Source organism: Dipodomys spectabilis, unplaced genomic scaffold, assembly GCF_019054845.1.
Source record: "Dipodomys spectabilis isolate Male_0828 unplaced genomic scaffold, ASM1905484v1 ptg000175l, whole genome shotgun sequence".
Classification (NCBI taxonomy): Eukaryota; Metazoa; Chordata; class Mammalia; order Rodentia; family Heteromyidae; genus Dipodomys; species Dipodomys spectabilis.
The window spans coordinates 20274277-20410003 of record NW_024870852.1 but is presented as its reverse complement, the minus strand read 5'-3'; the positions used below and the strand labels follow the sequence as shown (position 1 = coordinate 20410003).

At 51.1% G+C, this 135727-nt stretch overlaps 11 protein-coding genes across 19 annotated transcripts; 6 read left to right on the top strand and 5 right to left on the bottom strand.

Moving 5' to 3' along the window:
* Nucleotides 1–15728: 15728 nt before the first annotated feature.
* Znf335 (zinc finger protein 335) lies at nt 15729–35079 on the top strand. Of its 4 annotated transcripts, none has more exons than XM_042694323.1 (28): nt 15729–16080; nt 16737–16987; nt 18178–18418; nt 19444–19521; nt 19725–20030; nt 20125–20259; nt 21567–21713; nt 23247–23457; nt 23540–23717; nt 24789–24901; nt 25886–25904; nt 26020–26136; nt 26230–26306; nt 26388–26548; nt 27077–27309; nt 28161–28254; nt 28349–28443; nt 30845–31098; nt 31963–32074; nt 32149–32523; nt 33264–33406; nt 33490–33644; nt 33781–33884; nt 33975–34052; nt 34185–34268; nt 34345–34410; nt 34498–34579; nt 34669–35079. In XM_042694323.1, the coding sequence occupies exons 2-28, from the start codon at nt 16787–16789 to the stop codon at nt 34794–34796; spliced, it is 3987 nt and encodes a 1328-aa protein (XP_042550257.1). In that variant the 5' UTR covers nt 15729–16080; nt 16737–16786; the 3' UTR covers nt 34797–35079. The 4 variants fall into 4 exon arrangements, with proteins under 4 accessions (XP_042550257.1, XP_042550258.1, XP_042550255.1 ...); XM_042694324.1 differs by having other exon boundaries at nt 20122–20259; nt 34672–35079; XM_042694321.1 differs by having other exon boundaries at nt 20122–20259.
* Nucleotides 35080–35694: 615 nt separating this feature from the next.
* Pcif1 (phosphorylated CTD interacting factor 1) lies at nt 35695–49894 on the bottom strand. 3 transcript variants are annotated; one of them, XM_042694325.1, is made up of 17 exons: nt 49804–49894; nt 45764–45936; nt 44138–44280; nt 43919–44043; nt 42749–42886; nt 42442–42572; nt 42175–42329; nt 41244–41391; nt 41077–41160; nt 40764–40863; nt 38508–38670; nt 37680–37852; nt 37498–37584; nt 37229–37413; nt 36575–36668; nt 36296–36471; nt 35695–36193 (listed from the first exon to the last, which is right to left on the bottom strand). In XM_042694325.1, the coding sequence occupies exons 3-17, from the start codon at nt 44259–44261 to the stop codon at nt 35968–35970; spliced, it is 2109 nt and encodes a 702-aa protein (XP_042550259.1). In that variant the 5' UTR covers nt 44262–44280; nt 45764–45936; nt 49804–49894; the 3' UTR covers nt 35695–35967. The 3 variants fall into 3 exon arrangements, with proteins under 3 accessions (XP_042550259.1, XP_042550260.1, XP_042550261.1); XM_042694326.1 differs by having other exon boundaries at nt 45819–45936; XM_042694327.1 differs by having other exon boundaries at nt 36004–36141.
* LOC122120199 (putative uncharacterized protein FLJ40606) lies at nt 49530–50071 on the top strand. The gene has a single exon (XM_042694328.1). It carries the CDS (start codon nt 49670–49672, stop codon nt 50069–50071), a length of 402 nt encoding a protein of 133 aa, XP_042550262.1. The 5' UTR covers nt 49530–49669.
* A 16541-nt stretch (nt 50072–66612) lies between these two features.
* LOC122120212 (phospholipid transfer protein) lies at nt 66613–84294 on the top strand. 3 transcript variants are annotated; one of them, XM_042694353.1, is made up of 16 exons: nt 66613–66659; nt 67192–67302; nt 67380–67479; nt 69436–69564; nt 70682–70837; nt 72014–72077; nt 72231–72294; nt 73133–73224; nt 75560–75736; nt 75825–75884; nt 79230–79394; nt 79480–79547; nt 82776–82818; nt 82928–82991; nt 83069–83145; nt 83851–84294. In XM_042694353.1, exons 2-16 carry the CDS (start codon nt 67203–67205, stop codon nt 83980–83982), a joined length of 1491 nt encoding a protein of 496 aa, XP_042550287.1. In that variant the 5' UTR covers nt 66613–66659; nt 67192–67202; the 3' UTR covers nt 83983–84294. The 3 variants fall into 3 exon arrangements, with proteins under 3 accessions (XP_042550287.1, XP_042550288.1, XP_042550286.1); XM_042694354.1 differs by having other exon boundaries at nt 66633–66659; nt 67161–67302; XM_042694352.1 differs by lacking the exon at nt 66613–66659 and having other exon boundaries at nt 67001–67302.
* On the bottom strand, nt 84101–91090 carry Ctsa (cathepsin A). The gene is made up of 15 exons (XM_042694355.1): nt 91016–91090; nt 90707–90900; nt 90382–90493; nt 89756–89806; nt 89589–89675; nt 89212–89367; nt 88820–88911; nt 87861–87945; nt 87086–87177; nt 86928–87006; nt 86689–86831; nt 86005–86080; nt 84996–85085; nt 84730–84834; nt 84101–84525 (listed from the first exon to the last, which is right to left on the bottom strand). Exons 1-15 carry the CDS (start codon nt 91067–91069, stop codon nt 84442–84444), a joined length of 1500 nt encoding a protein of 499 aa, XP_042550289.1. The 5' UTR covers nt 91070–91090; the 3' UTR covers nt 84101–84441.
* An 86-nt stretch (nt 91091–91176) lies between these two features.
* Neurl2 (neuralized E3 ubiquitin protein ligase 2) lies at nt 91177–94176 on the top strand. 2 transcript variants are annotated; one of them, XM_042694357.1, is made up of 3 exons: nt 91177–92152; nt 93854–93983; nt 94083–94176. In XM_042694357.1, exons 1-2 carry the CDS (start codon nt 91411–91413, stop codon nt 93967–93969), a joined length of 858 nt encoding a protein of 285 aa, XP_042550291.1. In that variant the 5' UTR covers nt 91177–91410; the 3' UTR covers nt 93970–93983; nt 94083–94176. The 2 variants fall into 2 exon arrangements, with proteins under 2 accessions (XP_042550291.1, XP_042550290.1); XM_042694356.1 differs by lacking the exon at nt 94083–94176 and having other exon boundaries at nt 91181–92152; nt 93854–94077.
* A 2667-nt stretch (nt 94177–96843) lies between these two features.
* Nucleotides 96844–98264, top strand: Spata25 (spermatogenesis associated 25). Its single transcript, XM_042694826.1, has 2 exons — nt 96844–96908; nt 97633–98264. The coding sequence occupies exons 1-2, from the start codon at nt 96854–96856 to the stop codon at nt 98262–98264; spliced, it is 687 nt and encodes a 228-aa protein (XP_042550760.1). The 5' UTR covers nt 96844–96853.
* A 1444-nt stretch (nt 98265–99708) lies between these two features.
* On the bottom strand, nt 99709–101526 carry Zswim1 (zinc finger SWIM-type containing 1). The gene has a single exon (XM_042694411.1). The coding sequence runs from the start codon at nt 101521–101523 to the stop codon at nt 100159–100161; it is 1365 nt and encodes a 454-aa protein (XP_042550345.1). The 5' UTR covers nt 101524–101526; the 3' UTR covers nt 99709–100158.
* Nucleotides 101527–106002: 4476 nt separating this feature from the next.
* Zswim3 (zinc finger SWIM-type containing 3) lies at nt 106003–116745 on the bottom strand. Its single transcript, XM_042694410.1, has 2 exons — nt 116591–116745; nt 106003–108309 (listed from the first exon to the last, which is right to left on the bottom strand). Exons 1-2 carry the CDS (start codon nt 116743–116745, stop codon nt 106404–106406), a joined length of 2061 nt encoding a protein of 686 aa, XP_042550344.1. The 3' UTR covers nt 106003–106403.
* Acot8 (acyl-CoA thioesterase 8) lies at nt 116647–126910 on the top strand. Its single transcript, XM_042694412.1, has 7 exons — nt 116647–116715; nt 117059–117372; nt 118609–118745; nt 121380–121605; nt 123457–123614; nt 124284–124478; nt 126694–126910. The coding sequence occupies exons 2-7, from the start codon at nt 117248–117250 to the stop codon at nt 126810–126812; spliced, it is 960 nt and encodes a 319-aa protein (XP_042550346.1). The 5' UTR covers nt 116647–116715; nt 117059–117247; the 3' UTR covers nt 126813–126910.
* Nucleotides 126911–126968: 58 nt separating this feature from the next.
* Nucleotides 126969–134285, bottom strand: Snx21 (sorting nexin family member 21). The gene is made up of 3 exons (XM_042694413.1): nt 133935–134285; nt 133324–133481; nt 126969–127947 (listed from the first exon to the last, which is right to left on the bottom strand). Exons 1-3 carry the CDS (start codon nt 134218–134220, stop codon nt 127273–127275), a joined length of 1119 nt encoding a protein of 372 aa, XP_042550347.1. The 5' UTR covers nt 134221–134285; the 3' UTR covers nt 126969–127272.
* Nucleotides 134286–135727: the final 1442 nt, after the last annotated feature.

Genomic DNA, 135727 nt, shown 5'->3' with positions numbered 1-135727 from the left:
CTCACAAGAGTCCAAGCTCTGGGTAGGAGTATCCTGTAGCTCAACCTAGAGTCACGTGCGTGCATCCCCATGGGAAAGGGTCCAATAGGAGGCTGCTTCTCCTTGCAGGGTTAAAGATGTCTGTGAGCTCTGGAATGTTCTTTTCCATAGAGTTGGCTTTACTTACCTCCCATTGCCTCTTACTATGGTGACAATGATGCTTTGCCAGCTCCAGGCTCTGACTTAAAAAGAACAGAATGCTTTGGTCCTTAGTGTGGGAGCTCTGAGCCTCTCTGCAGGTTGGCTGTCTGGAAAGAACCCTCCCCTTAGCTCTAGAGGGCGTGAAAAAGCCAGCTCGGGAGAGATCCACCTTACAGCTGGCCCCGCCAAGCCCCCATTGTTCATTGTGGATCCAACAAATCAAGAGACAACTGCCATTGAAAGGAGAGTTGTTAGCCAGGTGCCAGTAGCTTACTCCTGTAATCCTACCCAGGAAGCTGAGGTCTGAGGATTGTGGTTCTAAAGCCAGCCTGGGCAGAAAAGTCTGTGAGACTCTTACCTCCAATGAACTACCCAGAAATGGCCAGAAGTGGCGCTGTGGCTCAAGTGAAAGAGCAATAGTCTTGAACGGAAGAATCTCAGGACAGTGCCCTGAGTTGCACACACCACTTAGGTCCAAGCCCCAGGACCGGCACAAAAAGAAAAGAAAAGAGAGCTGTTAGTCACAGTTCTCAAGAGGGAATGGCATAGTGCTTTTTGGTGATTAATTGGCGATAGAAAGGTTTTACGGATTTACCTGCCTGGGCTGGCTTTGAACCACAATCCTCAGACCTTGTGTTGCTAGGATTACAGGCATGAACCACCAGTGCCCAGCTGGAACCAGTTTTGATTGTTGCAACCAAGGGTCTCAAGGTTCACAGAACCATTCTCTTCCTTCTACTCTACCCCCAGGACGCCAGGCTTTTGATGCAGATACCATCAGCCTCCAGGAGAACATCTTCCAATCCACTACTCCCTGGGCCTGGGCCTGGACTCCCCCTCCTGCTTCCTCTCTATTTATGGTACCTTCTCTTCCTAGGTCTTCACAAACCAGCTGTGTTTAATCCCACAGTCCCTGTGACATACAAGGAATTGATAACCCGGACAATCCTCTTAAATCCATTCTTTTCAAACTGTGAGCTTGCCAGCACTGCCATGACAAAAAACCAAAGCCTGGATGACAGAAACAGCACAGTTCTAGAAGCCTGGAGTCCAAGATCAAGGTGCTGGCTGGCTGTGTCTGTGAATGCCATCCTGTTTTGTTTGTAGATGGTCATCTTCTCCCTGTGTCTTCATGTGGCCTTCCCTTCCTACCTTTGTGTCCTCATTTCCTCTTAAGGACATTGCTCAGAGTGATATGGGGCTAGCCTAATGATCTTATTTCAACTTGACTGCCTCTTTAGTTGTTTGTTTTGTGCAGATCCTGGGCTTGAACTCAGGGCCTGGGCGCTATGTCCCAGCTTCTTTTGCTCAAGGCTAGCACTCTAGCACTGGAATCACAATTCCATTTCTGCCTTTTTTGGTAGTTTATTGGAAATAAGTCTCACAGACTCTCCTGTCTGTGCTGGCTTTGAACTGTGATCCTCAGATCTCAGCCTCCAGACAGGATGACAGGCATGAACCACTGGTGCCTAGCTTTTGACTGCCTCTTCCAATGCAGTTCCATTTAGAGGGGCTGGGGGTGGTTACTGGCATAGAGGGCACACAGGTGAAACCCCCCCTTCCTCTGCCTGAGCTTCAACCCTGCCCCTCTCTCTGTCACTGCACTAGCTCGGCCTCTTGAGCACACCGCACCTGCACTCCTTGGTCAGCCAGCCCTGGCCATGCTCTGAGAGCTTCCCTATTTCCACAGGGCTTCCAGAGCGCTGTCCTGCCAGCCAAGGCCCTTCAGGACCTGGCTCCAACCCACCATCGTCATTGCCAGCAGGGCCTGGGAGAGGCAATGTTGCCCCCAGTGTCTACTCATGGACCAGTGCCCTCAGTGACTCCTGGGAATTTGTTGGAAATGCAGAATCCTAGGCCAGCCCCCCCCCCCCCCCCCGGGCCCTGCTGAATTAAAGTCTGCAATGCTAGCTCAAGATTTATGATAGACTCTAAGTCCAATGACAAATGGGCCTTATTTAAATATGAAATCAAGGGCAGGGGGAGGGAGGGAGGTTTTTTGTTTGTGTTTTTGTCCATTGTGGGGCTTGAACTCTGGGCCTGGGTGCTGTCCCTGCGCTCTTCAGCTCAAGGCACAGCGCCACTTCTGGTTTTCTAGTGGTTTATTGGAGATAAGAGTCTCATGAACTTTCCTGTCCAGGCTGGCTTTGAACTGGGATCCTCAGATCTCAGCCTCCTGAGTAGCTAGGATTACAGGCGTGAGCCACCTGCGCCCAGCTATGGGAGGGAGGTTTAAGATAGAGGTCAAACCTGGGGTTTGCTTTCTTTTCTTGGTAGTGCTGAGGCTAGAACTCAGGGCCACATGCAAGTGTGATCATTTGTAGGGGCCTGCAGTATGGCTCCAGGTTCCATCCCTAGCACCACTAAATGAATGAATAAATATATTAAAAGCAAAGCCCTACTTGCAGATGCCAATAAGATACACCTAGGAGCAGGCCTCACCTGGCAAGGCCTTACAGGAGCTAGTGATTCTCAGGAATCAGCGATGCTAGCTAGTAACAATGAACTTGACTTCCCCCAGCTCTAAGAACTCTAGATCACCAAGATCAGCTAAGGCAAAGATGGCCTGCGCTAACTCCCTCAGGGCAGGCTCCCCTCCTTCATCTCATAGGGTGGCCCCTCATGGGGCTCCTGCTGAAGGCCAGGCTGGGTGCCACTGGGTAGAAGAGGGGGGGGTGCTGGTCCTGCAGAGAGCTTACCACCAGGAAGGGATGCAGACCCCACTCCACACTCCCTCCCGTCCCCTGGGAACACACCAGGCCACTGGCTGCCCTTCCCACGCCTCTGCTCTCGGCCGCCCCCTCCCTTTGCCCAGCTAAATCTTATTTATTCATCTTTTCGATTTCAGCTGAGGCATCATTTCTTCCAGGAAAATCCTGCTGACTACCCCCAGCTGGGAAGGGGGCCTCTTCCATACTCCCATGACTCCTCTCAACCCACCACTTCCTTTATTGTGGAGATTTTTTTCATCATTCACACTGAATTTCCTGTTTGTCTATCTCACTCCCCCTAGGCTAAGAACATCACCGAGGCAGGAACCTTATCTGCTGAGTGCACTGTAATCCCAGGTATTTTCTTAAATATAGAAGCATAATAGTAGTTGCACTCAGCTGTTTTTGAGCTCATACTATGAGCCAGGCACTAAGAAGTGATCTCTAATATCTCATTGGAGCCTCATAAGTAGCCAGCGAGATGTGCAATAGAGACACAGCGAAGTTCAAGTCACTTGTCCACGGTCTCACAGCTAGAAAGTGGCACAGTAGGGATTGGAACCCAAGAAGTCTGGCTCCAGAGTACATAGCGATCAACTTCATAGAGGGAGATAGCGGAGGGCAGGGAAGGTTTCCACACCAGCAATACCTGAGTGGGGTGGCCAGGAGTTTGCTCTGTGGAAAAGAAAGAACAGAGCAGGGCTTCGTGGCCCACGCCTGTAATCCTAACTACTCAGGAGGCTGAGATGGGAGGAACAACATTGGTCAGAAAAATCCATGAGACTCATCATCACCAATTAACCAGCAAAAAGCTCAACGTAAAGCTATAGCTCAAGTGGTCGCACGCCAGCCTTGATTGAAAAAGTGAAGGGACAGCTCCTAGGCCCTGAGTTCAACCCCCAGAACCAGTACAAAGGAAAAAGAGAGCGGAAGAGGGAGAGGGAGGGAGAGGGCGAGAGAGCGCCGGGGAGCAGAGGTTTGTTAATTTAACAATCTCCAATCTGGGCTCCACCTGTCAGTGCCATAGCACCGAAGGACAAATGGAAGGCAATTGGCAACGCCCCAGACATTGGCAGACGAGGTTTAGACAGGGTGAATGCCAGGTCCTGTTCATCTTGAGTCACCCATGGTGGGGTAGGGCAGGGCAGGGCACACACACCCTGGGGCAAGAGTGCCAGGTCCTCATGCCTTGCCCCAGGGTTCAGGCTCTCTCCCTCCCACAGACTGCCACCTCCAAAGGCACACCTCCAAGAGGGCTGAGCTCACAGCAGCCTGCGGGCCTGACGGAGAGTCACAAGTACCCTCTCTGCCCTTGGCTTGACCATACGGAAGTGGCAGCCGGGCATGAGGGGGGCCTTGAACTGTGCATGAACAGTACATGGCAGCTGAAAGAATCGGAGCAGGGCAGCAGCTCCCAGAGCTGGATTCCCAGGGCCAGGACACTGTGGAGAGTTTAGGAATCCACTAACTTCAGCCAAATATGAGACTATTCGTTCATCTGGGGGGAAAGCATTTTTTAAGTTGTTCATTTTTGAGACAAGTTCTCACTAAACTGGATTAAACTCTTTCAATCCTTCTGTCTCAGCTTTTAGAGTGCTGGGATTACATGCATGTAATCTCAGGAAATGCCTGGGTGCCAGGAATGTTTAAGAAGTAAAAATAACCAAAGAAAGATGAGCCCAAGCACTAGTGGCTCACTCTGTAATCCCGGTTATTCAGGAGGCTGAGATCTGGAGGATCATCATTCACAGGTAGCCTTGGCAAAAAAATACACAAGTCACTGAGTGCCAGTGACTCACACCTGTAATCCTAGCTACTCAGGAGCCTGAGATCTGAGGATTGTGGTTCAAAGCCAGCCTGGGCAGGAAAGTGTGAGACTCTTACCTCCAATAAACCACTAGAAAATCAGAAGTGGTGCTCTGGCTCAAGTGGTAGAGAGGTAGCCTTGAGCTGAAGAGGTCAGGGACAGCACCCAGGTCCAGAATTCAAGTCCCATCACACACACACACACACACACACACACACACAGAGCACACATAAAAGCCAGAAGGGGAGGTATGGCTAAAGTATTAAGAAACATGAGGTTCTGAGTCCAACCCTAGTATTGCCACAAAAAAAAAAAAGGAGGGGGGTTACAGAAAGATGGAACTGTGGGGCTGGGAATGTATCTTACTGGTAGAATGCTTGCCTAGCGTGCATGAAGCCCTGGGTTCAATTCCTCAATACCACATAAACAGAAAAGGCCAGAAGTGGTGCTGTGGCTCAAGTGACAGAATGCTAGCTTTGAGCAAAAGAAGCTCAGAGACAGTGCCCAGACCCTGAGTTCAAGCCCCAAGACTGGCAAAAAAAAGGGGGGGAGAAAAAGAGACGGAGGTGGGGGAAGAAAGATAGAACCCTGGGCTTTACTTATGCTAGGCAAACAGTGTAAACTGAGCCTCACCCTTTCCCTGGCCCTGAGTCCAGGGAATCCAGTAGGGGACGTTGGTGGCAGCCAGAGGAGAAAAGCCAATATAGCTTCCTTGTGGGCTCCAGCATCCGGGGAGAATGTCCTAGGTCTTCAGAGGTGTAAGGATGGAGGCTTAAGAACTGAAAAGAGAAGATGTCTACAACCAAACCCTTCTGCTCAGAAAGAAGTATTATATGAAAAAAATAAAATAAAAACCAGGCGCTGGTGGCTCAGGCCTGCCTGTCAGCCTAGCTACTCAGGAGGCTGAGTTCTCAGGATCACAGTTCAAAGCCAGTCCTGGCAGGAAAGTCCATGAGACTCTTTTTTTTTTTTTTGTCCGTCGTGGGGCTTGAACTCTGGGCCTGGGCGCTGTCCCTCAGTTCTTCAGCTCAAGGCGAGCGCTCTACCACTTGAGCTACAGCGCCACTTCCGGTTTTCTGGTGGTTTATTTGAGATAGGAGTCTCATGGTCTTTCCTGCCCGGGCTGGCTTTGAACCGCCATCCTCAGATCTCAGCCTCCTGAGTAGCTAGGATTACAGGCGTGAGCCACCAGCGCCCGGCTTGTCCATGAGACTCTTATCTCCAATTAACCAACAACAACAACACAAAAAAGAAGCCAGAAGTGGAATGTGACTCAACATGGTCTAGCCTTGTACACAAAAGCTCAGAGACAGTGAGTCTGAAGCCCAGAACTGGCACAAAAAATAAAATTTAAAAAATTTTTAATGTATACACACACACACACACACACACACACACATCAACAAACACATAGAGAAGCAGCACCCCTGGCTGTGTGCTCATCCTGCTGGTCCCTACTGCTTCTCGGAAGGTCAGAGACTTCTTCCAAATTCAGTTGAATGAAAATGAGAAGTCAGGTAGGGGCGACTCCACATCTGGACACAGCATGAGGGAGTCCTCTGGGGCCATACAACACCCTCTGTCTGTGGGCTGGGATACTAGAGGATGTGGTCCATTGAACTGTGCCCTAAACCAGTTGTACACCACCTTCTACTCCTCCCTATCCTCTCTGCCCCACCCCCCCACTCCCACCCCATCCTACCCACCCACCCCCATTCCCTACCAACCCCCACCCCCATGCTTAACAAAACATCCATATGGGATGTATCAACATGACCTTATATGGAAAAAAGATATTTACAAATCCTGAAGAATAAGATGAGATCTAGGATGAACTCTAAATCCAGTGACTGACGGTCCTTATTTAAATAAAAAGTAATAATAAAGGGCAGGGGGAAAGAGGGAAGTCTGAGACAGAGGAAGGAAAGGCCAGGTGCTGCTGGCCATGGAGAGGCCTCCACCAAGCCAAGGAAACAGTGGAGCCGCAGCCTGCAAAGGAGCTCAGCTCGCAGAGGGACAGGTCCTGCGACACCAGGATGCCCCTGAACTATGACCTCCGCACCAGGAGAAAAGAGGTTTCTGTTGTTTTAAGTCACCTCATTTGCAGCAGCTGGAGGATATGAGTGCAGGTGTTGAATTAGTGACAATTCATCGAGCTGGGCACTTCTACTGGTGCATGTTCTCCGTGGGTTATTCTAAAAATAAGCGAGAACGACCATCCACTGTTAACTCTAATTTACCTGGAATTCTTAAACAAAAAGTGTAGCCAGTAATCTCTGAAGGAGAAGATGCACCTGGTGGTGAAATGTAACTTTGTGGTACTCTTTTCTTTTTTCCTTCAGTGCTAAGAATCTACAAAAATATCTCGTCATAGCTGAGCACCATCTGCAGACGGACTACATCAGAGTCAGCTGGGGAGCTCTAAAAAGTCCCGAATCCCAGAGAGCTCACCGGGACAGGACAGGACAGGACAGGACAGGACAGGGACTCCAGAAATAGACCTGAACACACCTGGGAATTCAATTATGCCAAAGGTGGTGTTTGGAGTCTGTCGGGGGAGGGCAGATTATTCAATAGCATGTTGATTCAACTAGCCAGCCGCTTGGAGAAATAAAGCTGTATCTCTCCCTCAGCCTCCTTAGTAACTAGGATTACAGGCGTGAGCCACTGGTGCCTGGCAGCACTCTGAACTTTAACGGAGTCTTCCTCTGTCTGTGCCCTCTCTATGGAGCAAGAAGACAGGGAAAGGTGGGGGAGGGGGTTAAGAATGTCCACAGCTGGAGTCAGTGGGGTTCCTAGGCACCACACACAGGGTACTCTGGGTCCCCTAACTCCCAGCCCAGAAACCCACGCAGACTTTCTCCAGGGTCCATCCTTGTGAGCGAGCAAGGGGGTTACTGCTTGTGCCGAGTGGAGCAGCCGCACTGGGCTGCCGTGTGCACACTCGGGCAGACCCCCACCCCCACTTAGACTGCATCTGGCAGCTCACTTTTTTGCTAGGCAAGCACTGCACCACTTGAGCCACGTACCCAGCCCTCAACATTACATTTTTTTAACATTACATTTTTTTCAATAACTATTTTATATTCGTGCAATGATAAAAAGATTTGAAATCCTATTAGGGCTAAAAACACATAACATCGATAGATACTAGAGCTTACAGACATTGTCAAAATGAAAATAAAAACACTGAAAATTGATATCCAAATATTTTATTTCAGTAAATATATAATTCAAAGCTAGTTGTTGTTGTTGTTGTTATATTGTACAGAGATGGCATTAGCTCCAGCTCATTTGACTTTTCCCTCCCATCCTGTATTCCACTAGTTTCTGATTCCTACAAACTCCTGATGGCAGGGAGGACCTGGAAGGGCCCTACACCTCTGAGGAGAAAAGTTCTGGCTTTGCACAGCCAACCTGGGTGGTGGGGGAGCCCTCCCTCCACAGGGATGGGAGTTGGGCCAGGCACAGGCCCCAGGCAGGAGGTGGGAGGGGGACTGGCGCCCCCTGCTGGAAGCTAACAGAACTGAGCAGAACTGCATTGTCCTCCGCCCCACCCCTGGGATTCATTTAAGATCTAGTCCACTCCTGCATCTGCAGAGATGTTCCTACACAACAGATCTGATGGCTTCCATTTACACAGCCTCTATTAGGGAGAAAGTGGGCACTAAGTGTCTGCTGGACTCAGACTGGATTCAGTCTCTCCACTTATCACCCGGAGACTTCTGGCAAAACGGAGGGCCTCAGAGTTACTCAGTTCCTCAGGATCAAAATGGGGACAGTACGGTTGCCTGCCTGTGAGAGCTGTTTCACAGCGTGAAGTGTTTAAAGTGGTGCCCAGCGTGCAGGTAGCACTGGTCACCATTAGCTGCCCTGGCAGAGACCTCCACAGAGCGATTGTACCATTTAACATCACAACTCCCCCATGGGAGTGGACTTCTTTTTCTTTTTTTCTTTTTTGTCAGTTGTGGGGCTTGAACTCAGGGTCTGGGCACTGTTCCTGAACCTCTTTGTGCTCAAGGCTAGTGCTCTATCACTTGAGCCACAGTGCCACTTCCAGTGTTTGAGTGGCTAATTGGGAGAAAAGAGTCTCTTGGGGACTTTTCTAGCTGGGCTGGCTTCAAACCATGATCCTCAGATCTCAGCCTCCTGAGTAGCCAGGATTACAGGTGTGAGCCACCAGCACTTGGCTGGGAGTGGATTTCTGTTCACCCTATTTTGCAGGAGAGGAAACTGAGGCAAGGAGATCAGGTGAATCAAGGTGAGGGTGCACAATCTAAACTAAGGAAAATGTACTCCGAGAGCCTGGCTTTCCATGCTCACAGTGGTCTGCTATGGCAGGTCCTGTCACCTCCTTGGTGGATGGGGAGATTAAGACTCAGAGAGGTGAAGTGACTTGCCTCAGGACAGACAGCTAATTAGCACTGGAGCGCTGTCTTGGACTTGACCCAGTTCTGTCTCCCTGCACTGTCTCATGCAATACCATGACAAACGCAGCCCTGGCGACCCAGTGTGACAAGCGAGGACACTGAACTGAGGTGCTGACTCGCTCAAGGTCACAGGGCAGGTGGGTAGGGAGCCTCACACAGGGGGCACTCATTTTAGCACCTCCTTGGCACTCTGCTGCAGCTCCCAGCCTTCTCTTGTCTTTATGATCAAGACTCCTCTCCTCCTCTTCTAAGTTTAGCACTATTTGCTTCTGGCCAGCCTCAGCACAGCTGTCAAAGTCCAGGTCTCAAGCTGTCAGTCAGCCAGAGCCTGGCATCAGTATTGGTTCTTGGAGCTCAGTTTCTATCCCCTGCCCTCTGAGAGGCAGCTGGAACAGTGGGAAGAACAGGGGCTTGGAGCTGGACAGTCAGACTTCAGTCAGAGTCCTTTGTCCATCAGCTGGACTTTTAGGACGCGCATCGTCTGCACAGCCAGTTAGAGGAGTATGTTGCAAAGCTCTGGGTTTCTGGGCAGGATTAGCATCACTCAAGCCAGACACTGGTGGCTCACACCTGTAATTCTAGCTACTCAGGAGGCTGAGATCCGAAGATTGAGGTTGGGGGCCTGCCTAGCAGACAAATCCATGACACTTTTTTTTTTTTTTTTGGTCAGTCATGGGGCTTGAACTCTGGGCCTGGGCGCTGTCCCTCAGCTCTTCATCTCAAGGATAACACTCTACCCTCTTGAGCCACAGCTCCACTTCTGGTTTGCTAGTGGTTTATTGGAGATAAGAGTCCCAAGAACTTTTCTTGCCTGGGCTGGCTTTGAACCATGATCCTCAGATCTCAGCCTCCTGAATAGCTAGGATTACAGGCGTGACACGGGCACTCAGCTCCAAGACACTCTTATCTTCAATTAACCAGCAAAGAGCCAGAAGTGGAGGTGTGACTCAAGTGGTAGTGTACTGTCAGCCTCAAGTGAAAAAGCCAAGAGTGTGAGGCCCTGAGTTCAAGCCTTAGTACTGGTACACACGTACACGCGCACACACACACACACACACACACACACACAGAGGAAAAGCATCACTCTGCCATTGTGCAGTGGCTCAACAGAGATGAACTGAGCACCCACTATGGACCAGTGACTATGCCTAGTGAGATGGCTCTGAGCCTCCCAGTCAGAGTTTGGCCACTGGGCCAGGCACCATACTTGACAGTACTGAACACTCCTTTCCACATAGGGTCACTGAACCTCCATGGAGAGCATGTGAAACCTTAATATCATCCTTCATTTTCAGGTGAGGGACAGGGGTGTGTAGAGTTAAATGCCTTTGCATGGTGTGGGCCTATAACTCAGTAACTGCCACACATTCTCTACTGCACTTGGGGTGTTCCCTGAGTGCTAGTCCCACTGCACAGATGAGGATCCTGAGGCTCCGAGGGAATAACACCCATCCAAGGCCAAACAGCATGGATCTGTAGATGCTGGGATTTGGGGACCCTCGGTTTGCTCACTCTAGAGGTCCTTGTTCCATGTCATTGTACCGAGGGTTGATTTGCCCAACAACCAGTTTCTGCCAATTGGGAAAACAAATCTGACCCAAGTCTGGCTTTGGGAAGCTCAGTCCACCGAGGAGGCTGGGAACCGGCCAGGTCATGGGGAGCACCCTAGAGGAGCTCCGCTCCACAGGGCAGGGGCTGACCTGTGCATACCACACTGCCTGGGCTCTCTCGCCACCTGCTTTGGCCTTGGTTTGGCCAATGGGAGCCCTGGTGAGAAACTGGAAGGCAAGAAGCTCACAGAAACCAGGGTATTTCTCCCTGTTCTCAGGGAGGGGTAGGTAGGAGTACTTTTGCAGCTGCTGTGATTCCCTAGATTTGGCTCCTACTAGGCAGTGCCTGAGGGTCCACCTAGGGGAGGCTGTGGTTGAAATCTCAGGTTGCCAGCTCCTCCCCTACTTGCTATTTTTGCCATCAAATAACTTTGTGGCTAATTCCTCATATTAACTTCCTGCTTTTAAACCACCTGGCATGGGGACTGTCATCTTGACTAGACCACTGATGATCTATTTCCCTGTCCATACCAGGAGGGGCCAACATATATGGTAGGGTCCTGCCTCTAATCCTAGCAGCTAGAAGGTAGGAGGATCATTAGTTCAGGGGCCAGCTGGGACTGGTCTTGTAATACATGCATACATACATGCATGCATGCATGCATGCAAACTGCAAACATACATACACACATACATACATATGAAGATAAAATGAAAGCTCATCTATTCATTCACACACAAATAGATACCTATTATCTTTGTTGGTCTGCAAAACTGGGCTAAATATTGGAGATACCCTTGGGAAGAGAGAAAGTAAAAGGGAGTGAGAACTCAGGCCCTGCCCGCCCCTCGTGTGAGATGTTTGCAGACCTGTGACCTGCCACCTGTGCCAGAATTCAAATCCTCTACAAACAGGAAACACCATTTGCACTTCAGCCTATTTTCTTCATCCAAGCATTCTGGTCCTAGGGCCTTCTTCCACTCCCCACCCACTCTCCCTTCAATCCTGGAAGATTTAGGACAAATAAAAGGAAGCCTTAATTTACACCACAGGGAATCAAGTTAAGGGGCTCATTATACCAAGTGATGGTGTAGTCTAAGCTATAAATAGATCTTTAAAAACAGGTTTCGCTAAACCCCATAGATGGAGGTAGATGGAGAAAGTAGCCATGAGCTCCAGAGCACCACCTGCTGCCTGCCTGCTCTCAGCAGCGTGGTGTCCCTGGGTAGTCATTGTGACCCAAGGAGCCAGGAAGCTATGGTTTGAATCCCAGCAGAGCTGACCAGTAAGTGCATGACCTTACACAAGTCACTCCTGAGCCGCTGTTTCCTCATCAGTAACATGAAAGTACTAAGAGGATCTAATATCCGTAGTTGTTATCATGACAGCCTACAGAACCCGGCAGCACCTGGTATAAGTGCTTAATAAACATTCACTATACAATATATAATAAACAAGCACAAGTACTATAAGTAATCTTAGGATTACTAACTGCTGCAGGAGGAGTATGCCCTGGACTCACAGCTTTTCTATTAGACCAGGAAACTGCTATGTGACTGAATAAGTTGCTCCTTCTCTCTGGACTTCAGTTTCATCATCTGTAAAATGTGAAAATACCTAAGGAAAAAAGTAAATTATTCCCTAACACGGCATTACTATTTGTGCATGAGAAATGGTAGAGCAATTTGAAAAGCATGGAGTCTGCAGACTACTTGTTCTTTAGCTGTGGCTCCATTCCTTACTCGGGTGTATCCTTTACCATTCTGTGCCTCCGTTTCTTCATATTTCAAGAAAAAAATAATATCAGCTACCTAATAAGGTAGTTGGGCTAAAAATTAATATAGATGAAGTGCTTAGAGGCAGGGTATGGGAGTTCACACCTGTAATTCAACACTGGAATGAACATGTTGATCTCTTCCTCAGCTATACAGAAAATTCAAAATTCAAGACTAGCCTGCTAGCTGCCAGTGGCTTCCACCTATAACCCTAGCTACTCAGGAGGCTGAGATCTGAAAACTAAGGTTTGAAGCCAACCCAATCAGAAAAATCTATGAGACTCTTCTCTCCAATTAGCTAGCAAAAAAGCCAGAAGTAGAGGTGTGGCTCAAGTGGTAGAATGCCAGCATTAAGCAAAAATGCCAAGCAAGAGCCCAAGGCACTGAATTTAAGTGCCAGTACCAGCATATATTTTAAAAAAAACAAATAAATAAAGCGCTTTGAGTGTTAGGATTACTAAATCTACTTAATCCCCCACGGCTTTTGAATAAGATACACCTAGGTTGGGGCTGGGAAGGTGGCTCAGCGGAAGACTGCTTGCTTTGCATGTATGAAGCCCTGGGTTCGATTCCTTAGCACCACATAAGCAGAAAAAGCCAGAAGTGGTGCTGTGGCTCAAGTGGTAGAGTGCTAGCCTTGAGCTGAAGAGCTGAGGGACAGCGCCCAGACCCAGAGTTCAGGCTTCACAACGAGGGGGGGGGGAGGAGATACACCTAGGTCTACAGGCCAGCCCCTCTCTTGGCTGTGTGACCTTAAGCCAGTCACCACCTTTCTTAGCTTCAGCTTTCTCCTCCTCTCTACAGGAAAGACCATAATCTTTTGTGATGGTTGGATAGGAAGTGTTCTTCCCAAATGGTTGCTGTGCTGGCTGAAGACTTGTTGCTAATGGCTAATGGCACTACTGAAAAGTTATTGGTTCTTCGTGTGTGTGTGTGTGTGTGTGTGTGTGTGTGTGTGTGTGTGTGTGTGTGATTCAAGGGGCTTGAACTCAGGGCCAGGGCACTGTCCCTGAGCTCTTTTTGCTCAGGGCTAGCACTCTAGCACTTTGAGTCACAGCACCACTTCCGGCTTTCTGGTGATTACCTGGAGATAATCTGGTGGACTTTCCTGCTCAGGCTGGCTTTGAACTGCTGAGCAGCTAGGATTACAGGCATGAGCCACCAGCACCCAGTATTATTGGATTTTTTTTTTTTTGGTGGTTGGTGGGGCTTGAACTCTGGGCCTAGGTGCTGTCCCTCAGCTCTTCAGCTCAAGGTGAGCACTCTTACCACTTGAGCCACAGTGCCACTTCCGGTTTTCTGGTGGTTAACTGAGATAAGGGCTTCATAGACTTTCCTATCCCGGCTGGCTATGAACCACCATTCTCATATCTCAGCCTCCTGAGTAGCTATTAATGGATCTTGAGGGCACTAACTGTATCTATCAGTTAATCCATGGATAAGTTCATAACTGAAAGGCTCTTAGGTAAGGCCCTCTTGAAGGGAGTAGGAGGGAGGGGCTGGAAGAGAACTTCTGGTCTCTGGATGCAGCTTTCCTTCACATGGCCTTCCTCCAGGTTTCTGCATTGCCTGAAAGTAATAGAGCCAGCAAGCCAGCCATCAGCTGAAGCCTCGGAAACTGTGAGCCAAATTAAATCTCTTTTTCCTTCAATTTTTCTCAAGCATTTTGTGTCAGCAACAACAACAACAACAACAAAACACAGATCAACATGTCCTCCTTTCTGAAAGGGAAGCACAACACAGCCAACAGGCCTGCCTCCTTCCTGCTTGACTCCTTGTCTCATTTTTCCCAGTGGTTCACTTTAACATCCTTTTGACCCAGAGCCCCTTCCTTCACTGTTTCCAGAATTCTTCCCCTTGGCGTGCTCTAGAGGGGAGAACTCTGACTTCAGTCAGAAGAACATGCAGGATGTGCCTGTCTTTGGAACAAAAGGATTTTGACATGTTTCCAAGGAGCCTCGAGCCCTTGGGCCATCTTAGGCTTCAGTCTCTTCTGTTCTGGGATAAGGCTATTTCTTTATCCTAACCCTTGGCAATCTTGTAATATGGTGGCAAAGGCCAAGGTGAGATCTAGGGATGAGAATGTGTGCTCCTGGGTTTCTCTTGGATACCCCAGCCTTCTTGGGGAGGATGACTTGGTCAGAAATACCCATATGCTTCCATCTTGGAAGAGCCTCTGTAGGGCTGAGGAATCAAGTCCACTGGGAGGGAACCAACCTGCTGTCAGCACATTGGAGTTCTCCTGGGCTGCTCTGCAGACTTGCTGCTGTTGCTGGTTGACCAGGAGAAGAGGAAGGAGCCTAATCCCTGCAGAGCCTCCAGCTCAGTCCTCATCCAAGATAGAGGCCTGGGAACTCCTCTACTCAGGTGTAGGCAAACAACTCAAAGCCTCTTTCACAAGCTCATAATCCCAGCAATGCCTCTAATGCAGGAGGACCAGTTTGAGGCCAATCTGAGCTATATGATGAGCTTGAGGTAAGCATGGGTATACAGCAAGACTTTGTTTCCAAAACAAAAACAAAGAATATCCCCCCCCCAGGAGTTTCCTTAGATCCCCCCCTCAACCACCACCACCCACACCCCCTCAGGCAGGCACACACACACACACACACACACACACTTGTGTTCTCCAAGTGAGGAAAACAGCTTGAGCAACTTAACACTTGGGGACAAAAGTAGGGTGCATTACTCCCTCTCAGGTTCTCTTCCACTGCAAAATGGGCTTCAACAGAAGGTGACATTTTGGGCACCTGGAGGAGGGAGTCTATGCTTTCTAAAGGACTTTAAATATATGTACATCTATTTTTTCCCCCTTGGTGCTAGGGACTGAACCCAGGACACCGAGCTTGCCACCGAGCTAAGTCCCTGACCCCTAAATTTGCCTATACTATCTACAGCGGGCAGACGACAGCTGTGAGAGTATGACCTATGCAGGTAAGGGGTACACGAACAAAGCTCACTAAAGAGCAGGCATTAACTCCTTCCCAATCCCCAGACCCAAGCCTTCCGGATTTGCCCCCAGGAGTCCTCTTCAAGTCATCTTGGACCAGCCTTTCCCACCTCTTAATTGTACAATGAGAATTACAGGTTCTACTCCAACGTAGCACATCAAGTCTAACTGGGAAGGGGTAGATCACGCTCAAGGCGAGTTAAGTAATCGGTGGAATGCCAGGGCAAACGATCGATAGCATTTACTTCTTTCCTGCCGAGTCTAAGGGTCCCAGAGACGCAGGCTCGCCCCAGAGCCACTCCAGGAGAGGGCGTGGCTCCCGTAGCCACGCCCAGGAGAGCCGGACCCCACCCGCGGTGCGAGGAAGGGGCCTGCATGACGTCAAACCACTTCCTATGTAGCCATCCGCCGCGACGGAAAGTAGTCCCTAGACCCCTGCGGAACCTGCCGCCCATCCTGGGCATCACATAAAATTTTAGGGCACATCTGGGCCTGACTATGGCTTTCAGGCCTTCAGGTGATCCTCCGGAACACTGGAAATCTGTCTTTCCCTGTGGCGACGGTGGAAGTAGTTCCGGCCCACAGTGAGCCGATGGGTCCCTCCGCAGCGGAGGGAAGAGGATGGCGACCTCGTCGATGCCGGAGTCGGGGAGAGACGCGGCGACAAAAGCCTCAGGTAAGCGCCGGGTAGGGTTAGAATGCTCCCCCGCACGCTGCTGTGATGTAGGGTCCCGCCTAGGGACTACCCGGCGGCGAGGTCCCAGGCCGGCGGGGCTGTCCGAACAGGGCCCCGGGGTCCCAGGCCCTTTAGTCGCTCTCGCACTTGCCTGAGCGGAAACGCGGCGCCGCCACAAGATGGCGTCGGGCCTGGAGCTCAGGCAGCGCCGGGGACAGCCCCTAGTCACCAGGCCCCGAGACTGTCGCTTCAGCCCCCTCCGCCGAGCAGCCGGAGGAGGGGGGGGGGGGCGGGAGAGAGAAGCTCACCACTGACCCCGGGGGGGGGGGGGGGGTGGCCTGTGGACTGTACCACCGACCCAGCACTCGGGGGTCGCGGGGGGCCGGAGGACTGAACCACCGCGCCGGGGTCCATAGGGCCAACCATTCTGCGTGGCCACGACTACCCGCCACTGACCCACCTCACCCGGAACGGCGCCCGCCCGGGAGGCCAGGCTGGTCTTCCGGAAGCTTCTTTTCTCGAAACACCACAAAACCCCACCCCGTCGGAGACTCAGTCTTCGCATCTGCGAAATGGGCGCCCGGGCGGCGCCGGGCGGGTCGTGGCGGCCGGGGAGTTGGCCGGTTGGTCGCAGCTCTCCTCCCCTCTCCTCGCAGAGTGAAAGCCCCCGTCCCCGCTTCCCCCTGGCAGTCCGGTTCCCGAGCCCATGGAGGAAAACGAGGTGGAGAGCAGTAGCGACGCGACCCCTCGGCCTGGCCGGCCCGAGGAGCCCTCGGAGAGCGGCCTGGGGGTGGGCACCTCGGAAGCCGTGTCTGCCGACAGCAGCGATTCCGCCACGGCCCTGGGGCCGGCCGAGGCGGACGACTCCGGCGTGGGGCAGAGCTCGGACAGCGGCAGCCGCTCTCTGGTATGGACGGGCGGGAAGGCATGGGTGAGGAAGGCGGACGGACCGTGCGGCCCGAGCAGGCGTCTGCAGGATTAGCTTGTGGTGAAGTTAGCATTTATCGTTTCCGAACCAGACACTCTGTCCGACCCCTGCCATGGGTCTTCTCCTTAGCTTCATACCTTGTAAGGCACCTACTACCGCTGCCCTCCCTCACCGTACATAAAGGGAAACTGAGGCACAGCACAGTGCCAACAGCCCCGGCATTCAAATCCACAGCACTATCCGGCGGCCTCCCACTCTGGGAAGCAGTGTCTTGATTCGAGTCTTGGCCCTGTCTCTCGTTTACCCTTGACACCTCTTTCAGCCTCAGTTTCCCCATGTGTCAAGTGGGAAACACACTTATGAATCATCTCTTTCTGGCCCTGCATCTTGGTAGGTCTGTGATCATGACTACCAACGTGTAACCCTCATATTGCTCATCTGTAGAGCGGGAATAACAGATACACCTGCCTCAAGTAGTTTTCATGAGGTTTAACTGGATGCAAAGGAATTCAAGCAGTGCTCAGCACACAGGAAGCACTCAAGGTCTGGCCATTGTTACCTCTGAGATAGTGCTCAAGTCCAGGGTAAAATGAGAATGGGGCTGCCCGGTGTCCAGAATGTGCTAGACTCTGAGGCCAGTGAGGATAAGACCTCTGTGGAGAGCAGTTGGCATGGGGACCTGAGGTTGCAAAGGGCTAAGAAATTGGTTCCACATGGGAAAACTGTCCCAGAGGACAAACCCAGCCTGCCAGTTCAGTGATGGGGACCCACGGGACTGCAGATGAAGAGGTCCTGCCTTGGCCTTGGGGTCAGGGTTGGCTTCCTAGAAGTGCCAAATGAGGGTGAGTAGAGTCATGGGTGGGACTGGGAAGAACTTCAGGCCTATTGAATGAATTATGCAAAAGCCCAATGAAGCTCACTCCATCTGGCTGTGGTGTGGGGTATGAAGAGCCTCTAAACACCACTGGGAGCCCTGTGACTTCATGGTGCGCTCTGCATGGAGAGCTTCTGCCACTGGCCCTCTGTGCAGTTGAGCATGTGTGTTGCCCTCCTTTGTATCCTAGGGCTCAGGAGCCAGAGCTAGCAGGTGGAGGGAGCTGGCAGGTTGCCTTCCCTGGGCCCACTTCTGGCACCTGAACCCCATGTTTCTCCCCCTGCCCCTCCCCCAGGAGGAGGTGTCTGAGAGCAGTTCCAGCACGGACCCCCTACCTCATGGCTACCTCCCAGATTCATCTTCGGTGTCTCAGGGGACTGTAGCAGAACTACCAGGTGGCCCCACAGTCCTGGTACACTCCAGCGCCCTCCCAGACCCCAACATGCTGGTGGCGGACTGCACGGCTTCCTCCTCAGACCTTGGCTCAGCCATTGACAAGATCATCGAGTCTACCATTGGGCCTGACCTCATCCAGAGTGAGTCCTGAGGTGACCCCAGACCCATGCTGTGAAGTGCCACCCTGAGCCTGCTCCCATTCGTGAGATCTGAGTGCCTCACACAGTCCTTAGGCACACCCTGAGAAAGTAGTTGAGAGAGCTGGGTCCAGTGGCTCCGACTTACAATTCTAGCTACTCAGGAGGCTGAGATTTGAGGATTGCCTTTTGAAGCCAGCCTGGGCAGAAATGTCTGTGAGATTCTTTTCTCCAATTAACAAGCAAAAAGCTAGAAGTAGAACTGTGTTCAGGTGGTAGAGTGCTAATCTTGAGTGGCAAACCTAAGAGACAATGCCCAGGCCCTGAGTTCAAGCTCTAGCACTGATACACAAAAGGAAAGGAAAGAAGGGAGAAAGAAAAAAATGAAAGGAAGAAAGGAAGCCGGGCATCAGTGGCTCACACCTCTAATCCTAGCTACTCAGGAGGTGGAGATATGACGATTGTGATTCAAAGCCAGCCCAGGCAGGAAACTCCGTGAGACTCTTATCTCCAATAAACTACTCAGAAAACTGGAAATGGCGCTATGGCTCAAGTGGTAGAGCACTTGCCTTGAGCTGAAGAGCTGAGGGACAGTGCCCAGGCCCAGAGTTCAAGCCCCACGTCCATCCCCCCCCCCCCCAAAAAAAAAAAGAAGAAGAAAGGATTGAGCAGGGCAAAGCTGGAAGAGCTATGGTTCAAGGGGTAGAGCACTAGTCTTGAGCACAAGAGCTGAGGAACAGCACCCAGGCCCTGAGTTCAAGCTCCAGAACAGGCACAAAAACGAGAAAGAGAAGTGCAGGGCCTAGGCTTGACCTTGAAGTTTGGAGCAGAGGAAGGATGGACTGCTGTGGTAGCACTGCCATTCTGGTGCCTGGGCCAGCAGGTGACCTGCACCAGTCCTAACACTAGCCCTGTTGGGGACACCTGAGGCTCAGAGGATCAGTGCAGCTGGTCTCCAGTTGCCCAGTAGGGTCTAGGGTGCAGAGACAGCTGGAGGCCCTCCCAGGATGACCTCCTATCTCTACCAGGCTGTATCACCGTGACCAGTGCTGAAGATGGCGGGGCTGAGACCACACGGTACCTCATCCTGCAGGGCCCAGATGATGGTAAGACCCTACTGCAGGCCCAGTGAGCCCTATAGCAAGCAAAGGTCCCGTGCAAGCTTGACAGGTTCCCCATTGCTCTCGGTTGAGTTTCCCTCCTGGCAGGGGACTTGGTTCTGGGATCCCCAGACCTGTGTAGGAGGGGCATCTGGAGGTCACAGCCAGCCAGCCTCTGCATAATCTCCCCCACCTTCTCCTACTCCCAGGTGCCCCCATGACATCAGCAATGTCCACTTCCACCCTGGCCCACAGCCTGGCAGCCATCGAGGCCCTGGCAGATGGCCCCACGTCCACATCCACAAGTCTAGAGCCTTCTGAGGAGGCAGCAGCTGGATCTAGCTCCCTACCCCAGCCCCTCCCAGCCCCTGGCGCTGAGGAGCTGGACCTACAGAGCCTGGAGGCCCTGATGGAGGTGGTGGTGGTGCAGCAGTTCAAGTGCAAGATGTGCCAGTACCGGAGCAGCACCAAGGCCACACTGCTGCGGCACATGCGTGAGCGGCACCTCCGTCCAGGTGTGTACACAGCATCTGCCTGGTGTGGGTGGCCCAGTGGGGCTGGGTACTGGGCCTCACATGGCAAGCCTGTCTCTCTCCCTGGTGGCAGCAGCAGCGTCCACAGCTGGTAAAAAGGGACGTGTGCGGAAGGGGGACACCGCCGCCACCAAGACCCCAGAGGAGGAGGGTCCAGAAGAGGAGGAGGATGATGACATCGTAGATGCGGGGGCCATTGATGACTTGGAGGGTAAGCTCCTGTGCCTCCAAGCCTCGTGTCCCCACTCCCATCTACAGTGACTGGATTCCTGCACCTCTGTTATAAGAGACAGGGATTTCTGTGCGGTTGTGTAGGCTGTGCACCAAAGAAAATAAATGAGGGGCCTCATTTATCTGAAAGAAAGACTCGGGGAAATAGCCAGGTATGGTGGCGGTCTGTGACTGTGATGTCATCTACTCAGGACAGAGATCTGGAAGATGGAGATTTTGCAGCTAGCCACAGCAAAATGTTAACAAGACCCTATATCCACAACAGTCTAGGTGAAGTGATAAACACCTGTGGTCCAAGCTACCCAGAACTTGTAGGTAGAAGACTGAAGTCTGAGCCTAACCCCAGGCAATACTGAAAGACTATCCAAAAAATAAATGAACCGTAAAGGGCGCAAGGCCTCTCTCAAGTGTGTAGCACCTGCTTAGCAAGCACAGGTCCCTTAGTTCAAACCCTAGTAGCACCAAAAAGAAAAAAATAAATCACCAGACAACAAGGGCTCCTGCCTGTAATACTAGCTTCTTCGGAGGCGGAGATATAAGGATCATAGTTCAAAGCCAGCCCGGGCAGGAAAGTCCCTGAGACACTTATCTCCAATAAACGACTCAGAAAATGTCAGAAGTGATGCTGTGACTCAAGTGGTAGAGTGCTGGCCTTGGGCACAGAGAGACTTAGGGATGGAGCCCAGTCCCTGAGATGAAGTCCAAACCAGCAAAAAAGAAAAAAATAATTTCATTATTTTGCTAGAAAAAAAGATTAACTGTTTATGTTATATACCTAATAATGTGAAGTATTAGTTCAAGAAACAATTATTAGAAAATTATTAGCTATTTCACTGTGTGTGTATATGTGTGTGTGTGCATGTATGTGTGTGTATGTGTGTATGTATGCAAGAGGGAGAGAGACAGAGACACAAGTCTCCCAAGTGCAGCTCAGGCTTACCTTGAACTTGAGATCTTCTTTATTCAGCCTCCCAAGTGCTGGACTGCATGTGTGTGCCATTACTCCCAGCTTACTTTTATTTCTTACACTAATTTTTGAAATCCAGTGCATACTTTGCACCTACCTATGTCTTGGGGGCACAAGGCACATTTTAAGTGTCTCGCAGCCAGGTGTCACTGGACAGGCAAATGTCAGGAAAGGTGCAGAGTAAGTACTTGCAGGGGTGCTCACTTGGGCGGGCTTGAAGGAGGAATGGGCAGGGATGTGGAAGTGGTCTTGCAGAGGATCTGGGCTGGGGTTAGGGCTGGAAAGGCTGGTCCAGCACTGTCCTTTCCCTGTCTCCACAGAGGACAGTGACTACAATCCAGCTGAAGATGAGCCCCGAGGCCGGCCGCTACGGCTTCAGCGACCCACCCCCAGTACCCCAAGACCCCGGAGGAGACCTGGCCGGCCTCGGAAGCTGCCTCGCCTGGAGACCTCGGACCTCCTGGGTGGTGAGACTTGGTCTGGGGAGGGCTGTGCGGGTGGCAGGGTGGCCTCACTCCCTGCTGCTTATGGAAGGCTCTTGGAGAATAAGTGTACGAAGTGACAGTCTCAAACCAGCCAGCCCACAAGTGCTCAGCAGAGCCCTTCTGGCACCAGCCAGGGACTTAAAGGCTTCACGGAGGCACATCTACTGGCGACTTGTCACAGCAGAAGAAGCAGGAAAGCTGGGCGCTGGTGGCTCACACCTGTAATCCTAGCTACCCAGGAGGCTAAGATCTGAGGGTCACAGTTCAAAGCCAGCCCGAGCAGAAAAGTCCCCATGAGACTCGTCTCTCCAATAAACTCAAAAAGCCAAAGTGGCGCTATGGCTCAAATGGTAGAGCTCAGGGACAGTGTTTAGGCCCTGAGTTCATGCCCCAGGACCAGGGGAGGGGGGAAACTAAGCAGGAAAGGTTTAAAACAGCAAAATAAGAACAAACAAGGCTTAAACTGAGACTGTCCAAGGAGCCTTGGCTCCAGCATTCAGCTGGAACGGGGAGCCTGTCATGGGTGTGAGTGCCACCCATGCACTGCGTAACCAAGAGCTTCTCACTTTGTCCATTGGGCTCCTGTTCCTTATTCCAATGGAGGGGGGCACCTGCCTTCTAAGGGTGGCTTGTAAGGTTAAACATACACAGAGGGGCTGGGATTGTGGCATAGTGGTAGAGTGCTTACTTAGCATGCTTGAAGCCCTGGGTTCAATTCCTCAGTATCACATACACAGAAAAGAAGCTCATGAACAGTGCCCAGGCCCTGAGTTCAGGCCCCAGGACTGGCAAAAAAAAAACCATACACAGAAAGGTACCTGGTGGTCTTGTGTCTTTGCAGTTTGGAGATCTTATTGAAGCCCCTGTTCTGGGGCTTCATCTCCACCTGAGCACTGTCCGTGAGCTTCTTTGGCTCAAAGCTAGCGCCCTCCCACTTGAGCCACAGTGCTACTTCCGTTTTCTGGTAATTAATTGGAGATAAGAGTCTCATGGACTTTCCTGCCCAGGCTGGCTTTGAACTGTAGTCCTCAGATCTCAGCCTCCTAAGTAGCTAGGATTATAGGCATGAGCCACTGACTGCTTAGCCCCTTAATTTTTAAAGTAGTATTTTCCACACACTCAGGTGGATAAGACTTAGAATCTTCTGACCAGTCTCTCCAAAGAGCACCAGAATTAAAGTCCTGCTGTTGTTGCCTCCCCTGGCCTGAAATGTCCTGTAAGGTCAGATGGAACTCAGGAAAGGAGTGGTTTTGCCTTAGGGTGCACAGCCAGTTGGAAAGTGAGCTGAGGCCAGAACCCAGTTCTCTGGACAGGGTGGTCCCCAGCTCTTCCTCTTGCTCTGGACAGCATCCTGTGTCAACTGTGCTGGGCTGGAGGCATTAGCTCAGGAGAGGGTGGCATATGGACAGTCCCCTCTGTGAACTGACTAGAAAGAAGAGGTTGGCTGGTGTCCAGCCCTCTGTCCACATCTCGCCTGCTCTGTCTGGATGATTATGAGCTGCATGTCTGTGGCAGGTGTGGGTGAGCCTCTCGTGAGTTCCCAGAGTGGACAGAGCCCTCCAGATCCTGAAGCTCCCAGCTCTTCCGGCCCAGGACACCTGGTAACCCCAGACAAGGCAGGCAAGAGCCTTGTGGAGCCAGGTGTGAGCCAGTCAGATGAGCCCGATGTCCCACCCCGCCGGCGGGGCCGACCCTCCAGGCGCTTCCTAGGCAAGAAGTATCGCAAGTATGCGGAACAGAGGTAAAGGGAGGGTGGTGGTGCCTCAGAACTCACAGCCCAGCAAGACCCACCCACACCCTTCCACCAGGTACTACTACAAATCACCCAAACCTCTTCTGAGGCCCTATCTGTGCCGGATCTGCGGTTCCCGCTTCCTGTCCCATGAGGACCTGCGCTTCCACGTCAACTCCCACGAGGCGGGAGACCCACAGCTCTTCAAGTGCCTGCAGTGCAGCTACCGCTCCCGACGCTGGTCCTCGCTCAAGGTGGGAAGGTGGGGAAGGCAGAAGGCATCAGGCAGCAACCTGGCCCCAGCATGTAAGGATACGTAGCTTTTCTAGACATGCTGGGTTGGCTGCATCCTTCAGAAGGCAGCCAGAGAAAGACCAGTGGCACCCTATTTTCTACCTTTTTTTGTGTGTGTGCGCCAATCCTGAGGCTTGAACTCAGGGCCCTGGACACAGTTCCTGATCTGCTTTGTGCTCAAGGCTAGCGCTTTACCACTTGAACCACAGCGTTACTTCTGGTTTTTGAGTGGTTAATTGGAGATGAGATACTCATAAGGACTTTTCTGCCTGAGCTGCCTTCAAACCATGAGCCTCAGATCATGAGCCTCCTGAGTTGCTAGGATTACAGGCGTGAGCTACCGGCGCCCAGCTGGAACCCTATTTTCAAAAGGACAGTTCACCCCAGGACACAGATTTATTTGCTACAGTCTGGCAGTCGTGATTTTGTGAGACGCAGTGATAGAACCTTTCCAGCAGATGGCAGCCATGTGTCTCAAGAAAGGGCCCCTGTTCCTCCCTAAGCCCAAGGTGCTGGGCCCTGCAGCAACCCCATGGCTGGTCTCACCCAGTAATTCATCTTCTGTCCTGTGGCCCAGCAAGATTGTAGGCTGATGGCTCCATTTTCCTGACCCAGGGAACTTTGGTTTGGCCTGGCAATGCAGGAGGGTCCCTCAGACACTGGGGCAAGCGCCAGTACTTTCTTCCTATGCTGCCCCCTCCCAGCCTCAGGGACCCACAGCTTGGCGTTGTGGGCTTCACAGGGGGACATTTCATTGGGGCATGGGCTGTGGAGCTGTGCTGCCTGGAACATCACAGGAACTGCCATTGCAAGGTCCTGTCCTGAGCTTCAGCTTCCGTTTTTGTCACATGTTGAGCCAGCACTGGGCCTGGCACTCTGCTGAGACTTCCCAGCCATCGCAGTCCTAGATCCTAGCAGCAGTGCCAGCTGTCCTCATGCCCTTGGCCTGGAGCCTGCTGTGAGCCCCATGCTGTGAGCATGGGCACGGACGGGGGGCCAAGCCCCAGCCCACCAGCCTCCCTCTTTCTCAGGAGCACATGTTCAACCACGTGGGCAGCAAGCCCTACAAGTGTGACGAGTGCAGCTACACCAGTGTCTACCGGAAGGACGTCATTCGACATGCAGCTGTGCATAGCCGGGACCGGTCAGTGGGCTGGGTGGGGACAGGGGCAGGGAGGCCAGGCAGGGGGCAGATGGAGGCCCAGGATCACCACAGTCCCAGCAGCTTGTTAAGAGACATGGCCAGGAAGACGAGGTGATCCATCCCTTGTCATTTGGCCAAAGAATGTGAGGACTTAGTCGTCCCCTGTCATTGATTAGGTTTCTCAACTAAAAACTGAGGGCAAAAGTTGCTTGTAGGAGTTCCCTCAGGGACTTGAAGATGCAGTGCTTTCTGGGCACAGCAATGAAAGCAGATAGGACACAGGGGTCTGATGGCTGCTCATGGAACTGTAGGTGTGCACCAAGGGTGGATACAAAGACCCTTGGGATCCAGACTCCAGCCAGGTGTGTGGAAAGCCAGCTTCCCAAAATGTTTATGGGTTTTCTTGGAAAATTAAGTAAATGGGAGAAGCCAGGTGCCAGTGGCTCACGCCTGTAATCCAAGCTGCTCAAGAGGCCAAGATCTGAGGATCACAGTTTGAAGCCAGTTGGGGCAGGAAAGTCCTTGAGATTCTTATCTCCAATTAACCACCAGAAAATCAGAAGTAGTGCTGTGCTTCAAAGTGGTACAGTGCTTAAGCTTTCAGCAAAATTGCTCAGTTATAGTGACTAGGCCCTGAGTTCAAGCCTCAAAACAACTGACCAAAAGGAAGAGAAGCTCTGTGACCCAGTAAGGTTAAGGTTACCAGGCTGAAGGCCTGTTTTCCAATGGCTTTCTTTCCTAAGGGTCTTCATGAAGCCTTTAGTATAAAACATGTTGTGTGATTGTGAGGAGAGAAACCTGGTGGCCAGGTACAGAACGGGGATGTCCATAGAGAGCTTCAGCATTTCCCCATGGGCTCCCTCTGGGGGAAATACTAGGAGAAGGGCAAAGGTGCCCAGGGTTGAGATGGGGTGTGGTAGGCATGAGAGCATCTTTCGTAGGCTTAGGGAAGGCATGGTTTAATTTCTCGATCTTTCTTTCCAGGAAGAAGAGGCCAGATCCGGTGAGTCTGGGACCCTGGGCTAAAAAGGGATCTGCCTGTGGCTGTTGATGGATAGAGGCAGAAGGCAAGGCCCCTTCCTCCTCTCCTCTCCATGTCACCCCCTCTGTCTCCTCAGACCCCAAAGTTGAGCTCTTTCCCCTGCCCTGTGTGTGGCCGTGTGTACCCCATGCAGAAGAGACTGACACAGCATATGAAGACACACAGCACGGAGAAGCCTCACATGTGTGACAAGGCGTGTGTGGGGTGTGGGGGTGCATGCCAGGCTGGGGCTGGGGCTGGGGTGTCACCTGGGCGACGTCCCGTCTAATCCCTGCACCCTTCACAGTGTGGAAAGTCTTTCAAGAAGCGCTACACCTTCAAAATGCACCTGCTCACGCATATCCAAGCTGTAGCTAACCGCAGGTACGTCCCCTTCCTCCCCGGGCCCCTGGGGGTGAGTGTGCTTCCTCATCACTGAGCCAGCCTCCCGCAAACTGCCTCCAGGTTCAAGTGTGAGTTCTGTGAGTTTGTGTGTGAGGACAAGAAGGCCCTGCTGAACCACCAGCTGTCCCATGTGAGCGACAAGCCCTTCAAGTGCAGCTTTTGTCCCTACCGCACCTTCCGTGAGGACTTCCTGCTGTCCCATGTGGCCGTCAAGCACACAGGTCAGGCTGGGCACAACCTGGTGTCCCTGTCCAGTCCTCAGGGTCCCAAGCCTCCCTTAGAGGCTCGGTTTTCCTCGTCTTCCCTCTGGCAACCCAGCCAGAGGCTCTAGCAAGTGTGCTGGGAGTCCTGGGGCAGGTTCCCTCTCCCTGCGCCTGCCTTTGGAAGGGGATCTGAACGGTCCACTGGGTGACGGTTGGGAAAGTTAAGTCTTGGATCCTAATTCCCACGTGTGCTGGGCACTGGGGTTAGACCAGGGCTCCCAGGGCTTCCCCCAGATGCAGCAGCTGAAGCAGTGGTGTTGCTCAGCCCATGGAAGGGGGCTCTCAGCCAGGGTTCTGGCTATCTGGAGGTTGGTGACACAACAGAAGAGGGTATAGTCATGTGACTCTGAGCCTAGGTATGGCTGAGCGCAGAGTGGCCCTAGTCTTTCCTACCCTGGCCCTCCAGCGGACAGTGTCCCATGCTACCATCCCTGGGAGCGTTGCTGCAGGGCCAGGGGGTGTGAGTGTGCCCCTATGTGTCTGCAGGAGCCAAGCCCTTCGCCTGCGAGTACTGCCACTTCAGCACGCGCCATAAGAAGAATCTGCGCCTGCACATCCGCTGCCGACACGCCAGTAGCTTTGAGGAGTGGGGGCGGCGCCACCCCGAGGAGCCCCCCTCCCGCCGCCGCCCCTTCTTCTCTCTGCAGCAGATCGAGGAGCTGAAGCAGCAGCACAGTGCAGCCCCTGGCCCACCTCCTAGCTCCCCAGGACCCCCTGAGGTAGGCCCAGCTAAGCAGACAGCAGACAGACGGGGCTTGGGGAATGGGCTGGGATGATGGCATGACCCCGCTGTCCACATCTGCACTGTGGCATAGGAACAGCAGCCCTGAGCTTAAGAGTTGGCGCAGCTGTCTAGTACCAGTATGATGAACAGAAATACCAGTAGCTGAACTTTACCAAAAGTCCCTTGCTTAGCGACGTGACCACACTCTACCTGTCTGTAAGGGAAGGTGAGGAATGTAGCTTGTAGCTATGTCTGTTGCATGTCCTGAAAGAAATCGGTGCCATTAGCAAGAAAGAAGAGAATTCAGTGGGCCAGGCACCAGTGGCTCATGCCTATAATCCTAGCTACACAGGAGAGTGAGATCTGAGGATTGCAGTTCAAAGTCAGCCTGGGCAAGAAAGTCTGTGAGACTCTTTTCTCTAATAAACCACTAGAAAACTGGATGTGGCACTATGGCTCAAGTAGTAGAGCATTTGCTTGAGCTGAAAGCTGAGGAACAGCACCCAGGCCCAGAGGTCAAGCCCCCTGACCAACAACAACAACAAAAAAGAAGATTCAGTGAGCAGCTAGCATTCATGGCCATCACTGAGGCTCACAGTGGCGGGCTGATAGAACATAGACTGTAGATGGTGGTCTTGGGTTCCAGTCCTACCTCCGGAGGCCAGTCACCTCTCCTCTGTGAGCCCTCAGTTCCTCTGTGGTACTGAGCTCTGGGAGGGAGCTGGAAAAGTGGAGGTGAGATGAAGTAAAGTGGCCAGTGGGGGATGCCGAGCAATAGAGGTGCTTAGGGAAGGTGCGTGGGGTCTGGACCACCCTGCTCAGGCTTGTCCCTGTCACCACCCCCAGGTCCCACAAGAGGCAGCACCTTTCCAGTCACCTGAGACCCCCCCTCTGCTCTGTTCTGACCCCCTGGGTGGTGCGACCATCATCTACCAGCACGGTGAGCTCCAGGGAGACCAGGGCCCCACGGGGAGTGGGAGGACAGCACTGGTACCATGTCCAGGCACTCTGACCTCAGGTCCCACCCCACCCAGGAGCTGAGGAGTCCACTGCAATGGCCACACGGACAGCCTTAGATCTGCTGCTGAACATGAGTGCCCAGCGGGAACTGGGGGGCACAGCCCTACAGGTGAGTCTCCTGGGGCCCCCTCCCCACCCGGCATGCACAGCCCCACAGAGGACGCACTCGGGATGGGGTGGAGGAAAATGATGACTCAGCTCCAGCTAGTGGGGAACAGACTCACTGAACCTGGTGGGCAACCTAGGGAGATGGGCTCTGCCGCTAAAGGAGGCCCCAGGAGATCAGGGCACCACCCACCCTACCACCCTCTCTGCTCCAATGGGGGCATCCAGCAAGTAAACAGCTTGTATTATTTTTCCCTAGAAAGGCTTTCTTCAGCCTTATCCCCAAGGTTAGATACACATTGATTTGTAAATCTTTTTGTTGTTCTTGTTTGTGGGGCTTGAACTTGGGTCCTGGGCATTGTTCCTGAGCTTTTTTGCTCAAGGCTAGCACTCTATCACTTTGAGCCACAGCTCCACTTCCAGATTTTTGATAGTTAATTGGAGATGAGAGTCTCACAGAACTGTCCTGCTGGGGCTGACTTTGGACCATGATCCTCAAATCTCTGCCTCCTGAGTAGCTATGATTACAGGCATGAGCCACCAGCACCGGGCTGACTTATAAACTTTTTAAAAGAGTTTCTCTTTCTATACTTAAATAATTACTCCATCTAGAATTTATTTTTGTGTGTGTGCAGGAAGATAGGGTATGTTTTTCTTCTAAAAGTAGCCCAATGAAGTAGTTCAAAATGGTTCCTTCATCATATGCACTGTTTTGATTTGGTGGTGGTGGTGCTGCTGCTGGTGTGTGTGTGTGTGTGTGTGTGTGTGTGTGTGTGTGTGTGTGTGTGTGTGTGTGTGTGTGTGTGTGTGTGTGTGTGTTCACATCTAGGAACTTGGGCTTTGTGCATGTACCAGTAACGTACATTGTACTGCCTGGAGCCTCCAGTCCTCCTGCCTTTACTTTACAAGTGCTAGGATTACAGGTATACACTACCATGCCCAGCTTATTTTGGCTTCTGATTACAAAAGCATATTCTTGTTGAAAAACCAAAATGGGCTCTAAGAAGTGTTCAATACAAGTGAAAGTCCTTAACATTCTTCCACTTCCCTCAGATACCCAGTAAGGAGAAATTTTCAGGGTTTTCTCCATTCACTAGCACCTAGACCTTTGTTCCTTTAAAAACGAGATCACACTTAATACTCCTTAGCCACATACTTTTCTCCTCAACACTGTGATGTGTAACCTGGCCTGCACCTACATAGCCCTTACATGTCACACCTCTATCATTGTAGCATGTAGATGTTCTCAGGATTATTTATTTGCATTGTTTGCAGGTTGTCATTAATTCAAGCAGTGCAATCTGGTTGAAGTTTTGTCTATGGTCTTTATAATTGTGTGACTGTAACAGGTTGAATTTCTACTCTTTCTCTGTTTCTACTAACTTGGAGGAAGTCTCCCTTTTATGTATTTTGTTAAAAAATACTTTCTTCGTTTCCCAACCTCATTTCCTGGCTTGTTTTGCTGTAGGACTTACATTTTCTGTCATGATCAGAAAAATCTGTGTACTCCTAGATTACAAAATAACAAATTTTATACACTATATTTTATGAACTATACTATATTTTATAAATTACAGTATACTAGAAGGGTATCATATATAGTATAATCTATTATAATTATAAATAGTATATTTTATAAACTTATAAAAAATACTATATTAATATATTTACAACTGTGACATTTCAGCTTTTAATTCATTTAAAGCAAACCTTGTAGTAACATGTTAGAACTCAAACTTTTATCATAATGGTTTATCATTTGTCCTTCTACCCTAGAGTCTCTTGGTTGTAGCACTGTTGACATTTTAGGCTAGCTATCTCTGTGTGGTGAGTGCCCTGTGCATTCTGAGGTGGTCTGTACTACTACATGCCAGTGCCAGCCCTAACCCCAATAGTGCAATCAGAAATGTCTCCACACATTGCCAAATGTCCCCAAAGAGGAAAGGAGGCAAAATCACTGCTCTAGCCAGGTACTGTGGCTCACACGTATGATCCTAGCTATTCTCAGGAGGGTAGGATCTGAGGTTCCTGGTTTAAAGCCAGCCTGGGCAGGAAATTCCATGAGACTATTATCTCCAGTTCACCACTAAAATGCCCAAAGTGGAGCTGTGGTTCAAGGGGTAGAGCGCTTGCCTTGAGCACAAAAGCTCAAGGACAGCACCCAGGCCCAGAGTTCAAGTCTCAGGAACAGCACCCCAAAAAAAGTAAATAATCACTGCTGTATTCTTGGCCTTTCCACTTGCTCAATGCAACTTGGAAAGCTAGAGGGATCTTGGAAAGCACTTGTTTTGCAAATGAGTGGTGGCCTGTAAGCTTTAAGGCACCAAGATAGAGAAGAGCCTTGTACCTTGCATTCCAGCTCCTTGGCAAGCTCTAGCCTGACATGCTCACTGGTGCTGTTGCAGGTGGCTGTGGTGAAGTCGGAGAATACAGAATCAGCATCCCCTGGTGGGCAACCCTCCCCTGAAGACCCTACTCCACAGGTGGTGACGCTGCACGTAGCAGAATCAGGGGGTGGCATGGCAGCTGAGAGCCAGCTAGGTCCTTCTGATCTACAGCAGATCACCTTGGCACCTGGGCCCTTTGGTGGGGCTGGCTACAGTGTCATCACAGCACCCCCTACAGAGGAGGGGACATCAGCCCCTGGCACACCTTTCAGGTAGACTTGTCCTCTGCCAGGCTCTTGTCATCTTTATAACCAGCATGCTGAGACAGGCACATTTAGGCCCTGCCCACTTGAGCCTAGCCTAGCTTGTACAAAGTGATTGGGGCACAGGACAGTATCACAGGTCAGGAGCTGCCATTCTTTGGCCATCAGCTGTCCTGGGAACTTGATTTTCATGATCTCACCCAGCCTCCTCCCATGAGCTGTTTCCTTCCTTTTATAAATGAAGAAATAGGCCAAGGAGATTAGTAATTGGCCTAAGATCAGACTAGGATGAGGTAAGGCTTTGAACCCAAGTCCCACTGGTTCCCAAGACCAGGTGTTCTTTGTCTTCAGTTTTCCTGGTCTTTTCAGCTGGCATTCGGAACAAACTCAGGCTTCTTTGCCAGCATTAGAGCCTGGCACCTGCACTTGGCTTCCTTACAATGAGCGAGTTTGAGCAAGAGTGTGCTCATTGAGCCATGTAAGTGAACCCTGGGCGCAGGTGCTGAGCTGGCATCAGGAGCCCCTGTCCAGCATGGGGCAAGCCTCCTCTCAGCCTCTGCCCTCTGTCCCACTTGACCAGACTTGGGCTGGACGCCTAGCACCTTTCTCTGTTGGCCCTGCCCATCAGGACAGGAATTAGGGAATATTTCACTGCGTGAGCAGGACAGAATACTAGATACCTGGAAGCCATTCCTGGAAAAGGCAGCAGACTCAGGTTGCAAAGGCAAAGCCTCGGGTTTCCCCAAAGCTCCCATCTCGCCTACCTATGGTGGGGATTACCCACAATTGATGCCTGTGGCTTGGAAAGGCGTCCCTGTGGCCCTCCATTCTCTCCTAGAACCCCACCTCAGCCTCCTCCTTCTCTGCCCTCAGTGAGGAACCCCCAGGGGAGGCAGCCCAGGCTGTGGTTGTAAGCGACACCCTCAAAGACACGGGAACTCACTACATAATGGCAGCTGATGGGACCCAGCTACACCACATCGAGGTGAGGTTTGGGGTGTGTCCCTCCACACCCACCCAGCCCCTCCTCAGCCCCTCACACTACTGCTCTCTCCACAGCTGACTGCGGATGGCTCCATCTCCTTCCCAAGTGCTGATGCTCTGACCTCTGGAGCCAAGTGGCCCCTGTTACAGTGTGGAGGGCTGCCCAGAGATGGCCCAGAGCCCCTGTCTCCAGCCAAGACCCACCAGGCAGGGGATACCCAGGGCTCTGCCTCCTCACCTCCTGCAGCCAGCAAAGCCCTGGGCCTGGTGGTGCCGCCCTCCCCGCCATCAGCAGCCACGGCAGCATCAAAGAAGTTCTCCTGCAAGATCTGTGCAGAGGCCTTCCCAGGCCGAGCTGAGATGGAGAGTCACAAGCGGGCCCATGCTGGGCCCGCTGCCTTCAAGTGCCCAGACTGCCCCTTCAGCGCCCGCCAGTGGCCTGAGGTCCGGGTAAGCACTCCCCCTGCCACGTCTGCCTAAGCCTTCTAGCCCTTGCCTGTGTAAGAACCCTTTACTGAGCAACCCAGCCAGGTCCTCCGTCCCCTCTAGGGGCAGAGTGACTCAGCACAGTCCCATCTCTTGGGAAGCCAGTCGTAAAGTGACTTACGGCAGACATGGCTCTCAGTGTGAAGCAAACACGCAGGGCAGAGAGCAGACACACAGCCAATTGCTGGGCTTGGAGTGCTGGGGAAAACACTGAGAGAGACTGGAGGCTGGGGTCTGGGAGCAGAAACACAGGGGTGACGGTGTGAGGCATGGGTAGCGACTGCAGCTACTAAATTTCAGGGAGCAGCTTCTTGTCCCTCTGAGGCTCCCCCTGCTTGCTGAGTTTGTTTCCTGACCACCCCTGCCCTGCACCCTATGAGCTCTTCAGGGACTAGAGCCAAGGGCCCCATCTTCCTGAGGGGAAGTCCAGCTAAGCTGGACTGAGCCTGGGATGTCAGAGGTCCTTGCACCCAGCACCTCTAAGTCCTATAAGGATATGCAGAGTCTACTGCTGGCCGGGATTTCTCAGGTAAGCCAATGGCTTACCACCCTCAGGCCAGAGCCTGAGATGACTAGGTTTGTGCTTTTGACCCAGCTCGTCTAGTGCACAGGGATTTGACTCCGGTCTCCCTGGCCAATTGTCCAGGCACCTGAGCTCGCTGTCTTTCCTGACCCAGCCATGCCTGTCCTCTGCCCCGCCACAGGCCCACATGGCACAGCACTCAAGCCTACGGCCCCACCAGTGCAGCCAGTGCAGCTTTGCCTCCAAGAACAAGAAGGACCTGAGGCGGCACATGCTGACCCACACCAACGAGAAGCCTTTCTCTTGCCATCTCTGTGGGCAACGGTGAGGCCAGGCACTGCCAGATGGGGCCATGGTGCATGCGCAGTGGAACAACCCTGAGCCTGGCTTTTTTCCTCCTTCCTCAGCTTCAACCGCAATGGGCACCTCAAGTTCCACATCCAAAGGCTGCACAGTTCTGAAGGGAGGAAGTCAGGGACCCCTGCAGCCCGGGCCCCAGCCCAGACCCCCACCCAGACCATTATCCTGAACAGTGATGAGGAGACACTGGCCACACTGCACAGTGAGCTGTCACTGGGGCAGAAGGGAGGGTGTCAGAGGGGATCCAGAGGCTTGAGCCACAGCCTGAGGATACCTCTGGGCTGGGGCATTCCAAGCCTCCCTGAGGCCCCTGGGTGAACACCCTGCTCTCTGCCTAGCTGCCCTCCAGTCCAGTCATGGAGTCCTGGGCCCAGAACGGCTGCAACAGGCACTGGGCCAGGAACACATCATCGTGGCCCAGGAACAGACAGTGACCAATCAGGTAAGAGCCAAGTTGGAGTACCCTCCTGGCAGGACAAAGGCAAGATGGGGGTATCCAAGCTGAAGCTACAGCCACTTTTGGCCTTGGCAGGAGGAAGCCACCTACATCCAAGAGATCACCACAGCAGATGGTCAGACAGTACAGCATCTGGTCACCTCTGATAACCAGGTGACCTGCCCTTTCTACCCACTAGGGTCCCACCTTGGGGAGAACATGTGCTTCCCACACTACTGCCAGGGTCCGTGCTTGGTAGTATCCCTGGTCCTCCACTCTGCCTTACCTAGCTCCACCCTTCTCTAGGTACAGTACATCATCTCTCAGGATGGTGTCCAGCATCTGCTGCCTCAGGAGTACGTTGTGGTTCCTGATGGCCATCATATCCAGGTAGGCCAGACTTGGGGTGAGCTGGGGTCTGGAGGGCTGCTGGCCTCCTGGGGTCACAAATTGGCTTCCTCTCCAGGTCCAAGAGGGCCAGATCACACACATTCAGTATGAGCAGGGGGGCCCATTCCTGCAGGAGTCCCAGGTAGGATGCCAGGGAGGGGGGGGACTAAGCAGGGATGGTGCACCAATACTCTCACAGAGCTAGATCTCACCAGCTTCTCCCTTCCAGATCCAGTACGTGCCCGTATCCCCAGGCCAGCAGCTTGTCACTCAGGCGCAGCTTGAGGCTGCGGCACACTCTGCTGTCACAGGTACGGGGCTGGCTCCTGATGGAAGGTGGCTGGGGCCAGGCCTAGGTCCTGGGACCTCAGGCTCATCTTGCTTTCCCTTCCCCTGGCAGCAGTCGCTGATGCTGCTATGGCCCAAGCCCAGGGCCTGTTTGGTACCGAGGAGGCAGTGCCTGAACACATCCAGCAGCTGCAGCACCAGGGCATCGAGTATGATGTTATCACCCTGACGGATGACTGAGCCCCAAGGGCCCAACGCCGATCGTGGATGTTGGGGCTAGCTCTCCTGGGACCTGGGAGACTCACCTCCCTGTCCCCTTAAGGTGTTCATATACGGGGCAGCCAGCACCCTCTTGACTCCCAGGGAGCCAGACCTGTGCTGTTAAGGTTGGGAGGCAGCCATGGGCCCCAGCTAGGATATGCTGGGTGCCCCAGCCTGCAGGCAGGCTTTGGAAGATAAATCTATTTTTTTTTCTGGATGGACCCCACTGGGCCCTTACTCTTAATAAAGGGACCAGAGTCCAGCCCTGACCAACTTACTTTGTCCACTTGCTGCAAGCAGCCTGAAGCAGGCAAGAGACCCAGGAAGTAGAAGGCAAGGAAGGGCCTGAGGCTACTGTCCTGTGGTCAGCTTGCCCTGCCTCTCTGAGTGCCTTGGTCTTGCTATTGGGTGGACCCAGGGGGTGAACGCATGGGGTGAGGGCCTGATCTCAGGAGAGGGCTGAGCTGAGGAAGCCTGGCCCAGAGCCTGCAGACACTGTTATCCTCCTCTGGACTCCAATGGCAGACCTGGGTGGTGCTGAGGCTGGTTTTTTCCTGAGCCCTGACTGCAAACATCTGACTTCTCACTAGCATGGCTCCGCTGCCTTTGAGTCTTGTTTGGCCTGGGTACACAACACAGGTCCTTATGTTCCAGAAGTATCCCAGCAGGTAGCTTTGGGAGTTTAGAGCAAGATGATGCAGGCCTTGGACTCCTCTAGCCGCTAAGCACAGGCAGAGGCTACCAGGCACCTGGCTGTGTCAGGGCTCTGGGATGGAACATGGAGCCCCAAGGGTCATGTGAAGGGGAAGCCTGGATGTGGAGAATGATCCCAGAGGTAGCTCTAGGCAGCCCTCTCTGCTCTCATGACCCTCACACATTGTTGGTGGGGTTCTGTATTTCCTTTTACAAATGAAACAAGGCAGCAACAGGGTCAGTGTGGGGCTGGGAAGACATAGGCCTATTTACAATAGAGACTTGGAGAGAGTCCGAGGTGGGGAGAGGAGGCAGAGGCAGGGAGGGGGAGCCCTAGCAGAGCCATAATATTCCTATGTCACTGGCAGCCCAAGTCCTGCTGCCACCCCAGGGGAGGGCCCTGGAGTCCCAGCCATTCATACAGCACCCATGGGGCTCCTCCTCCCCGCAGGGTGTGTTAAGTGGGGTGAGGCTCTCGGCTAGGCCCCTGCTCTCGGCCTGAGTCCCGGTCCTTGGCCTCGGAAGATGAGGAAGAGCTGGAGCCATGGCTTCGGGCTGACTGCCGGTAGGCAGTGGTCAGCTCCTGTAACCGCTCAGGCGTCGGTCCCCACTTGGTAAAGCCAGGTTCGTTCTGTAGGAAGAGCACGGCTGTGTTGTGGACGGCCTTGTAGTGCATTTCCTCCCTGTGGGCAAAGGCAGCTGCTCAGGGTGGGGCTAGGCCTGGCCTGGTCATCTGGCCTGGCCAGCCCAGCCCTCCTTCCCTCCCCTGCCTCTTGGGCACCCACTTCTTGCAGATGTGCTGGGAGCCACTGCGGTATTCGTGCTCAAAGGCAGGCAGGACCAGCTGGTGGCGTTTGAAGCGGCTCTGCTCCATGCGGGTGAGCACTGGTGTGGGGGGTTCCCGCCACTCAGGGATGAACACGATGAAGGACAGGGGCTCTGGTGAGCTATCCAGCAGTTTCTGTGGAAAGGAACAGGGGGTTGGGGGGCGGGGACACATCAAGAGCTGCCCTCCAGGGCTCTGATAATTCCGCCTGCCTCCCCATTGGTAGCCACAGACCCACCTCAAAGTGAGAGACCATCGCATCCATGAGCTCCTCACAGAATGGAGGGTTGGCCTCAAAGGAACCACTCAGTGGGGCGAAGTCCAGACAGGGGCTAGGGATAGAAGATATTAGGTCCCACCTGGATCCAGCCAAAAATGGGGAATCCCTCCACCCCTAGGCAGCCACACTGAAGAGATGCTATGGTCAGGCAGAGACCAACATGCCCATTGGATGGATGAGGACAGAGGCTTGGGTACAGGGTCTTTGCCTATGCAGCTGAGGTGTTGGAGTTGTAAGGTACCACAACACAAGCCGCACCCAGGGCTTCCCTGGCTGCTGAGCACCAGGCCTGGCCCTTTCTTGATGAAAAGCTATCCTCTTCATCTGGCTCTTCCCACCCCCACTGGCTTTGAGTCTGCCTTACCATTTCTTAGTGTCTGGAACCAGACTGGTCCTATTCCAAACCTGAGCTGACTCACTGAGAAGTCTGCAGACCAGGTTAGGTATTACTAGGGCCCAAAAAGCTGAGACTCCCAGAAGGGGAGTAGCCCTGACATGCTGCTTCACAAGACTGCCTGCCTCCAAAGCCCTGAAGTCTTGGGGAACAGCTGGCTGAGGTGGGACCCATGCCCCGAGGACCACTTCCCGGGCATGGGCAGAAGGGGCTCTCACCCTCGGGAACCAAAGTAGCCATCTGTGTCAGGGAAGGCAGAGCAGTACTGGCGGAAGTAGCAGTTGAGGGGTGAGGCAAAGCACTCAAAGCTGACGCCGAAGAGTCGGTGGAGAGCCTCAAAGACGTGCACAGGCAATGATCCCTGCAGGCCAGTCCCCTCATAGAGGCCCACTCCAAACATCATCTGCAGCGTAGCCAGTCAAGAGTCAGGCCCGGTCTCCCTACTCCCTCCAAGGGGAGCCCTTCCCCAGCTGCCCCAGGCCTGTACCTGGTATCGCCGGAGAAGACACCAGACCCGCGGTAAGAACCGCTCCGAGGCAGAATCATCGATACAGCTGTAGCGGTAAAGGAGCCACTGTGGGACAGAAAATGGCTTCAGCAGGTGCCCCACACCCTCATCAAGGGTCACCTGCTGAGGTCTGTAGGTCAAGAAAGATACCAAGCTCTTACCAGCTTGCTGAAGTAGTTGCGGCTGACCTTGACCATTTCTCCCTTATACCGAATGCAGACCACATTGTTCTCCATGTGCATCTCCACGCTGGGCATGGGGGGCGCGGACACGGCCAGCCGCACAGGGTAGCAGTACACTAGGCGGGGCTCCATCTCGGAGGCCTCCACCTCCTCTGTGGACAGGGAGAACGGTGAGGGGCCGGCCTGCCCAGTACGACCTCGGCACCTACTGTGTGCCATGTGCACTAAATGGAGCCAGAAAAGCCTCATTCCACAGGTCAGTAATGGTGGCTCAGGCAAGTTCAGTAAGAAGGAACCAAAAAGCCATTCAAAATAAAAGTACCAGATAACTGGCAGGAACTAGTCAACATGCTTGGCACTGAAGCAGACCCTATTTTCCTTGTCTTGGGCCTAGAAAGCAAGTAGGCTCAAGCCCTTGGATTTCACTGCTGAGCAGAAGTATGAGAACTATGTTTCCTTCTTGGAGACCTTTGAAGGGCAAGCAGTTTACCTGAGATAGCTATGGATGCCCGGTCCTCTGGTCAGGTATTGCACCTCAGTCTGGGGAAAGCAAGGCTTGCACAGAGAATGGATGGAAGCTGGATGCCCCTACTTCCTGACATGTCTTTATCCACTAACTGGCTCTTCCTTTCTCATCACCTCTGTCTTCCAGAGGAGTGCTGACACTGGCTAGCCAGAGGACACATCAGGTTTTGACCCAAACATGGGAGATAATGGACTCCCAAACCAGGTCATGGCCTTGAGGCTCAGCCTCAATTGCTCCCTCCAGCAGAGCCTGGGTCACAGAGTTGATGTCACTGACCCTACCTGGAATATTGTTTTCCTTGAGGATGGCGAGGTGCTTCTCTCGGATCCGTTTGACATATTCCAGGGAGATGTGATAGATCTTGCTGCAGATTCCTTCCACAGAGTCCTTGGCTGCAGCTGAGACGTGGGGGCCACACTGCCTCCGCAGGTGCTCCAGGCGGTCCTGGAGAAGACTCCAGATCAGGATACTTGTGGAGGCCAAGGGTCTCAGCCGGGCTGGCAGGCAACTGCAGGGCTGTTAGATTCCAGCAGTCCTGGTTTTGAAACTGGCCCTGCTACTTACTAGCTGTCACTTTGACAGATCCCTTGACTTCTCTGAACCTTTCTCAACTGCCGAGGGAATTCTGAGAGGGACAAGTGATCAGTCCCCTTGAGGATTTACCATGCCTCTGGCATGCGTGTCTGATACACGCCGGCAGTGTTTGTTGGCATTACACAGTACTGCAGCCCATGCCAACTAGTGGAGAAACACAAGCCAGCAGTGTTCGGGCTTACGTTTGCAATCCACCAGAGCGAGCCAATTCCAACAGAGTTTGGTGCAGATTTAAAAAGTGAGCTTTGAGCTACTTGTAAGTCACTGTAGGCAGTTCTGATTTTGCTGAGTCACATGTGTGAAACTGAAGAGTGAAGATGAGTCACCCTGGCTTGTGAGCACACCTACCTTTGGCACTGTACGTGTCAAGTACACAGTTACTACTGTGAAATGCAAAGCCTCGTAGTCTTGTGGAAAAGAGCCCTGAAAAGAAAGCCCTTTGCTAATGCTGGGGATGTACTTTAAGAAGAGATGGGTTCTGGTCCCAAAAAAAAACCCAAAAAACAGAAATGTTCTGGACACATTAAGAAAGGGTGATGGCTTTAACTGTAATACAGACAAATATAGAAGAGAAGGCAGTTTGTCAGTCTGTTTCCAAAAATCTTCTCAGGGGAGATGTTGAAAAGGGAGCTCTTTGTATGTGGCCAAGCTTAAAATTGCATTAGATGTTAATGGAAATGTTCTTTGGGAAAGAGCCAGGAGCCTGGATGAACATCTCCAGTCATGAGTCTGGGGACTGAGAAAGTCAAGGTTTGCTGTTGAAGCCCATCTGTACATACCCAGAGGTAAGGAAGGCTTCCTGGAGGAGGTAGCTACAGAGCCTGTGTGTGTGTGTGTGTGTGTGTGTGTGTGTGTGTGTGTGTGTGTGTGTGTGTGTGTGTGTTGAACTCAGGCCACAGAGCCTCTGTGTGTGTATGCACACCAATTCTGGGGCTTGAACTCAGAGCCAGAGCATGTGTGTGTGTGTGTGTGTGTGTGTGTGTTCTGGGGCTTGAACTCAGAGCCAGAGTGTGTGTGTGTGTGTGTGTGTGTGTGTGTGTGTGTGTGTGTGTGTGTGTTCTGGGGCTTGAACTCAGAGCCAGCGCCTGTGTGTATGTGTGTGTGTGTGAATTCTGGGGCTTGAACTCAGAGCCAGAGCCTGTGTGTGTGTGTGTGTGTGTGTGAATTCTGGGGCTTGAACTCAGGGCCAGAGCCTGTGTGTGTGTGTGAATTCTGGGGCTTGAACTCAGAGCCAGAGCCTGTGTGTGTGTGTGTGTGTGTGTGTGTGTGTGTGTATGTGTGTGTGTGAATTCTGGGGCTTGAACTCAGAGCCTGTGTGTGTGTGTGTGTGTGTGTGTGTGTGTGTGTGTGTGTGTGTGTGTGTGTGTGAATTCTGGGGCTTGAACTCAGGGCCAGAGCCTGTGTGTGTGTGTGTGAATTCTGGGGCTTGAACTCAGAGCCAGAGCCTGTGTGTGTGTGTGCACGTGTGCGTGTGTGTGTGTGAATTCTGGGGCTTGAATTCAGAGCCTGGGCACTGTCACTGAGCTCTTTTGCTCAAAGTTAGTGCTATGCTATACTACTGTGAGCCACAGCTCCACTTCCAGTTTTTGAGTGGCTAATTGGAATAAGAGTCTCATGGGGAGTTTTTTTGCCTGGGCTAGCTGCAAACCTTGATCCTCACATCTCAACCTCCTGAACAGCTAGGATTATAGGCATGAGCCACTAGCATCTGGCTTCCCTTAGCTTTTTGTTCAAAGCTAGCACTATCAGTTGAGCCACAGCTCTGCTTCTGGCTTTTTGGTGGTTAGTTGGAGATGGAATCTCACAGACTTTTCCTGCCTCTCTGGGCTGGATTTTAATTGCAATCATCAGGTCTCAGCTTCCTGAGTAGCTGGATTACAGGTATGAGCCACTGGAGCCGGGCCACCGAGCCTTTTAACCGGCCTACCCCAGGGCCCACTCACCATGTAGTCCTCCTTGGAGGCTGAATGGTCCTTTCGAAGCCAGCTGAAGGTGTCTTCCACATTCCACTTGACCACCTTCCTGCTGTCAGGGGATGCGCTCCTGCACGCCAAGGGCAGAGGAAAGGGCTCAGTCATCCAGGTGTCTGCTCTATCGCCCTCTCCCCACAACCCACCTGACACTGAGGCACGGCTCCCAGGCCCTTGTTCTGTTTTTGGGAGCAATGACTGCCTTATATAGGTGAGCCAAGGCAAAGGTCCCTAAGACGTTCCCCTCTGACCACGGGCCTGCCTCATGTGGGGCAGAGAACCAAACCTGGACTCAATAAGCCGCCTGGCAGCCTCTGCATATTTGAAGAGCAGGCGCTTGGCTTCCTCCCGGAACTTGATTCGAGATAACCTGGGTTCAAACATTGGCAGAGTTAGAGCCCATCTACACATGACTGGGCACAGAAGCCAAGTGGCCCAGCTGAGGGGCTGTACCTGATGGGAATGTCATTCATGATTTCACGAAACATGGAAGGTGACACGACTGGTTCACAGTTGCTTGGCAACAGGGGATCAGATCCTTTGTCTACCACCTTGCGCTCCAGCATCCAGCGGTTGAAAGATTCCCGGGGAGGCTCAATTCCTGCAGGATAGGAGCATTGCTGAGGATCTGGATCTAGAGCCAATGGGCTCTAACAGGCTTCTGCCTGGCACACAGGAGGCATAATGTTGAGTAGTCAACAAGAGATAGTTCCTATTAGCTCTAGAAGGCATTTCCTAGACTTTATTCTGATCATCACTAATAGAGTTTTTGTTTTTGTGATAGTTGCTTGTTTCTTAGGCTAGGGTCCCCCTATGTAGCCCGGGACTGGTCTCAAACACACAATCTTCCTGCCTCAGCCTCCTGAGTGCCAAGATTACAAGTATGGGTCACCACACCTGGCTCGAATCATTTTAAGTTTTACAGTGTTAATGAGTGCTAATAGGGTAAGAAGGGGAGAGAAAAGTTTATATTTCAGCAAAGTCAAGCCTCTATAAAACTTAAAAGCTGAAGTTTACTGAGAACTTATGTACCTATGAAGCATAGGTATTCTTGTTTTAATTCTCTTTTACAGATATGTGAAAAGCACTGACATTACCTAACAAATAGTGGTTCCAGCCACCCTTTATGTAAGAACAGGTATTATCCTCGTTTGAGAGATGAGGAAACCATAGCACAGAGAGATTTAAGTGAAGGACCTGGGATCACAGAGGCAGCAGACAATAGAGCAGGTCTCCAACAGGTCTGTTCCCCTCAATGCCTTCTCTGCAGCACCAGACTCCCCTTCATCCCTTCTTCATCCTTGAGCCCACATGGTACAGCCCTAGCTCTTGCTAAAGGTGGATGGGAATGGGGGAGGGGAGGCCTGCAGCTAGGGATGGTTACCTTCCCGCTGCTGGCACAGCTCCCGGTAGTGCTGCCTAAGCTTCAAGATTAGCTGGGAGCGAAGCAGCTCCACTTCAGGATGTGGAGGCAGGATCTCTGAAGGCCCTCGGTGTTTGATGACAGCATTGGTCTGGATATCCAGGTCCCAGTACACCCTTGAGACAGACAGGAGTGCTGAGGATGGCCTGCCCCTACCACCACACCCCACAGTCCCAGGCAGGCTGGCCATCAGCAATGGTGCCTGCGAGACAATCCACAGAGACTCACTCAGTGGGCCGGAGAAGTGCTGCCTGCTGTTTATCTTCAGAAGATGCACCCCAAATCTTCAGAGTTGGGGTTCCTGGGATGCTGGGCGAACTGGGCACCGACTGGCCTGTGGGTGTCACAGGGATTTCAATCTGGAGCAGAAGAACCAGAAGCAGCAGATCAGAAGACAGCAAGCAGGCTCTAGCACCTAACCCTGAGCCCTGGTGAGCTGTAGCTCAGCACTCCTTCGAGCCCGAGCCCGAGCCTGCTGGCTGCCTGCCTGGAAGCGGCCGTGTACCAGCTAGGTCTTGAGACCCCACACACTCACCTTAGGCTTCTTTACACCATTGCCACTTGGCTGCTCTTCGGAGAGCTGCCGCTTTCTGGACTTGTTCTCAGCTAGGGGGGCTTCCACCAAGCTTGAGTCTTGGGGCAGTGGGGTTGCATTCAGCCCCAAAGGGTCCGACTAGGGGAGGAAGAATAGCAGAGTTGCAGCCAAGGCTGGCAGCTTGGGAACCCCAGTATCTTGAAATTCTCCTGCCCTCATGTTCTGCTCTTATTCCTCAGAAGAGCAGAGGGCTGGACTGCAGGGGGAGAACACGCTTCTGCTGCTGCCTGCTACTTGCTACTTTGTGGGCTCCTGTGAGCTACTAGTCTCTTCTTCATTCCCTCATCTTCAAACGGCCATGCTAATTATCTCACCAATGAAAAGATTATGACAGTGAGTATAACTTGCACAAGATCAATACTCAGTGCACTAATTGATCTTCCTTCAGAAAATAATGAAAGTCCAGAGCGAAACTCAAGAAATGCTTATTTTAAAAAAAGGCTCAGGTTAGACCTCCTTTGGTCACATAATAAGGTGGTAAGCAGGTGCAGTCCTGCTCTGCTTGATGTTAGCTGTGAAGCCGTGGTTGTCATTACCCCTCTGAACCTCTGGTCTTCACCTGCAACACAGGATGCCACCTGCCTACCTAGAGTAAAAGCTACTCTAGCCAAGAGAACCCAAAGACTAAGCTCCTCCCAGACAGTCCATGCCTGCACTTCGCTTTACAGACACATTCCAGTTCCTAGACCACTCTTCTTAACACTCTCACGTAGCTAATCTCACCTTAAAGGCTGATTCTTGGAATCATTTCCTGCCCGTGTGATCCTCCCCAGGCCAGGCAAAGTCACTAATGTGCTCAAACACCTACAAGTCCACCACTATAATCCTGTCCCTGCTAGCAGAGCTTGAACATGCCCAAGGCAAGGCAGCGTGTCTATCTCCACACCTTTCTCCTTTGCACAGGACCAACACCGGTTCTCTATGCTGCACTGTTAGAATCATCTGTCTGTCTCCCATTTGAATGTAAGTTCCATGAGGTGACTGTGTCTTGTGGGACATCGTATCTATAGATGTCAGCATAGGGCGAGGCACTCAGCTGAAGGGGTATACTTGAGGAAGGCCCACATGCGAGAGGCTGCTCTGAGACTGCCACCCCAGGCTGCCACTCACAATCACATCATGCTGGCCCAGCACTGGCATCTCCCAGAGGGACTGGTTGGTGAATCGGTTGAAGTAGTAGGGACGATTCTCTCTCCGGCTCCAACACTTCTCCCAGCCTGCGTGCACCAGCTCCTCTGAAACAGGCATGGAACCACCCAGGCCAGAGTTGGGGCTGCTCTTGGAGCCACCTTTCTCCCTGGCTTGTCCCCCTTGACTCCCCACCAGTACCTGGGAGATCCTGTACCAGGCGCACTGGCTTTGGAGAACAGGGCTGGCTCTGATTGGAGGTGCCCGGGGAGTGACTCAGCAGGGAAGCTTCCTCCCGGGGGCTACCGTGATTCTCATTGGCCATCTCAGCACCCACACAGGACCTGCCACACAGAGGACCAAAGAGTCAGCTCCTCCTTCCAGACAGTGACCACCCACCGACATGGAGAAATCCAACCCAGTCCTGCCGTGGGAGCCTGCTAGCACCACCAAAGGCACCCTGACTTCTAAGTTTAGTTCCCTCAACTGTAAAATGAGTGCTCTCCTGCTGCTCCCTCTGATTAAAAGTACTCTCTCCAGTTCTCTTCCATCCTCCATTAAGCCTTCCTTGACTGTGCTTCTAGCCTGTGCCTCTCCTCAATGCCAGTAATACCAGCACTGTTGTTTTATCAGCTGGGGTTTTCATTAGGAATAGGAGATTGGTTCAATGCACTCTCAACTTGCTACCTGGACCAATGGGAGCTCTATTAATCCTGAAAACGTTTAAAAAGCACCTACAGTAGCAAACAAGACAGAACCAGGTCTGCTCTTGAGAATCTACAAGAAAGACCAGTAGTGAGGAATCTTCCTCTTGGGAAGTGGAGGTCGGCACAGTATTTTACAGCTACCAATCAGTAAAATCTCAGTGATGCAAGGGAGGCTGGGAAAGGGACTTAATCTAGCTAGTCACCTCGTTCTACACTCAAGGACAGCAAGCAATCTGTTTCTAAAGGAACTTGTGTGAGCTGGAAGCCGGTGGCCCACACCTGTAATCCTAGCTACTCAAGAGGCTGAGATCTGAGGATCACGGTTTGAAGCCAGCCCAGGCAGAAAGTCCCCGTGAGACTCTTTTATCTCCAATTAACCACCCAAAACCAGAAATGGTGCTGTGACTCAAGGGGTAGAGCACTAGCTATTAGCACAAAGAGGCTCAGGGACAGCACCCAGACCCTGAGTTCAAGCCCCACAGCTGACAATAAAAAAAAAAAAAAACCGAACTTGAGCATCAAAGGACTAATTCAGTCCTTCAGAATTCCCAGGTAAACACTGGCTTTAACTTACTATCAGCAAGGAGGCCAGCTTCCTCAGCTTTGAATTACCCTCCCCCACCCCCTTCCCATCCAAAGTATATCAAGCCAGAAAGCCTCAGGGGCAGAAGTAGTTCCCAGCCTGGGGCAATTAAAACCCCAGGAGGCCCAGTGAGATCTAAGGGTGACTAAAGTTGTTTTCAATATGTCACAACACCCACACACACAAAAAATTAACCCTACCCAAAATAAAACCACAAAGGCAGATTGAAACATTATCTTTAACATGCTGAATTTTTACCAACTCATTGTGGCCACGCTAATCAGGAGCCTTGATTGGTTGTTGACATAAGAATCATGGGGACATTGATTTTATTGTACATTCGGTCATAGACTCTTGTTAATTTGGAAAGGAAAAAAGTAAATGGTTCTACTTAGGGTACAATATGGCAGATACAAACACAGAGCAACAGGACATGGATACAACACAAGAAGGCCTTGGTAACAAAAAGGCTTGGAATTGTTGCTTGGGGGCTTGAGCCCATGGGTTTCCAGCTGAACGAGTACCCCCCTTTCTCACCCTCTGGGGTCTGCAATGCTAGCATGAGAGGGTTTTCTTCTCCAGCCGGGCTGACCCCACGTCACAGGATCCCACAGAAGTAGTGGGGAGGCCTGAAGGAAGGCTCAGCACAGGTGGGTGGGCGGGTCAGCAGTGAAGTGGACAGGAGCCCTGGGGACTCCTGGCATCAGCAGCTGGAGAACAAATAGAAAAAAAGAGAGTCACTGACCCACAAATGCTGCCAGGCAGGAACAACAGCAACCCCTAGGGCATGATACTCTGGGGGAGGGGAAGATTTAGAGCCTCCTAACCAACAGGTTTGCAGTTCAGAACATTGGACCCCATGATCAGAAAGGGCCCATGTTCAGGAGGGCCCTGAAACTGGTTTAATCAGGAGAACTAGGCTCTACTGTCATCAATCTGAAATTTTTCTTCTGTGCTGTAGATCAAAGGCAAGGCCTAGAGCCTGAAAGACAAGCCTTCTACCACAAATTACACACCCAGGACAGAATCTGTGTGAATGTGTTTGTGGGCCAATCCTGGGGCTTCACCTCAGGGCCTGGGAGATAGCCCTGAGCTTTTTTGCTCAAGGCTAGCGCTCTGCCACATGAGCCACAGCTCCATTTCCAGCTTTTTGGTGGTTAATTGGAGATAAGCATTTGAAAGACCTTCAATGATCCTCAGATCTCAGCCTCCTGAGTAGCTAGGTTTACAGGTGAGCCACCAGTGCCTTTCTTTTTTTTTATTTTTTAAGATGGGGGTTTTGCTGTATTGCCCAAGCTAGTGTCCTACTACTGACCTCAAACAATCCTCCCCACGACTACAGGGCATGCTATAGCAACTGGCTTTAAATAATTTTAAACAAAAGGTCTATGTTTCCATTTTGAATAGTAGCCTCCACAAACTGTGGAATCAGCTCTGCCAACCAAAGTGCTCTTAGGCCAATGAAAGTGATAGTGGGGCACCGGTGGCTCACACCCAAAACCCTAGCTATTCAAGAGGCTGAGATCTGAGGATCAGGGTTCAAAGCCAGCCCAGGCAAAAAAAGTCCATGAGATTCTTATTTACAATTAACTGGAAAAAAAAAAAAAAAGCCAAAATTGGAGCTCTGGTTTAAGTGGTAGAGCACTAGCCTTGAGCAAAAAAAGCTCAGGGCAGCACCCAGTCCTTAAATCCAAGCCCCAGAAAAATGTGAATAAGCATAGGCATTATAGATCTGGGCACCATCCCAAGCCATCTACACAAATGGAAGGCACACTTTTTTTTTTTGGTTGGTCATGGGGCCTGAACTCTGGGCCTGGGCACTGTCCTCAGCTTTTCAGCTCAAGGCTAGCACTCTACCACTTGAGCCACAGCACCACTTCTGGCCTTTTCTGCTTATGTGGTGCTAAGGATTCGAACCCAGGGCCTCATGCATGCAAGGCAAGAACTCTAGCACTGAGCCACCTTCCCAGCCCCAGCTTTTTTTTGACCAGTAGTGGTGCTTGAACTCAGGGCCTGGTCTCTGTCCTTTAGCTTCTGCATTCAAGGCACTCTAACCACTGGAGTCACAGCTCACTTTTTTGGTGGTTCATTGGAGATTAGAATCTCACAGATTTTCCTGCCCAAGCTAGCTTCAAATTGGGATCCTCTGTGAAAGACAGTTTGAATAATGTCTTGAGTAAAAAAAAAAATAAAGACATGTTACGGAACACATCCAATTTATCTTTATTTAACAATGTTTCTCCAAAAAAATGGTCTGTAAATACTGCACCAGATAGAGGCACTTTGTAGACCAGAACAGATGAGCACAGCTTAGTGTGAGGGCAAAATGCATTTTCAAACTCAATCTGTATCAGAATCATCTGGGGACTTGTTTAAAAAAACAAAAAGGGGCTGGGAAGGTGGTTCAGTCGTAGAGCGCTTGCCTTGCATGCATGAGGCCCTGGGTTAGATTCCTTAGCACCACATAAAGCAGAAAAAAAAAGCCAGAAGTGGTGCTGTGGCTCAAGTGGTAGAGAGCTAGCCTTGAGCTGAAGAGCTGAGGGACAGCGCCCAAGCCCAGAGTTCAGGCCCCAGGACTGGACCAAAAAAAAAAAAAAAAAGCCAGGTACTGGTGGCTCACACCTGTAATCCTAGCTACTCCGGAAGCTGAGATCTGAGGGTCCTGGTTTGAAGCCAGCCTGGGCAGAAACATCCATGAAACTTATCTCTAATCACAAAAGAAAAAGCCAGAAGTGGTGCTGTGGCTCAAATGGTAGAGTGCTAGCCCAAGCCCTGAATTCAAGCCCCAGGACTCGCACAAAAAAATAAAAATAAAAAGACAGGTCAGGTGCCAGTAGCTGGTGCCTGTAATACTACTTAGGAAGTTGAGATCTGAGGATGCTGGTTCAAAGCCAGCTCTGGCAGGAAAACCAACGAGAGTTTTATCAGCCAGAAAGGGAGCACCAGCCTTGAGCAAAAAAAGCTGGGGGAGGAAGCGGTGCTGTGGCTCAAGGTAGAGTGCTCGCCTTGAGCTGAAGAGCCCAGGAACTGTGCCCAAGCCCAGAGTTCAAGCCCCACGACTGACAAAAAAAAAAAAGCTGGGGGACAGTGGCCAGACTCTGAGTTCAAGCCCCAGGACCAGCACTCCCCCGCCCCCACCAAGAAAAAAAAAGTTTCAAAGTTTCAAAGAAAGCCAAGAGAAAGCACAAGGCTGGGTTGAGGCCCTGGTATAGCAGGCACTAAAAACAAAATAGCCAGGCGCTGGGGCTGACACCTGTAATCCAAGCTGCTGAGGCTGAGATTGGGGCTTGAAACCAACACCCCCCCCCCCGGGGGGGGAGGAAAAGTCTGTGAGACTCCTGTCTCCAATAAACTTATCAGAAAGAGCTGTGTCACCGAGGCTCAAGTGGCAGAGCGCTAGCCTTGGGCACAAAGAGGCTCAGGGCCGGCGTCCAGGCCCCGAGTTCAAGTCCCAGGACCAGCAAAACATGAAACTAAAAATAAGAGTATGAGGTTCCTGAACCCTTCGCATCTTGAAAGTCAGAAACAGGGAGAGGAGCCACGAGAAGAAAAAAAAACAAAACTGCAGACTTCCCAAGGCACCTCCATTTAAAGGTGACACCGACTCGCAGTCGTTAGGAGCTGAGGGCGGCCCGGCTCGGGGCACAGCGAGCGCCGGGCATGCGTGAGATGCTGGGCTCAAACCTCACCGCACGTTAAAAAAAGGTGGATTCGTCAAATCGCTCTCCGACCGCGGGGGAACAGGTGCGCGGCCGAGATGCCGGCGGTGCCGGCCGCACTCCGCTCCGGACCGGCCCGCCACGCCCCCCGGGAGCACAGAACCCCGCACACTCCACACGCTCAACACAGGACAGCGGCTCTTCTCAAGACAAAGCTTTTATTTAGCCTGCGGCGTCCCGACCCCCCCACGCCTACCGCCGTCGACGCAGCTCAGCCAGACCTAAGGCCAAATAACTGCAGCTGCGCAACTGGAGGAACCTACCAGAAGGAAAAGAGCCCCGATTCCGGGATTGGAGTTAAGACGGGGCGGGAGCATCTCACCGGCGTGCCAATCAGAACGCTCCGGGCCAGCGGGGCGGAGTCACGGGACTTACGGGCACGTGCGCAGGCGCGGGGGCGGGAGCGAGCGAGCGAGCGAGCCCGCCCGGGAGCGAGCGCGCCCGGACGCCAGGGCGTCCCCCGGCGCGCGTCCCTCCGCCCCACCCCCGGCCCCGGCGGGGGCGGGCTGTTTGGCGCGCGCGCGACGGCCCATCTCCCGGGCTCCGCCCCCCGCCCCGCCGCGCGCTCCCGCCCCCGGGCTGAGGCGACTCAGAGTCGGAGCCCGACACAAAGGCGGTGGCGGCGGCGGCAGCGGAGGGACCCTGGAGGCCGCTCCGCCCGCGCTCTCCAGGCCCGCATCCCTCAGCCGAGCCAGCGGCCCGGCTGCCCACCCGCGGGCCTAAGATGGCGGCGGCAAAAGAGACCCAGCAAGCGGCAGCCCCGAGCGGAAAGCGCCGGAGGGGCCTCCATCACTCGGCTTCGGATCCCCGGACCGTGGCGCGGCTCGCGGCGAGACCGTGGCATCCTGGGGCTCTTACCTGCCCGAAGCGGACTCGAGGGGACGCGGCTACACGTTCTGCTCGACCGCCTGTTTTGCCGCCTCCGCCTCGCCCTCCCCAGCGCCGCTGCCGCCATCTTGTGTCCCGGGCCGGGACTCCGCGCTGCGCATGCGCCGGTACCGCCTCTGAGGGACCTGGCCGCGGCCGCGCCGCCATCTTGAGTGTGGCAGAGTCGGCTGGCGGCCCGGGCCTGGCTGGGTTTCGGCCCCCTCCCCTTCCTCTGGCCCTTCTCCGCGGTCCTCCGTAGCTCTGAGGAGAGGGAAACGGCATGTGGGGACTGGGGTGGGGACTGGGGGAGCCGTGAGTTCACAAGCACACTCCCGCCTCGGTTTCCCCCGCGGACGCACCCGCAGGGGCCGGGGGACCTGGTCGGCGTCCCCAGGGCCTTACAGGGCTGGCTGGGAGTGTGGGGACTCGGGCTCCGTCGCCAGCCCGGGGCGGAGTCCCGGTGACGTGAGCTCTGGACGCAGTGGGCACCTGGGTCCTAGCCCCCGAACGCTCTGCAGCTTCCGGACGGGCCCTCGCCCTCTCTGGGCCTCTGTCCCGTCAGGGCGCCAGGATGTTTGGCAGCCTCGCCCCCACATCCAGGGACATGCCGACCGAGCGCTTCCTCAAGTGCTCGAGTAGAAGCCATCGGCTGCCCGGGGGCTGGGAGCGTGTGCAGGTAATAGAGATGGCTTTGGGCTTGGTTGGGAAATTTTAACAGTGCCCTGGAGTTGGCTTTCCCATGCTAACCTCTCACGCCATTAGTTAAAAGTTCGCAAGCCTCACCGAAAGGCTGGAGACGTAACTCCACTGATCGCTTGTCTAACCTGAGCAAGACCGTCTATCGGATCCCTAGCCTGGCAAAAACAACGGTGGGAAGCCGTGCGGAGACCGCGAAGCAGCTGCAAAGTTTAGCCTAGCGAGGAGTCGGCGGTTGCTAGGTGCCTCTTGCCCCGCCCCCTGCCCGAGTGCTCTAGGTGCGGGCCAGTGATACAGACTAGTAGCACCTCCCACTACTGGCCTAAAGAGCCAATGGTAGGGGTAGCTGGAAGAGGACAAGTTTGCCACCTGCTGTTAGCTTGGCACTGCAGCTGGTCGTCCTCGCAGGTCCCAGACTTAGACTGCCTGAGCTTGGGGGTGTAGTTGGGAGAGATTTAAGACAATCCGAGGTATTACGGGTATGGTCAGTCCGGTTTCAGATTCACACACCCCAGATGTGTCATCTTCAAGCAGTTAACCTCTCATAAACATAGCTTCCTTAAAGTAAAATCCACCTCCTAAAGGTTTGGCATGAGGCAACGAAGGTGATACAGGTAATGTTCTCTGCACAGTCCCTGCATTTTGAAAATAATGTTAGCTGTGATCATCTCAGGTTTGGGAATCCTCCAGAGGTACATTTGCTCTTCAAGCACAGCAGGTACAGGCTGAACAGGCTGGAAGGCTGGATAGAAAGCCAAACGTCTGGGACCTACACAGGAGGACTGACTGTCATGCAGCACCTGAGACGGTCTTGGTTTGGCTTATGCTTGTTGTTGTGGCATAATTATCAAGAATCACCGCGGGGCACCTGTGGCTCCCACGGGTAATGTAATCCTAGCTACTCAGGAAACTGAGATCTGAGGATCATGTCCAACCAGGGCAGGAAAGTCCACGAGACTCATCTCCAGTTAACCACCAGGAAACCGGAAGTTGCACAGTGCAAGCACTAGTCCTGAGCAAAAGACCTAAGCCCTATTTCAAGCCCCACGACTGACCCCCCCCCCCAAAAAAAAAAAATCCTCAGGTTTGGGCAAATTACAGAAGCCCTACATGTTTATGAATTCCTAGTTCCTATTTAGTTGTGTGACTTCACTATAGACCATCTGTAGCTAGTGTGAAGCTATGAACCCTAGTACCATAAAAACAGTGATTGTTATGTGCAATTGCTGTTAGATTTTAGTTTTCCTTTTTCCTCCTATTTTTAAAAATTAACTATACAGGGGCTGGGAAGGTGGCTCAGTAGTAGAGCACTTGCCTTGCACGCTTGAGGCCCTGGGTTCGATTCCTCAGCACCACATAAGCAAAAAGAAAAAAGCCGGAAGTGGTGCTGTGGCTCAAGTGGTAGAGTGCTAGCCTTGAGCTGAAGAGCTGAGGGACAGCGCCCAGGCCCAGAGTTCAGGCCCCACGACCAGACCCAAAAAAAAAAAAAAATTAACTATACAAAGGAGATTCAATTCAACATGTCAGTTTGAATATAATACATCTTGGTCATCAATGTCACCCCTTCCATCCATCCCTGTAAGTAACCTGGCTCCATTTTCACATTGGTACATTGAATATTATGGCTGCATTTGCCCATCTTTTCTCCATTTGTCCCTTCTTTTAGCCTTACCCTCTTCTCACAAAACCAGTTGATAGCCAAGGCCCCACACAACCCAAGTATCCCTGTTTTACCAAGGAGTCCTGTGAGTGGGTATGTCAGATCTGCAGTTGAACAAACAGCCAGCGGGACAGGCAGGGATGAAATCACTGCTCAAGTTCACATAGCCATGAAGTAACATGGGATTTTAAGCCCAAGGTTCCTAATATCAGAACACACACTGGTTGCACTAAACCTCACTGGACTCCAAGGGAAAGACAAGGCACACAGCAGCTTGGACATCCCTTTTTCAATATCTTACAGATTCCTTGGTGTTCAACACTGCAGTTCATCTTATCTACCCTCCTGGAATTTGTCCTTTGTGATACATTTCAATGTCCACAGAGTCAGTCTTCCTTTTTTTTTTTTTTGTCGGTCATGGGGCTTGAACTCGGCTTGGGCGCTATCCCTCAGCTCTTCAGCTCCAAAGCTAGCGCTCTACCACTTGAGCCACAGCACCACTTCCGGCTTTCTGGTGGTTTATTGGAGATAGGAGTCTCATAGACTTTCCTGCCCCAGCTGGCTTTGAACCGAGATCCTCAGATCTCAGCCTCCTGAGTAGCTAGGATGACAGACATGAGCCACCGGTGCCTGGCTCAAAGTCTTCCAAACATCTTCATTTTCACTACCTTCAAGCAAGCCTCAATACTTACAACTTTTTGTTTAAATGGCACATGAGTTGTAATTGAGGGTGTGCTCCTGTGGTCCAAGCTGCTAGGAAGGCTGAGAAGAGCACTTGAAGCCAAGGGTTTGAAAGACCAGCCTGGGTAATATAATGGGGCTCAAAAAAAAAAGTAAAATGATTCTCACAAAACACATGTAGGTAAGGTGCTTACTAGTCCAACAGATGTTCTTACAGGGTAAGTGCTGTGCGGATACTTTTGTGATCCACAACACTTCTTTTATAGTTGACCTCAGTGTTTGTCCCTAACCACTGTAGCTTTGCCTCTTCCTTAAACTTTGTGTAAATGTAATATTTTGTGTTGCTACATATGTCTACGTTGAGTTCATGTTCATTGTTATATTCCATCTTCCATTGTGCCATGAGGGCTATTTCAGGCCTTACCTCTGCAAAATCGCTTAGTCTCTGAACTACCTTTATGTACGTATGTGTGGTGTGTGTACACGAGCACGCACACATGCGCAATGGAACTAAGGCTTGGACTCAGGGCTTTGAGCTCTCACTAGGCATTTTTGCTCACGGCTGGTGCTCTACCATTTGAGCCAAGTGTCCACTTTGGGCTTTGTTTTTTTTCCTGTTTAATTGGAGAGAAGCGTCTCACATTTGTTTGCCCAGGCTGGTTTTGAACTGCAATCCTCACTCAGCCTGGGATATCAGATCTCAACTAGCCTTGGGATATATACTGTGTGTCCTCTTCCTTCCCCTAATTCAGCCTTCAAGCCTTATCCTACATATTACCTACACTGGCAGCTTCCCCAAACTCTACCATGCTAGGTACATTGGGTTCCCTCTTCTACATTTCCACAGTGGCCTGCTCACTCACTCTGTTTGCCCAGCCCATTTCTCTGTCCATTAGGCTGTGGGCTACTTAAGGGTGGGGTTTTGGCCTTGCTTTCCTGTAACCTCCACCAGCTCTGTGATTAACTGTACATATTCACTGACCATAACCAGACCACACTGGGTGAGAGCCTAGTGACTGTCTCAGGCATCCCTGTTTCTATTCCAGGCCTTGGTTTTGGTGGTTGGAACACCAAGGCAAGTTGTCTTTTGGGACGCCAAGAAAAACATGAACTGCCTGCTTGGGCGCAATCTCTGCCAGCAGCCTAGAGTCTCCCTATTCCCCAAATAGGCATGCCCTGCCAACCAACAATCTTGAGACTTTCAAGTACCCCAGCAATTGTTATGGGTTGAGACATCATTGGGAAAGATGGTTGGGGTAAGCAGGGTTCCTCCAGCTCAGATGGGCTGGCTTTGTGGGTTTAGGGAGTTCCTTTTGATGTTCTATAACGATGGTCCCCCTACCTTCAGTGCTGGCAGTTGAACCCAGAGCTTCATACCTGCTATCTCAAGCACTCTACCACTAAGCTGTGCCTCTTGGCCCCTGACATTATCTTAGAAATCTTTAAAATTTGGTGTGTGCGCGCACATGTGCATGTACGTGTGCACGCACACGCACACAAATACACATGCAGTTACCAGAGCTTGAACTCAGGGCCTTATGCTCTTGCTTAGTTCTTTTCCCTCAACACTGGCACTCCATCCCTTGAACTACATCTACAGCTGTAGTTTTTTTAATTGGCTAATTAAAGATAAGAGTGTCAGATGTGTCTGCCCGGGCTGTCTTTGAATTTCAGTCCTCAAATCTCAACCTTCTGAGTAGCCATCACAGGTGTAAACTACCAGTACCCAGCAGCTAGTGGTAGAGTGCTCACCTTGAGCTGAAGAGCTCAGGAGACAGCACCCAGGCTCAGAGTTCAAGCCCCATAACTGAAGAAAAAAAAAAAAGTTCCACTATCTTAGATTGCCATGTCTTTTTTTTTTTCAGTACTTGGATTTGAACTTGGAGCTTTGCTATATGTGTTAATCTTTTCATTTTCTTCGACTTCAGAAACAGCTGCTGGGGTGTATCAGGACATTCGGACTGCTGAGATTCTGATAGTGGGGGAAGGGAAGCTCCAGCAGGATTCTGTTCCAGGCCAGCTGGAGCTGCTTTGGGACCCTGTCCTGTGGTTTAAAACCTAGGCAGATTTAAGACCCAGGCAGATTCCAAGGCAAGTGGGCCTGGCCCTGGGGAAGCAAAGAAAGGGAGGTTTCCACCCCCAGAGCATGGTTCCCACAGGGAGTGGCTTTCTGGCTACTCGGGGACCAGATGAAAGAAGCCATTTGGTCTAAGAACAGATGAGGGAAATAGGGTGTCTCTTTTGGTCTTCCTGATCCTGTAAGTGGGTGGTGTGATGAGCCCTCTATTTCTTCACTGGACTAGACCTGATATGTAGTAAGACCTCTTCTAGGGCCTTGAAAACAAGTGAAAGACTAGTTCTTTGTCTTCAGGTTGCCCACAGAACAGAGGAGGAGGCAGAAGCATAAAGAAGCCCCCTGCGTAGGAGATAAGGCTCCCAGGGGATGACCAGGCAGGCAGGTGGGTGAATAAAGTTCCAGAAAACAACAATAGACTGACCATTGTTGGAAGAATCTGATTTGCCGGGTAGGCAAGGGGAGATCATCAGTATAGCCTATGCCACAGTCTGGGGGTGTGGTGGGAGTGGTGAGTATGGAGACCTGGAGAACTTGAGCATAGCAGGAAAATGGGGGAGGTGCAGGGTTAGGGCTCAGAATCCACATCTTGCCCCGGTCCCCGGTCAGTGCTCCTCAGCCTTCCTGGGCAGCGTTGGATCATCACAGGATGGGAGTAAAGCATGCCTGTGTCCCTTCCACCCATTTCCTATGATGACCATTTTTCTACTTGTAGCTGAGTGGTCAAAATCCAAGATATTTATACCAATATGAGCTGAGTGTGCAGAATTAAGTTCCAGACTTCTCCAAAAGAAAAAAGAAGAAGGCAAGGCGATGCTGCCAACTTCCTATGACTCTGAGCTCAGAGGAAACTGACCCAGAGAGGAGGGAGGGGAACACAATTGAGATGGGGTCCCAGAACCCTTCACTTCTAACTTGGAGAGCTCAATCCTAGTTTGGAAGAACTTTTAGCAACTTTAGTATGGCATAACTTCTGAAATCTACCTGTTTCTGATATATAATATTTTTTTAAATTTTACAGAGATGTACAACCACCATCACAATTCAGATATTTTGTTTTTCCCATTTCATTTATCTTCCTTTTTCTTTCTTTTTTTTGGTCCGTCATGGAGCTTCAAATCTGGGCCTGGGCCTCAGCAATTCAGCTCAAGGCGAGAGCTCTACCACTCGAGCCATGGCGCCACTTCTGGCTTTCTAGTAGTTAATTGAAGATAAGAGTCTCATGGAAGCCGGGTGCCGGTGGCTCATGCCTGTAATCCTAGCTACTCAGGAAGCTGAGATCTGAGGATCACGGTTCAAAGCCAGCCCGGGCAGTTAAGTTCGTGAGACTCTTATCTCCAATAAATCGCTAGAAAACGGGAGTGCTTGCCTTGAGCTGAAGAGCACAAGGACAGCGCCCAAGCCCAGAGTTCAAGCCCCATGACCGACAAAAAAAAAAAAAAAAAGAGTCTCATGGACTTTCCTGCCCAGGTTGACTTTGAACCACGATCCTCAGATCTCAGCCTCCTTCGCAGCTAATATTACAGGCATGAGCCACTAGTGCCTGCCTGGCTATGTTTAACTTTTTTTTCTTTTTTTTGGTCCAGTTGTGGGGCCTGAACTCTGGGCCTGGGCACTGTCCCTCAGCTTAAGCTCAAGGCTAGCCCTCTACCACTTGAGCCACAGCGCCACTTCCAGCTTTTTCTGCTTACGGGGGGCTCAGGAATTGACCCCAGGGCCTCAGGCATGCAAGGCAAGCGCTCTACCACTGAGCCACCTTCCCAGCCCCTATGTTTAACTTTTTTTTTTTTTTGGGTCCAGTTGTGGGGCCTGAACTCTGGGCCTGGGCGCTGTCCCTCAGCTCTTCAGCTCAAAGCTAGCGCTCTACCACTTGAGCCACAGCGCCACTTCCGGCTTTTTTCTTTTTGCTTATGTGGTGCTGAGGAATCGAACCCAGGGCCTTGAGCATGCAAGGCAAGCGCTCTATCACTGAGCCACCTTCCCAGCCCCTGTTTAACTTTTTAAGAAACTCCCAAACTGTTTTCCAAAATGGCCATATAATTTTACATTCCTATCAGCAGTGAGTGAGATTTCTAGTTTCTCTATGTCCTTTTCAATATATGTTGTCACATTATTATTACTATTTACTTATTTATTTCATCCGTCTGTAGAACTAAGTTTTAAAAAATGCCCAGTGCCTGACTTCTATCCCAAACTAATTGAACGGAATTTTGTTTTTGAAGTCTGGGCAGAAACATTCAACTCAAAAGCCTACTTACACTTCAAAGCTACTGGTATATGAAGGGGTGTGGAACACCCCCTCCTCCCAGCTCTCCTTCTAAAGCAGTGAGAGGTAGACAAGCAGTCTCTCCCAACCAGAAGAATACATGGCCTTGGAGACAGGAGACAAATGCCCATAGCCGGTCCCAGGCAAGACTAGAATGTTGGAAGGGGAGGCAAGAGAGCCTGGAAGTGGACTGGGTCAAGAAGTCCTGATTTCTGCATAGCCAGCTGAGATCCCAAGAGCACCTCCCACGGCCTTAGGGATAGTTCAGGCCTCTGAAGAGATTAGGAAAATTATGACATTCCTGGCTACAGGCCAGCCCCAGATAATCTCCAAGAAATACAAGATAGATGGTGCCAGCAGGAGAAGAAAAAGCTTAGAGGCTCAGGAATTAGGCCAGGGTCACCCTTCTTTTGAAGGTCCAAAGATGATCACAAGCACCAATTGTTGAATTCAAAAAGTGCGTAAGGAGTATTCTCTAGGTGCCAGATCCTGGACATCGACAGTGGACATACATACAGCCACGAGTAAGTGTCAGACTCTTGACCCTGCCCCTGTGGAGCTTCAGTCTGCTGGAAAAGTCAGGTAATAAAGAACTAAGCACATAGAATGACAGAGGCCTCTCTGTGGGGTACCACTGGGGTAGAGATCTGAGTGAACACAGGAAACTATGCAGAGATCTGTATTCCAAAGAGTAATGAGAAGGAGTCACTGAGGGAGGTGGGCAGGAGCTAGATCATTTGGAGTGTTTTTGAGGTTATAGCCATGTTTGAGGTTTTTGTATGAGATGAAGAGCCAATGGCAGGCTTAGGAAAGGTAGCAAATGCTTTGGTTTCCACTTTTTTCTTTTTTAAATATTTTTTAGGGGGGGTCCGGTCGTGGGGCCTGAACTCTGGGCCTGGGCACTGTCCCTCAGCTCTTCAGCTCAAGGCTAGCACTCTACCACTTGAGCCACAGCACCACTTCCGGCTTTTTTTTTCCTGCTTATGTGGTGCTGAGGAATCGAACCCAGGGCCTCAAGCATGCAAGGCAAGCGCTCTACCACTGAGCCACCTTCCCAGCCCTGGTTTCCACTTTTTTTTTTTGTCGGTCGTGGGGCTTGAACTCTGGGCCTGGGCGCTGTCCCTCAGCTCTTCAGCTCAAGGCGAGCGCTCTACCACTTGAGCTACAGTGGTTTTCTGGTGGTTTATTGGAGATAAGAGTCTCACGGTCTCTCCTGCCCCTGCTGGCTTTGAACCGCGATCCTCAGATCTCAGCCTCCTGAGTAGCTAGGATTACAGGCGTGAGCCACCAGCGCCCGGCTGGTTTCCACTTTTTAAAAGATGGCATTGGCTGATGTGAAGAGGCCAGAGCTGTAGGGGGATGGTGAGGCAGATTGTTCAAGTACAATATGAAGGTGGCTTGGTTTTGCCAGTGCTACATATCAGTGCTGGATGAAGGATGGTGCCATGATCTGACACAGCAGACTGAGGGGAGCAGAGTTATGTACTCTGCTGCTAATCCTCTCTTCTAGCTAAGTAGGAGAGAAGGGGAGGGGCCAAGGCTGTGATGTCCTTGTTATTCCCCAGAGATGGTAGAATTAGGGCATTTTGGAAATATTAAATAATTGGAATGTATTAATTGCTTTCTGTAATCTTTAGGAAGGCCCTGAAAAAAAGACAAGTTTGAGCTGAAGATGGTTACCCATCATTATTAAGGAAAGATAAAGGCCGGGCACCAGTGGCTCACGCCTGTAATCCTAGCTACTCAGGAGGCTGAGATATGAGGATAGAGGTTCAAAGCCAGCCCGGGCAGAAAAGTCCATGAGGCTCTTATCTCCAATAAACCATCAGAAAACCAGAAGTGGTGTTGTGGCTCCAGTGGTAGAGCACTCACCTTGAGCTGAAGAGCTGAGGGACAGCACCCAGGCCCAGAGTTCAAGCCCCATGACCTACCAAAAAAAAAAGAAAGAAAGTAGGGGGAGGGAGAAAAGATAAAGGAGCCAAGTATCAGTGACTCATGCCTGAAATCCTAGCTACTCAGGAGTCTGAGATCTTGAGATCTGAGGATCAGGGTTCAAAGCCAGCCTGGGCAGAAAAGTCCCCATGAGATTCTTTTTATTTTTTATTTTTTGGGTCCAGTCGTGGGGCCTGAACACTGGGCCTGGGCGCTGTCCCTCAGCTCTTCAGCTCAAGGCTAGTGCTCTACCACTTGAGCCACAGCGCCATTTCCGGCTTTTTTCTTTTTTCTTATGTGGTGCTGAGGAATCGAACCCAGGGCCTTGAGCATGCAAGGCAAGCGCTCTACCACTGAGCCACCTTCCCAGCCCCTCCATGAGATTCTTAGCTCCAATTAACCACTCAAAAACTGGAAGTAGTACTGTGGCACAAAGTAGTGGAGTGTTAGCCTGAGGAAAAAGTGCTCAGGAACAGCGCCCAGACCCTAAGTTCAAGCCCCAAGGCTGACAAAAAGAAAAAGAAAAGAAAGAAAGAAAATATAAAGGACCCAAGCATTGGTGGCTGTAATCTTAGCTACTCAGGAAGCTGAGATCTGAGGATCAAGATTCAAAGCCAGCCGGGGCAGGAAAGTCCATCAGACTCTTATCTCCAATTAACTAACAACAACAACAACAACAAAAAGCCAGAAGTGGCACTGTGGCTCAAAGTAGTAGAAAGCTAGCCTTGAGCACAAAAACCCAGGGACAGTGAGTGCCCAGGCCTTGAATTCAAGCCGCAGGACGTGCATGTGCACGCGCACACACACGCACACGCACACGCACACGCACGCACAAGCACGCACGCACCAGAAAAGATAAAGTCCCTACCTCTTGTTGCTCCCCTCCCTTCAGTTATTGAGAAATAGTACTACTGATTTATGAAATACAAACATTTAGACAGCAATGCTTTCTCCAAACAATTTGAAGCTGAAAAAGCCAGGCATAGTGTAATGAACCTAGACAGTTTTAAAGGTTCTAGGCCCACAGAGAAAGGGAGGCCTTTATGATTCATTGTCAACAAGGCACTAAAAGAAGCCTGGGATAGAAAACTGGGGACGCAGAAAAAGAAGAAGGAAGTCATAGGGGAAGAGGAAGCTGCTCAGCATCAACATCCAAACCAAGATGAAGGGCCAGGTATGGCTGCAGACGGCATCCTGGGGAACGGGCGGGACCTGAGGAAGCAGCATCTAGTAAGAGACATTTGAATTCTCAAGCTTCAAACTTGGAAAGGCTTTCAGAGACCAGTAGGATGGCTCTTTCTTCAGAAAAAAAGCAGTTAGTTTTCAAAGAGGAAGTGGAAAAGAAAGAGAGAAGATAATAGATTAGGTCATTTGAGGCTTTTGAAGCCACAGAAAGTCAAATAGCTCTGCCTAGGGTGGACTCCAAAAGCCCTAGTCCTGTGTTTGCCTTTTCCCTATTTGGTAATTTTCCAGGCCCCATGGGGAAATGTTTTGTCCAGCTGTGTTCTGGAAACAGATGTTATCGAAGTCTTCTACCACCCATGGTCCTCCACTCCTTCCAACTGGGTGCCCTGTCACATGTTCCCAGACATACCCACAATGACCAATGTGGGCACATGAGCTGTATGCACTGCTCACGGCTCAGGCAGAGCGGGAAGCGGGTAGGGCAGTTCCTTCTTCGTGAACACTGCAGGTGAGAGTGGTCAAGAGGGAAGCTTGGGTGGGCAGTAGGGGTGGGAACATGGGCTGATGTGGCTTCACCACGCTAGGCAGGAGTCCAAACACAACACAGCTGGAAAGGAGACTGGAGGAACCCAGGCAAGCATGCTGACAACTAGGGCAGAAGTCCAGCTTTGACTCTGTAGTCAGTGGGGCTTATGTTCACTTATTTGAACCAGATACTTACCTCTACTGCAACTTGGTTTCTCAATCTGAAAAACATGGAAAATAAGTTTGGCACGATGGTTCAAGCCTATAATCCTAGCTACTTGGGAGGCTGAGAGGAGGCTGCTTAGTTTGAAACCTAGTGAGATTATCTTTAAAAAAAAAAAAAAAAAAAAGCCAGCCGGGCGCTGGTGGCTCACGCCTGTAATCCTAGCTACTCAGGAGGCTGAGATCTGAGGATCGCGGTTCAAAGCCAGCCCGGGCAAGAAAGACCGTGAGACTCCTATCTCCAATAAACCACCAGAAAACCGGAAGTGGCGCTGTGGCTCAAGTGGTAGAGCGCTCGCCTTGAGCTGAAGAGCTGAGGGACAGCGCCAAGACCCAGAGTTCAAGCCCCACGACCAACAAAAAAAAAAAAAAAAAAAAAGCCAGGCACTAGTAGTGGCTCAGACCTGTAACCTTAGCTACTCAGGAGACTGAGATCTGAGGATCAAGATTCACAGCCAGATGGGACAGCAACTAACTAATCTGTGAGACTCTTATCTCTAATTAACCAGTAAAAATCAAGAGGTGGAGCTGTGATTCAAGTGGTATAGCAGCAGCCATGAGCAAAAAAGCTAAGGAACTACACAGAGCCCTGGGGTGAAGCCTCGGTACTGGCACAAAAATTAAACAAAACAAAACCTTCACACCAAAACAGGAAAAAGAGGCCGGGCGCTGGTGGCTCACGCCTGTAATCCTAGCTACTCAGGAGGCTGAGATCTGAGGATCGTGGTTCAAAGCCAGCCCGGGCAGGAGAGACCGTGAGACTCCTATCTCCAATAAACCACCAGAAAACCGGAAGTGGCGCTGTAGCTCAAGTGGTAGAGCACTCGCCTTGAGCTGAAGAGCTGAGGGACAGCGCCCAGGCCCAGAGTTCAAGCCCCACCACCGACAAAAAAAAAAAAAAAACAGGAAAAAGAATAGCTATCTCAAAGGATTGCTATGAGGATTTACTAGGATAATAATAATGATTAGTAATATAATAAGAGTAAGTAATAGCTTGGATAGGGCTATTACTCTATAACTCAGAGTAGAATACTTTCCTACCATGCACAGAGTCCTAGATTCTATTCCTTGCACTTCAGAAAAGACAGGGAAAATAAGAAAGTTCTGCTCTGGAGCTAATTATTTAACCTCTGTGGCTTAGCTGCCTCATCTATAAACTGAGGATGATGCTACCTGTCTGATAGGCACGAGGTTTACAGAAATTAACATGTACAAAGCACTTTCTGCTTGTTAAGCAACTTGCTAATAAGTAGATATTAGAGCCATTTTTTTGAGCACTTTGGTTTTCTCTGTTACTAGTTTTAGCTGTTCGTATACATCAATTACACTAAACCTTGGGGCTGGGAAGGTGGCTCAGTGGTAGAGCGCTTGCCTTGCATGCATGAGGCCCTGGGTTCAATTCCTCAGCACCACATAAGCAAAAAAGAAAAAAAAAAAACAAAACAGTAAACCTTTATGGCACCCAGGAAGGGAGCCAGCAACTAGATCATCCCATTTGTGGGATGTGGAATTCAGAAACTGGATTTTTTTTCTAGATCAGGGATTGACAAACTATAGTCCATGCATTAAACCCAGCAGGCAGCCTGTCTATCCATATGTGTTCTCATGCTGCCATGGTAGGGCTGACCAGAGCCTAAAATCTGTGCTATGTGATCTTTCCCTAAATGGTTTCCTGATACCTGCGTAAGAAAAAAGGCAGAAGCACAGGCTGGGAATGTGGCTTAGTGGTAGAGTGCTTGCCTAGCATGCATGAAACCCTGGGTTCGATTCCTTAACACCACATAAGCAGAGAAAGCCAGAAGTGGCACTATAGCTCAAGTGGTAGAGCCCTAGCTTTGAGCTAAAGAGCTGAGAGACAGCGCCCAGGCCCAGAGTTCATGCCCCATAACCACCACCACCAACAAAAAAGTGGTACTATGACTCAAGTGGTAGAGCGCTAGCCTTGAGCAAAAGAAGCTCATGGATGGGGCTGGGAAGGTGGCTCAATGGTAGAGCGCTTGCCTTGCATGCCTGAGGCCCCGGGTTCGATTCCTCAGCACCACATAAGCAAAAAAGAAAAAAGCCGGAAGTGGCGTTGTAGCTCAAGTGGTAGAGTGCTAGCCTTGAGCTGAAGAGCTGAGGGACAGCGCCCAGGCCCAGAGTTCAGGCCCCACGACTGGACCCAAAAAAAAAAAAAAAAAATTAAATAAAAGAAGCTCAGGGACAGTGCCCAGGCCCTGAGTTCAAGCCCCAGGACTGGCCAAAAAAAAAAAGGCAGAAGCAGGATTTGAACTAGATCTGTATGGATCGATAGCTTTTGACTGTTTTTACTGACCAAGATTTTGTGATGGTGCCAGGCTGTTGTGCATTAAAGACTAGAAAAAAAAAATTTTTTTTTTTTTGCTGTTTCTTTGAGCACCAGGAACCCTCCCCTTTCCAATCCAGCCAAGAGTGGAAGTGGAAGTGATTTGAGGTTGCATGTCTCTCCATCCCTCAAGCTAGGTAATGAGGCTCAGGAAGACTGCTGAAGCCTGCCTGGACTGTGCCCTGCTGATGCCATAAGTTGTGAGAGGAAGGGGAAAGTCATGTAAGGGAGAAGGGAGGCAAAGTGGGCAAGTCCCTGCAATCAAGACCAGTGGCCATGATTCTCTTGGGCCAGGTCAGAGCTGTGTGGGCTGGTGCTAACAAAGTGAAGGAGCTAATTTAAAAAAAAAAAAAGTGCCAGGTAGAGCAGCAAAATTGCTCAGGGACAGCATCCAGGCCCTGAGTTCAAGCCTACAACCAAAAAACAAATTCCTGCCAGGTGCCGGTGGCTCACGCCTGTAATCCTAGCTACTCAGGAGGCTGAGATCTGAGGATCGAGGTTCAAAGCCAGTCCAGGCAGCAGGAAAGTCTGTGAGACTCTTATCTCCAATAAACCACTAGAAAACTGGAAGTGGCACTGTGGCTCAAGCAGTAGAGCACTGGCCTTGAGCTGAAGAGTGCAGGGATAGCGCCCAAGCCCAGAGTTTAAGCCCCACAACCGATCAAAAACAAACAAAACAAAACGAAACAAATTCCTGACAGAAGTGGAGTTGTAACTCAAAAGGGACTGTACCCAGGCCTTTGAGTTCACACCCAATGACTCAACAAAAACTCCTGAGGTGAAAGCTGGGTGCCAGTGTCTCACCTAAAATCCTAGCTCCTCAGATGCTGAGATCTAAGGATCTTAGTTTGGAGCTATTCTGGGCAGACAAATCTTGGGACTCTTAACTCCAATTAGCCAGCCAAAAAAACTGGAAGTGGAGGAATGGTTCAAGTCACAAAGCACCAGCCGAAAAGGCATGTGTGAGGCACTGAGTTCAAGTCCCAGTACCAGCAAAGGGGGAAGGAGGAATCTTAGGGTGCTATGGATACCCCGGTCTATTCCTCAGATGTCTCTGAGGACTTCAAACTGGTTCAAACACTGAACCGATATGTTTTCCTTACCTTCTCGGTGCCAGGAACTTGTCTAGGCGCTGAGAACACAATGCTACACAAAATTCAGACACTCTTGGAGATAGATAATTCACAAATAAATAGGCAAAAAAATATCAAGTAGTAAGGGCTGGGAAGGTGGCTCAGTAGTAGAGTGCTTGCCTTGCATGCACAAGACCCTGGGTTCGATTCCTCAGCAGAAAAGGCTGGAAGTGGTGTTGTGGCTCAAGTGGTAGAGCACTAGCCTTGAGCTGAAAAGCTGAGGGACAGTGCCCAGGCCCAGAGTTCAGGCCCCATGACAAAAAAATAAATAAAATAAATTTAAAAAAATCAAGTAGTAAAACGATTTCTAAAAACTCAAGCAAGCTGCGATTGAGAGGAAGTGGTCAAGATAGGGTGGGAAGGCCACCCTACAAGTGACACCATCTGAGCTGAAGCCACAGTGACAAAGACATGCTAATCATGCACCCCATTGCTGAGCTGCACCCCCCACCCTGGTCTGCAGCTTTGCTCCCTGAGTCAGACTCCAGGAAGGTTACTTGAGTTCAAAGGAATATAAATAACCATGCCTCCTCTGACCCTCAGCATTTCTCTCCCCCTCATGTACCCATTCCACTGGTATACTTGTTGTATGTGCCTCTACTCATAATAACCAGCATTTCTTTGGTGCTAATGGTGTGCCATATACCATTCCCAGCACATTTGCCAAGCCCACTCAATTTATTATTTCAATAGCCTTAAATGATGATCTCTCTCCTCCCTCTCTCTCTCTCCCTCCCTCTCTCTCTCTCTGTCTCTCTCTGTACATGCTAGTACTGGGGCTTGAATTCAGGGCCTGGGAATTGTCCCTAAGCTCTTTTTCTAATTTTAATTTTATTTTTTTGGTTCAAGGATAGCACTCTACCACTTGAGCCACAGCTTTACTTCTGGCTTTTTAGTGGTTAACTGGAGATCAGAGTCTCATGGTCTTTCTTGTCCAGGCTAGCTTTGAACCTTGATCCTCAGATCTCAGCCTCCTAATTAGCTAAGGTTAAAGGTATGAGCCACTGACACCAGGCTGATCATTTTCTATTTTTAGATAATAGGCTAAGAAAAGTAAGAATGTAATGCCAGGCATGTTAGGATGTGCACTGTAGTCCCTCAGAGGAGTCTTTACTGGGCTATAAAACCCACTTCCCACTGTTTATGCACCATCTCTTAAGTGGAGTCCACAATCCCAGCAAGAGTCTCTTCAACCTCCCCAGTTTACTGCAAGAGAGGGTTAAGAGTGCCAGCCACACAGGCTATTAAGAAGGCTAAATAAGTTGACCTAGATCTAGGGTGCTTTGCCATCCTGGTTTGCATGGGACAGAGTGGGTTCCCAGGGACTATAAATACCAGGAAAGTCCCAGGAAAATCAGAACAAGTTGGAGGACACCATTATTCCTCCCTCTTTGATTGACAGCAAAAAGATAGCACCTACTCTGTCCCTGTCCTAGGTACTTGGAACCCTGTTGGCCGTTGATGCGACACAAGAGTCCTGTGCAAAGTATCTGGCTCCAAGGGTTCGTCCAAGAATCCATAATCCGCACCAGCATGAGGGATTTCAGTCGCCTGTGTGTTGTCCCGGGGCCTGAAAGCCCTTGTTAGGACTTGCTTTCCCTCCTAGGGAAGGCCTCTGATTCCTCGGGGCCCCAGGCCCGGGCATCCTTAGCGAAGCTAGGCAAGAGGGAAGGGAACGAAAAACTTGGCCTGGGTTGCAGCGAAGACCCAGGCAGCTCCTGTTGCGCACATTGGCTGGCCTCGGAGACGCGGCGGATTGGAAGTGAAATGACTGGCCCACGGTCGCTCTGAAGAGCCGGCTCTGGGAGCTGGGCGGGGGGCGGCGGGCGGGCTGGCTCCCGCACTTCCCCCTCTCTTGAAAGGCCGAGTCCCCCACTTGTCCCGACAGAAGCCAGACGTGTCACGGGGCTCGGTTCAGCCCGCTCCGCCTGCCAGCGTCCCGCCCCGTCCCCTCCCAGCCCCCAGGGAGGAGGGGAGAGCGGGGAGCGGGGAGGGGGGTCCGGGAGGCTCGGCTTTATAAAGGACGGCTGGAACACCGCTGCCCGCCAGACCCCGCGGCCCGGATCCCCAGCGCCGCCCGCCGCCGCTCGTCCCATCCCACCGCAGCCCCGCAGCCCCGCGGAACCCAGGTGAGGGGAGGACAGCCGATGGGGGAAGGCCGCTGAGGTGGGGGTGACGGGAAGAATCCCTCCGTGGGAGAGACGTAGGACCCTGGAACCCCAGGCGCCCGCGGGGTCCCGCCTGGCGCTCCAGCGTGGCGAGGGCGCGCGCGCGTGCGCGGGGGCCCGGGGAGACAGCTAGCTGTTCCCTAGGAATGCGCGTGCCCACGTTGCCATGGCAACGCGCGAGCCCGGGCCCGCCCGCCTCCAAAGAAAAGGTCATGGAGGGGAGTGGAGGGAGGGGGCTTGATCCCCTCCCCGGAGGTCCAGACTTGTCACGTGGCCTGAAGGAGCCGAGGCTGTCCCCTCCCTGTGCTCCACATCCTTGAGAGGCAGTGCGCAAGTCATGTGGCCTTTCTGAGCCTCAGTTTCTGCATCTGTCGAATGGAAGCAGGGTGGCTGGTTTGCGAGTTCCCCTGGGAGGGTAACGGCCCGGGTCAGCCCCCTCTCCTCGCCGCTCCGGAGGTCCAGGCGAGTCCGGCGATCCCACCCTCGCCCCCAGGCCCGCTCGCCATGGCCCTCCTCGGGGCCCTCTTGCTAGCGCTGCTGGCAGGTGCCCACGCGGAGCTCCCGGGATGCAAGATCCGCGTCACTTCCAAGGCGCTGGAGCTGGGTAAGGGGCGGCCGCCGGGGGGCGGGCGGGGTCGCCCAGCCCCCGGGCCCGGGCTAAGGGTCTCCTCGCTGCTTCAGTGAAGCAGGAAGGGCTGCGCTTTCTGGAGCAAGAACTGGAGACCATCACTATCCCAGACCTGCGGGGGAGAGAGGGCCACTTCTACTACAACATCTCGGAGTAAGTGGGGGTTCGGGCGGAGCCTGGGGCGGGCACGCCTTCGAAAGGGGCGTCCTGGGCGCCCGGAGGCAGGGTTGAAGGCCGGTGTACGAGATCCTGGCAGGGAGGACGGGGAGGGCAGGGAGGACGGGGAGGGCGGGGAGGGCGGGGAGGACGGGGAGGACGGGGAGGGCGGGGAGGACGAGGACGAGAAGGGCAGGGAGGACGGGGAGGGCAACAGGGAGGACAGGGAGGACAGGGAGGTCGGGGAGGGCGGGGAGGACGGGGAGGGCGGGGAGGACCGGGAGGGCGGGGAGGACAGGGAGGACGGGGAGGACGACAGGGAGGACGGGGAGGACAGGGAGGACGGGGAGGACGACAAGGAGGACGGGGAGGACAGGGAGGACGGGGAGGGCGGGGAGGGCGGGGAGGTCGGGGAGGACGGGGAGGACCGGGAGGGCGGGGAGGACGGGGAGGACGGGGAGGGCGGGGAGGGCGGGGAGGACGGGGAGGACGGGGAGGGCGGGGAGGACGGGGAGGGCGGGGAGGGCAGGGAGGACGGGGAGGACGACAGGGAGGATGGGGAGGGCAGGGAGGACGGGGAGGGCAGGGAGGACGGGGAGGGCGGGGAGGGCGGGGAGGGCGGGGAGGACGGAGAGGGCGGGGAGGACCGGGAGGGCGGGGAGGACCGGGAGGGCGGGGAGGGCGGGGAGGACGGGGAGGGCGGGGAGGACCGGGAGGGCGGGGAGGACGGGGAGGACGGGGAGGGCGGGGAGGGCGGGGAGGACGGGGAGGACGACAGGGAGGGCGGGGAGGGCAGGGAGGACGGGGAGGACGGGTGCGGTGCGGGCTCTGGGGGCGGGACCAAGCCGGTGGGGCCGGGTTTAAGAAGTGGCCTGAGGGGCTGGGAAGGTGGCTCAGTGGTAGAGCGCTTGCCTTGCATGCCTGAGGCCCTGGGTTCAATTCCTCAGTACCACATAAGCAAAAAAGAAAAAAACCAAAAGTGGTGCTGTGGCTCAAGTGGTAGAGCACTTGCCTTGCATGCATGAGGCCCTGGGTTCGATTCCTCAGCATCACATAAGCAAAAATAAAATAAAAAATAAAATAAAAGCTGTGGCTCAAGTGGTAGAGCACTAGCCTTGAGCTGAAGAGCTGAGGGGCAGCGCCCAGGCCCAGAGTTCAGGCCCCACGACCCGACTCCCCCCCACCTCAAAAAAAAAAAAAAAAAAGAAGCGGCCTGAAAGGTATAAGCAAGTGCTCCTGCTAGCCAACATAGGCAGAAGCAGAGGACGGAGGGGTCAGGGGAATTGGGTATTGGGCCTGAGTAAGGCCTCAGTAATTCTGGCAAAGGACCCTGAGGAAATTCAGGTGCATTGTGCACCACTGTAATTTCAGCACTCAGGAGTCTGAGGCTAGCCTGGGCTACATAGCTACATACTGTCCTTGCTTCCTTCCTTCCTTCCTTCTGTCCTTCCTTCCCTTCTTCCCTCCTTCCTCTCCTCCTCTCTCTCTCTCTTTCTTTTCTTCTTTCTTTCTCTCTCTCTCTTTCTTTCTCTTCTTGTTTGTTTGCTTTTTGCCAGTCCTGGGGCTTGAACTCAAGGCCTGGCCACTGTCCCTGGGCTTTTTCACTCAAGACCAGCACTCTACCACTTTGAGCCAAAGCACCACTTTTTTGGTGGTTAATTGGAGATAAGAGTCTCACAGACTTTACTGCCTGGGCTGGCTTTGAACTGTGATCCTCAGATCTCAACCTCCTGAGTAGCTAGGATTACAGGCTTGAGCCACCAGTGCCCAGCAGAAACCTTAGTTTCTGAGCCACCCAAGTCTAAGTTGGGCACTGGAGGACAATGGAAGAATTTTCATTCCACCCACCCCAGCTTCCCCAGCTTGAGCTGGAAGGGGAGGGAATGAGTTCCCTGTGGGTTGTGTGGGGTCCCCTCCTCTTGATCCTGGATCTGATCCAGGGGCTTCCCACAGGGTGAAAGTCACAGAGCTGCAACTGACATCCTCTGAACTACATTTCCAGCCTGAGCAGGAGCTGGTGCTGCAAATCTCCAATGCCTCCTTGGGATTACGCTTCCGGAGACAGCTTCTCTACTGGTTTTTGTGAGGATGGGGCACTTGCAGGGGAGAGGAGGGTGGGATGACAAGGCCGAGCTAGGGGCAGTGTCTAGTTTTTCTGAGTTCCATTTTCTCCATCCTTACACTAGGGTCAACTTTACTCACATCTTAAGGATTAGTAGGAGTGTTTGGTGGGTGTCGGTAAACTTCAGAAAGGTAGCCTATTAAGAGGTAAAACTTTTTTTTTCCAGTCCTGGGGCTTGAACTCAGACCCTGGGCACTGTCCCTGAGCTTCTTTTTTCAAGACTTAGCATTCTACCACTTCTAGCTTCTTTTTCTGTGTATGTGGTACTGAGGAATTGAACCCAATGCTTCATGCATGCTAGGCAAGCACTCTCTACCACTAAGCCACATTCCCAGCCCAAGAGGTATAATCTTAATCCTGATGGGTGATACATGCCTATAATCCCAGCACTCTAGAGGTTGAAACATAAGTATCTCAAGTTCTAGGCTAGCTTGAGCTACATAGTGAGACTCTGTCTCAAAAATCAACAAGAAGCCGGGTGCCAGTAATTCATGCCTGTAATCCTAGCTACAGAGGAGACTAAGATCTGAGGATCACAGTTTGAAGCCAGCCATGGCACCATGGCAGGAAAGTCAGTGACTCTTTTTTTTTCTAAATTAATTAATTAATTAATTTTTTTGGTCATAGGGCCTGAACTCTGGGCCTGGGCGCTGTCCCTCAGCTCTTCAGCTCAAGGCTAGTGCTCTATTACTTGAGCCACAGCGCCACTTCCAGCTTTTTCTGCTTATGTGGTGCGAGGAATTGAACCCAGGGCCTCATGCATGCAAGGCAAGCACTCTAACACTGAGCCCCCTTCCAAGCCCCTCAGTGAGACTCTTATCTCCAGTTAACCACCAAAAAAAGCCAGATGAGGAGTTGTGGCTCAATGGATAGAGTGCTAGCCTTGAGCACCAAAGCTCATAAACAGCACCTAGGCCCTGAGTTCAAGCCCCAGTACCAGCGCACACACACACACAAAAGAAAAACCTCTCAACAACAACAAAAAGGTATCAGGAAGTACGGGAGCCAGGACAGCAGCATTGAGTGGCAGCTCACTTCCCAGCTAGAATGGGCTAGAGCATTAACCTCCTTTGGCAGATATGATGGCGGTTACATCAACGCCTCGGCAGAAGGTGTGTTCATCCACACAGGACTGCAGCTCTCCCAGGACCCCAGTGGCCGGATGAAAGTGTCCAATGTCTCCTGCCAGGCCTCTGTCTCCAAAATGCACGTGGCCTTCGGGGGAACCTTCAGGTAAGTCCTAGCCCCAGTACACCCTTTTGAGCCTCGCATCTCCATTTCCATGTATGACATAAAGTGCAAGGCTTGGTAGCTCAAGCAAGTCCATTTCCTCATTGGTAAAAAGGGGGTGGGAATAGAACCTGTTTTATACAAAATTGTGAGGAAAATGAAGACAAAATTTAAAAAAAATTTAGAGCTGGGTGCCAGTGGCTTACGCCGGTAAGCCTAGCTACTCAGAAGGCTGAGATCTGAGGATCGCAGTTTAAAGTCAGCCCAGGCAGGAAAGTCCATGGGACCAGAAAACCAGAAGGAGCGCTGGGGTTCTAAGTGGTAAAGTGCTCACCTTGAACTGAAGAGCTCAGGGCAGCACACAGGCCCTGAGTTCAAGCCTCACGGTTGACTAAATAAATAAACTTCATTATGAGGATTGTATTTGTAAAACATTCACAATAATACCTGTATATGATAACTGCCTATCCACATTATAGGATAGAATAGAATAGAATAGCTAAGGATCAGTGTGCATAGTTGGCCATGCACTAGGAAGACCACCTGGAAGAGGAAGCATCTGAGCCCCACCAGCAGAACACAGGACACAAGCACCAGTAGGGGAGTGGGCATCAGTAAGGTTATGGATTGAAGCTGGGCACTGGTGGCTCACACCTGTAATCCTAGCTACTCCGGAGGTTGAGCTCTGAGGATCATGGTTTGAAGCCAGCCCAGGCAAGACAGCCCATGAGTCTTATCTCCAATTAACCACCAAAAATCTGGACATGGAGCTGTGGTTCAACTGGTGAGTGCTAGACTGGAGCATGAAAGCTCAGCGACAGCACCCAGGCTCTGAATTCTAACACCAGAACTGGCAGGTGCGCGCGCACGCACACACACACATACACACACACACACACACACACACGGTATGAACTTACGAACTGAAGATGGGAGACATCAATCACAATACCTATGAGAAAGTAAGTGTGGATTCATTTGGTGGAAGAAGGTCTAGCAGTCTTCAGAGTCAGGTTTGGGGCTAGAGAAGGGAAGAGCTGGGAATTCAGAATGGAGCTGGGGAGTCCTTGGTACCATAGTTTCTCTGGTCACTGTCATTGCTCCTGGACCTGGCTTGGAGTGGGGACAGGGTGGGGTGGGCAATGGGCTGGGCTCACCCAGCCTTTCCTCTCTGCCCAGGAAAGTGTATGAATTTCTCTCCACGTTCATCACTTCTGGGATGCGCTTCCTCCTCAACCAGCAGGTATGAGATGCACGAGGGAAGGGAGGGTAGGGAGGGAACAGTGTGTGTGTGTGTGTGTGTGTGTGTGTGTGTGTGTGTGTGTGTGTGTGTGTGTGTGTGTGTGGTGGGGGGCTCTCCTGTTGAGAAGGCCCTGATTCTAGCCTTACCTCCCAGATCTGCCCGGTGCTCTATCATTCAGGAATGGTTCTACTCAACTCCCTCTTGGACACGGTGCCTGGTGCGTTGATGCTGGCTGGGCCAGGCTGGAGTTGGGGGTGGGGTAGGAGGAGAGGCAGGATTTGCAGCTGTCCCACAGCATTTCTGAGTCAGGCCCTTCCCAAGCCCAGCTGTGGGATGGTCCTGGACTCAAATGTGTTGCTGTGTGACCTTAGGTAAGTGCTTACTTTTCTCTGATTTCCTTGCTTGGTTCTCAATGCTTTGCCCTGGTGGCAGTCAGGATCCCAATATATGCCTGCTGATAATTGGACACATTTTTCCTAAGCTATCATCTCTGCCACTTGTGGGCAGAGATCTTATCCTTTCAAAGACATTGAGCACACAAGGCATTGGAAGGGAATAAACAGCAAGGAAAGACCAAGAAAGGAAATGATTCCTTTGCCATCTTGTTTAATGATTTGATGATACTCTGTAGAAGTAATAGTAATTAAAAATAATGATGATGAGGGCTGGGAAGGTGGTAGAGTGTTTGTCTTGCATGCATGAGGCCCTGGGTTCGATTCCTCAGCACCACATAAGCAAAAAGAAAAAAGTCGGAAGTGGTGCTATGGCTCAAGTGGCAGAGCGCTAGCCTTGAGCTGAAGAGCTGAGGGGCAGCACCCAGGCCCAGAGTTCAGGCCCCATGACCAGACACCCCCCCAAAAAAAAAATGATGACGATAGCTTCTTTGTTGAACACTTGCTACATACAAGGCACTGAGTGTTTTTGACATATAACTATTGATCCTCATGAGAACCCTCATGAGATGAGTATCTACATTTTATGAATGAGAGACCCAGAGAGGTTAAGCAGCTTGACTAACATCACACAGCTTTGAGTGACCGAAGCCCCTCCCGCAGTGCGCAGTTCTGTGGATGAGCTCGTTGGCATTGACTACTTCCTCCTGAAGGATCCTGTGGTTTCCACCAGCAACCTAGACATGGAATTCCGGGTGAGCTGCTGGGTTTGGTGTATGCATAATCTCTGACTTCCTAGCCAGACTCACTCTTCCTCTATGTGATTTTTTTTTTTCTCTTTAGGGCAGCTCTTACTATTAGGAATGCTGTGGTTCCCTGTTGCACAAACTGAGGTTAAACCTCCTTGTTCATAGTGTCCGGCTCTACCTTCCTTTTTTTTTTTTGGTGGGGGGCGGTGTTAGTCATGGGGCTTGAACTCTGGGCCTGGGCGCTGTCCCTCAGCTCTTCAGCTCAAGGCGAGCGCTCTACCACTTGAGCTACAGCGCCACTTCCGGTTTTCTGGTGGTTTATTGGAGATAGGAGTCTCACGGTCTCTCCTGCCCGGGCTGGCTTTGAACCGCGATCCTCAGATCTCAGCCTCCTGAGTAGCTAGGATTACAGGCGTGAGCCACCAGCGCCCGGCTTCCCTCTACTTCTTTGAAACACAGAGCCACTTCCAGGTTTCTTGAGGTTAATTGGAGATAAGAGTTTTATGACGTTCTGGGTTGGGAAGTGGCTTAGTGGTAGAGTGCTTGCCTAGCAGGCATGAAGCCCTGGGTTTGGTTCCTCAGTATCACATAAACAGAAAAAGCCAAAAGTGGTGCTGTGGCTCAAATGGTAGAGTACTAGCCTTGAGCAAAAGAAGCTCAGGGACAGTGCCCAGGACCTGAGTTCAAGTCCCAGGACTGGCAAAAAAATAAAATAAAATAAATAAATTGAGGTCAGATCTCTGCCTCCCAAATAGCTAGGATTACAGGTGGGAGCCACTGGCACCCAGCTATGAGTTACTTTTTTTTTTTTTTTAAGAAAATATAAGGGGCTGGGAAGGTGGCCCAGTGGTAGAGTGCTTGCCTTGTATGAATGAGGCTCTGGGTTTGATTCCTCACTACCACGTAAGCAGAAAAAAAGCTAGAAGTAGTGCTGTGGCTCAAGTGGTAGAGTGCTAGCCTTGAGCTGAAGAGCTGAGGGACAGCGCCCACAACTGACAAAAAAAATAAAATAAAATAAATATATGTGTGTGTGTGTGTGTGTGTGTGTGTATGTATAAGTGTATATGTGTGTGTATATATATATATGTATATATACATATACATATATATGTATGTATATATATGTATGTGTGTATATGTGTGTGTAGTGTATATATATGTATATGTGTATATATATATATGTATATATATACATATATATGTATGTATATATATGTGTGTGTGTGTGTGTGTGTGTGTGTGTGTGTGTGTGTGTGTGTGTCTCTACAGGAAGCTGGGAACCAGTAGCTCCCATCTGTAATCTTAGCTACTCAGGAGGCTAAAATCTGAGGACTGTGGTTTGAATCCAGCCTGGGCAGGAAAAATCCATGAGACTCTTCTCTCAACCAGCAAAAAGCTGGAAATGGAACTGTGGCTCAAACAGCAGTACACTAGCTTTAAGTAAAAAGGCTCAAGGACAGTGCCCATGCCCTGAATTCAAGCCCCAGGTTCAGCACACACACACAGACACACACACAGACACACACACAGACATACACACGTAGCTTATACAGTCCTTTTCTTTTCTATATTAGTGCATATTAATTGTATAAATGGGTTTTAAATCATTTTCAGATGACTTACAACACCTAATCCAATGCAAATACTACATAAATTGTAGTTACACTGGGCTACTTAGGTAATGACAAGAAAAAAAATGTACACACTTAATACAGATGCCATATTGTCATCCCGTTTCCCCCCCCACACACACACACAATGGTTGAATCTGTAGATACAGACAGCTAACTATCCTAACTTCAGGGCTGTGAAGATTTGCTCAGAAGGGCAATATTAGTTTCCTGAAGCTGCATAGCTAGTATATGGCCACTGTCTTTGCCTCCCCTCCCCACAGTAGAGGGTAGCAGAGAATTTCAGAGCATGGACTCTAGATCAGGAATGTCTGAAGTTCAAATCCAGTCCTGCCAAACAAGCATCATGACCTTCACTTTTCCATACCCACTTCTTCTTGAGGAGGCGGTGTGTCTCCCTGGGCCCTCATGTAGACTAGAAGAGTTGTCCTAGTAAAGAGGCTGAAAGTGCCTGGCCCATATCAGCAGGGGCTGTCATTACTGCCATCTAGCTTCCAGGGCTTATGCAAATGCCCCCTCTCCTGCCCTTGACACCTTTCCTGGTCCTCTCTTCTCCAGGTGGATAGGGCACTCCCTGTAATAACCCCATCCTCTTTCAGTGCCCCCCAGGAAAGCTGTGTCTGACTCCCCAGAGTCCCCCATCATGTGTTGCACAGGACAGGGAGACAGGTCAGTCTGCTTTGACTCTAACCCTGATCCCCCAATCGCAGGGGTCATTCTTCCCCCTCGCTGAAGGGAACTGGAGCAGCCCCAACCAGGCGGTGGAGCCCCAGCTTCAGGAGACGGACCGGATGGTGTATGTGGCCTTCTCTGAGTTCTTTTTCGACTCTGCCATGGAAAGCTACTTCCGGGCGGGGGCCCTGAAGCTAACACTGGTGGGGAACAAGGTATGCCAGAGCCTGGCTGTGCGCAGGGGCCAAAGGGGCTGTGGTGGGGCTCCCTGTGATCCTGCCTGATTCTGGTTCTCCTGCCCAGGTGCCACATGACCTGGACATGCTGCTGAGGGCCTCGTACTTCGGAAGCATTGTACTCCTGGTGAGCACTGGCCAGAGGTAGGGCTGTGGTTAGGGTTGGGGAACTAGGAAGGAAGGAAACAGAGGTGGAGGGCCCCAGTGAGGGCCACGGAGGAGACAGAAACCCGGCCACTGCCTGTGGTCTGGTCCCTCACCTTGCCAAGCCTGGGGATGGAGGGGTTCCCACTTCTGCCCTGCCTCCTTCACAGAGCTGTTCTGAGGATTCCAGAGAACACAGACCTTGCAGGGATGAGATGACGATATGTTCTTTAATTTCCCCTTGCTTGAAGGGTAGGGGGTGATAGCTAACAATTCTAAAAGCAGGTTGGGGATATATAGGTCAGTGGTGGAATGCTTGCCTAGTATGTGCAAGCATGGATTCCATCCTAGCACCACAAGAAATGTAAAAGAAATACCTGAAGCATAGTACTAATGGCTCGTGCCTGCAATCCTACCTTCCCAAAAGGTTGCGATCCCAAGGATCAAAGTTTGAAGTCAGCCCGGATAGAAAAAAGTAGGGCAAAATAACTAACAAAAAGCTGGGTTGGAGAAATGGTTCAAGTCATAGAGTGCCAGTTAAGCAAACAAGCCAAGCAATTGTGAGACCCTAAGTTCAAATCCCAGTCTGGGGGTTGGGGGGTGTGAGGGAAGGAGGAAGAAAAGGAAAAAAGAAAGAAAAATATTTGAGTTATGATTAACACACCCACCCTTGGCTCACCTTGGTAATGACAGAGCTGGGACCTGAACCTGTATTGGAATTTATGTGACTCTGGGTCACACTGGCCTCCACTATACAAAGTCACAAGGCTGTCATGAAGAGTAAATGATTTAATAGGTATAATTAGCGCAGTACCTGATATGGAGTAAGTGCTCAATAAACATTATTACTGTTGTTACTGTCATCATCATCACCCGGTTTGTGGTCAAGCAGTCAAGAGCGTGATTTCTGAGACACAGTGTCTGGGTTCAACTCTTAGTCCTGCAACTGACAACATAACTTGTCTTTGCCACAACTTACTACCTCCAAAATGAGGACAATAGCTGGGTGCCAGTGCCTTAGGCTTGTAATCCCAGCTGCTCAGGGGACTGAGATCTGAGGATTGTGATTCAAAGTCAGCAGGAAAGTCTGTGAGACTCTTATCTCCAATTAACCATCAGAAAACTGGAAATGGTGCTGTGGCTCAAAGTAGTAGAGTGCTAGCCTTGAGTGAAAAAGCTCAGGCCCTGAGTTCAAGCCCCCTGACAGACAAAAAATATAAATAAAGGAAGAGGATAATAATAAAATAAAATCACAATAGTAATAGTAATAATGATAATAGTAATAAAAATAGATGGCTCAGATGATTGTTGTGAGACTTCAGTGAGCTAATACATAGTCAGCATTCAGAATCCTGTTTGGTGCTGAGTTAGCATTTAAATTTAATAGGATTCTACCTGGCTCTTAGAAGAAATGCCCTAACAGCTAAGAAAGGAGGAGGCAAGGAGCTGGGATATTAACATGACAAAGGGGGCTGGAAACATGGCCTAGTGGTAGAGTGCTTGCTTAGCATGCATGAAGCCCTGGGTTCGATTCCTCAGTACCACATAAACAGAAAAAGCTGGAAGTAGCACTGTGGCTCAAGTGGTAGAGTGCTAGCCTTGAGCAAAAGAAACTCAGAGACAGTGTACAGGCCCCCCAGAGTTCAAGCCCCGGGACTGGCAAAAAAACAACAAAAAAAATGACAAAGTTGTCTTTGGGCAGTGGATGGGGATGTCCCTCAGCTCTTCAGCTCAAGGCTAGCGCTCTACCACTTGAGCCACAGTGCTACTTCCAGCTTTTTTCTTTCTGCTTATGTGGTGCTGAGGAATCGAACCCAGGGCCTCATGCATGCAAAGCAAGTGATCTACCACTGAGCCACCTTCCCAGCCCTGTTAGGGAATGGATCTTGAATACTGAGCAGAAGCCATTAGGAAAGCAGGGAAGGAAGGAGCCAGGAGAGGTGCTCTCTGCCTGTAGGCCTAGTGCTTGGGAGGCTGAGGTGGATGGACTATTGGAATCTAAGAACTCAAGACCAACTAGGCAACATGTTGAGACTTTATCTCAAAAAAGGGCTGGGGCTGGGCGCCAGTGGCTCACACCTATAATCTTAGCTACTCAGGAGGCTGAGATCTGAGGATCATGGTTCAAAGCCAGCCCGGGCAGCAAAATCCATGACACTCTTATCTCCAATAAACCAATAGAAAACCAGAAGTGGTGCTGTGGCTCAAGCAGTAGAGCACTCACCTTGAGCTGAGGAGCACAAGGCCAGCGCCCAAGCCCAGAGTTCAAGCCCTATGACCAACCAAAAAAAAAAAAAGGGCTGGGCAGCCGGGCACTAGTGGCTGGTGGCTCACGCCTGTCATCCTAGCTACTCAGGAGCCTGAGATCTGAGGAACACAGTTCAAAACCAGCCTGGGCAGGAAAGCCAGTGAGACTCTTATCTCCAATAAACCACCAGAAAACCAGAAGTGGTATTATAGCTCAAGTGGTAGAATGCTCACTCACCTTGAGCTGAAGAGCTGAGGGACAGCGCCCAGGCCCAGAGTTGAAGCCCCACAACCAACAAAAAGAAAAAGGGCTGGGCCCCAGTGTAATATTAGCTATTCAGGAAGCTGAGATCTGAGAGAGGTGTGGCTCAAGTACTAGAGTACCAGCCTTAAGCAAAAATGCCAAGTGAGAGCATGAGGCCCTGAATTTAAGCCCTACTACTAGCAGGTGCACATACACACACACACACACACACACACACACACACACACACAAATAATAAGGGGGACAATGTTATGTTTGATCAGGCCTGGGGTGGTGGTGTCAAGCCCCATGGAAGTACTAGGATTTTTTTTTTTCCTGTTCGTGGGGCCTGAGCTCTGGGCCTGGGTGCTGTCCCTCAGCTCTTCAGCTCTTGGCTAGTGCTCTACCACTTGAGTCACTTGAGCCACAGCGCCATTTCCGGCTTTTTTCTGCCTATGTAGTGCTGAGGAATTGAACCCAGGGCCTCATGCATGCAAGGCAAGCACTCTACCACTGAGCCACCTTCCCAGCCCAGTATTAGGATTTGAACTCAGGATCTCATAGATATTCTATCACTTGAGCCATGCCCCAAACCTCTTTGGTTTAGGAATTTTGTATGGGTGTGCTAGTCCTGGAGCTTGAACTCAGGACTTGGGCACTATCCCAGAGCTTTTGTGCTCAAGTCTGGTTCTACCATTTGAACCATTTCTGTTGTTGTTGTTGTTGTTTTGAGGTACACGAAGCTATACAAGTCTTGATACTTATAACCTGTAGTCTTCCACTGCCCACCAGGGAAGAGTTTAGAGCTGTGACTAGCCCTCTTTGCTCCATCCCCAGAGCCCTGCAGTGATTGACTCCCCGCTGAAGTTGGAGCTGCGCGCCGTGGTCCCCCCACGCTGTACCATCAAGCCCTCGGGCACCACGGTCTCTGTCACTGCCAGTGTCACCATCGCCTTGGTTCCACCCAACCTACCTGAAGTCCCGCTGTCCACCATGATCATGGTGCGGTCCTGGAGTGAGGGTGTTAGAGGGGAATCACTGAGAAGTGGTTGTGGACCTTGATGTTCCCCTCTTCCCTTCCCGGCAGGAAGCTCGACTCAGCGCCAAGATGGCACTCCGGGGCAAGGCGCTGCGCACGAAGCTGGACTTGCGCAAGTACGCAGATGGGTTAGACTTCTGGTCAGGCCCTTAACTTCCCTTTGCCTTAAAGTGTTTAGGATAATGAGCACACCTATCCAATGGAACAGTGGAGTTAACATTGAGTCAGACCTGCAAGTCCTGGTGAGCTAGAATCTGTCTTTACTAATACATAAAAAAGTGTTTTGAGCTGGGCATTGGTGGCTCACTCCTGTAATCCTAGCTACTCAGGAGGCTGAGATCTGAGGATCTCGGTTCAAAGCTAGCTCGGGCATGAAAGTCCATGAGACATTTCTAATTAACCACCAGAAAACCGAATTGGCTCTGTGGCTCAAGTGGTAGAGTATTCGTCTTGAGCTGAAGAGCTCAGGGACAACACTCAGGCCTAGAGGTCAAGCCCCGCAACCGACAAAAAAAGAAAAGTGTTTTTTGTTTCATTAGGAAGTATTAGGATTTGAACTCAGGATCTCATAGATCTTCTATCACTTGAGCCATGCCCCGGAACCTCTTTAGTTTAGATATTTTGTATGTGTGTGTTAGACCTGGGGCTTGAACTCAGAGCCTGGGCATTGTCCCAGAGCTTTTGTGCTCAAGTCTGGCTCTATCATTTAAGTCACGTCTGATTTTTTGGATAATTAATTGGAGAATCTTATGAACTTTCCTGGCTGGCTTTGAACCACAATCCTCAGATGTTGGTCTCCTGAGTAGCTAGGAGTTAATGGCTCCTAGCTTTGTTTTAGGGATTTGTTTTTTTGTTTGTTTTTTTTTTTTTTGGGTCCAGTTGTGGGACCTGAACTCTGGGCCTGGGTGCTGTCCCTCAGCTCTTCAGCTCAAGGCTAGTGCTCTACCACTTGAGCCACAGCGCCATTTCCAGCTTTTTTCTTTTTGCTTATGTGGTGCTGAGGAATCGAACCCAGGGCCTCATGCATGCAAGGCAAGCACTCTACCATTGAGCCACCTTCCCAGCCCGTTTTAGGGATTTGTGTGTGTGTGTGTGTTCCAGTATAGGGCCTAGGCACTGCCCCTTAGCTGGTACTCTACCACTTGAGCCATAGCCCCACTTTTGGTGATTAATTCTTGATAATTCAAGCCTCATAGTTCCCTGCCCCGGCTGGCTTCTACCTTTGATCCTTTGCCCCCTGAGGAGTTAGGATTACAGGTGTGAGCCACGGGTGCCTGGCAAATATTTTCCTTATGTTTATTTCCATACTCAGCTATTGGTCTTCCCCTATAGCTAGGTTAGGCAAACCCCGCCCTGTCAGCTTTTATTGGTGGAGATGGGATCTTGTGATTTTTTTTTTTTTGGTAGAAGTTGGCCTTCAGCCTTGACCCTTCCTTGGCCTCTACTGAGTAGCTAGGATTAGAAACTTGAGCCATCAAAAAAGTGTTTTCTTAAAATAACTCCTAGGCTGGGATGTGGCTCAAGTGGTAGAGTCCGAGGTCAATCCCCAGTATGTTCAAAAAACACAGCAGCAACTCTGGATTCTCCCCTGCTGCTAGAGGCAGGCAAAGCAAGTCATAGACGAGCACAATGGCTTTGTAACCTTAAATCAGCAAGTTATATTTGTAAGGCTCACCCTCCCCCAACCCCCATCCCCCTCCACAGATACAAATAGATCTCCTTTCTAGGGCTGTGCTGTCCTGGGCAGGGGAGTGGGGAGGAGAGGTGAACCCTTAATAGTTCCTCAGTTTCATGAATTCACATTTCCTTACCATGTATGGCTGGTGAGCTACTCGTGGGCAGGGCAGATACAGAACATTCCCCAGAAATCAATTGTCAATGATGTTCTTGGGGGCTAATGGAAACAGCAGGTAGGAGGTCCTGATACTAAAAATAGCTGTGTTGCCTGGTGCTGGTGGCTCGCACCTATAAACCTAGCTACTAAGGAGGCTGAGATCTGAGAGTCAAGGTTCAAAGACAGCTTGGACAGGAAAATCTGTGAGAATTTTAACTCCAGTTAACCAAAAAGCCAGAAGTGCAGCTGTGGCTCAAGTGGTAGAGTACTAGCCTTGAGCAAAAAAGCTAAAGGACAGTGCTCAGGCCCTAAGGACCTAGGACTGGCACACACACACACACACACACACACACACACACACACACACACACACACACACACACACACACACACACACACACACACACACGAAGTTGTGTTGACCTTAGGCAAATTGCTTCACCTCTCTGGACCTCATATTTCTCTTCTTTAAAGTATGTTCCATGGGGCATGTGACTCATGCCTGTAATCCTAGCTACTCTGGAGACTAAGATCTGAGGATCATGGTTTGAAGCCAGCCTAGGTAGGAAAGTCTGTGAGACTCTTATCTCCAATAAACCACCAGAAAATGGGAAGTGACACTGTGGCTCAGAGTGGTAGAGTGCTCACCTTGATTAAAAAAAAAAAACAAAAAAAACTCAGGACTGTGCCCAGGTCCTGAGTTCAAACACCACCCCCCCCAAACATAAACAAACTCAATGCATCATGCTCTCATTTAGCTTGTTTGCCCAAAGCTGACATTCTACTCTACCACTTGAGCCACAGCACCACTTCTGGCTTTCTGTTTATGCGGTGCTGAGGAATCAAACCCAGGGCCTCATGCTTACAAGGCAAGCACTCTACCACAGAGCCACCTTCCCAGCCCTTTTAACTTTTTTTTTTTTTTTTAGTTTTTGGCTGTTGTAGGGCTTGAATTCTGGGCCTGGGCTCTGTCCCTCAGCTCTTCAGCTCAAGGATAGCTCTCTACCACTTGAGCCACAGTACACTTCTGGTTTTCTGGTTGTTAATTGAAGAACCTCATGGACTTTCCTGCTCAGGCTAGCTTTGAACCATGATCCTCACATCTCAGCCTCCAGAGAAGCTAGAATCACAAGCATGAGCCACCAGTGCCCAAGAACTTTTTTCTTTTTAACTTGCATGTCCATGTTTATTGCTTTTACACAATAGCTAAGACATGGAATGAGCCTGGGTCAATATTTAACTTTACAACGGACCTTAGACTCTGACAGTATTGTGAGCTGTGTTAAATACACACCTTCAGAGCTGGCAGCTGGCAGCTGGGCATATAGAAAAGTACTGAATCAAAAAACAAAAAGATGATTTGATCAGGACACCTGAGGGGAGACTGACTGGCTCAAGGATGTGCATATCATAGGAGGTGCACAGGCGGGTGCTATGGTACAGAAACCTGGGACCTCTGGTGAGTTGGTCTAGGTAGGGCCTCCAGCCATAAGCTGTTTCTCTTCCACAGGTTCCAAATCTACTCGAACCAGTCTGCGCTGGAGTCGCTGGCTGTAAGTTGAGCATGGTGGGATTGGGGCCGGGCCAGTCTGTGTGGGTGGCAAGCCTCATGTAGGCCAGCCTCGCCCATGTGCTGCCCTGTGTGCCCCTCTTCCCTTGCAGCTGATCCCACTGCAGGCCCCTCTGAAGACCCTGCTGCAGATCGGGGTGATGCCCATGATCAATGGTAGGGCTGTGTGAGCAGGGAGGGGGACAGAGGGTGATCATGGGGCGCCAGACTGAGCCAGCCCCTCCCACCCGCAGAGCGGATCTGGCGTGGGGTGCAGATTCCTCTACCAGATGGCATTGATTTCGTACGGGAGGTGGTGACAAATCACGCAGTGAGTGGAATCAAGGCTGGAAGTGTGGGGGAGGGGGAAGGGGAGGGAGGCAGGGGTTTCTCTCCCAATAGCTCTCTAGAGGGTTCTCATGTGTGTGATACACACGCGGAGTGCTTCGGCTGGTACTCTACCTCTTGAGCCACAGCTCCACTTCTAGGTTTATTGTTGGTTAATTGAAGGTACTCTTCTGCTGGGACTGGCTTTGAATCCTGATACTCGTATGTCAGCCACTTGAATAGCTAGGATCACAGGTCTGAGCCACCAGTGCCTTGTTCCCCAAGAACCTTCTGCGGCCCCCATCTCTGACCTACTCACCAATGCCCCCTCCAGCTTCTTTTTGGTGGTACTGAAGTCTGAACCCTGGGCTTTACATTTGCATCAAGCACTCTACCCCTTGAACTATGCTTCCCCATACTTTAATCTTACACCAGACTCCTTCAGCCTTTTCCCAGGGGTGCCTTCTCCTAGGAACACTTCTCCATCCCTCCCCAACTAAGCTGTCATGTCTTAACTGCCGGGTCTGCCTCCTGAGTGCCACATGAAGCACAGGTGGCTTCTGTAGCCTCCACCTAACATCCTTGCTATGGAGCTATGGGAACTGCCTTTCTGCTGTCTCCTGCACTAGCTGACCGCCCAAGGCCAAGGGCTCTGTCTGTCTCAAGACGGAATGAGTGAGTGAGTGAGACTGTCTGTCCCCCTATACAGGGCTTCCTCACCATTGGGGCTGACCTCCACTTTGCCAAAGGACTGCGGGAAGTGATCAACAAGAACCGGCCTGCTAACACCCAGGACCCTGGGGCCTCCAGCGCCCCTCCACCCTCCGCGGCAGCTGCCTGAGCTCTTGATCCCCACTCTGGCAGCTGGCATTAGAGGAGCCACTCCTCCCAACCCCTCCATCTCCCCACCTAGAGCCTATAGTGCCCACTCCAACCCTAGTGCCACAGAGAAGATGAGGTTTGAAGCTGTACCCAATTTAATTCCATCATCAGTTAGTCTAGAGTCCGTCCACCCCTCCCCTGGGCTCTCTTGACAGCTCTTATGGGGTCCTGGGATGGGGGTCAATGTATCCAGAAGGGCATTCTGTAAGCAGGGCAGGAGCCAGGCCTCCTGGGCGGCAGTGCCTGGGAATAAAGTGCTAACTTGCCCCCAGGCGGCTATCTGAATGAAGTGAGAGCAGTTCCGGAAGAGCACTCTGGTCCACAGGGGCATTTTGCATAAGGAGGATTGCCATCCTAGCAGGAGAGGTTGGAGGGGCTGGATCAGGCATTGCGGGCGCTTCCACTGGTCCCTTGGTTATCAGTATGGCTCCTTGTTCAGGAATCGGGAGAACATGGTGAAGGCAGCCCGGGGCTTGTCAGTGGGGACCATGTGTCCAGCACCCTGGGGAGCAAAGCTTATGAGATGCCAACCCACACCGGCCTCTTCCTCTATGATCCTGCACCACCGGACCCTTTATTCTTCCCCCCTCCCCAGGAAACTTGCCCTTAATCTAGAATAAAAAGAACTTAGATGGTAAGGGTGGGTGGATTCCCCCCCCTTCCCTTCCCTTCCCTTCCGACCCACTTATCCCTCACCCTCCCTTACCTTGAGGGTGAGAAAGGTAATGTGAGAGAATTCCTTCACGAAGCCGGCAATCTGCTCCCCACTCTCCCCATAGTCCACTAGCCAGGGCCGGCGCTGCACCTCCATCTACCCCACCAGGAAAGACATCAGCTAACAGCATGCTCATCCCCGCTCACAGCCGCCCACAGGACCTCGCCTCAGGGACCAGGAACTACTGCCCAGGTTTGTCCTCCCAACCAGAACCACTCCCAGGTGCACCTGCCCCCGGGCACGCAGTCCCGTCTTACCTTCTGGTTAAGGGAATCCACAAACCACTCATCCCCTAAGAAGTTGCAGGCCATGTCCACATCTCCATTGTATAAAAGGATTTGGTATTTCTGGAGCAAGGTAAGCAGGAAAATGACATGTCTGAGATGACCTGGCCCCCGTTTTCAAGCCCTATCTTTCAGAGAATCTAAGGGGCCCAGCTAAATAGCATGAGCCAGGAAATTCTCCCATTTTCCAACTGATTATCTATCCAGTGAACACTAAAACTTTTCCCCATTATCCCCAGTTTTGTTCTTTTACTTTTTCTTTTTTAATGTTTTGTTTTGTCAGTCCTAGGGCTTGAACTCAGGGCCTGTGCACTGTCCCTGAGCTCCTTTTGCTCAAGGCTAGTGCTCTACTAAACTCACAGCACCAGTTGCAGCTTTTTCTGTTGATGTGGAACTGAGGAATCGAACCCAGGGCTTCATGAATGCTAGGCAAGCACTCTACCACTAAGCCACATTCCCCAGGCTCCCCCCTCCTTTTTAAAATGTTTTTGAGAGAGTCTGGCTCTGTAAGGCCAAGCTGCCCTGGAACTCTCAATCCTCCTGCCTCAGCCCCCTTGAGTGCTAACATAGGCTAGCACAGACAGGAAAACTGCAGCTGAAGCCCAATGCCTAGTAAAAGGACTTGTTCTTGGTCCTTCATGACCTAGGACAATGCCTTTTCCCACCCTAGATTTCCATTCACCTATTTATGACACAATCTACTAGCTCTTCTCATTGTAAAAGTTCCTTAGCTGACATGGATTCCTGGGCCTCCTACAGCCAAGTGGCATGGACTAGAGACAAATCCACATTCTAATCTCAATCCTGCCAACCACAGATCTTGGGCAAAGAATTTGACCTCTAGGAGTTTCAGCATCCCTGATTCCGGAAGGGGGAAGGCTGGGGGAGGGGAGGAGGCTCTAAAGGGGGTCATTCCCCTCTTCCCCAGCCCCTCTGTGCTACTAAGGCTCTCTAGACGCTGATGGACCCTGTTCCCACACACCTGTGAGCTGAGCAGCTTCAGGTACTGGGAGTTCATGCTTTGGTAGAGTCGGCGGTACTGTAAATTCACCAGCAAGCTGCCAGGAACATGTGCACAGACCCAAAAGGAGGAGGGAAAAAAAGAGTCAACAGCTCAGACCTTCTCTCCTAGCCCCAGAGGCTGACCACAGTTTAAATCTCCCCCCTTTAGCCAGTTGCCTTTCTAGGACTTAACTGGATCTCTGGCATTCACAGATCCTCATTTAGAAACTTGTAACATTTTTTGGCTATAGCCCTCCCAACAACAACAAAAAAGATTCTGTCAGTTGTCAGTGGCTCACACCTATAATCCTAGCAACTCAGGAGGCTGGGATCTGGGGATCCTGGTTTAAAGCCAACCTGGGCAGGGAAGTCTGTGAGACTCATCTGTAAGTAACAAAAAGTTCCAAGTAGAGCTGTGGCTCAAGTGGTAGAGGGCCAGTCTTGAGCAAAAAAGCCAAGGGGCAGTGCCTAGGACCTGAGTTCAAGCCCCAGAACCAGAGAGAGAGAGAGAGAGAGAGAGAGAGGTCCTACCTTACAGTTAATTTTCATATTCTGGTATCTATACTGTCCCTCCCCCACCTTAAGAACCCCCTGGGGATGCCGGGGATGCCATGGGCCCCAGGGGCCTGCCACACCCTGAGCCGCAGCGGCCACTGAAGCTCACTTGCACATGTCCCAGCGAGGCAGTTGCTCGGGGATGTGCAGGGCCTTGCGCACATAGGGGTTGTTGAGGTAGGTGGAGGCGGCTGTGGTGTTGGTGCAGGGGGGATCCATGCGTGCCCGGGTCCCTGACCGCTGCAGCAATGCCTGTAGACACAGACAGACACAGGGTCAGGGGCCCGGCTTGTCTACCTGCCCTCACCCCCGCTCCAAGGAAGAGGAAGCCCAGGCCATGGCACACACCTGATGCCACAGGCGCTTGAATGGCATGCGAGTGAAGAGGTTGCCCAAATCCTGGACCACGAGTGTGCCGGCCTCATACCTACAAGTGAAATGAGGGGCTGGGAGCTGGGTCTCCACCCAGCTGGGGTTGGAGCCAAGGGATACACAGCAGGACTTACCTAAAAGAGCTGGGCACCCCCCCAGCGCACGGGGCGTAGAGATTGTAGATGTTGAGGCCAGAGCTGCTCACGATGCGAGACACTTCCTGCAGCTGTGACGACACACCAGCGTGCTTTACACACAGATCCCTGGTCCACACCTCACCCACACACACAGATCCCTGGTCCACACCTCACACCTCACCCACTGAAGTCGGAGTCCCTGCAAGGCTCAGTGCTCTCACACCTCAGCCTCCTTGGGACACCTTTCTCCCATTCTTTCTTTCTTTTTTTTTTTGTCGGTCGTGGGGCTTGAACTCTGGGCCTGGGCGCTGTCCCTCAGCTCTTCAGCTCAAGGCGAGCGCTCTACCACTTGAGCTACAGCGCCACTTCCGGTTTTTCTGGTGGTTTATTGGAGATAGGAGTCTCACGGTCTCTCCTGCCCGGGCTGGCTTTGAACCGCGATCCTCAGATCTCAGCCTCCTGAGTAGCTAGGATTACAGGCGTGAGCCACCAGCGCCCGGCCTTCTCCCATTCTTTCACAGGGAAGGACACTCAGGCTCAGTGGAAAGAATCTTCCAGATCTGAGCCCAATCCTAGCACTATTGCTTCCTATCACTGTGACTTTTAAACAATCTTGGCCTCAGTTTCCTCCTAGGGTGTTCCCGGAGAACACTGCATTGCTGTGTTGTTACCGGATCGAAGGATAATGGTGCTGAGGGAGGAAAAGGACTCCTCTAGGAGGGTGTCTTCAGGATTCCAGTCCAGGGCTGACAGAGTGGGGGCAGACACTTACACTAGTTACACATTCTGGGTCTTTGTTGTCGTAGAAGTTACAGTTGTTCTGAGAGCAGCAGTGGGTCTGCAGCGAAGACCAGAGCCTGCGACAAGTCAGAGCAGGCACTTAAGCCCATGTGAGCAGTGTAGCAAGTGTCCCCCTTCCTCCCGCCCCCAGCCAGGGCCTCACCCCAGGGGTCTAGGAAAGCTATCACAGGGTGTGTAGTTCACCAAATGTTTTACTATTTATTTATTTATTCATATTTGTCGGTTGTGGGGCCTGAACTCTGGGCCTGGGCGCTGTCCCTCAGCTCTTCAGCTCAAGGCCAGCACTCTACCGCTTGAGCCACAGCGCCACTTCCAGTTTTCTTTTTTTTCTTTCTTTTCTTTTTTATTTTGATCGGTCATGGAGCTTGAACTCTGGGCCTGGGCGCTGTCCCTCAGCTCTTCAGCTCAAGGCGAGCGCTCTACCGCTAGAGCTAAAATGCCACTTCCTGTTTTTTAGTGGTTTTTATTGGAGATAAGAGTCTCAGACTTTCCTGCCCAGGCTGGCTTTGAACCGTGATCCTCAGAACTCAGCCTCCTGAGTAGGTAGGATTACAGGCATGTGCTACCGGTGCCTTGGCCTGGTTTCCTATTGGTTTATTGGTGATAAGAGTCTCAAGGACTTTCCTGACCGGGTTGGCTTTGAACTGTGATCCTCAGATCTCAGCTGCCGGAGTAGCTAGCATTACAGGCTTGAGCCACTGACACGTGGCTCCTTAATCTCATTTTTATGCAGCATTCTACCACTTGACCTACATTCCTGGCCCTCTTAGTCTCTTTAAATCCTGATTTAACACCAAACTTCAGGCAACCTTAGGCCCTACCTGCTAATAAACCAGGAAAGGATCTGGAATAGCATGTGCCTGGAGGATGAATGTAATATCGTATGACCTGACCCACCCTAGAGATTGCCCAACAGCCCCTCTCCCATACCTGTTCCCCAGAAGGCCATGGTAGTAGGCAAAATAAACCAGCGAGTTGTCATTCTGCTCATAGGAGGAGAGTCCGTTGCCCACAGCCAGCCCCTGCGAAACACCCAGGGCCATCAGTTCACCCGGAGAGTGGGATAAGTAGGAACCACCCTTGACCTACATCTAGATCCTCTGCAATCTGGTAGCTGAGAGCCAGGGTGGTTTGTGGGGGTGGATGAGGCTACTCCATCTGAAAAACCAAGCTGGTAGCTTGACAGGTGAGCCTCCTGTGGTAGGAGATGTGCAAACAGAGACCGGGCAGCCATGAAGAAGACTAGGCTGATGTGTATGCTGATCAGGTGACCTTGCTAAGTACAAATCTATACCGCAAGGTGCCTCCCTTCCCTTCGGTACCTGAAGGTTCATGCTGGCGTCCTGCGAGACCAGCACGGCCAGTGTGGGAATGTAGATGCCAGCATAACTCTCGCCAGTCAAGAAAAGTTTATTGTCCTTGTACTCTGGAAACAGGCGGAAGAAGTCTTTGAGGGCCTCGAAATTGCTCTGGGCTACCTGGGGATACCAAAAGGAGAGAATCAGGTCTGGTATTTGACCTCAGGTCCTCACAGAAAATGAGACCAACACACCTAGTTTGTGCAAGAGGAAGTGACTTGGCTATGACCATATCATATAGCTTGGAATGGAGCCAACAGTAGACTCCAAGACCACGTTGCCTGTCTCCTCATCCCTGCCACCTTGGAGAACCAAGAAGCTTGGACAGGCTTTAGACTCACCTCAGTGTCATTGGTGGAAAAAACCTTGTCATCAGAGTAGGAGAAGCCCACACCAGCTGGGGATTCAATGTATAACACATTGGCAATCTAGTGGGGGAAGAAGAAATGCACTGAAGAGGGCTCCCCATTCCATTCAAGTACCCAGACACCCTCATAGGCCCACATACCAGGTTCCAAGAATAGGGGTTGTACTGGAGAGTGACACCATCTGGCTGGATCTGAGGAAGAAAGACACGGCTGAGGGAGTCCCGAGGGCCAAACAAATGAAGGGAAGGGTTATGCCAGGCCCCTTACACGGGCAAAACCCTGAGAGGTAGAGATGAAAACAATACTAAGGCTTTCCAGGCATTGGTGGCTCACGCCCGCAGTCCTCCATAGTCCTAGCTACTCAGGAGGCTGAGAACTGAGGATCACAGTTCAAAGGCAGCCTGGGCAGAAAAGTCATGAGACTCCCTATCTCTGATCAAACACCAAAAAGCTGGAAGTGGAGCTGTGGCTCAAGTGGTACAGTGCTAGTCTTGAGCACAAAAAGGCTCAGGGACAGTGCCCAGGCCCTGAGTTCAAGCCCCAGGACCGGCATTAAAAAAAAAAAAAAGTGCTCAAGGACAGAGCCCTAACCCTGCGTTCAAGCACAGGACCGGCGCATGCGCGTGCGCGTGTGAGACTCTCTCTAAGGCTCAGGAAGAAGGAAAACAGAGTCTGTCTTCCCCTTCCCCAGCTTCTTCCCTAGAAAGCTGTCCCTTCCCTCCGGGGCTGTGGGCGGGAGTGGGGGTGGGAAGCGGCATCCACTCACCAGGAAAGGGCCGTGTTCGGTGAGAAGCCCGTCCAGGGAGCTGCAGCCGGGCCCCCCGTTGAGCCAAAGGACCACAGGGCTGCTCTTCGGATCTTTCTGGGACTCCACAAACCTGGGGAGGGTCAGGGCGGAGTTGGTGCAGCCGGCAGAGGGGTCCCCCCGGCGCTCGCCGCCCTTCAGAACCCCTCCGCCCGGCGCCGCGCTCCGCGGGGGGCCGAGTACCAGCGCCGGCCCGCCGCCCGCCGCCCGCCGCCCGCCGCCCGCCCGCCGCCCGCCGCCCGCCGCCCGCCGCCCGCCGCCCGCCCCGGGAGCCAGGGCCGCAGACCAGTAGTGGAAGTGCTTGGAGCCCGAGGCTTTGAGGTAGCCGGAGTACTGGCGGAAGGACGGCTGCTTGGCCAGCCCCGGGAGGCACTCGATCTCGTCCTGGTCGGGGGCTGCCTGGCCTCGGGGCGCCCAGCACGGCAGCAGCAGCAGCAGCGGCAGCAGCAGGCTCGGCGGCGGCAGCGCGGCTCGGACCATCTGGAGAGGAAAGCGGCTGGTGACCCGCTCCCCGGCCCTCCCGCGCCGCCGCCCGCCGCCCCCGGCACCGGGGATCCCCTGCAGCCCCGGACCCCTCCAGCCCCGGAGGCTTCACCTCGGCTCCCCTGCGTCCTTGCTGTCCGGGAGGCGCCGGGAGACTGGAAGTCATGTGTGCCCGAGGTCACGTGGGTGTCGCGTCACGTGACGGCCTCCATTCCCTCCACCCCTTCTTTTATCTTTGCTTCTGTGGACGTGAGCGGCGGGGGCGATCGTGGCCCGGTCAAGGTCCTCGGGGTGTGGATCAGGTGGTCAGGTGATCTGGGCGTGGCCAGCCAGGTTCCCGGGCCCGGGGCGCGGGACGATGGCCGGGCCCGCGGCGCTAGGACCCCCGGGCGGCGCCTCCGGGACGGGCGCAGAGGGAAGCGCCTTACATGGGCCCCTCCGCGGTCACCCTCAGCCCCACGCCCGAAATAGTCGCGGGCGCCCGCTGGCCCGCCCCGGGGCGGGGCGATGGCGGCGGCCTGGGACGCCGCGCCGTGGGGCGTCCCCGGGGGCGCCGCGCGTCCCGAGCCCCCTCCCACCCGTTTCCATCGGGTGCACGGAGCCAACATCCGCCTGGACCCCTCGGGGACGCGGGCCACGCGCGTGGACAGCTTCGCCCACGGCGTGTGCTTCAGCCGCGAGCCGCTGGCCCCCGGCCAGGTGTTCCTGGTGGAGATCGAGGAGAAAGAGCCGGGCTGGTGCGGCCACCTGCGCCTCGGGCTGACGGCGCTGGACCCCGCCGGTCTGGCCACCGTGCCCGAGTTTTCCCTGCCCGACCTGGTCAGCCTGGGCCACACCTGGGTCTTCGCCATCACGCGCCACCATAACCGGGTGCCCCGGGAGGGCCAGCCCGAGGCCGAGGTGCTGGCCCCCGGCCGCCCCGCCGCCCTCCTGCTGGAGCCCTATCTGTGCGTGGAGCAGTTCCGACTCCCGCGGGACCGCCTGGTGGGCCGCAGCCGGCCGGGCCGCTACAGCCACCTGCTGGACCAGCTCTACGAGCTGAACGTGCTGCCTCCCACCGCGCGCCGCAGCCGCCTGGGCGTCCTCTTTTGCCCCCACCGGGATGGGACCGCCGACATGCACATCGTCGTCAATGGCGAGGACATGGGCCCCAGCGCCCGAGGGCTGCCAGCTTCCCAGCCCCTCTACGCCGTGGTGGACGTGTTTGCTTCCACCAAGAGTGTGCGCCTGGTCCAGCTTGAGTATGGATGTAGGTACCCACGCCCTGATCCACAGTGGGGACAGGGATCTGCTAGGACTCCCTGGCTTTGCTCTTGGCCCAGCTGTACTTGAGATAGCTGAAGTCTGAGGTCTACCAGCCTGGGCAGAAAAGTCCCTGAGGCTCTCACCCGCAAGTAAACTACTCAGTAAAACGGCTGTTAGTGGTGCTGTGGCTCAAGTGGTAGAGGGCTGGCCTTGAGCAAAAAAGAACTCGGGAACATCACCCAGGCCGAGTTCAAGCCCCACAATGACAAAAACAAAACAAAATTTCTCTGCAGGCCCCTTTTAGTCTAAGCAACTTCCGGTATTTGAGTAGCATGGGGATTCTAAACTAATTTTAGATCTTGGGTTTCTTGAGAAGTTTCTGTGTTCCTTTATTAGAAAAATTATTATAGGGCTGAAGATAGGTCATAGGTGCTCAGCGATAGAGCGCCTGCTTAGCAATACCAAGGTCCAAATTCAGTCCCTTTAAAGAAAAATGAGTACATAATGAATTTAGCCCTAAGAGCTTATTTACTTTTGGCCAGTCCTGGGGTTTGAACTCAGGGCCTGGGCACTGTCCCTGAGCTTCTTTTGCTCAAGGCTAGCACACTACCACTTAGCCACAGCGCCACTTCTGGCTTTTTCTGTTCATGTGGTACCAAGGAATCAAATGCTTCATGCATGCTAAGCAAGTACTCTACCACTAAGCCACATGCCCAGCCTGGCCTATCAGTTTAGAGGCATCACAGATTAAGAACTAAAGTCTGGTTTATCACAGCCATTAAACCTCTGTGTACGCGCGTGCGTGCATGCCTACATGTGTGTGCATGCCTACATGTGTGTGCACACTGATTCTGGGGCTTGAATTCAGGGCCTAGGTGCCTCCTGAGTAGTTAGGATTACTGGTGTGAGCTACTGGTGCCAGACTCCATTAAACTTTGATCACATTTCATGAACTCAGTGAACTAAAACCTGTTCTACACTAAGGCTGTGGTTACATAGGCAATTCAGACACTAGCTTGAAGCTGCTAAGTGAAGGAGGGAGACAACCAGCTACAGCCTGGTTAAAAAAAAAAATCTCAAGGGCTGGGGAGGTGGCTCAGTGGTAGAGTGCTTGCCTTGCATGCCTGAGGCCCTGGGTTCAATTCCTCAGCACCACATAAGCAGAAAAGGCCGAAAGTAGTGCTGTGGCTCAAGTGGTACAGCACTAGCCTTGAGCTGAAGAGCTAAGGGGCAGTGCCCAGGCCGAGTTCAGGCCCCACGACCAACCAAAAAAAAAAAAAAAATCTCAAGAAAAGGTGTTAGTTTCAATCACAGGCATAGCCTGCACAAAGTAGGATGAACCTGAGCAAAATAATTTTCTGCGTTCAGCCTGGCGCTGGTGGCTCACGCCTGTAATCCTAGCTATTCCGGAGGCTGAGATCTGAGGATCACGGTGCGAAGCCAGCTGGGGCAAGAATGTCTGTGAGACTCTTATCTCCAATGAGCCACCAGAAAAACTGGAAGTGGCGCTGTAGCTCAAGTGGTAGAGCGCTAGCCTTGAGCTGAAGAGCTGAGGGACAGAGCCCAGGCCCAGAGTTCAAACCCCATGGCTGACAAAAAAAAAAAAAAAAGAAAAGAAAGAAGAATTTCCACGCAACCTAGATTTTTCTCAGTTCCAGTCAGTCCCTTCCAGTCCAGTTTGCATTTGACGTCCTTCTCTCCACAGTGCCATCTCTGCAGACTCTGTGCCGCCTAGTGATCCAGAGGAACGTAGTACACCGGCTGGCCATCGATGGGCTCCACCTCCCTGAAGGACTTAAAGACTTCTGCAAATATGAATGAAAGTCTGCAGCCACCAGAGCAGGGTCTGGCCCCAGAGCTGTGGCTGATCTGAAGTGGATAGACTGACTGTACTGCTGCCTGAAATAAACACAGCCCATGCTGACATTCTGCACCAGAGCAGGGTCTGGCCCCAGAGCTGTGGCTGATCTGAAGTGGATAGACTGACTATCCTGCTGCCTGAAATAAACACAGCCCATGCTGACATTCTGCACTGGAGGGTCTCCTTGTCCCTGCAGCCTGTGTGAGAGGTCTTTCTTGAATACCAAGAGTCAGCAAGTCAGAGCAAGAGAGAGCATTAGACACCATCTAGATCAGGCCTCTCAGCCTGGCTACTCATTAAAGTTTTCTCAGAGATATCAGACTTAGATATAGAGTCTGATATCCCAGATTTTCTCTCTAAAAATTGTACTTCAGTGCAGAAGCATTAGGTCTAGATGGTTTTTTAAAACACCTTGGTTCTAAGGTTCAGAGTTGGGAAGCATTTCCGCCGAACAGAGACTTTAACCCTGGCACATATAGTTTCTTTCCTTCTTTCCTTCCTTCCTTCCTTCCTTCCTTCCTTCCTTCCTTCCTTCCTTCCTTCCTTCCTTTCTTTCTTTCTTTCTTTCTTTCTTTCTTTCTTTCTTTCTTTCTTTCTTTCTTTCTTTCCTTTTTTGTTGGTCATGGGGCTTGAACTCTGGACTTGGGCACTGTCCCTGTGCTCTTCAGCTCAAGGCTAGTGCTCTACCACTTGAATCACAGTGTCACTTCAGGTTTTCTGGTAGTTAGTTGGAGATAAGAGTCTCACAGACTTTCCTGCCTGGGCTGGCTCTGAAACGTGATCTTCAGATCTCAGCCTCCTGAGCAGCTAGGATTACAGGCGTGAGCCACTGGTGCCCGGCACATATAGTTTCTTAAAGAGCTTAAAAATATGATACTCTGGGGCTGAGAAGATGGCTCAATGGCAGAGTGCTTGCCTTGCATGCATGAGTCCCTGGGTTCGATTCCTCAGCACCACATAAGCAGAAAAAGCCGGAAATGGCACTGTGGCTCAAGTGGTAGAATGCTAGCCTTGAGCTGAAGAGCTGAGGGACAGCACCCAGGCCCAGAGTTCATGCCCCATGACCTGCAAAAAATAAAAATAAATAAATAAATAAATACATATATATTATATATATATATGATATTCAGCCCAGTGCTGGTGGCTCATGCTTAGAATCCTAGCTATTCAGGAGGCTGAGGCTGAGGATTGTTCAAAGCCAGCCTGGGCAGGAAAGTCTGTGAGACTCTTATCTCCAATTAACTAGCAGAAAACTAGAAGTGGCACTGTGGCTCAAAGTGCTAGAGCATTATTAGCCTTGGGACAAAGAGCTCAGGGACAGGCCCTGAATTCAAGCCCCTTGACTGACAAAAAAAAAAAAAAAAAAAAAAAAGATACTCAGGATCCTGGTTTGTCTGGTGTGAGGCTATCCATCAGAATGGCAAAAAGCTGGGGCGGGGAAGGTGGCTCAGTGGTAGAGCGCTTGCCTTGCATGCCTGAGGCCCTGGGTTCGATTCCTCAGCACCACATAAGCAAAAAGAAAAAAAAAAGCCAGAAGTGTCGCTGTGGCTCAAGTGGTAGAGCACTAGCCTTGAGCTGAAGAGCTGAGGGACAGTGCCCAGGCCCAGAGTTCAGGCCCCACAACTGGACCAAAAAAAAAAAAAATGGCAAAAAGCTTCCAGGAAATTCTACTGTATGGCCTAAGCTGAGAATCAGTGCCTGAGAGCAAACATTTAATTTTGCAGAGGGAAAACTGAGGCCCAGAGACAAACATGTATTTGTCCAGTGTCAAGTAACAATGATTGAATGAAGTATACTCTGTGTCTCACACTACAGGGTGGAAAACTCTAGCTTCCTCATTTATCTGTTGTTGTTGTTGTTCTAGTTCTGAGGCTTGAACTCAGGGCCTTACAGCCCGCAGGGTAGAGGTGTAACAGCTCCACTCCCAGCTTTTTGCTGATTAATTTCAGGTAAGAGTCTCACAGACTTTCCTGCCCAGGCTGGATTCAAAACCACAGTCCTCAGATCTCAGCCTCATGAGTAGCTAGGATTACAGGTGTGTGCTTCAGCACTGGCTGGATTCTTTTATTAGTGTCTCTCACCATTAGCTTTTGAATGGATGATCTTATCTAATTGTGGCTGACAGCCAGGTCCTCTCGGGTCTCACAGAGAGAGCCTCTCACATCTGGTCCTCACAATTTCCAGGGAGGTAGATATTGAGGGACAAGACAGTCTAGGTGGGCTGGAGAGGCAGCTTTGTGGTAGAGCTTAAGCCTAGCATGCACAAAGCCATGGGTTAGATCCTTAGCAGTGCAAAAAAAAAAAAAAAAAAACCCAAAACAAATTAAAAAATATGTCGAGGTGTTGGTGCCTCATGCCTGTAATTCTAGCTACTAAGGAAGCTGAGGTCTAAGGACTGCGGTTCAAACCCAGCCTGGGTAAGAAAGTCCATGAGATGCTTCTCTCCAATTAACCACCAGAAAACTGGAAGTCAAGCTTTGGCTCAAAGTGGTAGAATGCTAGTCTTGAGCAAAAAAAGCTCAGGGACAGCGCCCAGGCCTTGAGTTCAAGGCCCGTGACAAACCAAAACACACACACAAAAGAACACCCCAAAACACAAATCAAACAAACTGAAAGACTTGCCCACGATACAGACAAAGGCCTAGAATACTCAGGTCTCATCCAGTGATTTTAACACCCTCCCATTATCATATACAGGTTCTAGAATGAGTTGGTCAGTGCTGTGAGGTAGCTTGCCAGTCGGTGTAAAAGGGAGGGACTATCAGATGACATTCTAGAAGGGTGGACAAAGTAGGGTAGTGGACCTAGGACTATTCCCTCACAAACAGGAGCTTTGGAGAAGCCATGTCCTACTTCATGTCTCCACAAACCCATCCAGGTCGTCTGTCTTCTGGCCCAGGTGAGACAGGCTCCCGGGAGGTGGAGGTTTTGCCAGGCATTTTTGGGCTAGCCTTGGAATCAAGCCATGTTGAAATTGCCAATTACTTACTACCCATTTGCTTATTTATTTATCCAACATCACCCACACAGTGTAGGAACTGGATATGAGCAACAACAGTTCTGAACCTCAAAACCCAAGTCCTCTTGGGTGTTCGTGTTGTATGTGTGCGTGTGTTATGGCTTGAACTCAGGATCTAGGTACTGTCCCTTAGCCTTTTTTTAAATTCAGGGCCTGGGTGCTGTCCTTGAGGTTTTTTTGCTCGTGTGGCATTCTACTACCTGAGCCACAGCTCCACTTCTGGCTTTTTGGTGGTTCCTTGGAGATTAGAATCTTTCCTACCTGGGCAGACTTTGAACCATGACCCTCAGATCTCAACCTCCTGCGTAGCTAGTATGAGCCACTGGTGCCCAGCTCCTTAACTCCTTTTGCTTAATGCTGGCACTCTACTACTTAAGCCATGGCTCCATTTCTGGCTTTTGGGGGGTTACTTGGAAGTAAGAGTCTCCTGGAATTTCCCGCTGGGGCTGGCTTCAAAACTCCAGCCTTCCGAGTAGTTAGGATTAAAGGCAGAGCCAATAGTGCTTGGGTTGGTTCTCAATTGTTTCTGAGCCCACACTCTGCCCCTCAGGGCCTGTTCCTCTGAGACCAAGAATAACATCCCATCTCATTCCTGTCTCTGCAGGTGGGGCTGCTTCTCCCGGTTCATCCCTTGGCCTTTCTGGTCCTGCAGAGCCAGTGGTGATGGCTTCTGGTGGACTAGGCCCACTGAGCCAAAAAGCTGAGCAGGTGGTACCTGCTGCCCAAGCCTGGAGCCCCACCCTGGCAGTGCCTGAAACAAGGGGCTGCCCCGGGGGCCCCAGCTGGGAGACACTTCGGAGGAAGGAATACGGCCGATACTGCCCCCAGTTCTCCCCTGGGAGGCAGCCTGAGAGCTTGGGCTGGGAGGATGGCAACTCCAGAAACAAAGCTTCCCGCCAGGGTGGCCCCAGCAGGCCTGGGCCCGTGCTGCTGTGGGGGCTGTCTCCGGGGGTTCTGCCCAGGCCCCCTGAGCCAGGGGGCAAGGAGGCTGGCACCCAGCCCGACATCTGCATTCTCACCCTGGCCATGATGATCGCTGGCATTCCCACAGTACCCGTCCCAGGCCTTCGGGAAGAGGACTTGATCCGGGCGGCTCAAGCGTTCATGATGGCCCATCCTGAGCCAGAGGGTACAGTGGAGGGGGCACAGTGGGAGCAGGCACATGCCCATACAGCCGCTGGGCAGATGCCCCTAGTGAGATCGAGGAGGGGCCAGCCTCCTGGCTCCTGCTTATAGCTGGATGAAATAGCACCACACAAATAGGGTGGCTTCTCCGTATGGTTTTTGGGCAGCCAGGGTTGGGGGTGGGTGGTCCTATGGCAGCGAGGGGGATAGGGTGTGTGGTTGAGCTAATCTGACAAATCCCTGTCCTTTACCAGGGTCTAGACCCTGGCAAGTTTCTTCCAACACCACTAAGACGAAAGATAGGGCTGATCAGATTAATTCAAATGATCCAAGTGTGGAGATCCACTTACGGAGTGGGACTGGCTTGGGCCATGTGAATTTTCCTCTTGCCTTTTGAAGGCAGATGCTAGGATGGTAGGCAAAGGAAAATGAATAGTGGGGGGCTGGGAAGGTGGCTCAGTGGTAGAGTGCTTGCCTTGCATGCATGAGGCCCTGGGTTCGATTCCTCAGCACCACAGAAGCAGAAAAAGCCGAAGTGGTGCTGTGGCTCAAGTGGTAGAGCGCTAGCCTTGAGCTGAAGAGCTGAGAGACAGCGCCCAGGCCCAGAGTTCAGGCCACATGACCAACCAAAAAACAACAAACAGTGGGCTGAGCCCTTGCTAGGTGTCCAGACCAATTGGAACCCTACTCTTCTTTTAATCTGAGTGCACTGTGAGGTGAACTGTGAGGAACTCTCTGTGTGTGTGTGTGTGTGTGTGTATGTGTTGGTTGGTTGGTTGTGGGTTTGAATTCTGGGCTTGGGTGTTGTCCATCAGCTCTCCAGCTCCAGGCTAGCACTCTACCACTTGAGCCCAGTGCCACTTCCAGTTTTCTGGTGGCTTTATTGGAGATAAAAGAGTCTCATGGACTCTCCTGCCCTGGCTGGCTTTGAACCATGATCCTCAGATCTCATCCTCCTGAGTAGCTAGGATTACAGGTGTGAGCCACCAGCACCTGGTTAGGAGCGTTTTTTTTTTGTTGTTTTTTTTTTTTTGGGGGGGGGGTCGGTTGTGGGGCTTGAAATCTGGGCCTGGGCGCTGTTCCTCAGCTCTTCAGCTCAAGGCTAGCGCTCTGCCGCTTGAGCCACAGCACACTTCTGGTTTTCTGAGTGGTTTATTGGAGATAAGAGTCTCACTGGCTTTCTTGCCTGGGCTGGCTTTGAATCATGATCCTCAGATCTCAGCCTCCTGAGTAGCTAGGATGACAGGTGTGAGCCATCAGTGCCTGGCTTAAGAGCCCATTTTTACAGATTAAAAAACTGAGGCTTAAAGAGTTGACTTGTCCAGAATTCCATAACCAGTTAAAGATAGAATCAGGTCTCAAAAAATAAGGAATTGTTACTTTAGCCAGGCCTTTACCCAGTATCACACTCCAAATTCTATTCCTTTGGCAATATACCCTAAATGGCTATCAACAAAGGACTAGATAAGTATTGGAATAGGTAACATTCAACTTTATTGACCTGGGGATGGAGCAGGGATAAACATGTAGCAAGCCATGCTGAGCCACTCCCCCCCCCCCCAACCCCGTGGGAAGGTTCCCAGGCTAACTCACACACAGGACCTGGGTCAGGTGACACATCTTAGATTGGACCAGTGGTTAGCATGCCCTCAACTTTACCACCCAAAGTTGTCTCTCTTATCTTAGACAGGGTTGCCTGGCTTCATAAAATCCTTGAGCCAAGAACTGTTTTATGAAAAGCTTGTCCAAACCCAACCAAGAACAGACTATGTGGCTATCAGTCTAAACTATTCATAATTGGGCCTTTTAAAGAAAAGATTTGCTAACGCCTGTCTTAGGAGTGAGACACATTCTAGATGAGCAGGCAGAGTCGAAGAGTTTTGTCTTGTTTCTGGAAGGAAGGCTTACAAAGCACAGGTGTGAGGGTGGGGGAGGGTGTATGTGTGTGCACGTGCATGGTAGGTGGATGTGCACAGGTGCAGGAGTATCTCTGCGAATCGAGTCATCACAGCTGCACCTGCTCATAAGGGCCAATCCAGCTGTCGGCTAGTTCCCTCAGGGTGCTGAACCGCCGCTCAAACTCATCCTCACTGCAATGCTGTAAGAGCTGACGCACCTCCTCGGTGAGGAGAGTCACTGCCAGGTGCTTATCCAGAGCCTCATCCCACTTGCTGTCCAGGATGCTGTCTAAACCGGTGGCACAGCCCGCTGTCCACTGAGTCTGTAGCATGTCTGGCTGGAGCACCTGGTGGCGGGCACTGAGCATGGCCAGGATGTGGCGGCAGGGCAGGTGGAAGGCCTGGTGGAAGTAACAGCTGCAGCTGGCAGGGGGCTGGGGCTGCACCTTGTGAGTGTCCTCTAGGATCTGTATATTCATCTTTTCTGAGCCAGAGCCAATGAGGTGCACGGATTTCTGGACCACAGCAAACTCGGCCAAGCAGAGTTGGGCTGCTGGCTCTGTGCAGATGGCATTGAGGGAATGCTGGATGCTGGCTTCTACCAATTGCTGGACTTTGGGGCTGACATCTGAGGTGGTATGATGATTTGGGGGCCTCAGGGCCAGGCCGGAACTTGCTTTGTCTCCAGGGTTCTGCTGCATGTAGCAAAACAGAGAGGCTATGCCTTTCTTCTCAGATGGGGCAGTGCCAAAAGACTGACTGAGGATCCTGGTGGTGACCTCGAGGCTCTGAAAGTAGCGGCTGCTCTGGGCTTGGCTTCTCGAGCGGGGGGCCAGCCAGATGCGGTCGTTGAGCAGCCAGTGTGAGTGGAGCTCAGGCAGGAGGGCCGGGGGAATGTAGCTGCTCAGGAGCGAGTGCAGCCTCCTCAGGTTGCCTGCGGTGGCTGAGCACATGGTGCTCTGCAGGGAGCTCAGGAGCAATGTCTCTACCGGCTGCTCCAGGGACAACTGATAGAACTTGCCCTGGAGGAACTTACACACGTGGAAGGCTGAGAGCAAGACCTCAGCTATGGGGAACTCCATGGCCAGAGTGGGCAGCAGGACAAAGTAGGGATCCACCAGGATGGTACAGATTCTCTCCCATGCTGGGTTAAACTTCTTGAACACCTGGAGCATCTGAGCCACGCCTTCTGCATTCTCCTTGGCAGGGATGGCAAAGTAGACTGCCTGGGAAAGAGGACCCTGCAGCTGGACCCGAGGTCCATCCACCAGGAAGGTATATAACACCTTGCCCCTTGGGTTATAGGTTCGGTGGATAAATAGGATCTCAGGGAAATTGGCAAAGATACCTTGCATAAAGCAGCTCTGGTAGTTGAGAGAATCCAGCTGGGGAGTCTCGCTAACTTGGTGTAGCAGCAGCATAGGTGGGCTCAAGTCCTCAACTAGAAGCCCATTCAGCATTGTGAGGGCCATGGTAGAGAGAGAGCTGGATCCAGTACTTCCTCTGCAGGATACTGTCAGGAATGCTTTGAGTGTCTTAAACTCCAAGGAAGGAATAACGTGAGGCTGGACAGTAGTCTCCAGATATTCTTCCAAAGATGGTTCTACAGAGAGAAACAGACAGTCAAGAAGACAGTAGGGACTTGGCTCTTCAATTAGTCATCTAGAACACTGTTCTAGGGGAGATATACAACAAACATGTACACAAACATGTATCTGATAATGGTTACAAAACCCACAAGACAGGTCAGAGAGTAAGATGTGGAAGGCATTAATACTTCAGTTAAGGAATTCAGGTAGACTCTAGTTGGGGTAAGGTCAAGGTGATTCTGGAAATAAGACCTGAAGAAGCCAACCATAGATATGGTTCCACCTGGTGCTGGTGGCTCTCACCTGTAATCCTACTCAGGAAGCTGAGGATCTCGGTTCAAAGCCAGGCGGGGCAGAAAAGTCCCCATGAGACTTTTTTTGGTCGGTTGTGGGGCTTGAACTCAGGGTCCCGGTGATGTCTATGAGCTTTTTTGCTCAAGGCTAGCACTCTACCACTTTAAGCCATAGTGCCACTTCTGGGATTTTTGGTGGTTAATTGGAGATAAAGAGTCTCACAGACTTTCCTGCCTGAGCTGGCTTTGAACTGTGACCATCAGATCTCAGCCTCCTGAGTAGCTAGGATTAAAGGCCTGAGCCACCAGCACCAGGCAGTCTCCTTAAACTTTTTTTTTTGGGGGGGTCAGTCGTGGGGCCTGAACTCTGGGCCCAGGTGCTGTCCCTCTTCAGCTGTACCACTAGAGCTACAGCACCACTTCCAGCTTTTTTTGCTTATGTAGTGCTAAGGAATCGAACCCAGGGCCTCATGAATGCAAGGCAAGCATTCTACCACTAAGCCACATTCCCAGCCCTCCTGAAACTTTTTTTTTTTGTGGGTCATGGGGCTTGAACTCAGGGCTTGGGTGCTGTCCCTCAGCTCTTCAGCTCAAGACAAGTGCTCTACCACTTGAGCCACAGCACCATTTCCAGTTTTCTGAGTGGTTTATTGGAGATGAGTCTTTTGGAGATAAAAGTCTTATTGGAGATAAAAAGTCTAGGACTGGCAGGGCACCGGTGGCTCATGCCTGTAATCCTAGCTACTCAGGAAGCTGAGATCTGAGGATCTCGGTTAAAAGCCAGCCCGGGCAGGAAGTCTGTGAGACTCTTATCTCCAATAAACCACTAGAAAACCACAAGTGGTGCTGTAGCTCAAGTGGTAGAGCGCTTGCTTTGAGCTGAAGAGCTGAGGGACAGCGCCCAGGCCCAGAGTTCAAGCCCCACGATGGAACAAAAAAAAAAAAAAAAAAAAAATGTCTTGGACTTTTCTGCCCAGGCTGGCTTTGAACTGTGATCCTCAGATCTCTGCTTCCTTAGTAGCTAGGATTTACAGGTGTGAGCCACCAGCACCTGGCTCCTCCAGAAACTCTTACCTCTAATTAACCACTCAAAAATCAGAAGGGGAGCTGTGGCTCAAAGTGGTAGAACATTAGCCTTGAGCAAAGGAGCTCAAGGACAGTGCCCAAGCCCTGAGTTCACATGTGCAAAAAAAGAAAAAGAAAGAAAAAAAAGAAAGACAGGGTTCCTTCCAGGGGATAAAGAGTTGTGAAGGCCAGAGCTTTTTGGTTTTTCTTGTGTGTATGCATGCATGCGTGTGTGTGTGTGTGTGTGTGTGTGTGTACGTGCGTGTGTGTGCCTCACGCTCTCACTTGACTTTTTCACTCAAGGTTGGCTCTCAGCTGGGTGCCGGTGTCTCACGTCTGTAATCCTAGCTACTCCAGCCTGGGCAGGAAAGGCCATGAGACTCTTACCTCTAATAAACCACTCAGAAAACCGGAAAGTAGTGCTGTGGCTCAAGTGGTAGAGTGCCAGCCTTGAGTTGAAGAGCTGAGGGACAGCGCCCAGGCCCAGGGATCAAGCCCCATGACCGACAGAAAAAAAAAAAGAAAGAAAGAAAAGAAAAAGGCCAGCTCTCTACCAATTGAGCTACAACTCCACTTCTGGCTTTTTGCTGGTTAATTGGAAATAAATTATCTTAGGGATTTTGCTAGTGGGCCTGGCTTTGAACCACAATCCTCAAATCTCAGGATAACAGGCTTGTGCCATCTGCACGCGGCCAACGTGATTTTTAGTAGTCCAAATAGTTGTACAGTCATTATTACTTACAAATTATTTCCTGGCATTCACATTCCTTGGGTCCTAGTATATTCAAGTGAACTGTAATTGCCTGCAATTTGCTGTAGGATCTTGGGCAAGTCAACGAAGTTCTTCTGAGAAGCCTCAATCCCTTCCACCTTAAAATGGGACTAACAAAGTTATCTTCTCATGCCTCTATTTGGCCTCCAAACAAGTTATTGTACCCATTTTTCTGATGAGAAACGGGGGCTATTTATTTGCCCTCCTTTGCTATCAGTAGCTGGAAGCCAGCTTTAGCTCGAGATCCTCACGGCTTTCCGAGGCAAAATCCTAGGACCAGAAAGGGGATGTAGCCTTTGACCTCTCACCTCTAACACGGGCGCGGGGTGGGAGGGGTCTGGATGTCTGTCGTTCGCGGCTGGAGCCCGGTGGAGCTGGGGAGGTTACTTGCCCACCCTTGGGGAGCGGTGCGGAGGCTGGGCGCGGAGACCATGTGTTTCACATCTCCACTCCCCGCGCAATCGGCCCTAGCTATATCTACTTGACCCTGCCTCCGACTTTGAGTGACCTCTAGGCTCGCCAATCACAACATCAACTTCTCAGAGACTCAGGCCAATGGCCTAAGGAGTTCGAAGTCGGTCTTTGGTGCCACGGACCAATCGTAGCCCGTCAAGGACAGGGCGGGTGTTATTACCGGAGTAACGAAAGGCTCGGCTGGCCAGGACTAAGGCAGAGGCCTTGCATCTGAAACTCAGAATCTGGAACTCTAGAACCCCACGACTGGAAAGATACGCGACCGTGGAAACTCTCTCAAGGCTGGAAATGAAAATGAAAATAAACAGCATTGTTTTACAGAAAAAAAGTTTTTTAGATGTCAAAGGCCAGGGGTTTGGGTACAAATATAATTGTCCAATGTACTACTCTACATTGAGGGGAAACTGAGGCCCAGGTCTCAAATTCAACTCCTTCAGCCAGCCTTTGTAGCTAAGGAAACCCAGAGGGGAGAGAAAAGCAGTAGGAAGGACAGGGGACAGGGAGGGAGGAATAAGAAGGAGAGGAGGGTTTCTCATCTTTTGTCCAGTTGTCATGAAGACAGCAGGCTTTCCACCATAATGTTTACCCCATAAAGAGCACCAACTCACATCAAAAGTCAGCATTGTTGGGGCTGGGAATGTGGCTTAACGGTAGAGTGCTTGCCTAGCATGCATGAAGCCCTGGGTGCGATTCCTCAGCACCATATAAACGGAAAAAGCCAGAAGTGGAACTGTGGCTCAAGTGGTAGAGTGCTAGCCTTGAGCAAAAGAAGCCCAGGGACAGTGCCCAGACCATGAGTTCAAGCCCTTAGGACTGGCCAAAAAAACCAAACCAAAACAAACAAAAAAAACCCCCAAAAAAGTCAGAGTTGTTAAACAACAAACAGGAATCAGTGTTGTTTATTACTGCAATGAAAATGTCTATATAAGCTGGGTGTGGGTGGATCACACCTGAAATCCTAGCTACTCAGGAGGCTGAGATCTGAGGATTACGGTTCAAAGTCAACCTGGGCATAAAAGTCTGTAAGACTCTTAGAAAAACCCAGAAGTGGCGCTGTGGCTCAAGTGGTAGAGTGCTAGCCTTGAGCACAAAGCAGCTAAGGGGCAGTGCCAAGTCGGGAGTTCAGGCCCCAGGACTGGTAAAACAAAACAAAAAACAACGAAAGGGCTAGGGCTGTGGCTCAAATGGTACAGTGCTTTATGCATAAGTTCCTGGATACAATTCTCTAACTCCACAGATAGACAAGGCAGATAGATATGATTGGTAGATGAGAAAGGATAGCAATAAACAAATGACTTGCCCACAGTTCCCTAGTAACCTGCCATAGTTGGATCTAGGACCTGAGTTTCTCTTTCCCCAGTCTATTTGGCTTCCTCCTATTAGGATGAATATAAGGCCTCCTGAAATCAAAGTTGAGGTATGGTTAGGTGGGAAAAGGGCAAAGTAAGGAGGTACTCTCTTAACCCTGAATTTGAGGCATCACGTTCTACTTGGCTTTGTACCTCATAAGACAGTACCCCATTTCCTTTAAAATAAATAAGAACCTGAGGGCTAGGGATGTAGCTCATTGGTAGAGAGCTTTCCCATCATACACAAGGTCCTGGGTTCAAACCTCAGCAACACCGTAAATAAATCCATTGGAGAGGACCTCGTTCCTAACAGTAAAGTCAGGAGTCCTTCTCTACCATTTCCCTTCTTTCCCTCATCAAAAAGGAGTATTTTCCATGCTTATTCCATCAAATTTATTAGGAAGAAAAAACACCAACTTTATTTAACAGGAATTAAAATAGGTAAAATAACAGATACTTCAAAAACAGCAGCAACATTTGGTCGTCACCTTCTTTGTCCTTGAAAGCCCTTTTAACCATGCTTTCTCTGATCAGGGGTTCACCCTTGTAGGGTCAATAAGGTCTGATCTCAGGGGTTAGCCAAGGAAGAGGGGTGACCTGGCAGCATGGAGTTAACTTTGGCCTTGAACAACAAACAAGACACCTTGGAATGTCATGGTTGGGCTGGAAAGGGGCAGACTTTGAAGGACAGTTAACATTCTTCCTAGTCCAACCCAGAAAGACACAGGTTAACGTACTGACTCCTAGGATGACCTGTTCACTTTGAGCTTGTAAACTCCATGGAGAAGCGTGGGATCCAATGCAAGTGTTTCAGTTATGAACTGTGGTTTCGGAGAGAGGGAGTCCTTCCCCTTCCTCCTGCTTTCCCCAGAGGAAAGGCAGGAGGCCCACATCCTTGAAGTCTCCTGGATGCTGGCTGGCCTCACATGGCTCACCAGGATCAGCCCAGATGTCCACAATTTTGCGCAGGGTAGCACAGCGTTCCTCCAGCTCTGGTCCCTCTGTCTGCATCAGCAGGTTAGCTAGCTCCTTGCTGAGGTCCTGAATCATGTCATGCCGGCCTTGGTTTTCAGGCTGGTCTGTGGATGGGATCACACTACATTCCCGGAGATCTCCATTTGGCCTAAGGAGATATTGATACTTTTTCTGCCATCTGCGACACACCATGGCTTCATCTACTGGCTGCTGGCTGGTGTGCAGCAGGGCCAGAATGTGTCGGCATGGCAGGTGATACCATTGTTGAAAGTAGCAGCTGCAGCTACAGCCATCTTTGCTCACCTGGTGAGAGTCCTCCAGCAGCTGAATGCCTACTGCGGGACCTGCCACATCCACCAGGTGGGTGGAATTCTGCACCACCTCCCACTCATTGCGGCACAGCTTGTAAGCCAGTTCAGAGCCCCGCTGGTGCAAGATGTCTAGCATGCCACCGTGGGAGGACAGTAGCGGGGATTGCTGCAGCAAGCAAACCTGCTTGGAGTCTGACTTTGTCTCTTCCTCAAGAAGCCCTCTGGCTCCGGGGATCTCGAAAGGCTTCTTGGTCCTCGGTTGTTGCATGCTGGGAGAGCAGGTTTTCTTTAACTTGGAAAGAGTTGGGGAGCTTTTGGTATTAAAGAAGTCTATGTAATCAACAAAACGAAGGATGCAGTCCGATAAGGACTGCTGTTTCTGAAAGAGGCTTGACACCTTGCTGGTGACAAAGTCTAGGCTGTCCATGTAGGTGTTGCATGCATGCAGACCCTTCCTGGCATGCATGTACCACAGCAGTTCACAGGAAAACCAGTGGGTCTGCAGGAAGCTGAAGAGATCCTCATCCAGCAGGGCCTGGCACATCTGACAGAGATTTTTCAGACTGGCATCAGAAGCAACAAACACAGCCTCCCGTATGGCTTCCTTCATGAGCCCTTTAAAGGCTGTACTGGCTGAACTCTGCTGTAGCATCTTTTCCAAGAGCCGGGTTGTATGGTAGATGGAGAGTAGGATGCGGGCTGCAGGGAAGATCTCTTGCAGGATGGCCCAGTACGGGAATGAAGGGTCTACAAATACTACCTTGACCTTGGTCCAATCCGAGTTGAACCCTGTGAAGATGTTCAACATCTTGGCCACAGAGGTGGCCGTCTCGGCCTTGAGCACAGAGAAATGAACCACTCGACTCTCTCGCTCCTTGTTCTCCACCAAGAAAGCATAGAGGATGTGGCCCTGGGGGTTCTCCACCCTGTGCAGCAAGAGATTCTTGGGGAAGCGAGTGAACAGGTCACTCATCTTGCTGCTCTGGAAGCTAAGCCGGTCCAGGTCTTGACTGGTGCCCACACTGAAGGAGACCATGGAACCTTCATCTATCTTTAGAAAGTTCTTCATCATTTGTGCTATATTGGCTAAGTCAGGAGAGAAGTTCCTTTGTTCTGGCTTCCAGGGTGCTTGTACCCTATCTAGGCAAAATGAGATTTCTAGTGGGGACTTCTCAGCTTTGTCAAGGTCTCTGTGCACTGGCTGGAGCTTCTGCAGGCACTGTGGCTTTTCAGATTTGCCAGTGGGGTCTCCTCCATGACTTCTTGTTTGGGAATCAACATGTACATGCTGGGTATTTAGTTCACTGATAAACAGTCTATCTAGTCTGTCGTCGTACTGCAGAAGTAAGTAGGCTGGGCATGTGTCTGCCTCCTGTGTTCTCTTCCTGTTTGACTGTGTTCGAATACAGACAAATTTCACCCGCACGTATCTAGGGAAGGTAGAGGTAACAATGAGAAATGTGCGGACCACCCCCTCTCTCTTATAAGGTAAGAGCCTAAGCAGGGTGCTGGTGACTCACATCTGTAATCCTAACTACTAAGGAGACTGAGATCTGAGGATCTGTGAGAGTCTTATTTCCAATTAATCAATCACCAGAAAACAGAAAGTGGCACTGTGGTCCAAAGTGGTAGAGACTATCCTTGAACAAAAGAACTCAGGGACAGGGCTGGGAAGGTGGCTCAGTGGTAGAGTGCTTGCCTTGCATGCATGAGGCCCTGGGTTCTGTTCCTCAGCACCACATAAGCAGAAAAAGCTGGAAGTGGCACTGTGGCTCAAGTGGTAGAGCACTAGCTTTAAGCTGAAGAGCTGAGGGTCAGTGCCCAGGCCCAGAGTTCAGGCGCCATGACCGACATAAAAACAACGACAAAAAAAAAAACTCAGGGACAGTGCCCAGGCCCTGAGTTCAAGACCCACAACTGACAAAAAAATAAAAAGGAAAAGGGCCTACAAGGGGTTTATACTGATTGATATTTTTCTTGGAAATGACAGTAGAGTGTGAAACGACTTCTAGCGGTTCTCCAATCCCAAAGCATTTAGCTGATTCTTTGAGACCCTCTCCAAGTATACCTCCCCACTAGGGGAGGCCTAAAATCTGCCATATTCTGTTACCATTTATGTCTGGCAGCAATTCAATCTCAGTGTTTAGGGGGAGAAGAGGGGATGAAAGGAAAAACGGATTAGCAGCAGCTACTTGGCTTCCTGTCTGAATTGTCCCCTCCATCTGGCACGTGGGAGGTGGAGGCAGGGAGGATTGTGAATTGGATAACAGCCTGGGCCACATAGTAAGACGCTGTCTCAAAAAACAAGGACAACTCCCCTTCAACTTCTTCCTCAGCAAAGATAAAAGGGAGATTCTAAGGATGCTGGACTAGATCAGGGCTATGAACTAAACTCTTCGAGGTAGTCTGGGGATATGATATATCTGTACTTCCTTTTAAGGAACAAAGATCTTTGATCCAATCATCTTTAAAAATATGCCCACAGCCAATTGTGTGCTGGTGGTACCTATAACCCTAGCTATTCAGGAGGCTGAGATCTGAGGATAGTCCTCAGCACAGTTATTCCTTGAGACTCATCTTCAAGTAACTACCATTTTGGTGGTTAACTTTGGCTTTTAGCCAGAAGTAGAGTTGTGGCCTCAAGTGGTAGAGTGCTAGCCTTGCGTGAAAAAGCCAAAGGACAGCTCCTCGGCCCTGACTTTAAGTACCAGTACCAGCACTCACATGCACCTGCACACACATACACCCATGTTCACAGCCTAATTTTGTTTTGTTGAGTTATGGGGATTAAGCCTCTTGAGTGCTAAGCACACACTCTACTAAGTGTACTTCTAACCTTCTAGGAAAGTTAGACAACTAGACTAGAGGATCTCTAGGCACCCTTCTTGTTTTGGTATTCTCGGCTGAAAATGACTCAAAAGAGAGAGGTAATTAAACTGACTACCTGTATTTATTTGTGGGGTACAGTCCTAAAATAGTGATGATGATGACAGTAATGGGACATGAATGTAAAATGGGGACTGCCTAGAAGAATCAGGAATGTGTGTGTGTGTGTGTGTGTGTGTGTAGATTCTGAGGAGTGAAGAGGATCGAAGGACATTACATACATACATGCATACATATATGCATAACCCACCAGTCACTGTGGGAGAAAGCAGAGAGAGGGAAGAAAGGAATGGAATATGGAGGAGGAGGAAGAGAATCTGTTCACAGCACACTGTGGGGCGAGGAATGTAGCTTAGTGGTAGAGTACTTGCCTAGCATGCATGAAGCCCTGGGTTCAATTCCTCAGTACCACAAACACAGAAAAAGCCAGAAGTGGAGCTGTGGCTCAAGTGGTAAAGTTCTAGCCTGAAGAAAGAAGAAAGTAGAATAATGCACACTGTGTACATGTATGGAAATATCACAGTGAAACTCCCTGGTGTCACAAAGGTATTCTTATTCAAAAAGAAAATAAATAAACAGAATATCTGTTATTTTCCTTTCCTATTCCCACACCCAACCCATGCCTTAATGCCAGTAGGCCCCACCCCTGCAAAGTCTTTCTGGATGCTCAAAGCCACAAAAGTTGATCCTGTTTCTGAATTTATAACATTTGTCCAATAGGCTTAAGAGATAAAGCTGTTTAGTTTTTTTTTTTTTTTTTTTTTTGTGGGTCCTGGGCTTGAACTCTGGGCCTGGGCGTTGTCCCTCAGCTCTTCAGCTCAAGGCGAGTGCTCTACCACTTGAGCTATAGCGCCACTTCCAAAGCTGTTTAGTTTTGAGCAGGTCACTTTCTTAAATTACTCATCATTAAAAAAAAAAAATCTCAGGGTTGTCCTGACAATTAAATACGGGGCAGAACATTTAGCCCAGAGTCTGCTTCAGTCTTTTATTTATGCTAAATTAGTTTGCTGCTATTATTATTTTTTTTATTTTTTTGGTCGGCCGTGGGGCTTGAACTCTGGGCCTGGGCGCTCTCCTTCAGCTCTTCAGCTCAAGGCGAGCGCTCTACCACTTCAGCTACAGCGCCACTTCCGGTTTTTCTGGTGGTTTATTGGAGATAGGAGTCTCATGGTCTCTCCTGCCCGGGCTGGCTTTGAACCGCGATCCTCAGATCTCAGCCTCCTGAGTAGCTAGGATTACAGGCGTGAGCCACCAGCACCCGGCTGCTGCTATTATTATGACAGCTCCCACTTACTGTAACCTGCTGGACTGTTTACTCATGGTTTTTCCAATTTGAAGGGGATGGCTTCAAGTGCAAGGACTGAATTATTCCCTACAATAGCCCAAGCTCCTCAGTAGAGTGGTTTCCTCAGCAGATATTTATCAGTGAGGTCTTGCAGGAATGAATCAGGGATCACCAGGAAGTGGGCAGGGTCACAGCCTCACCTTCTCTGGGAGTCCAGTGGAAGAAAACCAAGGCAGGAAAAAAAAATCTCAGCCCCTGGCATGGCAAGACACACCTTGGGAGCCCCGCCTATCCTCTCCCAAACACTCTAATCCAGCAGGTCTTGTTTGCCCACCTGTGGGGTGAGGTTAGGAAAACAGGATATGTCAGTCCTATGGGAACAGGGCGGAGGGGCCTGGGACTGAGAACCTGTGCATCAGCTGTGAGCACAGGGCAGCGGAGGCACTGTCTCTAGGTTTGAGCTTGGGATGACCAGGAACAGTCTAGTCCAATGACAAGGCCATTGAAAAGGCACCAAAGGGCGACCTTTGCTATCTCCCTGGTTATCTGGTCTACGCCTTACAAAGACAAACTGCCCAGAACTTGCTGTGTTCCCTAAGAGATGTCTTGTTTCTGGCCCTCTGCTCATCATGTTTAATGAGAACGGGAAAATGACCTTTGCATTTTTTTCTTTATCTCAGAGCTTACATCAGAACCACATGCAACCATCATCTCTTCTAGGAAGTCTTCCTCAATACTTCAGATTGTGCCCTATCTTTCTAGCTTAATACCTTTGCCTAGCTGGGCACTGGTGGCTCACGCCTGTAATCCTAACTACTCAGGAGGCTAAGATCTGAGGATCGAGGTTCAAAGCCAGCCCAGGCAGGAAAGGCTGTAAGACTCTTATCTCTAATGAACTACTCAGAAAACCTGAAGTGGTGCTGTGGATCAAGTGGTGGAGCACTAGCCTTGAGCTGAAGAGCTGAGGGACAGTGCCAACTGACCCCTCCCCTCCCCCCCAAAAATCTTTGCCTAACTTTAGCGTATCAAATTACATTAACTGACTGTAAAGTTACTGCCAGAGATAATGATGACTGCCACCATAAAAGCTCATTCCAGGGCTGGGAAGGTGGCTCAGTGGTAGAGCGCTTGCCTTGCATGCATGAGGCCCTGGGTTTGATTCCTCAGCACCCCATAAGCAAAAAGAAAAAAGCCGGAAGTGGTGCTGTGGCTCAAGTGGTAGAGCGCTAGCCTTGAGCTGAAGAGCTGAGGGACAGCGCCCAGGCCCAGAGTTCAGGCCCCCACGACTGGACCCAGAAAAAAAAAGCTCATTCCACCAGTCCTGCTTCCATACTGCCTTGCATCTCTCACAGTGGCATTGTGTGTGTGTGTGTGTGTGTGTTGGTATTGGGTCTTGATCTTAGGGTTTAGGTGCTGTCTTTTAGCTTTTTTCACTCAAGGCTGATGTTCTACCACTTTGAACCACAGCTCCACTTCTGGCTTTGTGGGTAATTAACTGGAAATAAGAATCTCCTGGACTTTCTTGGCCAAGCTGACTTCCAACCACAATCCTCAGATCTCTCAGCATAGAGTAGCTAGGATTACAAGTGTGAGCCATCAATGCCTGGCTATACTATTTTATATAATGGATTTGAGAACTCATGATTTTGACATGGTAATGAATATCTGATATAAGAATAATCAGAACTACTCAGAGTGATTTCAGATAAAAGACTATCAGGAACTACTGGTAGCCAACTCAACTTCCTTTTTCTTTCTGCACTATTAACGAGGAGCGGCATTTATTCAGATTGCCATCCCTCCCCACACAGCTACATGCTTCAGTGCTAGGCTAAACCAATTAAGGTAATCTTATTCAGAATGGGCATGGATACTGGCTCAATTCTGGACAAAGAAACAAGACAAGAAAGGCTCTTTCTGTGGGTGAGCCACCTGAGGACAAATGGAGAACAAAAGAAGAGGGCACAAAGATGCAAGAAGCCTGGGCCAGTGAGACAATTACCTTTAGTGGCTCCTACGGATTGGCAACTCACAAGTCATATTGTCAGCCAGGGTTTTCAGCCAATCAAAGACAGAAATAACCCCAGAAACATTTTGTTGTGAATATATATATATATATTTATATATTCTGAGTGGAATTTTACCTGAAAAAGTTGAGACTAAAGCTGGGAGTGGTGGCTCACGCCTATAATCCTAGCTACTCAGAAGGCTAAGATCTGAGGATCTGGGTTCAAAGCAAGCCCTCAAAACCATCCCGTTCAGGAAAAGCCATAAGACTCTTATCTCCAATAAACCACTCAGAAAACTGGAAGTGGTGTTAAGGCTCAAGTGGTAGAGCACTCACCTTGAGAGCACGTACCTGAAGAGCTGAGGACAACGCCCAAGGCCCAGAGTTCAAGCCCCATGACTAACCAAAAGAAAAAAAAAACTTGACACTAAAGTAGGGCACTGGTGGCTTATGCCTATAACCCTAGCTACTCAGAAGGCTGAGATCTGAGGATCACAGTTCAAAGCCAGCCTATGCAGCAAAGTCCATGAGACTCTTATCTCCAATTAACCACCAGAAAAGGGGAAGTGGCTCAAAGTGGTAGAACACTAGCCTGGAACAAAAGAGCTTAGGGACAGTGCCCAGGCCTTGAGTTCAAGCCCCATGACCAACAAATAAAAAAATTACAGACTGATGGGGATGTTAAGAAAAACAAAAACAGTTGGGCGCCAGTGTCTCACACCTATAATCCTAGCCATTCAAGTGGCTGAGATCTGAGGATCACAGTTCAAAGCCATTCCAGGCAGAAAAGTCTGTGAGACTATTATCTCCAATAAAACACTCAGAAAATCAGAAGTGGCACTGTGGCTCAAGTGGTAGAGTGCCCAGGCCCAGAGTTCAAGCCTCATGACCGACAAAAAAACAAGAACAAACAAAAAAAAACAAAGTTTAGATTTATCTATGATATTACAAAATATGTACCTTTTTTCCCCATCCTGGGGCTTGAACTCAGTGCCTGGGCTCTGTCTCTGAGCCTCTCTGTGCTCAAGGATAGGGCTCTACTTTGGGTCACAGTGCCACTTCTGGCTTTTTCTAGGTAAGCACTCTTACCACTCAGCTACATTCCTAGCCCTACAAAATGTATACATTTGGTTCCTGTTTCCTGGCATACAAGTCCTAATGCAGTGGGAGTCTCCAAAGTGGCAAGTGTCTTTATGGATCTTACCAAGGTGACTGAAGGGTGGCAGCGGTATGGGGGCAAAAAAAAAAAAAAAAAGAATTGGAAGGTTGGAAGTTCTCCCTCTGTATAATGCAGGCCTAGGTCTGGCAAGCTCCCAGAGGGTGGACTATAGGAAGGTACTTGGAAGATGGCGTACTTACAGAGGTTATAGAAACTGCAGTCTTTTCAGAATACAGCTTTGTCTGTAACCTTTGATATATATTCTTTCCCTGTCTTTACCTTTTTTCTTCTCTTTTTTAGATAGGGCCTTCAACTTGATATGTTCTTACTTCAGCCTCCCAAATGCTGCGGTTACAGGTGGGAGCCACCTTAGCTCTTTTATAAGGCATTCACACACAGATTTTATATATATATATAAAATATGTATCCACACACATGTGTATATATATAAATATATGTATTTGCTAGTACTGTGTCTTGAACTCAGTTTCTTCTAGCTTTTTCACTCAAGTCCAATGTTCTACCAACTTGAACCATAGCTTCATTTCCAGCTTTTTGTTGGTTAATTGGAGATAATTGGACGTTTCCTGCCTGGGCTGGCTTTGAACGATGAGCCCCCAATTTCAGCCTTCTGAGTAGCTAGGATTACAAACATGAACCACCAGTGGTCCAACTATAATATTCTTGAAAATAAATTGGTAAACTGGGCATGGTGTTTCATTAATTGAACCTCAAGTGGGTGTAGTGGAAACAAGAAATTATAGACAATTGTCCGAAATTCTGGAGACTAGATTTGGGACTGGCATGCAAAGTGGGGGTGAATTTAATTAGGAGACCCCTTGCTGGTGTCTGTGGCTGCAGAATTGCTGGCTTGATGGACAGGAGACCCCCTTTCCCTCCCACATCTGGTATCAGAAGCCTGGAGGAGAATCTGAGTTGTTTTAAAGCAGGTTAGGTATAGGGGGAAAAATGGCTAAAACCAAGCTCTCTTCTAAGCACGCTGGGATGAAGCACTGGACTAGAGGATCAAGAGAAAGTTTTTTTTTTTTTCTTTTGTTTGTTTGGTTTCGGTACGGAGCTGGCTTCAAACCTTGATCCTCAATCTAGCCTTCCAAGTAGCTAGGATTACAGGTGTGACCACAGGCGCCAGCTCGTGTGTTGTGTGTTGTTGGTGTTGCTGTTTGGTGTTTTTTAAAACTGTATTTGTGAAGTCTGTGCTTGGTGCTTGGGGAACTGCAGGTTCGCGGCTGGGGGCGGGGTGGGGGGGGGGAGAGGGAGAAGGAGGCAGGGAGAGAATTCCAGAAAAACTTGTGAATGAGTCAAAGTGAAATAGCTGGCCCCGAAGCCTGGGCTCTGGAAGTGTGTGTGTGTGTGTGTGTGTACACGCGCGCGCGCGCACGCACCCCCCGAGCCCCGGGCACCCCCTCCCCGGGCACCCCCCCGGGCGCCCCTTTCCCGGGCACACCCCTCCCCCGGCGCCCCCTCCCCGGGCGCCCCCCCGGGAGTCCCCCGGGCGCCCCCTCCCCGGGCACCCCCTCCCCGGGCGCCCCCCCCCGGGCACCCCCCGGGCGCCCCCTCCCCGGGCACCCCCCCGGGCACCCCCCCTCCCCGGGCGCCCCCTCCCCGGGCACCCCCCCGGGCACCCCCCCCTCCCCGGGCGCCCCCTTTCCCGGGCGCCCCCTCCCCGGGCACACCCCTCCCCGGGCGCCCCCTCCCCGGGCACCCCCCCCCGGGCACACCCCTCCCCGGGCACACCCCTCCCCCGGGCGCCCCCTCCCCGGGCGCCCCCCCGGGAGTCCCCCGGGCGCCCCCTCCCCGGGCACCCCCTCCCCGGGCGCCCCCCCCGGGCACCCCCCGGGCGCCCCCTCCCCGGGCACCCCCCCGGGCACCCCCCCTCCCCGGGCGCCCCCTCCCCGGGCACCCCCCCGGGCACCCCCCCTCCCCGGGCGCCCCCTTTCCCGGGCGCCCCCTCCCCGGGCACACCCCTCCCCGGGCGCCCCCTCCCCGGGCACCCCCCCCCGGGCACACCCCTCCCCGGGCACACCCCTCCCCGGGCACACCCCTCCCCGGGCACCCCCCCCCGGGCACACCCCTCCCCGGGCACACCCCTCCCCGGGCGCCCCCTCCCCGGGCGCCCCCCCCGGGCACCCCCCGGGCGCCCCCTCCCCGGGCACCCCCCCGGGCACCCCCCCCTCCCCGGTCGCCCCCTCCCCGGGCACCCCCCCGGGCACGCCCCCTCCCCGGGCACCCCCCCCTCCCCGGGCGCCCCCTTTCCCGGGCGCCCCCTCCCCGGGCACACCCCTCCCCGGGCGCCCCCTCCCCGGGCACACCCCTCCCCGGGCGCCCCCTCCCGCCCCGCCGCCCCGCCCTTACAGGATGTCCTCGCGGATGCAGGTGCCGTAGCAGAGGTTGTGGAAGCGCACGGAGACGCAGTCGTTGAGGACGAAGCAGCACTTGTTCTCCTTCTTGTAGGCGCTGAAGCACTCCTCGAAGTCCTGGTAGGTCTTGAAGCAGCTGCCCAGCTCCATGGCCGCCCCTGCCGCCCACGCCGCGTCGGACCCAGGCCCGGCACGAGCTCACGCCGGGGGTCCGCAGGCACACCGAGTCTTCATCGGCGGCGTGGGCGCGGCACGCCTCCAGGGGCGGCCCCCACCGGCTGGCCCAGCGCCGAGCGCGGGAGGAGGCCGGGACCTAACTGGGTTACCTGGGGCTTGGGGGGCGTCTCGCTTTCTGAGAGAGGTGAAGTAATAGCCCATGTTTTCCTGAGGCCCCGCCTCCTCACCGAGCTAGCCAATCACACACGGGGTTCTCAGAGCGGCACTCGTTTTCTCCAATCCCTAGTACAAGAGAGCCACGCCCACTTTGCAATGGACGGGAACACAAGCCAATCACAGCCCAAACCTCGCTCTCCGGTCCCTGAGGGGACTTCCGGCTACTAAGGTAATCTGCCGGAAGCACCTGGGTTCGGAATTGGTCTCCCGGCGTCTGTGGGACAGTGGTGTCGTCGGTCAGCTGTGGGGGTCAGTCAAGATGTCATCCCCGAAGTCCCGGGAGGATAAGCAGGACGGCGGCGGCGACGACCCCTCCCAGGACCTCCGTAGCGTCCTGGTCACCAGCGTGCTCAATCTGGAGCCGCTGGACGAGGACCTGTTCAGGTAGCTGGCCTCACCTGTCCCACAGCCTTTCTGTAGGACCGGGACTTCCGACCTTGGCCGCCCGGGACCCCCAGCGCCGGGGAGAGCATGCGCTGTGCGAGGTGCAGGCCTCAGTGCGGTTAGGACAGAACGTGCTCCTGACAAGCTGTCCTTGCTGTCCCCGGGGAGGTCTTGGCGATCTGGGCGAAGTGGTGACCCAGAGATACTCTGCTCCCACCCTGTGGTAGAACCAACCCAGAGAGGGCAGTGCTTTGCCCAAGGGCACACAGCTGATCAGGTTTAAAACGGATGCACAACTGCTTGCAAACACACTGTCCGTTTCCTCTCACATCCTCTACCTCCACCCCTGTTCCCACCCCCAGACCCCACACCATTTGGTGGCTTCTGGGAGCTCTACTCATCCAGAGGCCTGTGTACTTCCCAGGATCACTGAAGTTGGTGATGACAGCACTGTGTTTTGTAACAGACCCCATGCTTCCCTCTGACTTTATTGGAAGCAATCTTACTTCATGTTTCTTCCTTCCACTTAGGGGAATTTTAACTTTTTGGGGTGTGTGGGAGCTGCTATTTGCAGTATGCCTATGAAAATGATAAGCTCAGGTTGGGTGTTGGACTCAGTGGGCAGGCTCTTTTAACCTGCTGGCCCTAGGTAAGTCTTTTCACCTCTCAGTCAGGCCGGTTTCCTCATCTGTGCAAAAGTTCACAGCTTTAGACTTCATGTCTGAGAGTACCTTTAACTCTGAACTTTGTTGTCATACTTAGATGCCAGTGATGGGCCTTATGGTCTACCTTCAGTTCAGCTCCTCTTGGGGCTCATCTTGGTCTATTTAACACCTTGGAAGTCTTCTTTTGTCTTACCTTGGTTTGTGGGAGCACAGGAGACATTGGACTTGAGGTCAAAAGGCTCAGAAACTATTCATGATTGGTAATGTTTAAGCTATATCAACTTGCTCAGCCACTTACCATCTCTGATTCCAGGCCTCTTAGTAGAAAATCAAGGAATTACATTATTATCCTCAATTACAGTCCACAGAAGGGTGTTTCCAAAGGCTATAACATTTTATGCAGAGGGATGTATGGATATTTGTCTGGGGACAGAGTCCATGTCTTTCATCAGATTCTCAAAAGGATTCCAAACCCCAATTAGGTTACAATATCTTGCACTAGACGCTCATTGTGGTGCCTAGAATATAGAGTATCCCTCAAGTCTTTCCTACTTTCATCCTCTCCCCACAGAGGAAGGCATTACTGGGTACCCACCACCCAGCGGCTCTTTGGGGGTCAGATCGTGGGCCAGGCCCTGGTGGCTGCAGCCAAGTCTGTGTGTGAAGACGTCCACGTACACTCCCTGCACTGCTACTTTGTTCGGGCAGGTAAACCCTGGCACCCTGGCTGCTTGTCTTCAACCCAGCCCTGGTGGCCTAACAGTCATTGGCTTTGGGCTAACTAAAGAGAAAGAGGAAATGAGAAGAATCAGAGGAGGGAGGGTAGAGGGGGGCAGAGAGACAATTTCCTAAGATGTGGCTAGGGTGAGACAAGGTCTGGAGTCCACAAAGTGCCTTTCACTTGGCACCCAGGGAGACTCACTGGGTACTTGTGCTCTGGGTCGTAATGACACAGAACTGTTGTTTCTCTGCTCCTGGTGGGCCTTTTGTTGCTGTTTTGGGAGTCAGGGTCTATGTAGCCCTGACTGCCCTCAAGCTCCAGATCCTCCTGCCTCAGCCTCCCAAATGCTGAATTGTATTACAAGAGTGCACCATCACACTGGCTTGTCTCCCCCCCCCCCCCCTCCCCGCCCAGTGCTCAAAGCTAGTATTGTACCGCTGAGGCACATCCCCACTTTGCGCTTTTTTTTTTTTTTGAGTAGTTTATTGGAGATAAACTTTCCTGCTCAGGCTGGCTTTGAACTGAGATCTTCAAGTCTTAGCTTCCTGAGTAGCTTGAATTACAGATGTGAGCCACTGGCACCTGACTGTTCTTCATTTTTTTTAAATATACCTTGTAATACCAAGTATGAAATTTTATAAAATATATATAGACACTAGAACCACAGAGGACTGCTGTAAACTCTGCATTTGAGCTTTGAAGTAGACTGTACAGCATACAAATCTGGGGAAAAAAATCAAGACCTCTCCAGAGATATGTTAGTGGGATGATCTTTCTCTTTCTCTCCTCTCTTTGCACTGAGGATTAGGCAAGTGTTCTACTACCTGAGCTGCATCCCTCACCCCATGCTCAGATCTCTTTGCTCTCACTAGGCTTTTTTGCTCCTGGCTGGCCATGTTCCCACTTCAGCCAACCTTCTAGTTTGCCATTTTACTGGCTAATTAGAGCTAGAGTGTCTTGGATTTGACTGCTTGATTTGGAATTGAACTGCAATCCTCAGATCTTAGCCTCCTGAGTTGCTAGCATGACATCTGGCAATTTATGAATTTCTGCTACCTAAAGTAATGTACTTAGTACAAGGCATGGAATGTTACTGGTTTTCTATAAATGACAACTTATCGTTCTTTTTTGAAACCTGACATGGTTACATATGCCTGTATTTCTAGCAATAGGGAGTAAGAGGCAAGAAGACTTTAAATTTGAGGCTAGCTTGGGCTACATAGGGAAATCCTGCCTCAAAATTCAAAAACAAGCAAGGCCTCCTACCCCTTTTGGAGATAGCATTTTCCTATACACCCCAGGAACTCCTCTCACCTTGAGAAAGCCCTGTTCTGATTATTTCTGATTATAGTCCCCTGCCCCCTGCTTCTGCGCCCTCCCCCCCCCCACCGGCAATGTCTAGTAAGCAGTCACCTGAGCAAAGCAGGCAGCAGTAGTCTTTATTCCTGCTGAGAGAGCCTAGGGCTTGGTGTGTTTCCAATTTGGGTCTTAAAAGAGGCATTGCTTTCCTAGACCTGTTTCTTGCACATGAAAGTTGAACATCAGGGGCTGGGAAGGTGGCTCAGTGGCAGAGCGCTTGCCTTGCCTGCATGAGGCCCCAGGTTTGATTCCTCAGCACCTCATAAGCAGAAAAAGCCAGAAGTGGTGCTGTATTTCAAGCGGTAGAACGCTAGCCTTGAGCTGAAGAGCTGAGGGACAGCACCCAGGCCCAGAGTTCAGGCCCCACGACCGACAAAAAAAAGAAAATTGAAAATCATACACAAGATGTCTTTTGGAGCTAGGTGTTGGTGGCTTATACCTGTGATTCTAGCTACTCAGGAGGATGAGCTCTGAGGATTGTGAAGCTAGCACAGGCAGGAAAGCCTGTGAGACTTTTATCTCCAACTAACCAGCTCCAAAGTGGAGCTGTGGTTCAAGTGGTAGAGCACTAGCCTTAAGGAGAAAAAGCCAAGCAAGAATGCTTATACCAGCACACACACACCCCCACACCCACATACCTACCCACACACTCCACGCACACACACATACTGTAGGCAAGGTTGAAACAAGACAAAAGCTTGGAGAACTGGGCATGGTGGTGCACAGCCACCATGCCCAGCCACTTGGGAGGCTGAGGCAGGATTGTTTAAGCCTAGGAGTCTGAGACCAACCTGGATAGCCCTGTTCCAAAAAAACAAAAGCCAAGAGTATTAACAATTGTGTCACCTGTTGTTCTAAATACTTTATAACTATGAATTCACTTAATTTTCATTAAGACCCTGTGAAGTAAGAACTATGACGATCACCACTTACAAATGCATATGATGCTCAGAGAAGTTAAGTGAATTTCCCAGACTCTCACAGCTGGTAAATGGTAGAACCAGGATTTGAATGCCGAGAATCTGGCAAGGTTCCTGCACTATTGATAGAAAGGAGTGCCTTCTGCACTAGGAACAGTCTGATGACAAAGTCTGGTGTTCCCTTTGTATCCACAGTATCTATATCTTAGCTAAGATATAGGTCCTTAGCTTGAAAGACGAAATGGAGTGGACAAATAGAGTCACGGTGCTGTCTGGCCATTGTAAGAATGACTGGACTTGTGGGCCTTACTCAGGCTCCGCATTCTATTATATCCACTGCAGGAGACCCAAAGGTGCCGGTGCTATACCAGGTGGAGCGAACACGCTCAGGGGCCAGCTTCTCAGTACGTTCTGTGAAGGCCATACAGCATGGCAAACCTATCTTCATCTGCCAGGCCTCCTTCCAGAGAATCCAGCCCAGCCCCCTAAAGCACCAGTTCTCCATGCCCACTGTGCCCCCACCCGAAGAGCTGCTAGACCATGAGGCCCTCATTGACAACTATTTAAGGTAAGAAACCTGGAGGCTGGGGCTAGGAATGTGGCTTAGTGGTAGAGTGCTTGCCTAGAATGCATGAAGCCCTGTGTTTGATTTCTCTGTACCACATAAATAGACAAGGCCAGAAGTGGTGCTGTGGCTCAAGTTGTATCAAGAATGCTTGCCTTGAGCAAAAAAAAAAAAAAAAAGCTCAGTGACAGTGCCCCGGCCCTCAGTTCAAGCCCCAGGACTGGGAAACAAAAAACAACAACAAAAAAACACAAAACAAGCAAAAAACCCTAGAAAAAAACCTTCAGTTGAGTTTCTGGGTTATAAAAGTGTGTGTGTGTGTGTGTTTGTGTGTGTGTGTGTGTGTGTGTGTGTTAGGTTTTAATATAAAATGCAGCTTAAATTGAGCCAGTACAAGCACACTGTTTTGTTTTTTTTGTTTTTCTTGTTGGTTGTGGGACTTGAACTTAGGTTCTGGGGTCTGTCCCTGAGGTTTTTTTCTTTTTTTTTCTCAAGACTAGTGCTCTACCACTTTGAGCTATAGCCCTACTTCTGGTTTTCTGGTGGCTAATTGGAGATAAGAATCTCATAGAGGGGCTGGGAAGTTGGCTCAGTGGTAGAACGCTTGCCTTGCATGCCTGAGGCCCTGGGTTCGATTTCTCAGCACCACATAAGCAAAAAGAAAAAAGCTGGAAGTGGTGCTGTGGCTCAAGTGGTAGAGTGCTAGCCTTGAGCTGAAGAGCTGAGGGACAGCACTCAGGCCCAGAGTTCAGGCCCCACGACCGGACCCAAAAAAAAAAAAAAAAAAAAGAATCTCATAGACTTTCCTGTAGGGGCTGGCTTATAAATTGAGATCCTCAGATCTTAGCCTTCTGAGTAGCTAGGCCTACAGGTGTGAGACACCAGTGCCCTGCTACACTGGTTGTTAAAACACTGGACTACTTATGTAATCATTTGGTAAACAGCTACTTTCCCAGTCCCCCAAGTGAGCAAACTGAGCAAGTATGAGATCCTGAGTTCAAACCCAAACCCATATACCACCAAAAACAAAACAACAAAAAAGAAAACAATAACAACAAAGGCTCTTGGGAGAATTAAATAAGAGGTGTAAGGCCCTCAGTGGATGCTCTGTAAATTGCAGTTATAGCACTAATAGAGAAGAGTAAGCATGGAAAGCCTGGTATATGACTGGAACACAACAAATGGTTGTGAAGAAAACAATGTCTGAAAAACATTTTCAATTTAAAATTTAGAGCTGTAGTGTGAAGTAAGGTATACACTGGCCACATGTGGCTATATTAATTTAAATGAAATTGAATATGTTCCTTGGTTACATTGTGACCTTTCAAGCCACTGTGTACAGCACCCCAGGGCCCCTGTTTCCCAGTTGAAAGGGCTCCCCTGTGGACATACTCCTACTTAGGGTTAGGCAAATCAGGCAGCCTATTCGAGTAATGAAGTAGTTAAGTATATGAAGTGTGGGACCCAGACTGCCTGAGCTCACATCCTGCCTTCTCCACCTTCTGAGCAAGCTGCCTAGATTCTGCATGCTTCCTTTATCAAACAGGGCGGTTCTCAGTACCCGTCTCAGGAGGCTGTGAGGAGTGACACTGCACACAGCTACGTGGATGGTGTGTCTTTTTCCAGCTCTGCTGTGACATAGGTTACCATTATGCACATTTTGCAGATGGCAATAAGCTCAGAGATGATTAACTTTCACAAGGCCACATGGCTGAAGTGCATGCCACATAAGGGATCAGTTTTGGGGGTCAGTCAGAAGTACTTGTAGAAGAATAAGGAGGCTTGGAAGGGGCACACAGATGAGATACTCTTCCTGTCCTAGCATCTTCTTGGCTCTCTTCCCTTTACTTTCAGGGACCCTAACCTTGGAGAGAATTACCGAGTAGGGCTGAACCGAATTGCTGCCCTGGACGTGCCCATTGAGATCAGGCCAGTGAACCCACCCACTGTGGGCCAGATGCAGAGAATTGAGCCCAAACAGATGTTCTGGGTGCGAGCCCGGGGCTACATTGGTAAGAGGACTCTTTTTCTGGAGGTCTGGGCCTGCTACTTATTTGCCCCTTGTCTTAGGTGTGTTACTTGCCCTCTCTGAACCTGTTTCCTCATCTGCACCTGGGGCAAATTAGCTCAATCTCACTAAGGCTCATGGGAAGAAGGGGATGTGACTCTGATCTCTGTGAAGGATCTTTCTAAAAGGCAACCTCCCTGAGGTTCTTATTCAGGTCTGCTGTTAACCATGGGGTGCCTTTGGGCAAACTGGAGATATGCCTTCTAGGACCCAGCTAGGGGCTTGGGAAGATTTTTTTTTTTTTGGCCGTGGGGCTTGAACTCAGGGCCTGGGCACTGTCCCTAAGCTCTTTTGCTCAAGGCTAGTGCTCTACCACTTTGAGCCGCAGTGCCACTTAAAGCTTTTTTCGTGGTTAATTGGAGATAAACGAGTTTCATGGAGTTTCCTACATGCACTGGCTTCAAATTACGATCCTCAGGTTTCAGCCTCCTCAGTTGCTGAGTTACGGGCATGGCCCACCCTCCTTCATCTTACACACATGGGTACACATTGGGCCAAAGCCCTGATGAAGTGACCAACTTGTATATCTACATACTTGCGTCTCTATCTCCCCAAGTCTCTTCCCCCTCCTGTGAATGAAGCCCCTGACTGATGGGATACGGACCTGTTACAGGGGAAGGCGACATCAAGATGCACTGCTGTGTGGCTGCTTATATCTCGGATTATGCCTTCTTGGGCACGGCACTGCTGCCCCACCAGTGGAAGTATAAAGTGAACTTCATGGTCTCGCTGGATCACTCCATGTGGTTCCATGCCCCGTTCCGAGCCGACCACTGGATGCTCTATGAATGTGAGAGCCCCTGGGCTGGTGAGTATGGGCCCACGTGGGATACTGGCTTTGGAGGGGGAGGAGGGAGCCTGCTTTCTTAGATGATGCTGCATCCTCTACTTCCTAGGAGTGTTGTTCAAGTCACTTCTCTGCCCCAGTGAGGCACAAGGCTCAAGGACAGATGTGTGAGGCTCATATTTCCTGCTTTTTATAAATGATGGAAATTTATTCACTTTGTTATCAGAGATCACATTCTAGTCCCAAACACCTTCAAATTTTCTATATGAACTCAGGCAAATCTTTTCTCCCCTGAGCCTGTTTCCCTAACCAAACAAGTTGTAGAATCTAAACCTAGTAATCTATCAGACTGTGACTTGAAGGAGCTTTTTTGTTTTCTGGTCCTGGGGCTTGAACTCTGAGCCTGGGTGTTGTCCCTCAGCTCTTCAGGTCAAGGAAAGTGCTCTACCACTTGAGCCACAGAGCCACTTCCAGTTTTCTGGTAGTTAATTGGAGATAAGTCTCAGGGACTTTCCTGCTCAGGCTGGCATCAAACCATGATCCTCAGATCTCATCCTCCTGAGTAGCTAGTATTACAGGCGTGAGCCACCAGTGCCTGGCTTGAAGGAGCTTTTAAAAAACAGATTAAGCCAGGCGCCAGTGGCTTAAGAGATTCAGTTTCATCCCTAAGTTTTGTTTTGTTTTTGGTCCCAGTTCTGGGGCTTGAACTCAGGGCCTGTTTACTGCCCCTTTAGAGTTTTCACAGAGTCTAGTGTTCTACCACTTAAGCCACAGCTCTACTTTAGGCTTTTTGCTCTTTTTGCTGTTTAACTGGAGATAAGAGTTTCATAGACTTTCCTGCCTGGTTGGTGTCTAACTGTGATCATCAGCTCTCAGCTTCCTGAGTAGCTAGGGAGGGTTACAGGTTTCAGCCACCAGTGTCTACTTTCCATACCCAATTCTGACTCAGCAAGCCTTGGGTGAGGTCCAAGAAATTCCCTAAATGATTCTGTGTGTATTGGTTCCAGAGCTTGAGCTCTGGGCCTTGCACTTTTGGTGTTTTCTTTGTTTTGTTTTGCTAGTCCTGGGGCTTGAACTCAGGGCCTGGGTGCTGTCCCTAAGCCTCTTTATGCTCAAGGCTAGTGTTCTCACTACTTGAGCTACAGCACCACTTCTGACCTTTTCTGAGTAGTTTATTGGAGATAAGAGTCTCATGGACTTTCCTTAAGTATCAGCCTACTGAGTAGCTAGGATTATAGGTGTGAAGCACTTTGCTTCTTGCTTGCTTTTGTGTGTGTGTGTGTGTGTGTGTGTGTGTGTGACTGGATCTGTCTGCCTGGGTTGGCTCTGAACTGAGATGTTCAGATCTCAGCCTCTTGAGTAACTAGGATTACAGGTGTGAACTACCAGCACCTGGTTTTGGATGTTATTGAATTTTAGAGGATAGTTCATTTATTAATATCTAGCTTCAGAACCCTGACTTTCTAAAATAGAGACAAAACTTAAAGAACTCTTCATAATCAGGGCAAGAGTACCCTGAAACATCAATAGCAACATAGTACAAAATTAACAGCCTTGAAGTTAGGATACCTGGTACCTGGAAGCAGGTTGGGCCCAGTCCTTGGGGCCAAGCTGCTGAGCTTCTGCACTTTGGTGTCATTGTTGGGGAAATAGGACAACAAATGAAGCCTACATCATTTGGCTTCTGTCTGAATTAAGTTCTGCTCACTTAGTGAAGGAAAACCAGCAGTTCTTTTCATGAACTTGACTCAGGCCCAAAACCAGCAAAGAAGAAAAGGCCTGTACATGGAGAGGGAGGGGAGGCCAGACCGCATGGTCAGGTCCTCCTCTGAGCCCCTCCTTTCTTCTGGTGGAACAGGGATGGCAGCATTCATGGATAACCAGCCTGAAGGAGTTGGCCTGGTTTAATGTAAAAGAAACAGATGGGTTTTCTAACAAGTGCTCAGAAGTGCAGCACTCTGCTTGGCCAAATAGGGAGACTGTTCTTAGAGCTCCTCCCTCTGCAATCCTTTTGAGAAAGTCAACAGACAGATTGAAAGTGCTTTTAAACTGTCACTGGGGTTCTCATCAGAGGAGTGCCCCGGTGACTGGCCATAGAGGTTCATAAAGGGACACTTGGTACATTCAGTGTGTCCATGTGTAGGGACAGCCCTGCCCTGGGCCAAAACATTTGCGGAAAGCCTATTTGGCTGTGCTGAAGCAAGAGTACCATTGTCACCCTTTTCCTTGCCCACAGATGGCTCTCGGGGGCTGGTCCACGGGCGGCTGTGGCGTCGGGATGGAGTCCTGGCTGTGTCCTGTGCCCAGGAGGGTGTGATCAGAGTGAAGCCCTGGGTCTCAGAGAGCAAACTATAATGGGGCACCAGCTTGATCTGGGGCTTCAAAGACGTTCCTTCTTCTTGAGGGTTGGACCTTCTGCCCTCACATCCAATAAAGAGACTGATACCACTGGAGTGACTAGCCTTTAATTCTCTGGGCCACAACTGCAGCTCTCTCTTAACTCAAGGATGCTGGAGGCCCATGGATGAGGAAACACTGGTCCTACTTGACCAGGGCTGGAGCCCTGGGCTGAAGAAGCTTTTGTCAGACTTCTTCCTCACACCATCAGGGTAGCTCTTCCTAAAGCTCATTCTGAGCACAGCTCAAAAGAAGAAAATTTACTTGTTTGCTGCAAATTCTCTTTGTAAAAGCTTGATGAGCTCCCCAGCACTGTGTGCATCCTCCTTAGCTGCTCCCTGTGTCTTCACCAATACCCCCTCCCTTGATTCTCTTGATTCTGGAGCAGCCTCTCACCCTGCAGTGAAACTAACAAGGATTAGTCCAGCACCTCCTTGATGAGCAATTCCTTGAGGCTAGGGGGTGGTGTAGGGGTGAGGCCTGCCTCCTGCAGAGCTTGAAGCTGGGCCTCTGATTGGCGTTTGTCCAGGCCCAGGCGCCAAGAGAGCCGGATATGGGCCTCTAGAAAGGGTGCTAGGAAAGGATGGGGTGTCTTGTCCCCCAGCAACTGCAAGGCCTTCTCACAGAATGTCCGAGCCTCTGCAGGGTTCTCCAGCTCCTGGTGGCACACAGCCAGCCCAGCCAGGGTCAACAGGGGGCGGTCTGGACCAAAGGGGGTATCCAGTTGGGCCTGCAGCTGCCAGGCATTGGCCCAGAGAGCCAGAGCCTCCCGATAGAGGCCAGTACAGGTGAGGCTCTGTGCCCGCCGCAGCTCAGGCAGCACAAAGAAGTCTTGCAGGTCTGGGGCATGGCGTAACTCAGGCACTGCCTGCAGGTGGCCTAAAAACTGCTCAAAGGCCCTGCTACGGCGGGCAATGGTCTCTGCCGTAAAATTCCGGCGCAGGCGCTTTCGGGGAAAGGAGATGGCAGCCATGGGGCCCCGAAACTGGCGCTGTAGGTTTCGATTCAGTCGCTCAAAGTCTGAGTAGCGGCGAGATATCTGGGCTGGCTGACCGTCTGACTGCCCTGGGCCCATCACGGCGAGGGTGTAGAGCTGCAAGGAAAGGTAAGTGGCAGTGACAAATTGTCCATAGGCCTCTCTCCTCCCTGCCTCCCCTTCCCAGCCCTGCTCCCCCACTCCCCCCCCCCCCCACTTGGCCTGGAAGGGTGGGAATTGTTGGGGCAGTGGTCTGGGGGCTCACTCCCTTCTTACCTGAGGCTTGTCTGAATTGACCCAGGCCCAAGGCAGCAGGGGGAAAAGAAAGACAGAGGTGAACTTCAGTGCTGGGGGCTGCTGCCCCTCGTGGCCCTTCTGGGAAGTTCTACCTTCCCATAAGGGAGTTAATTCTGACAATGCAGGAAAATCAGAGGTAAGCCGAAGCCCTGACTGACAGCCTGGATCTCTGAGCCAATTTGAGGACCAGCATGGAGCTATGCTCCACTCGACTCATCACTCTGACATGGCTGGTGAGATTATCCAGACCAGACCAGTCTTCAAACACCTGCAACTGCAGTAACTGTGACTGCACTCTGCCTCCCAATCTGTCTTTAATGAATGAAATAGTGGATCAGGTCACTGTACTGAAGTATGGGACAAGTACAAGTGATACCTGAAGTATTTCAGGTGGTACACACTGGAGTACACTCCAGGAGGTGATTGTCCAATTGAATTTATTTTTATTGAGATAGGGTCTCCTTATGTTACCTAGGCTAGTCTCAAACTCCTAGGCTCAAGCAAATTCCTCCTATCTCAGCTTATCTAATAGCTGAGAAAACTGGCATGTACACTGTGCCTGTCTCTTTTTTTCCAGTCCTGTGACTTAAACTTAGGGCCTGAGCACTGTCCCTGAACTTCTTTTGCTTGATCAAGACTAGCACTCTACCACTTGAGCCACAGTGCTACTTCCAGCTTTTCTGTTTATGTGGTACTGTTTATATGGTACTTAGTGGTACCACTAAGCCACATTCTCAGCCCCTCTAGGAAGAATTTACCATTTCATTTTCACTACTGTGTGTGTGCACGTGGGCACATGCACACATGTGTGAACCAAAGGCCTTATGTGTACTAGGCACATTGTGCCACTGAGCTACATCATAAGCCTCATTCTTTATTTTGTGTGTGTGTGTGTCTGTGTGTGTTGTGGGGCCTGAACTCTGCATGGGTGCTGACCCTCAGCTCTTCAGCTCAAGGCTAGTGCACTACCACTTGAGCCATAGCACCACTTCTGGCTTTTTTCTGCTTATGTGGTGCTGAGGAATTGAACCCAGGCAGGGCCTCATGCATGCAAGGCAAGCGCTCTACCACTGAGCCACCTTCCCAGCCCTCATTCTTTACTTTTTTAAAAATTGGCATTAATTTGTACAAGGAGGCTTCATCTTAACATGTCCATTTATGTATAGAATGTATCTTGACCAGATTCTTCCCTCTGTCACTCTCTCCTACCTCCCCACCTCACACTTTGGTGTGGTTTACCACATTACAGCAACACCACAAAGTTGGCTTTTAATCTTAGAGTGTTCATTTAAAATGCTGAAGAATGGCATCACTAACATTTTGTTTATTTGAGATAGTCTTGATGTATAGCATGGACTGGCCTTAAATTTGCAACCTGTCTCAGCCTCCTAAGTGCTGGACTCACCAAACTGTACCACCACAACCAGCACTGTAAGCATTTTTAGATGGGAAAGGAATTGTGAAGGTGCTCCTGGAATGACTGTGGTTTGGGAAACACTGAACCAGATGACTCTCTAAGCTCCCCCAGGTTTGAGAACCTCACTTGGGATTAATCAGGACTAATGAGGATTAGGGCTGGGCCAGCAGGTTTAAAAGGGAAGCAGGCAGGAATTACATGTTAAAAGGATCCTACCACCAAACCCTGATCTTTTTTTTTTTTTTTTCCCCTCCAGAATTTGTTCTGTGGACCAGCCAAACTGCCAATCTCCTAGCCACTTCTGGTCTTCTAGGAGGATCTATTTCTTCTTTTGAAGAGTCACTGTACATTTTGTATAGTTTTTTTTTTTTTTTTTTTGCCAGTCCTGGGGCTTGAACTCAGGTCCTGGGCACTGACCCTGAGCTTCTTTTGCTCAAGACTAGCATTCTACCACTTGAGCTACAATGGTCTTTTTATTTTAAGACAGGGTCCCACTATACAGCTGAGGCTGGCTTTGAACTTACAATCTCCTGCTTAGCCTCTCCAGGGCTAGAATTACAGGCATGTACCACCATACCTGTTTTCACAGTATACATTGTGTTCAATTTTATTTACTTATTATTTTTAATGTTTTTAAATTTAAATAATTGTACAAAAGGGTTCCCATTCTACAGTGTACATTTTAAGGAAACATACTCACTCAACTCTGTTTTCCAGTTATATTGACTGTAAACCTTTTTTCTCTCTTTTGGATATTTATTAATATCCAGGGAAGCAATTTTCTTTTTTTAATATACATTTTTATTGTAAAGATACTGTACAGAGGGGTTACAGTTACATGAACAAGGTAATAAGTCCATTTCCTATCAAGCATTTTTACCCCCTCCGTTTTTCCCCTCCTGTCCCTTCCCTCCCACTTCCTCCCTTGCCTCCCACTGCAAAGTTGTAAAGTTCATTTTCAACATAGTATCTCGTACATCTCATTGTTTACAATGGGTCATCCTGTATCCTTATTTCAGCATTTTGTTTTAGGGAAGCAATTTTCTGCAGGACATACCTTGCAAGATACTGGTCAATAATAACCACCTAAGTTTCTAGGTTTTTCATTTTTGACTTTTTTCATTTTTTTTGGTCAGGGTCTCTACTCTTTTTTTTTTCTTTTTTGTCAGTTGTGGGGCTTAAACTCTGGGCTTGGACGCTGTCCTTCAGCTCTTCAGCTCAAGGCGAGCACTCTACCACTTGAGTCATAGCGCCACTTCCAGTTTTCTAGTGGTTTATTAGAGATAAGAGTTTCACAGACTTTCCTGCCCAGGCTGGCTTTGAACCATGATCCTTAGATCTCAGCCTCCTGAGTAGCTAGGATTACAGGTATAGCCACTGGCGCCTGGCTAGGGTCTACTCTTTAGCCCAGGCTGGCCTTGAATTCAACAATCCTAGTTTATCCTCCCAGGTATTGGGATTATTAGCATGTACTGCCATGCCTGTCTTAAAAAGACCATTTTATATCCATTATTTCACTTGATCATCGTAGACAGACAATTATGACTATAGTTCCATTACTTGAGCATGTACTCTGTGCTTCATGAAGTGCCAAGCACTTTTCTTCTATTAGTTACTCATCACAATAAGACTACAAGAAAATTGTCCTTAGCTCAGTGTATTAGCTAAGGAAGTAGGATCAAAGAGAGGGAAGTGGTATAAAGACTTGCCTAAGACCTGAATATAAAATCTGTGCTTAGGGGCTGGGAATGTGGCTTAGTAGTGGAGTGCCTGCCTAGCATGCATGAAGCCCTGGGTTCAATTCCTCAGTACCACATACACAGAAAAAGCCAGAAGTGGCACTGTGGCTCAAGTGGTAAGAGTGCTAGCATTGAGCAAGAAGAAACAGGGACAGTGCCCAGGCCCTGAGTTCAAGCCCCAGACCAGGCAAAAGAAAAAACAAAAATAAAATAAAATCTGTGCTCAGAAGTGGATGTGTGGTCAAATGGTATAGCCTTGGGTAAAAAAGCCACGTGAGAGCATGAGGCCCTGAATTCACAAAAATATAAAATAATAATAATAATAAACAAACCACATGGCCCCTTCTAAGAAAGTACATGGAGTTGCAGGGTGCCCATTGTATGGAGAAGGTGACTTCTCCAGACGTGGGCCAGGGCCTATTTGGTCATCCTGTTCCTTGTCATTCCCTTCCCATCTGGGTACCCACAGCCACCTCCATTCCTTTCCATTGAAACATTCTTTGGTGACTGATCTTTAGTGTCCTTTTCCTTCTCCCCCCAGATCTGGGACTTTTGTCACTTAAGACTGGATCATTAGAGGCTGGATTGTAGCTCAGTGGTAGAGGGTACATTTAGCATGAATGAGGACCTGGGTTTGTTCTAGAGCACCTATGTGCACGCACACACACACAGAAGCTGGATCCTGCTCAGATGGGAGCAGTCACCCCATGGGTGTGGCCCTTGTTAGTAACACCACCAGAAAGGGGTGGAGAGGCCCAAATTTGGGACAGGGCTCCAGAAGCTGCAGCAGCCCTAGATCCCACCTACCCCTGACATTTCCAACCTGAAGTTAAATAATAGGGCTGGAAGTGGTAGAGGCCTGCTAAGCAAGCTTGAGGCCCTGAGTTCAAACCTCAGTACTTCCAAACTTAATATTTTGTTAATTATTAATAAATATTAATATTAATACAAAGTCAGTATCTCTTATCCAAAATGCTTGATATCATAGTCTTTCAGATTCTGGAATCTTTGCAAATATGGAGAGAGAGGAGGGGAGGAAGAGAGAGATATTTTAGGGATGGGAGTCAAATCTAAATTTATATTTTATAGTATCTTATACAAATAACCTTAAGACAGTTTCTGTGTGTGTGTGTGTGTGTGTGTGTGTGTGGTGTGTGCATGCAAACAACTGCATAACTTGGGCATTGAGAATGCTAGGCAAGTGCTTTATAAATGTTTCCAGTGTGCCAACACAGTGCTGCCCATCACATGAGATTAGGTATGTAATTTTCCACTTGTGGCATCATGTGAACACTCAAAAAAGTTTGAATTTTGGAGCGCTTCAGATTAGGGATGCTGAATCTGTATAGCTACCATTGTATTGAACCCAATGCTAAGAGTCTCATTTTTCTTTTTTTAAATTTTTTTGCCAGTCCTGGGGCTGAACTCTGGGCCTGGGCACTGTCCCTTAAGGCTTGCACTTTACTACTTGAGCCACAGCGCCACTTCCAGCTTTTTCTGGTTATGTGGTGCTGAGGAATGGAACCCAGGGCCTCGTGCATGGGAGGCAAGCATTCTAACACAGAGCCAATAAGTCTCATTTAAGTCCTGCTATGATCCTCTCTGCACGACCCCATAGCTCCTATGAGGAAAGTAGAGGGTGGGGGAGGGGGAGTGGATCAAAGTCACAAAACCCACCCAAAGACAGGCGAAAGTGAAAGAAGAATGTGATCCAAAGGTGGATCCAAAGTGTGTTTCCTTATCCACTAACCCAGGCAACTGGGTTTCAAGTCTCTCTCATGCTACAGTCTGCAAAGCCACTGGGGGAGGGGATAGCACACATACAGGCAGTGCCTTAATCTCCACTTTACTAAGCCTCAGGAACACTAAGTCACTTTGCCGAGGATTTGCTCAAGTTACATTCCCTTTCAAGCCTCAGTTTTCCCATCTGCTAAACAAGGCAACCTTTTATAACAACACAGCCAGAACCCCCATGAAGCTGGTGTCCTCCGCTTAGCCAGACCTGACTGACAGCCCAGGGGGTCCTAGAACCTCACTCACCACGTACTTGGAGGGAGGGTCCTTGACCACATTAGCGTTGGTCACCTCGAAGAGCAGCCTCTGGGGTACCAGGGTATTGCGGGACTTCTTCCAGAAGTCTTGCAGCTGCCGGGCCAGGAGCTGACCGCCCCGCTGCCCATCAGGTGGGGGGCTCCGTTCTGCACAAGCACATGACCAAGTCAGACCAAAGGGACTGGGCGCTGTGGGGGGGGGGGAAGGGAGAGGGACAGGGTCGATGCCATGAGCTCATTCACCCAAGTGAGGTAGGCGTTGTCCTCATTTTACAAGACAGGGAACTGAGGGTCACCATGCCTGGCAGAGAGCAGACTCTCCACCCTGCAAACATCTCTAGTCTACTCTGGGCACTTGCACCCCACAGAAACTCTGTAAGATCAGGTCATTGTCGCCTTTCACGTAAGGGGAAAACTTGGCTCCGAGGGGTGTAGAGACCACCTCAAGGTCACAGGCCAAGAGTGGCTGAGGACAAGCACTTCCAGTCGTGCCCGAGACTCAGCTGGATCTACTCCAGGCGCCCGGGATGCTCCCAGAGCGCAGCCGGGGCGGAGGCCCAGTCGAGCCCCGGGATTCGCGTCTCCACCTCCCGCACTCGCCTGCGTCCTCTCCCGACGCCGCGTCCCCGGGACTCAGCGAGTCGGGGCTGGCTTCGCCGTCGTTGTCGTCGTCGTCGTCGTCGCAGTCGTCGTCGTCCTCGGCGCTGGTGAAGCTGAGGGTGCCGCTGAGGCGGGAGGACAGGCCCTCGGCGTCGTCGTCCTCCAGCTCGGAGCTCTCGGGGAACGGCTCAGCCTCGGGGCCCGCCGCCGCCGCCGCCGCCGCCGCCTCCCCGGGGCCGTCGCTGGCCAGGGCGTGCCGCAGCCGGTGCAGGAGCCGCGAGGCCATGGCACCCAGCAGGGAGCGCGCAGCCCTCGGCCCGCGGAGGTTCGGGGGCGGGGCCGGGCACGGGTGGGAGGAGCCCGGTGGGACCACGCCCCCAGGGTGTGCGAGCGAGTCCCGGGGTGACCTGGCGGACGGCGGCTCCCCGCGGTCACTCTGCCTCCGACCACGTCCTACCCAGGAGGGGCCGGGACCCCACCCTGGGCTCCCCCGCGCCCACACGCGCCTCTACCTCCAGCGTCCCTGGGTGCACGCAGCGGTGCCTCGGCCCCGGGGGCGGTCCCCTGTAGATCCCCGCGGCTCACCGAGGCCGGCGACCCAGGACGCCAGGAGCGCCGCTCAGGCCGCTTCCTGCCGCCGCCCCGCCCAGGCCACGCCCCCGATACAGACCACGCCCCCACCCGGAGCCGCCCAGAATCCCGGGATCCTCGCTCTCGTAGGGAACTGGGAACCGTGAGTTCGCCTGCGGGTGACGGCCTCCTGCTGACGGACCTCCGATCGGACTGGGCGTGCATCCGCCGGGGATCCTTGCTCCCTGCCCGCAGCCACAGGACAGCCTCGGTCTGTCCCCCACAGTTTCCATCTGGCGCGGTAACTCCACAGTGTAATTGTGTGACATCCGAGGCCCCGTTCTTTCATGAAACTTAAGAGCCCAGCGAAGGCGGATGGAATCTGACCTGGAATCTGGCCTGGCTGAGCCTACGATTTCTCAAGTAAAACAGGAAAAACAACAATTCTTCAGCTCTCCTAAGAACCTAGTCCAGTGCCTGACAGAGCAGGGGCCGAGGTAATAAACTGTCAGTTACAGAATGATAATTGCTTTTGCAGTGTGGTGTTGACAGTCTTCCTTCCATAAATCAGTTTTAGTCTAATACGCAGGAAGTAGGAACCAGGGGAAACTGAGACCCAAATAGGCTCAATTACTTCTCCAAGGTCACACAGCTTGCCAGACATTTCTGAGAATGGAATCTTGAAGCCCAAGTCTCCTAAACTCTATACACTGTTCTTTCCCCACACATCTGGCGGTTATAATCTGTTATTTCCTCTGAAGGTTTATCTAGTAGACCAAACCACGCATTGGTGACTCATGCCTATAATCTTAGCTACTGAGAAGGCTCAGAAATGAGGATCTGGGTTCAAAGCCAGTCTGGGCAGGAAATTCCTAGAGGCTCTTATCTACAATTAATTACCCAACAAGCTGGAAGTGGAGCTGTGGTAAATCAATAATAGCCTTGAGCACAAGAGCTCAGAGACAACACCCTGGCCCTGAGTTCAAGCCCCAGCACATGCACCACCACCCCTAAAAAAATTTCCATTTCCTGTCTGAAGGTCTAGAAATCAGTCCTAGCAGAACAGAATCTGCTATTGATACACAACAAATAAAATCTCTCCAATAATAGTTCCTGTCCCCTTTGAATGGCACAGGAGAGAGGGCATAGGGAAAATGAAGAGAACTCCCTGGGTTCCATATGGGCATTTTTTAGATGTCAGTCAGTGTGGTCAACATTCTATT

Excerpts from the sequence above, each read along its gene's own strand:
- Znf335 (XM_042694321.1), top strand. The coding sequence starts at position 16,787 with ATGGAGGAAAACGAGGTGGAGAGCAGTAGCGACGCGACCCCTCGGCCT. Across the intron at positions 23,718-24,788 it reads GACGCTGGTCCTCGCTCAAG|GAGCACATGTTCAACCACGT; the intron begins GTGGGAAGGTGG and ends CCTCTTTCTCAG. Across the intron at positions 27,310-28,160 it reads GCTCCCCAGGACCCCCTGAG|GTCCCACAAGAGGCAGCACC; the intron begins GTAGGCCCAGCT and ends CACCACCCCCAG.
- Pcif1 (XM_042694325.1), bottom strand. The coding sequence starts at position 44,261 with ATGGCCAATGAGAATCACGGTAGCCCCCGGGAGGAAGCTTCCCTGCTG. Across the intron at positions 38,671-40,763 it reads CCTCCAAGGAGGACTACATG|GACCGCCTGGAGCACCTGCG; the intron begins GTGAGTGGGCCC and ends AGTCTTCTCCAG. Across the intron at positions 36,669-37,228 it reads GGCTACTTTGGTTCCCGAGG|CCCCTGTCTGGACTTCGCCC; the intron begins GTGAGAGCCCCT and ends TTCTATCCCTAG.
- LOC122120199 (XM_042694328.1), top strand. The coding sequence starts at position 49,670 with ATGGCGGCGGCAAAAGAGACCCAGCAAGCGGCAGCCCCGAGCGGAAAG.
- LOC122120212 (XM_042694352.1), top strand. The coding sequence starts at position 67,074 with ATGGAAGCAGGGTGGCTGGTTTGCGAGTTCCCCTGGGAGGGTAACGGC. Across the intron at positions 70,838-72,013 it reads GCCTTCGGGGGAACCTTCAG|GAAAGTGTATGAATTTCTCT; the intron begins GTAAGTCCTAGC and ends CTCTCTGCCCAG. Across the intron at positions 72,078-72,230 it reads GCTTCCTCCTCAACCAGCAG|ATCTGCCCGGTGCTCTATCA; the intron begins GTATGAGATGCA and ends CTTACCTCCCAG.
- Ctsa (XM_042694355.1), bottom strand. The coding sequence starts at position 91,069 with ATGACTTCCAGTCTCCCGGCGCCTCCCGGACAGCAAGGACGCAGGGGA. Across the intron at positions 87,946-88,819 it reads CATGGCCTTCTGGGGAACAG|GCTCTGGTCTTCGCTGCAGA; the intron begins GTATGGGAGAGG and ends GACTTGTCGCAG. Across the intron at positions 86,832-86,927 it reads TCAAGCGCCTGTGGCATCAG|GCATTGCTGCAGCGGTCAGG; the intron begins GTGTGTGCCATG and ends CTGTGTCTACAG.
- Neurl2 (XM_042694357.1), top strand. The coding sequence starts at position 91,411 with ATGGCGGCGGCCTGGGACGCCGCGCCGTGGGGCGTCCCCGGGGGCGCC. Across the intron at positions 92,153-93,853 it reads GGTCCAGCTTGAGTATGGAT|TGCCATCTCTGCAGACTCTG; the intron begins GTAGGTACCCAC and ends TTCTCTCCACAG.
- Spata25 (XM_042694826.1), top strand. The coding sequence starts at position 96,854 with ATGTCCTACTTCATGTCTCCACAAACCCATCCAGGTCGTCTGTCTTCT. Across the intron at positions 96,909-97,632 it reads TCGTCTGTCTTCTGGCCCAG|GTGGGGCTGCTTCTCCCGGT; the intron begins GTGAGACAGGCT and ends CTGTCTCTGCAG.
- Zswim1 (XM_042694411.1), bottom strand. The coding sequence starts at position 101,523 with ATGGCCCTCACAATGCTGAATGGGCTTCTAGTTGAGGACTTGAGCCCA.
- Zswim3 (XM_042694410.1), bottom strand. The coding sequence starts at position 116,745 with ATGGAGCTGGGCAGCTGCTTCAAGACCTACCAGGACTTCGAGGAGTGC. Across the intron at positions 108,310-116,590 it reads TGCATCCGCGAGGACATCCT|ATACGTGCGGGTGAAATTTG; the intron begins GTAAGGGCGGGG and ends TACCTTCCCTAG.
- Acot8 (XM_042694412.1), top strand. The coding sequence starts at position 117,248 with ATGTCATCCCCGAAGTCCCGGGAGGATAAGCAGGACGGCGGCGGCGAC. Across the intron at positions 118,746-121,379 it reads CTGCTACTTTGTTCGGGCAG|GAGACCCAAAGGTGCCGGTG; the intron begins GTAAACCCTGGC and ends TATCCACTGCAG. Across the intron at positions 124,479-126,693 it reads ATGTGAGAGCCCCTGGGCTG|ATGGCTCTCGGGGGCTGGTC; the intron begins GTGAGTATGGGC and ends CCTTGCCCACAG.
- Snx21 (XM_042694413.1), bottom strand. The coding sequence starts at position 134,220 with ATGGCCTCGCGGCTCCTGCACCGGCTGCGGCACGCCCTGGCCAGCGAC. Across the intron at positions 133,482-133,934 it reads GGCGTCGGGAGAGGACGCAG|AACGGAGCCCCCCACCTGAT; the intron begins GCGAGTGCGGGA and ends GTGCTTGTGCAG. Across the intron at positions 127,948-133,323 it reads ACCCTCCCTCCAAGTACGTG|CTCTACACCCTCGCCGTGAT; the intron begins GTGAGTGAGGTT and ends CTTTCCTTGCAG.